The 121,029-nt window shown below is 46.0% G+C and overlaps 2 protein-coding genes across 2 annotated transcripts; both read right to left on the reverse strand.

The window, feature by feature from the left end:
* Nucleotides 1-22,130: 22,130 nt before the first annotated feature.
* Nucleotides 22,131-84,954, reverse strand: LOC142592746 (lysosomal aspartic protease-like). The gene is made up of 8 exons (XM_075704424.1): nt 84,705-84,954; nt 79,720-79,888; nt 36,647-36,731; nt 36,343-36,463; nt 35,811-36,252; nt 28,680-28,821; nt 23,630-23,728; nt 22,131-22,490 (listed from the first exon to the last, which is right to left on the reverse strand). Exons 1-8 carry the CDS (start codon nt 84,952-84,954, stop codon nt 22,332-22,334), a joined length of 1,467 nt encoding a protein of 488 aa, XP_075560539.1. The 3' UTR covers nt 22,131-22,331.
* An 8,868-nt stretch (nt 84,955-93,822) lies between these two features.
* On the reverse strand, nt 93,823-116,808 carry LOC142556976 (lysosomal aspartic protease-like). The gene is made up of 8 exons (XM_075668497.1): nt 116,744-116,808; nt 110,634-110,727; nt 110,013-110,137; nt 108,603-108,605; nt 101,276-101,710; nt 96,406-96,547; nt 94,132-94,230; nt 93,823-93,981 (listed from the first exon to the last, which is right to left on the reverse strand). The coding sequence occupies exons 1-8, from the start codon at nt 116,806-116,808 to the stop codon at nt 93,823-93,825; spliced, it is 1,122 nt and encodes a 373-aa protein (XP_075524612.1).
* Nucleotides 116,809-121,029: the final 4,221 nt, after the last annotated feature.

Consider the following 121,029-nt stretch of genomic DNA (forward strand, 5'->3'; position numbering starts at 1 on the left):
CAATTTTTCCGGTGCTGCTTCTGCGAGTGCGCGGAGTTCCTCCACTCTGCGTGACTGCGAGCGTCACGAATATTACATAGTGTGTGCAAAAGGAAGACAGCCTATATAGCTACGATGCGACAAGGAGGTGGTGCCGAGGATGGATCTCGCTACCAACACAGTGAAGGAAACATTGACAAATTGCAGATAAGTATATTTCTACTGTTTCATATTTAGCATAATAATAGTGCACGGATTAAGTCACTTTCGTAGTAACGAACTGAATGTCCAGCAGTTTAAAAAAGGCATTGAGAACCAATGAGTGTTCGTGCTTTTACATGCACGTGGGCCCGCGAAAATATGGAAAAGATGAAGGAAACCCTCACTAACTTGGTGAAACAACAGAAATTCATGAGTGACATTAAGCCCGCAGAATCTGTTGAAGAGTATCTTTATCCAGGTGAAATATCAATAGCAGGTACTGATATAAAGCAGGAAACTTATACAAAAATTTCATGGGTTGAACAGCACATGGAAGGCATTACCGAATCATGATCTCCACGTTACCGATATCCTTGAAAGAAGTTTAGAATCATTGCATTCTACCGGTTATGCAATATGGGACATAAACCTGGAGGTTAACAAAGAAACTTGAGAAGTCGAGGACTGTGCTGAAAGCGAAGTAACAAAAATTGTTGGGGATAATATTAAGGCAGGAAGACAGTGGCGTAGTAAACAGTGGCAACTGAAATGCTAGTTGAGATTAAGAAAAAAAAAATGGAATCGGCAGGCAGGCCATGCACGTCTTCAATCACTTGTTGCCAATTCATAACAGGTGATTACATAAGCGTGACAGAATGGATGTCAAGGAGAGAGAACTGCAGCTGAGGATGGTATAAAATTGCGTAATGGGGCGAAAATATGTTTGTAGGCATAGGATGCAATCAGCTCGTATACGACGGGATTGTAGGGAGAGGCATTTGTTTTGCAGTGAACAGAAATAGGTTTGTGGTGCTGACAGTAGCGACTCGTGGAGGTGCGGGGACACCTCAGCTGCTGGCACACTAATCAACATGACAATTGGCTCTGAAAAAGACAGCCCCAGTTATGAAAAATAAAGCAACGTTGTCCCAACACATCGTTTTATTAGGCAAACTACACTAAACGCTTCCTCAGTTAAGGGCACTTAGTACCAATAGTGGAACGAGCATTTTTCTTAGTAAATAATGGTTTGTATGCGGTTGATTCATTCCAATAATCCACTTATTTTTGCAGCAAAACATTCTGCTGCTGCAGGCACTCAACCACCTGGTGGCAGAAGGCAAGCGCCAGGCACGTGCTCTTGAGAGTGTGACAGAGGTACAGGGGGCTGCTCTGCAACAGTAGTATCGGTGCCCTCACTGCTCTCCAGTCGAGCCCCCCAGAAGACACCTTGTAAAGGAGCTTTCAGTTTATTATTTTGTTTATTATTCAAGAACATGAATAAAATTATTGCAGTAAACATTGTGCCGTGCATATGAGGACACTTGTAACATGCGCTTGGTGTCTCTTCAAAATAGGCAAAAACGTAAGACAAACTGTGCCACTCTTAAAAAAATTATGATGTTTTACGTGCCAAAACCACTTTCTGATTATGAGGCCCACCGTAGTAGAGGACTCCGGAAATTTCTACAACCTGGGGATCTTTAGCGTGCACCTAAATCTAAGTACACGGGTGTTGTCGCATTTCGCCTCCATCGAAATGCGGCCGCCATGGCCGGTATTCGATCCCGCGACCTCGTGCTCAGCAGCCTAACACCACAGCCACTGAGAAACCACGGCGGGTTGGGCCACTCTTGGACCATGTAAATGAAAAATACACTAATGCAGCATACACGTCATTGTGCTGTTTGTTCTTTCTTTGTGCAAGAATACAGTGCGTGCTGATTAGCCACAAGGTGAACGGTGTGTGTAATTCACAATGAAAAGACAGGAAACAGCAGGGGCTTAATAATGCTATCACCTATAGAATGTGCATATGACTGCAACACTCCCCGATTCAAACATGCCATTACGTGAATGTTCCATACCACATATTTTTTAACAACGTCATATATTTGCATGTACTAATTTTCACACAGCTTAAGCCCTTGCATAGCTCACTTCTGATGTATCCATTTCATAGGCCAAATAATTGTACACTTTGTCCTTTTGTGTTGTATGAAAAGCGGCATCCTCTACAGTCGGATACAACTTCAGAAGACAGGACAGGCCCCGCCCAGATAACCAAAGCGCAACAGCCGATTGCCTCCACGTCTAAAGAAATAGTCCCTCTCCAGCAAGCGGGTATTAGTGCCTCCGGCGGCACGACGTCAGTCTAGAGTGCGTGCCCATTGGTGCAGGCTTGTGTTCGCCTGCCTTCAAAGTGCAGATTCCGCGGCCTCCTAAAGTTGTATCCGACTATAGAATCACGTAATGCCTTGCACCAGTTGCATAGACTTTAGCAACTTGATAGCACACAATGATCAGGAACAGAAATCTGTAAAGGCATCCAAGCAAAGCTGGCTGGCCACACTTCCATTATGAGGGGCTGTAAAAAGGTCTCGCCAAATATTGAAAAAGAGGTGGTGTTTGGCACTTCTTTAGAATCAAAAACAGACTACAGTGAATGTTGTCTACCACGTCAAAACAAACTGAGCTTGGTTATCTGCACAGCATGTAATGGAAGCTTGTGTTTCACATAGGAAACAAACTGCTCTGTCCAGTACAATTTTGAGGCCGATAGGGCACCTGTTATTTCAACAGTGTCAATATACAAATTACACTTTTCACAGGCCATTGATTTCACCTTTATTTTTGTATGGCGGTTCTTTCAATCAGAGCTTGTATTACATGAGCAGGTGGATTTGAAAGGAAAGCTTTGTTTGCAAACCTTCAGACTTCCATAATTGTGTGGCAAGGCACTGGCATGTTGTCGAATAGCTCACACTTTCTCGGTCCTGCACCAAAGAAGCCCAATGCTCTATTTGAAGATGGATCGCACGACAATTCGACTAAGAGTAACACACACAGCGGAGCGTTCTGCTGTGTGTATTTCTTTTCTTTGTGTCCCGTCGAATTGTTGTGCAATTCAACTTCAAGCTTCTATACCAATACACCCAGTCTTCAACCTCACCAATGCTCTAGTTATTAGGCCACAATAGCGCACATCTTTGAAATGTGCCAACACAATTTAGCTTTCCAAAAATCACAAGTGTTAAATTTTGGAGCACAGGTGTATGCACGGGCCATATTCTTTACCACTAAACTCGCAGGAATCAAAGGGGCAATCATTAACCAGCCTTACTGCTGCCGTTACCAACATCACCATGACACCAATGAAAAGACAGTACCACGTTTCAGTAAAGGGAGTGAGTGCCGGAGGGAAAGGTGTGACAGCAACGCTTACAATAAAAATAGCGGTTACAAGACATGTTCAATGCCAAAATATGCTGCATGTCGCTCATCCTACTTTGGCATTGCGGCAAGCTTTTACTCGTTTGAGCATATCACGTTTTGTGTAATCATTGCTCTAAAGCTGTACAAAATGTCTATTTGCTCTGCAATTTTTATTTTTATCATGGCGGGTTAAAGCTCCACGTTTCATTGGCATCTGCACCACATTTCTCCCGATATGTAATTTTGCCTTGGGGGTTCATGACATCTTCACGCACACCCAGTTCTGCAGAGTATTGGATCTGCATTGTTATACTGGTTAAGAATTAGAGCACCGTTATGAGACGAAAATATATGATTTATCCATCTAGAATAACACTGCCCCCCTCCCCCCCAAAAAAAAAGAAGATACACTGAACCTCTGGCACATGCATCAACAGTGAACAGAGCAAATAATCTGAAGTATTTTCTTCATGCAAGCCAGCACACTAAGATTCTCAATGCATTTTCATTTCACCACTAATGCATATGCACAACCGGCTTGGCGCAACATCCACATCTTGCGCTGCAATAAATTGTTCAATGCCTCGCTGTTTCATGTGCAGCCATTGGATGACGCATGACCAAAATTCAGCATTATGCATACTAAGTAACTTCACCAATGAAGTACCCTAAGTTCTTTATGAGGTTAGCATTCACAGGTTACTTCACATAATTTGTGATATCCATTTATTTGTTTATACTTAATTAACCTCTTTCCCAAGCAAGTGAGCCATTTGGAAGGCACCCTGACAGACAAGTAGAACAATCGGCAAAAAGTCAGCAACGAGCGAAAAAGTCAGTATGATAGGCAGCCGCATGCGAGATGACGGTAACACAAAATTTAAGTCGGCTATACAGAAGTGACAAATTTGGCAATATGGCGTGTCTAGACATTGCTTCAATGCTAATCACAGTAACGCTGACATTGAAGGCGCCTTAATTCCTACGTACTTTCCGTCGACACACCCGACTACGTTCGTAATGTTCCCGCGAAGTAGGAAGCATTCTTTTATATATGCCCGCTCAGCCGCAGTCTTCGGGAAAGCTAGCCACCGCTTACGCACTGCCGCATGGATAAGAGCGTCAGACAAATCTCTCACGCAGCGGTTAACAGTAGTTTGATGACGTCCAATGTAACGCTCGGAGCCGACGCTTCCCTGAAGACATCCAGTCCCGTAGAAACGGAAGGCGCAGAGGACTTGCTCTACGACGGTGAGCGAATGAAGCCCGCCACGCTGTCTCCGCAGACGAGAGTCTTCGCCTAGCTCGTCACAAAGCCAGCGCACTGATGTCTTGTATTGCAAGCTTCTGATCAGCTGTATCGTATAAAAACATCCCACCGGACTTAGCTGCACTAACACTGAAACCTAAACTGTCTCCTTCGTCTCCACAGTAATTGACCAGAGTTGTACAATATCGTCCGCATACATTAAACCCGCTAGTCGTTGCTCAACAACCTTTCCGCCTAATCTGTACGGTAGATTATACCCTAGATTGCTTCGTTGTAACCTTCATTCTATGCTTATCATATAAAGCATGAACAGCAGGGGTGATAGAGGACAGCCTTGCCTTAATCCTTTGTGTACCTCGACAGTTGTCGTACTCTTAATTCCTTCCCATGTTATTTCAACATTATTTTCTCGATATATTTCCTGTAGAAAATCAATTACCTCATGACCGATACCTTCACCTTTTAATATGTTCCACAGGAGTTCCCTTTTCACGTTGTCGTATGCGCCGCTTATGTCCAGGCAGGCTAAATACAGAGGTATATTTTCCGCCTTAGCTATTTCTATGCACTGGGTAAGCACGAACAGGCTATCATCTAAGCGCCTACCACTTCTGAACCCGTTCTGAAGTTCTCCGAGTATTCTATTAGTTTCTACCCATGACTGCAATTTTAATTTCACCGCCTGCATCGCCAGCCTATATATAACTGATGTTATCGTAATTGGTCGGAAGGATTTTATGTCCTTTCTTATCACCTTTCCCTTTATAAATCAAATTCATTTTACTCAGTTTCCAGATGTGCGGAATTTGCTTATTTGTTATGACTGCCTCCAATGCTTTTATCAGCGTTTCCTTTCTTCTTGGGCCAAGTTCATTAATTAACTTGATAGGAATTTCGTCTATTCCCGCGGACGTGCCTTTTGGAACATTTGCTTCCGCCTTTTTCCAGTTAAGATTGGTCAGTTCTAAGCTGTTTTCTATTATGCTATCCTGTGTTGCTCCCTCATTTGGGGCGATTACGCTATCGTCTTTCCTAAATGACTCTGATATAACTGAACCGATGTAGTTCACAGCGTCATCTCCCTCTAAACAATTTCCTTCGGCATCGTGAATCTGTTCTTGCTTTCTGTGATTCGCTTTACCCAGCCAGCCTATATGGTTCCAGAATTTTCTTGACCCCCCCTGTATTAGTTGCATCGCGAACTTCAGCCAGCCAGCGATCAGAGGACTGCTTTATTTTTGGCCTATTTCCTCTTCACATAACTGCGCCCTCTTTGCTTCTCTGTGTTCCCGAGATGCCAACCGTCGTTGTTCGATGGCCTCCCTAATTTCCTTATTCCACCAACCTCGTGGCTTCCCCTTTCCCCTCCAGCGGTTCACTCCTTTTACTTCTTTTATTTTTGTACTAATGAGCAGTTCTAACTGATTATAATCCCACCTTTCCATGTGAAGTTTCTCTATTGCTTCCTCTATGCCGGCCGCTATTTGCGCTATTTTTTCGTCATTTAATTTTGCGTACTCTTTTTGACTTCCCTGCATTTCTCTTTTGAGCAGGGCTCCCAACTGTAGACTAATACGCTTATAATCACTTCCGAGGCTGTACTTCCCCTCTTCGTCTATTATTGAGAATAGCACTGCAATGCCCCTAGGCGACTTCTCACCGTATAACTCCCTCGTGCGTGCCACCCTGTTCAATGTATCCGGTTCTAAGCTTTCGCCTCACTGTCGCCACTCTCGGCAAGAAGTGCAAAATTTAATAATTTGCTCGATCTCCGTTTCTCATCAGAAATTCCTAGCACTCAAAACGAAAAACAAATACTTGAAATAAATATTTTCTTTATTTGATTTGTTGTATTTTAACGTATTCGTTTGAGTGAAAGTGTAGGTGCAAGAATGCGCCGCATGTACCCTGTTCGCATTCGATGGAGGATAGAAAGACAGTGCCCGAAAGAGGAGGCACGCCCCTGACGCGCCCAGGAAAGGCGTGGCAAGCGGCCCACGCCAAGTGTGCAGACAGACAGCGGGACAGTCTCGGTATTGCTAAGTGGCGATAATCCGTTGATAACAATTCGCGGCGCTGGCGCGTTTCGTTGTGCAGCCTTCTGCGCTTGAAACGCGGAAGCAGAGTGGCGCGCAGGGTGCGCACATGTTGTCATACGCTGCTTTTTGTCTACACATTTTTTTGCCTGTAGCTTTTGCGCGTCCCGCGCTATTTCCGTTCACTGATTGCCGTCAAGCAAACTCGGGTAAAACTCGGGGGAACGAGAAACTCGGCGCATCCTGCATAGCACCCCAGTACGTGTGTTGTATGGTTGAACTGTTTATTTGTTGTAGTATTTATTTAAAAAATTGTAGTATTTTGAAATCTTATTTGTTGTAGTATTTAGGCCATATGTGCAAAAGCGGTAAGCTCGGTCTGTGCCAGGCTTCAAAAAGCTGTGGCCCCTATGTTGTACCTCTGCAAACTAAGTGGCAGGACACTGCCACAACAATACGCATTGGGGACGTTCACCGGCAAGCCAGTGCCATCTCACGTTTTGTAACCAGGAAATTAGAGACTTCTTGTGGAGCCCTCATGTCTCTTAGTAGAAAACGGCTGCCGTCACCACTCAGCGTATCAAGCTTCTGGGTGAAAAAAACAAAAACGAATCTGAAGATGGTCAAGCCTAAGTTCTCGATGGTTGCATTCGTTTGTCATCGTGCGCTTTGAGAGCGACGGCTAATGGTAGTTTCGGTTGGTCCCTATCGCGCTCTGACTCGAACTGCAACGATGCGGAGCCCGCACTTGAACGGAACCAAAGAAAGTATAACCAAGCCGAATGTGCTGCCGCTTGCCATAGAAATCGAAGGCCGCAAGAACAAACAGTTAAACTCGCCAAGGTGGCTTAGCGGCTATGGTGTTCCGTTGCTAAGCACGAGGCTGCGGAATCAAATCTCCGCCGCGGCTGCCGTATTTCGATGGGAGCGGAATGCAAAAATGCCCATGTTCCGTGCATTGGGGGCACATTAAAGATCTTTTGGTGGTCAAAATCATTTTGTACCTCATAAGAGGTACAAAATGAAGGTTGTACAGGTCTACGCCCCTACATCCAGTCATGATGACCAGGAAGTCGAAAGCTTCTATGAAGACGTGGAATCGGCGATTGGTAGAGTGAAAACAAAATACACTATACTGATGGGCGACTTCAATGCCAAAGTAGGTAAAAAGCAGGCTTGAGACAAAATAGTGGGGGAATATGGCATAGGCACTAGGAATAGCAGGGGAGAGTTATTAGTAGAGTTTGCGGAACAGAATAATATGCGGATAATAAATACCTTCTTCCGCAAGCGGGATAGCCGAAAGTGGACGTAGATGAGCCCGAATGGTGAGACTAGAAATGAAATAGACTTCATACTCTGCGCTAACCCTGACATCATACAAGATGTTGACGTGCTCTGCAAGGTGCGCTGCAGTGACCATAGGATGGCAAGAACTCGAATTAGCCTAGACTTGAGGAGAGAACGGAAGAAACTGGTACATAAGAAGCCAATAAATGAGTTAGCGGTAAGAGGGAAACTAGAGGAATTTCGGATCAAGCTACAGAACAGGTATTCGGCTTTAACTCAGGAAGAGGACCTTAGTGTTGAAGCAATGAACGACAACCTTGTGGGCATCGACGAAAGATCTGATCAAGAAACGCCAATGAATGAAAGCCTCTAACCCTACAGCTAGAATAGAACTGGCAGAACTTTCGAAGTTAATCAATAAGCGTAAGACAGCTGACATAAGGAAGTATGATATGGATTGAATTGAACATGCTCTCAGGAACGGAGGAAGCCTAAAAGCAGTGAAGAAGAAACTAGGAATTGGCAAGAATCAGATGTATGCGTTAAGAGACAAAGCCGGCAACATCATTACTAATATGGATGAGATAGTTCAAGTGGCTGAGGAGGTCTATAGAGATTTATACAGTACCAGTGGCACCCACGAGGATAATGGAAGAGAGAATAGTCTAGAGGAATTCGAAATCCCACAGGTAACGCCGGAAGAAGTAAAGAAAGCCTTGGGAGCTATGCAAAGGGGGAAGGCAGCTGGGGAGGATCAAGTAACAGCAGATTTGTTGAAGGAGGGTGGGCAGATTGTTCTAGAGAAACTGGCAACACTGTATACGCAATGCCTCATGACCTCGAGCGTACCGGAATCTTGGAAGAACGCTAACATAATCCTAATCATCAGAAAGGGGACGCCAAAGACTTGAAAAATTATAGACCGATCAGTGTACTGTCCGTTGCCTACAAAGTATTTACTAAGGTAATCGCAAATAGAATCAGGAACACCTTAGACTTCTGTCAACCAAAGGACCAGGCAGGATTCCGTAAAGGCTACTCAACAATAGACCATATTCACACTATCAATCAGGTGATAGAGAAATGTGCGGAATATAACCAACCCTTTATATAGCTTTCATTGATTACGAGAAAGCGTTTGGTTCTGTCGAAACCTCAGCAGTCATGGAGGCATTACGGAATCAGGGTGTAGATGAGCCGTATATAAAAATACTGAAAGATATCTGTAGCGGCTCCACAGCCACCGTAGTCCTCCATAAAGAAAGCAAGAAAATCCCAATAAAGAAAGGCGTCATGCAGGGAGGTACGATCTCTCCAATGCTATTCAAAGCGTGTTTACAGGAGGTATTCAGAGGCCTGGATTGGGAAGAATTGGGGATAACAGTTAATGGAGAATATCTTACTAACTTGCAATTTAAGCAGGACCCTTTTCGTAAGCCTCCAGGTTTCTGCCCCCTACTTGAGTACTGGTAAGACACAGCTGTTATACACTTTTCTCTTGAGGGATAATGGCAACCTGCTGTTCATGATTTCAGAATGCCTTCGAAACGCACCCCTGCCCATTCTTATTCTTCTGGTTATTTCAGTCACATGATCTTGATCCGTGGTGACTACCTGCCCTAAGTAGATGTATTCCCTTACCACTTCCTGTGCCTCGCTACCTATCGTAAACTGCTGTTCTCTTCCGAGACTATTAAGCATTCCTTTAGTTTTCTGCAGATTAATTTTCAGACCTGCATGCATTGCAATTGGTCCCCTGAGTTACTAAGCAAGGCAATGTCATCAGCGAATCGCAAGTTACTAAGGTATTCTCCATTAACTCTTGTCCCCAATTCTTCCCAATCCAGGTCACGTGAACGTGCATGCCACATGTGGCATTTGCCACATGCACGTGCCCAAACAGGGAGATGCTTAGCAGCGCATGCTCAGGGTGTAACAGAAGCCTTCGTAGTTCAGTGCGAAGGGCAGCAGAATATTCATGCCCTGGTCTACATGTCTAAGCAAAGAAGATGCACAAGACTTTCTTTTTTTGGCGAAGAGGCACAAGACCCGTCCACGTCGCGATCTTTAGAGCCGACGTGGGGCCCAACGCACTGTACGTCTGGATAATTGATTCCTACCCGTGCCACGCTGACGCGTGCGGCGAGTATCAGAACGCACGCATTGTGCTTGTTCTCAATTGTTTTCCATGATAACCAAATCGTGGATTCGCATGCGCTGTCGTGGAGAAGTCGCAGCATGTTGAAGTGAAAGCCATCGGGCTTTTTTGGTGTTTTGGGCCTTCTCGCCAGTTCAACAGTTTGCCACAACAATTACCCTGCGTTTTACAGAGCAAGACATAGGACACTATAAAGATATCATTCGCCCAGCTCTATCTTTTTCATATCATCAACCGTTCGCGAGAGGCCAATTCTAGTTGTGACGTAAGTGGAGCGCCGCTCGTACCACTGGCTAAGTACGAAGAGCGAATGAAAATTATAGAATATGCCGAGCCATTCTTATAGGGATATTCCAGCTGCACTAAGGGCCATTGCACTAATTTGCTCCCGCAGTTCATCATTGTAGCCGTAGTAGGTTCCGTTTAATGAGTGTTATGAAGCCACAGTATCGAAAAGAAATATTTCACCGACTATTATGATGCTCTCTAATGTGAAATTTCAGCGCAGCTGTTTAGGTGTTTTGAATTCCATCGGTTGCGTCGCTCATTGTTTAGAAAGAAAGCGCGAGCAGTGGAATGCGTGTCTCGCGCGGAGCGCATTCTCGTGCGCATTCTCTAATGGTGGCGGCACGGGCGAAGTAGCGCATGCGATGTGGTTCTGAAGTACTTTGTTTCCATATATGGTATCGGTGGACGCGCTCGCCCAGCGCTCGCAGCATGCCTTAGTAATGACGACATCGGCGCAGTAAGGCGCTCGCTACTATGGCGCCTTCTCGTTGTCTCGTGCAACACTCTGCTTTCTTCCTCACCCTTTCGCGATACTCTTCTCCTCTGCTTTCTGCCTCCAGCTTTCACTGTAGTCTCCTCCTCCGCTTACCTCCTCGCGCTCTGTTCGCTATCGCCATCTGTCGTCCCCCGCTGTGCTCTGCGTTCGCCCTTTCAGCCTTTGCTGTGCTCGTTCACTGCGTTACGCCGAGGAACGCCGACGCCCACGCTCAACGCAGGAACGGGCGCCTAAGAGCTGCGCTCTAAAAAAATTTTTGGAGAGAATGGAGGGGTGAATAGGGAAAGTTACGGATGTTGACCCGGCTGAGTTCGGTTGGCAGCCTGCTCTGGGGAAAGGAGAACAAAGGGCACTGATGGTGCCTAGAAGGAGAATGCACGCACGCACGCACGCTGAAGAGTTCGTCATTCAGTTCATAGCATATGTTCAGTCACAGGCTATAACATTACCTGATAGATAAATAAAGAAAGAAATAAAGCAGCGATTCTTGTTTTTTTGTAAAAGTTTAAAGAGAAAGCCCCTCAATTTGTTTAGAATGAATGAGGTCCTCTTCGAAAATTAATGTTCGAACTAAATCCGAATGATTTGTTTCATAGTACATAATATTGCAGCAAATAAAATACGGGAACTGTGAAGGCAGAAGCGAGCGAGCGAGGGACTGTCTCTCCACCAGAATTACAACAAAAACATGTACAGCTTACTATTTATTCAGATTAGTCAGTTGCAAACACCTAAACACAGACGAAGATCCTAAAGTCTGAGGCTGCAATGGGACCCTTGGTTATTATTTTCAGGGAGGTAAATACAGAAAGCAGCTTAGTATAAGCATTAGAATTAGAACAAATACACAAATGCAATATAACAGAGCAAAAATAAAATTCAAGGACAGGCACTGCGCACATTTCACCGCCTTTCACGAACCTCGATACGCTATGCTGTGAGGCACAGTGAAGCGTGGCTGACGCTCGTCGCGCTGTACAGACATTGCGGCTCGAAAGAACTGAGCCAGATGGGGTAATACCCCGCAAACTCGGATATGAGCTCGGAAGATGGCCATATTTGGCCTCCATGTCTCTGCATGGGAGATGCCCGGCTTCCTGAGTCACATGTCACATTTCCTGCTACATGTTATCGGACAATACAGCCCAGCGAAGAACGTCCGCCGAGTGGCTTCCGTGGCATATCACGACTCCGCGAACTCTACACGATCTTTTGCAGTTTTTTTTCCTTTAGCACAAATAGCGCAAGGACGTAGAAGAGAAAACAGAGACACACACAGGCGCTAACTTCCAAAAACAATTTATTTACGGGACGGACGCCACCTTTATACGCTCTTTTTTTCTCTCGCTTTTTTAAAAACTCTTTTTCACAAGCAAGTGTCTACTGATAATGTAATAGATTAAATGATAGTATAACACACTTGCAGATTAGGAAGGAACTATTATGTTTAACGCGTGCGCAGGAATTCCAACTGCTTCTTTGATCGTGAGATGGACGATTTGCTAACATAAGCTTCGCCAAACTCTTCAATGCGAGCACTTTCAATGATGAGACGAGTTAATTCGCATTTGCTTCACCCGATAATAACTGTATCTTCAAACCGGGGAACGCATCCGCACTTGTGACAATGAATTGCGAGGAAGCCATCCGGCGAAGGCTTGTTAACTTTATTGGAGGGCTCCCTAAGCCTATCAGTAATGCATGTGCCGGTTTGTCCGATATAGCTCTTATTACAGGGCAACGGAATTCTGTAAATAACGCAGGTCCTACAGTTAACGCACCCTTTTCTGTGCTACTTTTCACACCCGTCCTTTATTGAACTTATGGTCTTGCTTTTGCAGACAAGCTCATAAGCTTGTTTGGAGCTGTGAATACTATGTCAACATTTCCACGTAGTCATATCTTTTTCAGGTTATGCGATAAGCGGTGGATCTATGGAATTACGACGAACATTTTTTTTAACCGACTCTGCGCTAGATGACCTCGGGAAACCAGCCTTTTCTGACTGCGTTGCTCTGTGCAGTGCTTCAGTGATTGACACAATCAAATCGCTTGAAACCCAGCCTCAATGAACCGCACTAACTGTTTAAAACTGGAAGACATTATTAAGGGCATGACATCTTTAGGGCATTGCTCAAACACACTCCCTTTTTAAGCATGTGGCCGCCTTGACTGCTCGAGGTGCTGGTTGCGACCAAACAACGGCTCTTCAGGTGTACCAGTCATCTGTACTCTCAGGCATGCTGTACGCACTACCAATTTTGAACATACCACCTAGTTTGATGGCCCAACTGGAGCGAGATCATCGCGTTGCCCTTCGACTAATACTTGGATTACCTCGTGAGGCGCAATCTATTGCATTACTCACTGAAGAGCATCAGTTACCCCTGAGGCTGCAAGCAGACCAGAGAGCTCTGTATCATATTGAGCGTCTGCACCGCGCATCGAATGGTCAATCGCTCCTTGATCGTCTGATTCACCGCCCATTATCTCGCATGGAAAAAATGGCGGCATTATTTATGGATATCACTACCATTTCTGAACATGCTGCTTCAGATACGTCTCCGCCTCCAAAAGTTATCACGAAACACGTATTCCCTATTTTCCTCACAATCCCTGACATGCACAAAAAGTCTGATATGGCTGTTTCGGCAATATTTCAATTGGCTCAGGCTCACTTGTTCGAAAAGTTTCCAGATTATCTTCAAGTTTTCACAGATGCATCTGTACACAACGACGGTCAAGGCGCCTCTGCAGCTTTTTACTGCCCTTCAACTCAAGTACGACGTAACTTTCAAATACCTCATCCAACTTCGTCAACAACTGCGGAACTAGCAGCGATTAATGTTGCACTGAAATACGTGCAAGAGGAATTAATTACATCGAAGGTTGCCATCTTTACGGACTCCCGTGCTGCCCTTAGCAGGTTACAACGCAGTGAGCTGGATTGTCCACTTGTGCGCAGCATTAATGACTCTGCGAGCAAAATTACCTCACGTGGGGTATCTCTCGTTGCTCAATGGATACCTTCACATGTAGGAATCGCCGGAAATGAAGAGGCTGATCGGCTCGCTTCAAGTTGCGTTCATAACAACTGTGACTGCCCAGAAATTATGTGCAAGCTTGCTGACGCTCGTCTGCTGATTCGTCGCCACCTACTCAAGCAGCATCCAGATCAGCGCGTCGCAAATGGAACGTTCCCGCCCCGTGTTCGAGGCTTGCCTCGTCGCGCTAGAGCGCAATTGCTCAAGCTGAGGTTTGGTTGCGTGAACGTGCACGAACGTTTATACAGACAAGGGCGTGCGGAAAGTCCATTGTGTTCGTCTTGTGGCTGCTACGAGACACTTCAGCACCTTATACTTGAGTGTCCCGCTTTCAGTCCGCAGCGCATGTCTCTAGTGAGAAACTATCATCTCCCTGGCCTGCGGTGTGCGACACTCGAGGAATGTTTATACCCCAGTGGCTGTGCTTCTAAACGTGATCAGGCCCATCGCGCCCTACTAACCTTTATAGACCTAACTAACTTAGGTTCACGTTTGTAGCTTGAACATTCAACATTCTGTAGCAGCGTGACCTTCAGTGACCGGCCCTATTGTGTGTGATCAGTACTGTACCCTAACGCTTTTTCCTTCGAAGATGGGAGGTGGCGGGTTCAAACACCTTGTAGCGTATATTGTGAACCGGTGATTACGTGCAGGTGATTACGTGAAACGGTGATTACGTGCAGCTTTACTTGGCGTCTCATCGTGGAGAACACAATTAGCCGCATAGCGAACTAGCCATGGATGTGGTTGATAATCGTGGAGGCTGTTCGACGCGGCGTCACTTTAATTCCGGCTGCAGAGTTCTACTTTAGTCTTTAGATTTGTCCTGTTGCAGTGTTCTACTTTGGTCTTTAGATTTGTCCCGTTGCTCTCCTTTCCGCTTTCCTTTTTCCTCCCCGCCTTCCTATCTTTCATTTCTGTGTTGCTGTCACCTCCCTTCAGAAGAGTAGGCAGGCGTTGTGCCCCTTCCGGTGGCTGTTGCCAGCCTGCTCCTTGCTTTCCCTTTCCTGTTACCTGTGTATATGTGTATATGTGTTCAAAAGAATAAACACATTCTCGCTATGCTCCTTTTATTAAGCTTGGAATGAGCAGGACGTTACGATAAAAGAGGATTATTAGCTCTATGTCCAACATGTTACACCCGCGCCGCCATCTTAGGCCAATGAGCCGCTACTTAGTTCACCAAGCTTTCGCCTGGCTATCCAGGGGGCACCACGTGGAGGTGAGGGTCTCTGAAGCCGCCGAAAACAAAACCTATGCTGCTAAACCTGATAACACTAGCGGATGTGATCGTCAGACAACACAAATTGTAGATCGAGAAAGCGGGTACTTGTATCTGTTGGCATTTCGAAGGTCACATGAAGGGGACCAAGACATTCGCAATTTATGCTTGTAAAACCTTCACATTCTTTTTGAAAACACTAAGGAGTGCAGTCAAGAAACAAATAGAAATCATCAACATATCAGAATGCTCTGTAGACTGAGGTTCGTTTGAGCCTCTCTCTGCCAAGATTCCCCTCTCTATGCCAAGACTCTGTCTACTTTTGCAACATACAGGTTACTGAGGACGGGTGCCAAACAAGACCAGACACATACGCCTTGCTTCTATAAAAACATAAAAATTCCACAGGATAAACATTGAGGTCAGGTATTGCTTTAGCAATGCTAAAAAAATTCTGAACAGAATTTGCGGCTTCATTGAAAAACCGCACTGCACCAAATTCATCAATGTTTTCTTCGACGCAGGTTAACAGGTCAGATTGAGAAATAGAATATAAATGTATTTTATGACAGCGGAGAATGCGTTCAGCTTCTGGTCAGCATGCATGCGCTTTTAGAAATTTTAAAACTTGGTCTGAAATCTTCACCGGGAAGGGATCATTATGTTTTTGCGCGAAGACGCACAAAAGTAACATCCCCTTCAGGGTAAACGTGTCTGAGAAAGGGACGTGGCAGAAGGAAACAGCCGCTTACCTACTAAAAACACTCAATTTTCTCCACATAAATGACCCCTTCATTGTGAAATGCTCAGACCAAGTTTTATATTTCGTAAATGTGCCGGCTGACAAGAGGCTGAACACATTCTCCGCTGACATAAAAGGCCTTTATTATTCTGTTTCTCAATCTTACCTTTGACGGGCATCGGGAAAGTACAATCAGTGCAAGAGCTTTCGTGTCAAGGAAGCAGCAAAAAAAGTTAAATTTTGATGAGGCTTTACCGCTGAATTCAAAATTTTTTGTGGGCAATGTAGTCGTGTTACGGCAAAGCATCTCCAGCACCTTTCAATTGTAGGGCTGATGCATTGGCTGCGACAAAATTTCGGTTTCTATTGCATTCCCATCTGCGAAAACTTTTCACTTGTGGGTTGCCCAAAGATAATGCGCATCAACAACACCCTCACGCCCATACGCTTGACTTTGTTATTCGCATGCGCATGTCAGCATGCGGACGTCTCTACTAAAGGGACACTAAACTGGAACTCTAAATCAGTTTACGTCCGGTTAAGTATTTTTTCTATTTTTATTGAAGGGGACGGAATGACGAATATAGGTACTGGAGATAGTTAGGGCAATAGTTCCGACTGAATTTCGTGCCGAAACCTCGGCGCCAGTACGTCACTGTGACGTCATCGACTTAAGTATTTTACGGTATTTGGGGCGCTTGGAGGCAGCAGAAGCTCTTGCAATTTTCAACGTTGAGTCTTTGGCTTCTTTAGAAATTAGAACTCAGTATAGTCATTGTTTATCAATGAACAGCTTTCTACACCTTTAGTAAACGCTGTTAAATGATCTGACGTCTCGGTGAAGCTGCAGCAGAGACGTTATGGCGGTGTCGCCACGTGTCTTTGGTTTTTGTGTTTTTCTGGCTTGCCGAGCCTCCTCTCACAGTAGGAGATGATGTTTTATTAATGCAGAAGCGTCATTTACGAATACAGCTTAACATAATGTTCCCTTGTAATGTACCTTTAACACCTCTCCAGATGATAGCAGACCCCTCACCGAGAGAGTAAAGTGCTTGAGGTGTGACTTCACCTCATCGACGGGTGAGCAAGAGCAAACGTCAATATCATTTGCTTCATGCTCGTGAGACGGCGAGGTAGAGTCACTTCATTCATGTACATCTGTTTGGGGCATACGGCTGTTGTACGTTTTGTTATTTCACTTATAGTATTCTGGGTGAAATTAGATTTATGCTATGTTTAATTTATGTTACTTTATGACTATCATGAACAGCAGCACATAACCAATGACCCAAGCTGGCGTCAATGACTTTTGTTGAAGAGCGGCAAATGCAGTGTTGGGCAGTAGCGAAGATACATGCATCTTAGATACTATCTTAGATGCTCTTTGGGTATCTTGAATCTCTATCATGATACCTCTGGCAAGACGTGTATCAGTGTCTATACTTTCGATACATGAATGAATGTATCGTGTATCTTAAGGCACAAGATACTGCTATCGCAACATCACCCTGCCAAACTAGAAACGTCGTTGAACTCCGCTTCTCAAGCTGATACTGCTGCCACTACCTGAATAAAATTAAAGGGAAGCTGAAACACTTTTCGAAAAAAATGAGTTCTCTGCGGCATTCTACAGTTTTGAGTCCCCTGAACACGAATATCTGGTTCAAAAAGGGCGGAAACAAACGCAAGCGGCTATTTTTTCAAGAAAACGCGCACCAGAGCCCCAGGGCATCGCGCGAACGCCGCTGTTGCCCGTGATTGGTCGGGGCCGCTGCTACGTCATTCGCGGCAGTCGCCGGTCGGCGCCGCCGTTTCAGAGCGTAGCACGCTGTTCTGTTCTGGCTTCATAGCTGAGTTGTAAGCATTATGGAACGTTCTCACTGTCTCGGACAGCTTGTATTTTCGCCGTACATGTTCGAACCGACAGCCGATACGGAAAACGATGGCGGCAACGGCGGCAACGACAATGTTAAGTGTGCCAACAGCGAGAGCGATGTGTGCACCTTCTCGCGCGTTGGAAATCTTAGCTGGTACGTATGCTTTTTTCCCATGTAGCTGCACGTTCCAATGACGGGAGAAAAAATGCGCTATAGTGTCACTGGGAACATGCTGCTGGAAGAATGCCGAAGCACTAACTTCTCATTAGATTGTAAACACGGATGCAATTCCGCGATGTCAAGCACCTTGCCTCTGCTTGTCTAAAGTCCCGTGTTTTTTTAGTGTTGATACACGATCGCGAACATAAGTGCCGCGTTTCAAAGCGCGCACTTGCAGTGCTGCGAGGTACAGTCATGGAAGTTGCTTATCATACACATCCAGAGATGGCCAGAGGTATTATATGTGCAATATTCATACTATGGTTCGACGACTTTGCGATTGTGGCTCGATCAAGAATGGGTATGCGTGCTCCATGCTAGTGTTGACATAAAGATATTAGGCAGTTTTAGCACCGCCTTGTGGTAAACACGATAACTGCAACCGTACGTCGAACGTCACTAGGCAAGCCTATACTCCATTTCATACCTCAGGTGCAACGCTGTGGAAGCTACGCACGAAGTGCGATCACCAAAATTTATTACTGCGCGTGTTTCCGTCTATGCTTCGCAGTGTGCCAGCGGCGTTTGCTCGCGCGAGCATGAACGTGAAGCTGCCGCGACGGGCTGCAATTAAAAGATGCCGAAAAGAAAATTGATTTAAAAGAACGTGTTAGCAGCCGTATAAGTTCGCGGATTGTTTCTATGGGTAAATTCTTATTTTTTCATTCGGAACAGCTTATATATGGAAAATTTTCTAAAAAGTCGGGTCAAGAAACACCGAACTTTTTCTAAGTGCGAACGCAGCCACTGCAAGAAGTATCTCAAGCCTCCACAGCGTTGCACCTGATGTATGAAGCGGAGTATGGCAACGCTAGCAACGACACGTTTCCGCATTTGTCGTAAGGCTATCCGGCTATCACGGAAATGGTACGAGCAAAGCACAGTTGATTTCGTCGGCACGAACTTATCTCTCCTCACCGCACGGACCCACTCCGCTGCAAGCTTCTTGTCCTTCGTGAACCTGTGAAACACCACATCATCTCGCCCGCCTGTATTCGCGCAGCCGAATGCTGCACAGGACGACGGCATGTTGGGCGCCCTTGGCTGTAGGCATTCACGCAGCACAGAAGGAAAGAACAGTTTACGAAAATCGCAAAAGAAAACAAACGTGAGCGGCGGCGGCGGCAGATCTCTCGTAGCGTCGTTCGGTAAAGCGCAGGACGGAAAGAGGCATGCCAGCACATGCCAGCACGCCGGTCCGGCAGCTCGGTCCCCGCGAATGACGTCACTCTCGGCGCTTCTCTCCTCTGGCAACCACCTCACCCGCGCTCCGGGAAGCGATGGGGGCGTGTCCGCGGGGTGATTTAGAAAGCGATTTCCGCCCCTTATATAAACAAAACGAAGAAAAAAATGTCGGCACCGTAAATTATTAGGTCTGTTCTTCCCAATCCCAGCAATTCATGGAAATTGAAAACCGTTTCAGCTTCCCTTTAAGCCAGCGTCATTCGTTTATCTTTCCACCCTAACTTTCCAGCGAGGAGAGGCGATGAAGTTTGCGCGCCTTTATTGGTGGAGCAGAGTCACGTGGTGGTGCTCGCGCCGTCTCGACAAAAACAAGCGCGCGAACGTCTGCGCACAGCCCTCCTTTTGTGTTCTTGTTTTTGTTTCTTTTGTTGCGCCGGTGCCACGATACTCGGTCGTAGCCACCGTCCTGTACTGCGTACATACGCCAATGCGTGCGGCGTCTTTCGCGCAAGTTCTGACGTCGCTATGGTGTCGTTATCGAAGTTTCTCTTGCACGGTGCTTTGTTACGAAGTCGGGAGAATACAAGAATGGGGGTTGTCTTGCGTTTAGTGGCTTTCATACATCAGGAATTTAAAGGATCTCGTGGATGTAGGTTTGACTGTCTTGAAGCAAAGCATGTATTGGGCTGCTTCCGGGAAACTTGTGCATAAAGCGGCTATCTTGTGTACCTCATTGTTGCTCGCAAGCTCCAAAAGCAATTTTTTTTGACTACGTAACATTATAATAATTCTGCGAAATATGAATAAGCTGCGACAGCTGCACATTACGGACGGACTAGAGCTTGCTTATACGAGATGAAAGCTTGATCTGCTCGATTTTTATAATTAACGCGCTCCAAACATAAGCCGGCTATTCTTTCGACACTCAGTGCCAAAATTAGGCAGACGGTGCTAAGAAATGAAGTATTAAAACCGCCAACTTTGGTTTAAATAACCCATGTGCTTACCTTGTTACAGTAAGGATCGCTGCGATTGCGTTCTAACGATTTCGTTAACGCTGCTTAATAGGAATTACTCACACAGATAACCCAGCTAGCACTTCCTCTCTGGAATGGTCGTGACCAACGGGCGTAAATTATTGTTGACTTCACACAATTACGAGCCTTTCGTTCGCCTGCTTCAACACATTTGTGCGATCCTTTTGCAGCAAAAAACGAACCAGTTACAGCTCTGGCCTGCCTCACAAGGGCTAGGATACTGCGCTAAGAGGCATAGGCAAGACGCAATAAATGCCGATTACCCGACAAAAATGCAAGCGGGTAGTATACCGACGCTGTACGCCGAATTTAATAGTAAAACCCCTTAAACTTGGTAAAGTACTGCCACGCTCTGAAAAATGCTGCCTCCTCCGCGCGCGCTCTGGTCGAGGCCGACACCGCGTCGCTATTGGCCTAATAGCATCACGTGGGCTCTCGCGCCGTGCATCAGCGCCATTTTTGCTCGAGAAGCGTCCACGGAGTGCCGAGGAGCGCATGTTCGCGCCGTTGCTACGCTCGAGCAGTGTAGGCGGCGCCACGGTCGAGGAGCGTGAAGGAGAGGAGAAACGAGGAGGAGTGAAGGCGGAGGAGGAGAGGGTCACTACTTTACGAAGTTTAAGGGGTTTTATTTAATAGCGAGCAAACTGCTGTGGCGCGCGAGTAGAAATTGTGCTACCTTTTAATTTGCTTAGCTGCCACAGTTACGCAACGTCCTCTGACGAGAAAGCAAAAAAAAAAAACGAAAAAGAAACACGTGTGACTGCAGTTGAGTAATGCTACGTATAGTAGTACACTGTACAAATGCGGGCCATAGGCCAGTTCATCTTCGACCAGCGGGAAGCTGTTTTCTGAAGGTTCCTCTTTGAAACCTCAGCATCGCTAAGGAAATTCGGCATGCCATCTGGGATGGCACACACTTTTCTGTTGCTTCTTCCGATGTAGACATGGTTTTAAAGCAAGATGTGCTTTTATCAAGCCTGTCATCAGCGGTGGGCATAGCGCCGCATCAAACTTCAAGCTTCATATGAAGGTGTGTGAGCTTTGAACATTATACCATTGTCATTCAGGCTTATTTCTTGCAGCCTACGGCGAAATACGTCCTCAGGATGTATTGGGTTTAAATGTGACTTCTGTGGTCGCGAGACGCGTGCAAGGTTGAGGTGCGGACAATAAGAAAAGTTACGAAACTATGTAAAGGAGCTGACAAAATGCTATTGTTCGCAACCTAACCACGTAGAAAAAAATTCTGAGACTACGGGCTCTTTGTTACCTTGCTTCAATGGCTGAATACCAGTAAAGACTCCCACAATACGTTTACAGACTCGTACATGATTTTGAGGACACCATGTGAGCGCTGTTTTACTCGTCAGTCGATGAAGAGTCGTCGTGATGTCGTAGTTTTATCGCCGTCACAGTCGTGTGGCCTTCGTTATCGGCGTCAGGCTAACGTCAGCATTACCGTCATTGTCACCCGGACGCCACCGGCGACTCTGCTGTGCCTTCATCGTTGTCATCGTGTCGGCTTTATTGGGTAGGTAACTACATTGCTAAAATGGGCGTCATTATTCATGTGCTTTACTTGAATAAAAACAATGGCGAATGGATGATTAATTAAGAGAGACAGGGATATATATATATATATATATATATATATATATATATATATATATATATGCGTAGACGAGCTCGTCCCCAGTTCTTCTCGCGGTTTTGCTGATCGAAAGCTGCCTGCTCCTCAGGTGTACATATGACGCGTGGCCTACCCATTTCGGAACCGGTGAGAAAATGCTGCGCGCGTCCTCGGCCGCGACGGAGAGCAACGACGTCACTACTGGCGCAGCCAATTGCGTGCATTTCTTTCTCTTTTTTCGGGCATGTGCATGGGGTTGCGCCGGAGGAGTTTTCGACGTTCAGGCGACTGACGGACGGACAGACGAATCGCCAGCCATATACGCTGTAGGGTGACGCCGTAGAAACAGTAGGCATGCTTTATTCAGTTCACGATCGAAGTGAAGAGCCGTCGTTTCGGAGGGCCGCAAGAGTGTCGCACGCTGGCGGCGACGACGCACTTCTAGACCGCAGTGGCGAATCCGACGCGGTTCTGGTTCCTGTCGAACACTGTGTAGTATTCCTGCATGAATGTGGCGCCTAAGATCCAGAGGCGTGCTCCCGACGCATCCGACTCGGAGATGCGCGTGAAGCACTGAACACCGCCGGTTTCGATCGGGATCTGGAAAAAAGTGCCGCGTGTCAGTGCGGTTGGGAAGGATCTCTTATTTAAAACTTCCTTACAGGCCTCTTATGAGGCGTAAGGGGGGCGTCACTGTAAGGACTAAATGGGTAAAATATATACATGACAAGTAGATAGTACAGTAATGTACACCCAACATTTTATACATATATTAGAGTATTGCGCAAAACTAATAGGAAACGGTTGTGTACATGTTATACAAAAAGACAAGAGATACAGTTCATTCAGCAAGCAAAATAACAATGTACAAAAGTAACCATTCCAACGTCATAGGTTAAAAAGTACAAGAAGAATAAAAAAAGAATGGCTCCATAAATAAAAACAAGAGATTGTGCAGAACGCGTAAAAATGAAAAAAAAAATCTTTTTTGTCGAAGGTAGGAGGAGAAGGAGGAGGAGGAGAAATAGACGGGAGGACAAGGTTAGCCAGTTCTCAGACCGGCTGGCTACATTGTGCTGGGGAAAAGGGGTAACGGGAATCAAAGATAACAGAAAAAGGATGTTGCAAATAAAAAGGAAATAAGGGAGGAAGAAGAAAAATAAAGTATAAAATTGAAAGGAGAATACGCCCCTGTTTAAAGTCTGTCTCCAAGACGAGTCCTCCGCAAGAAGCGCAAGAACGCTTGCAAAGCCTTCTGTGCTGAGGACGGTCTCAGCTAATGTCCCAGGACCTTTTCCTCCAACAAAGGGCATTTGTCAATACCATCTAGCACTCTTGAAATTTCTTTCCTGGGCGCGCTGAAGCCGAGGAACTCAGAGAAAGTGCGCGATTGTTTCCTCACAGCTAGAGTTATCGCAAGCAAGGCTGTTGGCCATTCCGATCCGAAATGAGCACGCATTCGTGAAGGCCACGCCAAGCCACAAGCGGCAGAGTAGCGTCTCCTCAGCTCTCGCTAGTCCTGACGGAAGGCGGAGCCGTAGAATCGGATCCAAGTTGTGAAGTCGATGGTACGTAGTGGAATATCAACTTATGAGCTGGCAGAATTAACCAGAATTTCTTTGGAAGACGATGACTTGGTAGGCTGTCGCTCATGCTTAGGTGTATTTGCGCTTGGAGCTTTTCCTCTTTACCCACCCCCTAAAGAAAGTAAGGAATAAAAATAAACAGTGCATATTTACCCTAATGGTGTATCTTTCTCCTGGAAGTGGGAAGGACTTGCCGTTCAGGTTGAAAGTGATTGGTGGCAAGCTGGCTATCCCGTTGCAATCGACCTCGTACTGCAAGCGTAAAAAATGAATGGGTGTAAAAACGTGAAGCTCAGTTTTGAAGAAAGAAGTAATTCACGTCCGCCCCACACACAAGCGCCCATGTAAGAAGGAGTGATGGCAGATGGCGCCAAAACCTCCCAGTTTGCACTACTCAAAATTGCATCATCCGCTCGCTAGGCTTTGTGCTGCAGAGAACGCGCTGCGAAGCTACCATGGTGACCGCAGCTCCATTGCACAAAGCCTAGCAAGCCGAGACAACACTCTGAGTTGGTACGAAGCAAAGAAATATCGCGTAGTTCGAGGCTCAACTGCGCGCCTGTGCTTCGAGTAATGTGCGTGTGCCTCGCATGGGTAAGCGCAGCGTAACTGGAACACCGAAGCGCGAATTGCGTCTGGCACATAACAGCGCGGATGTGAACAGGTTAAGTATCGACGCGCCAAGCTCCGGCATGCCATCACATAGACGCATGCGTCACATCACACCACGTGGACGCAGATCACATCGCATCACACTGACTCACGCATCTTCTGAGGCTACTATCCCAGACCAATTCTTCTCCCATACTGCCACTGAACTGTCCACCAACACCACCGCCGAGTGGCTGGTTCAAAGAAGCAGTCTACAAACCAACGGTGTCTAGTTGATTTCGTCAGGACAACTATGATGTGCGCCGACCCTGGACCCTGTACTGAGGGTTTTGACTGCCTTACAGCGCTGCAATGATCTCTCTCTCTCTCTCTCTCTCTCTCTCTTGTGGTCACCAATGTCACCTCGTTTTCGTAGGAGCTTTAGAGATTGGCGCCGGTAACTCACGGATGGACATTCAAATTGTAATGAAGTCCTCATATCAGCGCAGCGTCTCCGCGGCACTGTGTGCCTTTCCCTTTCACCACGAAAAGCTTAACAGCACGATTACCACGAGAGGTAGCCAGTGCTTTGTGTTAATTCTGTGATAGGCGATTATAGAGGAAATAATAAGAAAAGTGGCCGGAGATGTGTGCAGCATGTATCAGCTGCCCGTTATAGACACGGAGAAGCTGGGGAGCATCGTCACACTTCTTTAACCTTGTTAATGGTTTACGACTGCCTTCGTGCGCAGTAGACTCGTTGCACCGCAGTACGCCACGGGTTGTGCCGCACTTCCCATTTACCCTGTGCAAAGAAGGTGAGCACTTCGCGAATCCCGGATACCCCGCGTATCTTGCATGTCTCTTCCAGCCGCCCTTTTTGCTGACATAAAACTGTTTCGTGCCCAGCGGTTCGAACCGCAATGGGTGCACCGCGAACAACTGCAGCTTTTAGCGCTCGGGCTCCGTTAGTACGCGCGTCAGTGTTGCGATGGGGGGACGCCGAGTTCGATGCTATTTTGCGGAGCATGCGTTTCTTCAAACTGCCTTATTTAATTTCATCGCTGACACGATGATAACTTTTTTTTTCAGTTTGTTGCGGACGAGACACAGCTGGACAGCTCTGGCCTGAAGTGCGCAATTAAGTGCAAGCGCTACCTTAGGAGCTCGTATCTAAAGTTATGGGAATGGAGTGAGTGAGTGAGTAAAGACTTTATTTGAAAACAAGGAATTGACGGGTGACCTTGTTGTTAGGCAGCCACGAGCCCCTGGGCCCAGGCGGATTGTTCAGCTCTCTTGATGACCTTGGCCTGCCGGTCAGGGCCGGAGCTGAGCAACACGGCCTCCCACTGCTCAGTATTACTTATTTCGTGCTTTGTATGATTTTCCGCTGGGCACGTATACGGCCACATAATATGGAACAAATCCGTTTCTTTCTTGCAATGGTTACATGTATTAGGGTATTGGTCCAGGTAGTAGTAGTGATAGGCTACGGGGTTTGGGTAGGTGTTAGTCTGAAGTCGCCGCCAAGCTACTTCTTGTCGCTTGTTAAGCGATTTGTGTGCTGGCGGGTACACTGCCCTGGATAACGGAGAAATTATTTTATTTGTAATCGACAGAACCGATACTGATAATAATTGTTGTAGGTTAAAGAAAAAGAAAATTAGCAGACTGTTGTGAGCACATATTTTATTTAGCTTATCATCGTTTATTTAAACAAATATTGCCGAGAATTGAAATGAAGCTTCAAGTTTATGGCTCTTTAACTGAACAATAAGAAGCGATATCATGTTTCCGTGAACTGCGTCTATTTGGACATCTAAAGTGGACAGACTTCGTGTATTATGCACCTACTTTGAATTGATAAGGGTGCCTTCATGGAGCGGAATTAGTTTCTTGGCTGGATATGCGGTTTAGGTACTGGCAGGCACTAATGGCTGAAAACAGACGCTCGAAAACGGCCATTGTGTCGACTGACGAGTTATATGATTTCGCCGCGATGCCTTTAGGCTTCTCCAAAGCGCTGACATGTTGAAGGTAGTGTTGGACACTGTTCCCAGATGTCTTTCGCGGCACATCAGTCTTTGGTACTTGTACACCAATGTGGGTTTCTCTATAAGTTTTGAGTTTCATCTCAATCAACTTCAGCACGTATTTGGGTTTCTCAGAGCCACTAGGTCGTAATACAATTTTACGAAGCGTCACTTACGTGCTCCAGGTTACTATCCTAAGGCGCGTCGTTTCGAAAGAGTGCATTCTTCCAAATCTTGCCGAAATCCGCGCCGTTGCCGAGAAGTCAAAGCCAGCCACTGTAGAAGAGCTTCGGAATTCCATTTGTTCAAGCTCATATTTCTGGCATTTCATCTGCAATCTTGCCTTCGTCATTGCCCCTTTTGACGCAACTTGTCCGCAGCGCTGACTTCTTGGCTGAGCGCGATGACTGATTTACAGCAGTACGGCGGCTCCTCACGTCCCTTCCGAGAATGCACCACCGACAGAGATCCACGTGAGCGTTAGCTTGGTTTCTAATTTGGTGCTGTTTTAGCCGAATGCAATGACTGCGTAGGGCCCAACGCAAATTATAGGGAGGCGAAACTTCCTCCCTAAGGGGACACTGTTCTTCCCTTTCTGCACTATGTTTCTCAAGCGACACGTAGTATTATCAGAATTTCGCTGCCTATAAGCCAAGGAATGCCGGCTGCTCGCTCGCTCGTTTACCGCCGTAGATCAGTGGCGCCAGAAATGTCATGACGCATCGGAATATAAGGTTCTCGCTATTCTCCCGTCATACTGGTTTGGCACTGGGGCCCGTCTATACTGCTTCCAGCTCTACACCAAGCTGCTGCCCGCAGTCACCGCAGCCTCTAACTCATGCGAAAAACCTCTCTTCGCGAGTGCGTCATCGAGCCGCTCGAGCAGTGTAAATGCGATAGCATTAAGGGCTCCGTGTTGCCGAAAATCCGGTATCGGCGTCGCTGGACTGGCCCTTGAGCGAAAATTTTCGTAGATATTTACGTATATGTATATGCCACGCCTTGCCGTATGACATGCGGTATATGTCTGTTATTTTGCCACACCATTCTATCACTAAGTAGCTCATCTCTTGTCCATCATTCTTGACAAAGTTATTCCTCGGAATTTCGAGAATGGCAACCCACAAACAAATTTCATGAAGCAAAACAACGACAGCGCATGCATCTTATGGTAAATCTTCTGAGACTTAAATATTAACAGTTTCAAACAATAACAGAAACGTGAAAATGATGTGATTGTTTTGGCGTGGACGTACGCTTCCTCCTGGATCGGCCCAACCAAAAGGCCGCATTTCTACCAGAAAGGTTGCTTTCGTGGATACAGGTCAATGCTATCGTTTCCTGGCGAGCATTACGGTTGCATAACCTGCGGTTGCCGGGAAGGGTGAGAAGCAGTCAAGGTCTTTTTAATGTTATCGGGTTCCGCTCGTAAAGGTGAAACTTCAACCTCCTCAAAATGTTTCTTCAAAACACCGTTGTCGCGAGTACGAAACTATACGATAGAACGCGTCTCAAACGTAGCTACAATCCGGCTTTGTTGTCTTGAAGTTCGCATAGGCCGCTAGGATGGTTGCTTTTTCCCCGGAGTGGGGAGGGCGTTTGCACTGAAAAATATAGGTGCCAACACGAACGGCACACACAGTTAAAAATCAAGGCGATTTGTGGACTCGTATATTGCGCTAGCTATGTCTTCGACATGACCCACTGAAGGGGTCCTCTGTCGAATGTCTTCCATACGCTTCTTAATAAACTAGCACCCTCGTTTATCTGAGATCTGAGATCAGCTGAGATCAGCTGGAAGCTAATACGTCACAGTTGTCCACTTTACAAAACCCGACCAATATAGTTTAAAATATTGTCTATATTGTGTTCTAATGTGTGTTGTTGGCGCAGAGTTACGGAGTTGTAAGCTTTGTTTCAATTTTTTTTAGTTTTTCAATTTTTCGGCAATCATCCTTAAGAAGTAGAAGTGCTGAATCAATGTGGTTCCAGTAGTTGGTAGGATTAGGTTATCTTTTAAACTCAATAGAATTTATTGAAATCTGTTCAACTGTTGTATAAGGAGGGAATTTCAGCGTTTTACACGTATTTGAATAGGACGATCAGAGTTGGCTTCAAGCCTAAAGCTCCCTCTTAACGGCTGTTCGCAAATTAGCTGCTACATCGTCGTGACGACTTGCTATTAACAACTGTAATTTATGATTATGCCACTGGCATGATCAAACACGATATTATGCCCCTATGCTACTTCGCCTCTTTATTGTACCCTTTTCACAATAGTATAATAACGCGAATTTATTTCCAGTAAGGGGAAAATGCGTGGACATAAAATTATGCGCCATTTTCCGCCGTTTCTTTTATGGTGGCAAAAAACGCAAATATCGCGGTGAACAGAACACGGATACTTTTTGTCGGCATCTGTAGAACTGGACACTGGAACCGCGGTACAGGAGCCTTAATGACATAAGTGTTAGAATACGCCCTGCTTCGCTAGAAAATAGAGCAAAAATGGTCAGTCAACACCTACGAGGCGCGGATGAATTCACGTCATCGTGGTTAGATTTCTGCGGCGTGCTTACGTAACCAGCAGGTGTGCGCGTAGCGCCAATGACCCTGTGAAGGATTTCCACTTCCGCTTTGGGTCCACTGAGGAACGACGTTCCGGAATCGACCACAGCATTGCAGCCACCGACGCAGAGCGTCGTGCCTTGAACGTCCATGCTGTCCAGGGTAGAGAGAACGAGAATTAATGCACTGAAGAAATTCCCAAAACAGGCCACAGTACAGCGAAATAATACAGAGAAATGCCTTTGGAAACAGCTCCTTTCCTCCCCGTGTTCTACAGCAGCACCTACGCACTTCGTATATCGCTACGTGGACTGTGCCGTATGAAAATATATATGAACACGTTAATGGATTCACTCTGTTGCGGTCTTTTCTGAAATGCACCCGCAGAAGTTACCCTTTTAACTTTTGTCTTGGTTGCGGCGCTGCAGCAGTTTTGGTTGCTCATCTGTCGTGCGCTCTTTTATTTTCTGAAGTGTTTCTATATTACTTGAATTATGTAGGAGGGGAGAAAATGTGTGCCGCGAAATAATTATATTGTTGTTCGAAATCATGACGTCTATGTAGCTATAATTTCCGCCATTTTAGTTATATAGCATGAGCTATTTATTCATTTATTTTCTATACTGCCAGTCTTTTTATCGAGACCATAGCAGTTGGGCATATTTTTACAATGTAAGCGTTGATACAGCATTTTTTCATAGAACATGCGTATACAAAGTACAATAAACTAGATACGCTACATGTAGCTACGCAGTACAGACTGGAAAAAGAGAAATGCAGAAAGAAAGACATCGTTTTATGCATTTAATTAGTGAAGTCAACTCTAACCAGAAAAGAAATGTTATAAATACAATAAATTGTGATACAATACAACCTCGTGAAATATAAATGCAACACAACTATTTACAACCTAAGAATGTATAACTTAATACAATCTAACATAACATAACATAACCTAACATAAGAGATAGATCTAAACAATGTAAAAAACAAATTTGCATAAGACTAGAGTTGTAGTAGTTATTTCTTACTTTTTTCTATCATGTTACTAAAAATTGATGGCGATTCTATATCAGCTATTGTTGATTCGAGGTAGTTCCACTCCCTAACAGCAGTAAGGAAAAAAGAGTATCTAAATGTGTCTGTTCTACAAGGGTAGTCAACTAACATTTTGTTATGTTATGGCGTGAAATACGGGACGTAGAGAAAGTAATGTATTTTGAAGAATTTATGTTAAAGCGGTTGTGCAACAGGTTGCGTATGAGCTTTAGCCGAGCTTGCCTTGCTCTATTTACCAGTGTGTCCATTCCGGATGAAGCCAGGAGTTCTGTGGGCGAGTCAGTGGTTTTGTACTTGTTGTGAATAAACCGTACTGCTTTCCTTTGAACTTTTTCCACCTCGGTTATGTTTGTATTTGTGTGAGAAAATGAAACCGTCTTGGCTTATTCTAATACTGGCCGCACAAAGGTTTTATAGCATAGCAGTTTCATATGATTAAGAGCAGATTTCAGGGACCTTTTAAGGAAGAAAAGCTTACGTGTGGCTGCTGAAGTCATGTTGGCAATGTGCTTGTTCCATTTCAAGTCAGATGCTAGAGTCAGTCCTAGATACTTGTGTTGCAGAACTTTAGTTAGGGGTGTACCATTGAGAAAGTGGGTCAATTATGACATAATCTTCCTTGTTGTTACTACCATTGTCCCTGATTTCTTGATGTTAATAGACATTTGCCATTGTTCACACCAGGCATTTATCTCATTAAGGCATCTGTTCAAAGTAAGATGATCTTCATAGCTTCTTATTCCTTTATATATAATGCAATCATCTGCAAAAAGCTTTCTGCTGCATGGTATGTTAGTGGCGATACCATTGAAGTAAATTAAATGTAGTAAGGGCCCCAAGAGTGAGCCCTAGGGAACGCCATATGTGACGAACTGTACCAGATGGTGCTTGAGCATGGAAAGCGAACTGTGAACGTGGTGATAAAAAATCTCTAGTCCAGGCTGTAATGTTTCCGTTTCCAATAATTGTCTCCAATTTTGCAATTAGCTTGTTGTGACACACACAGCCGAATGCTTTGCTGAAATCTAGAAATATTATGTCTGTTCGACCGCGGTTGTCAATAGTCTGTGCTAGGTCATGCATAACTTCAGTCAACTGCGTTACTGCTGACATACCGTGCTGGAATCCATGCTGATTGGCTGTTAGTATGCCATTCTCTTCAAAATATGTTATTAGGTATTTTAAAGTTATATGCTCTAGTATCTTGCATGATGTACTAGTTAGTGATATCGGTCTGTAGTTGGAAGGAGAGTTTGTGTCACCTGATTTATGGATTGGTATTACCTTTGCTTTTTTTCCAGTCATCTGGCACACGTCCGGTTGAAAGTGACAAGCGATAGATAATGCCAGGATATCTGCTACACCATTCTGCGTATCGCTTTAAGAATTCGTTCGGGACGTCGTCAGGGCCACTAGAATATTTCGTGTCTTATCCGAGTACAAGAATAAATATTCCTGAGTCAGTTATGTTCAGTGAGTCGATGGTGAAACCTGTAGAAATTATTGGGGGTGGGGTGGACAAACCCGTTATCTGCAGTAAATGCCGATTGGAAGTACTTGTATGCATTAGCTTGGGAAACATTTTCGTCGTGGAGTCGTCCTGGCGGGATTACCTTGCGTGCGCGGAAGTGATTCCAAAATCTTTGTGGATTACCTTCTACGAAGTTAGGCAGGGTAGTATTAAAGTATTATTTTCTTGAGTGGCTTAGTCTGATTTTAAGTTGTGCCTTGGCGGTAATCAACTTTGATGTCTGGAGTGATTGATTTTTAGTCTTCTTCAAAGACCGGCGACGTAACCTTTTCATTTCTCGTTTGGCATGAATTACCTCACGCGTTACCCATGGGTTGTATTTCCACGATTTTCTTGTAGTTAACGGTTTAAATTGTTCAATGCAGTCATGTATTACTGTCTTAAACTTAATCCAGAGGGCATTTGCGTCTGCCGAAGGATTGCAAGCCATTTCCGCAAAATCTGTGAATACATGTGCCGTGTACGTCAAAACATTGGCGTCGTCCGATTTCGCAAAGTCGATGATGGTGCTTTCTAAAGACCTTTTCTTTGTGTACTAAACGACAGAGGTAGGTGACATATTGGAATGTCGTGGTCAGATATGCCTTCAACAATAATAGTATGTATTTTGTTTACAAAGAAGTGATCAGAGAGTAGTATTAGATCGAGTATATTACTTGCAGTACCGTGTGAGCGTGTTGGTTTATCAACTACTTGTTGTAGGTTAAAGTTTAGCATTAAATTAGCGCTTCTGAAGTACGTGATGAGTATTGTATTTTCTTCCAGTTAATTTCTGGAAGATTGAAGTCCCCCGTGATGGTAATTCTTAAGCTGTGAACGTGGCACTGCAGAAACTCATGTACGTTATTAATGAAGCTTTCGTCCGAGTCAGGACTTCGGTAAGCGCAGCCTACAATTATGGCAGTGTTGTTGCAGGTAATTCTGCAGAACACGGCCTCAGCATCCCTCGCATTTGGCAGCGGTTTGTATGGGAGGGATTTCTTTATCAGCAGTGCCACGCCACCACCACGTGTCTGTCTGTCTTTTCGAATGGCGAAGTAATCGGGCGGCACAAATTCGTGATTTAAGACAGCCGACGGAAGCCACGTTTCAGTTATCGCTGCTATGTCAGGATTATGTTCAAGGAGCAGATTTTCAAGCGCGTCAGTCTTATTTAAAATGGTTCTCCCGTTTACATTCAATAACGTTAGCTCTTTGACTGCGCTTGGCTTCGTGTGATTGGACGCTTTGCTCCAGCGTTTTTTTAAAGTAAAACTCTCTCCCCCTTGTCCTCATCCCAAGCGAAATCTTGGTCATTAATGTAAAGCTTATCTAATGACAAAGAAACCCTGTCATCGTTTTCTCGGTTTTCCTTGGCGCTATTCCACAGCATTTTCCTCATTTCTCGAGTTTTATTACAGAAGTCTTCCCCGATAGACAAACCTGTGTTTTAGTAAGAATAGTACGTACGATGCGGGCAAAGCGGCCGCGGCAATGAGACTCATCAAGAGGAGGTCCAACAGAAGAGCGGGGATGAAGGAGGAGAGTCTGACTATGCTCGTTCTATCCTTCGCAGTTAGCCACATAACGTACGTGGCCATCTTCCACAACTGGAGGCCGAGCGAACGTAGCAAGATAGACGCCACCATACGCAAGGCGTATAAGGCGGCACTCGGTCTCCTCGGGATCACGAGCACCGAAAAATTCATGGCCCTGGGAGTTCACAACACGCTGGACGAAATAGCCGAAGCACAGAGAACGGCGCAACTCGAGCGTCTCTCTGAAACGAGAACCGGAAGACAGATACTGCGCGACCTTGGCCTCGAGCCGAGGGAATGCAAGCAGCACAAAGACGTACCTATGCCCGATAGCATCAACAGAAAGCTCAGGGTCTGCCCGATCCCGAGGAACGTGAACCCGGAGCACAACAAAGAGCGGAGGTTGGCGAGGGCCAGGATTCTCGTGGACCTCCACGACAGAGAAGAAGGCGCCGTCTACGTGGACGCGGCGCAGTATCGAGGGAGCAGCGACGCATACGCGGTGGTGGCGGTCGGGGCATCGACGGGTGCAACGAAAACCGCGGCGAGCATCCGGACTTCAGAGGTGCACCGGGCGGAGGAGGTGGCCATCGCCTTATCCGTCTCCAACCCCGGATGCACTACCGTGTTGTGTGACTCTAGAACGGTAGTGAAGAACTACGCCAAGGGTAGGGTATGTAGTGAGGCAGCGCGCATACTGCGCAAGGCCGAAGACATCGGACGCAAAAGTGCTGTGGTGATTAAGTGGTTTCCGGCCCACATGGGCAGTGACGTGTCGGAACGTGGGAACGTGAACCACAACGAGACGACCAACTCGGCCGCGCGAGGACTAACCAACCACGCAGCTGCAAGCACGGCCGACTCGGAGTGTTGGTCGCGGTGCAGTGCCAAGGACAAAATGACCATCTTCAACGAAATAGTGAAGAGGTACAGACTTAACAGACAGACTACGCCGCCAGCTCACCCGGGGCTTACCCGGAAGGAGGCAGTGTTATACAGGCAATTACAGACGGGGTCCCTGCTCACCCCGGAGCTAGCTAAGCACGTGTGTCCGATCGTGTACGCGAGTGACGTGAGTAGACTGTGCGCGAAGGAGAGAGCCACCGCGGCTCACATCCTTTGGGACTGTAGTATAAATCCAGGAGAAGCCAGCGAGAAGACGACGATCCCGCCGCAGCTAGAGGCTGCAACGAGGAGCTATGACAAAGAGACACAACTCAAGGCTGTCCAGCAGGTCTCGGCAGCTCTAGAGAGGCAGCGACCGCGCGAAACCGAGGAGAAGGGGGGCAGCACCCCTAGGAAGGAGGCGGCGGCCCTCTCGGACCCGCGGAAGTAGCGAGGAACCAAGACCTCGAGGAGCACAATGCACGAGACTGACGTAGTGGCCGCGTCGCGGTAGAAGCTTGTCCTCCCTGCGTGGAGGGAGCCTAACCGACTCTGCAGACATTTTCACTAAAGTTGTTCTTCCTCTCTCTCTCCTGTGTTTTTTAGCTTGCGCCCCTTTCCTAATATGATAGACTTTTGTCTACAATCCAGAAGCCTAAAGATTACTGGTCTCGTTTTGTTATGCGCTGGTTTACTGAGATGATGAATTCGCTCTGTGGCAATAGGCTGCAATGCAAGCGTGTCCTGCATAATGGTCTTATTTACAGTTTGTTCTAGCTTTTCACTGTTTTCACCTTCTGTTTCCGTCAGACCGTATACTATTATAGGTTTGACCGTCTACTCTGGTTTTCCAAGTCGTCCATTCGTTTTTTCATTTTCCTTGCAATCTCTTGTACTTCGTGTATTTGGTTTACGCATCAAGTTATCGTCGACTCCAGGCACGACAGTGCATCTAGTTTTTGTATCTATACTAGTTATAATTTAAATAATTTTACCTCATTGCTTTGTCCCTCTGGACTTGTGGACACCGAATTTCTCCTGCAAGTCTGCACGCTAACTTTTAGCTCCACTATTCTCTCGCTCCTGTGGGTTTCGGAAGGAGGGAATGGTCAGGGGGCTACTCTGATTTCGCGAGGGATGGGTTTTGCACAGGTGCAAGTAGAAGCCGGCGTACAACGAAAAAAAAAATAGGGGAGAAAACTTCTCTCGCCCAGCCTGTGTGAATCCTTCTGTGGCTATAGCGGGTGCTTGACCTCTTCAAATTGCTCCCGTGTGACACAGAGCAAGAGTGCGAATGGTGAGGGTTGTGGGCCCACATGAAATGGATGGGGCGCAGCCAGTTTGACCCAGGTTCAAATCTATCCTCGCAGTCAGTGTTACCTTGTGCCACAAAATATATTTGTGCTACCATATGGAATGCGACGGGTTTCACACATTACCGCACTTGAAAAGTGGCGCTCGTGCGGAGCAGTTGCCGGGAAGTTTTGCAAGGCTGGATCCGCCTGCAGCAAGCAACATACTCCTCCTACTCGCTTCCGAACGGCGCATCCACCTTCGGATTCCTTTCCAGGCAGCTGCAGATCCATGGCCTACTTCCGACATCCATCATAATCGCTTTTGCACTGTCTTACGTGCGCTCGCTACATTCACACGTCGCCAATAAGCGCTATCGGAGACACCGCTAGCACTCGCCAGTAGGCGCCGAGATTAGAACCAGTGTTCTGCATGCGACGTTGTCTCCACACGGTGCGCCACAAAGCACTTAGCGCCCGCAGGTTCCAAGTTTTCCTGCTGATAGGCAAGCAGATGATCGCAGGATTCAGAGTCACGAGAGCGAAATTTAGATCCGTGTTTACTTGTTTGTTGATGGCGTTTAACGTGGTCATGACAGCTTTCTCATTTTACACGCGCACACGAATACTTCAGATAAACGGCCTATTCCGTGTAAAAGGACGGGTGTTACAGAAGCAAGCATCTCGGATGATGGCTTCTAGTTGTCACGAAGACATCTTTGTCTAAAGCTTCTTGGTAGCTACGAAAGTGCAAAGAGACCATGAAAACCGCGTCGAGGCTCGCGCATACTGGCCCAACGTGCTTGGCGCAAAGTCTTATTCTACCTATCCCATTCCCTCCTTAGCAAGTGCGCTCACTTGTCCATGGTGACCTGCCAGTGACCGGGCTGGTTGACGGCCACATAATAGATGTCACCCGTGTGGCGTTGCGCGTTGATGCCTCCGAAGTAGATCTCCCCGCCGTTTTGCTCGCTGGGCTGCTTGCTCAGGTAGAGCGAGAACACGGCCTGCTGGACAACGCCCTGCTTCACCATGGCGTCGAACAGTGGTAGCTGGTTGTTCTGCGAGATGCTCGGGAAGGCCAGTCCGAAGATGCCGTCATACTTTGCGCTCATGAACAGCTTGCCGTCTGAGTGATCCATCTCGGCGAACTTGTACTGCGTCACAGTGGCCGGACCGACGCCCACGTTGTCGATGCTCGTGACGCCCCGTACCACGCCGCCACTGTAGCGGATCCGGATGTACCGTCCGTTTTTGGTGTAGGTGCTGGACTGGCTGCTGTCATACTTTGCGTGGTTACCTGCGATCGTGTGGAGGTAAGAAACCGAGGGTTACGAGTTAGGTTTTCGAATGGCGTAATGAAAATCATAGTAGGCGTGCGTATACTTACGGCAGGCCATGCTCTGATCACAATTCACCGACGGCACCCAAAAGTTACTGGAGCCCGTGTCCATGAGTAGCTTGAAAGATTGGGGCGGGGTACCGATAGTCAGGACTCCGTAGTATTGCATCTGTTTAGGAATAGTAAGCGACAACAGAAATGAGAAGAAAACATGAATGTTGTCGAAGCGGATTTCTGAAGAATTATTTGTCTTGAACTAGAAAAAACTGGGATGCACTGTGCACCATTGTCAGCTAAATGGGAGTGTTTATTGACATGTAAGCATATTCCCGAAATTAATTTTTAAACTTACATTGTTGTAATTGGTCAGGGTTATCGGGACGGGAGCCCGTCCGAGATTCGCTGTTACATTGGGGTCTTTCCATCCCAGTTGGATACTGAAAAAAAAAAGAAGAAAATTGGAAAGTAAGTACACCAGGAAAAAGAAAAGGCGATTTCGTGTACATGAGATCTTGCTACAATAATGAGGTTTGCAATATCACCAATTGATATGTGGTATCTCCAACGTGTCATAAACGTCTATTATCCGTATCAACACTCTAAACTACATGTATAAGAGGGTCAACAGTGTTCTGTTGCTGGCGTCTGCAGCTTTTGGCCATTATAAACATGCATTTACAGAAAAGAAACGGTACTGCGGTCTTACTGTGATATATGGTTGAATTTCGCCACGCAGGCGATGTGGGAAGCCGCCCGCTGTGATTGCTTGATGGCTATGGTGTTGGGCTGCAAAGCATGAGGTCGCGGGATCGAATCCCGGCCACGGTGGCCGCATTTAGACGGAGTTGAAATTTCGTAAACACCAGTTTACTTATATTTAGGTGCACGTTAAAGAACCCCGGATGGTCAATATTTCCGGAGACTCCCACTACGGCGTACCTCATAATCAGATCGTGGTTTTGGCCCGTAAAGCCCCCGATTTCTTTAAATATATGAACCTGCGAATTCCACGCCAGTTCACAATTACATTTATTGCTGTAATGTGTAATGCTCTTTTGGATAAATATGATAGCGGAGGAATGCGCTTAGGGAAATGCTCGCTCATACGGCGTCACGTAGCACTAAAGGGAAAGAAAAAAGAGTAGTGCCTTGGCATCTGCGGAGAAGCTTGCCTGTTTGCTTCAACTACGTTTTCTTACATGAAATACGTGTCAAACGCATATCTGGTTTGGCTAGAATAACGTTAGCATAACTTGTGAAATGTTTGTACGTCGGATTCCTTTAAAGTTGTGCTTTAGATTGCGAGATTATAAGCTGTTGTGTGAAAAATATATACCAGTGATATGAATACAAACATTTCGTTTTGCCTGCGTCCCTACAATTTCATTGTTTTCAGCATAATTTTAATAAGAAATAGCGCGTGTCAATTCATGCATCCGAGCTTCTGGTTTAAAGATACATTAAAGGCAAGCACGAAATAAATCATGAATGGCCATGTATTTTCTCGAAACACAATTTTCTTTTGCGTGAAGCTGTTGATTACAGTGAGAGAAAAAAAATGCTGTTTCGCCCTTATGCAAAACAGTGACACGACAGATGGCCCAGTATTATGCTCAGTAAGTATTGCACTATTTCGAGCGCTTTAGCGCGGAAGAAGTTCTTCAAGCTATGGTCCATTTAAGAACACAATGGAGTCGTTTTCAATCGTTAATGCGTTGAGCAAACCTCCGGAGCCGCTATCAAAATCTAGGACGTCACGAAACGCTGGTGCGGGAAAATGAAGGGGCCGTCTCCCGTATTTCGTATTCACGTATCTTCTGTCTTACCAAGGCATTCGGTGACAGCAAGAGTTGTCTTTTCGGCATTCTAGAAACGTTATTTAATGTTTACGAGAACCGCTTAAATAATTACTTTTAGTGCCGCTTTAAGGGTGACAGGGTGACAAAAAAGAAGAAAGCGTAACTAAAACAAGGTGAAATATAGGGCCTACAGTTTCAGGACGTTCGCTATCTTGCATGAAATTTGAAACTTTCCTAAGTTCTCTCCAAGCTAGCGTCTTTCCTTTACATAAAAAGGGTAATAAATAAAGGGTCTGTACTCAGTCATCGATCAGTGAAGCTGTAGAGAGGTTATTGTATAATCGTATCAGCAGCTACGTGAAAAAAAAAAAGAAGAGCCTTATTGAAGCCCTGCCAATATGTTTTTTTTGTACGGGTAGTATGACTTCGTTAATTTTGATATCATTAATTGATTTCGCTAGGGAATCAGTTAAACTTGTTAATTTTGTGGGCTTGGTTTCTTAGACTTCATTGCGAGCTTCTTTATACAATCAACCATAGCATTTTCTTTGCCGAACTACTATTTATTAGAATAAACATTCCAGCACAATGTTAAAACGTTACCAACTTCGCCGAGAAATATTGCGTGTACAACATAATAGTGTGAACACCAGGTGCTTATTCCGGAAGAAAAATTATTAACCTAGGATTGGCATGAGGCCCATACCGGTCCTTTACTGTTCTGAATTTAGGTCACGTCGCCTAATGTAGGGTAGCAAACCAGAAGCCTCTCTTCACGATAACTTCGCTGCCCTTTTCTCTAATGATATATCTATGTCAATGATTTACCCAAGTGTCCTCACTATTCATGTAGTATATCCTACGTTCAGGTCGTACTTCCATTTCAAAGAGAATTACCTCGTATGCCTGAAATGGCTCTCAATGGTCACCTCATTATGGCTTTCGACTGAGTGGAATTTCTCGGTATTCAATTAGATTTTCACTTAATGTTTCTTTATCACATTGCTTGCGTAAAATAACAACAAAAACAGGATTTCCCATATGAGCACTAATCAAGCCATGTGCATTTTTTCCCCAAAGAGACATTATTATCGGCTTGATTTGCTTTCATAATCATATTACCACTGGCACTGCTTCTTGGGCTAGTTTTTATTACTTTCACGTTTTCTGTTCTGTACATAAAAAGAAAACACAGGTGATTGGCATTATTACTTACAGCGATTTTCCTTGAGTGATACATCTTGACTGCGTATGTACTGAATTCTTCCTGTTAATTATTTGCTCAACTATCCTCAAGGGATCTTAGTTGACAAATTACTAAGCGAACAATTTTCTTATAAATTCACAGGCTCTATATCTTGCTTATAATTCCCAATAGTACCAGTGTTTTATCTCATGGTCATTTTCCTTTACATGTATTATTATTATTATTATTATTATTATTATTATTATTGACTTTGAAGACATATATACAGTACACACGAAATGGAAAGCAAGGAACAGGCTGACAACTGACACTTTCACTGCCCCTTGTCTTTATATCAGCTGTATCTGACGGGTCGCATCACGAATATAGTCACAAGCTGAACCTGAACGTGAAAAGTACAAAGACCAAATACGAATTCGCGTTTTCTAAAAACAAAACACTGTGAATATAAGTAATTCAATCACGTGCACATGCTGACAACGTGAGCAATAATGCCAAATTTGCCTTTTGAGAGGAGGGCGCCATAAAGTGGTTTCTTCACAATTTTCAAGGGCGAACCTTTCATTTCCTAGCTACTTGCGACCTTTGAGGGTTTTTCCCTCCGAGTAGACGACGAAGCGGTGGCGAGGCAGACAAAATGGTTTATGATAAACCTATCTGTACTCGGCCTACTGATGTGCCAGGAAACCGGCTTTGTTCTTTACAGAATTAGGCAATGAAGCAACAAGCGGCAGCTAAGTATCCCTATTGCAACAGATATGCGCGCCTTCAAGAACGAATGTCTTTTATTAAAGCGAAGCGTTCTTTTTGTTCCTCCACGTGGTCTAGCGTGTCTGCTCGGTCGGGTTATTGCCGAGTAAAGTGTACCGATTCCGGAGAGCTAATGCCGGAAACTCTAATCCGAGGTCGCGTGGCGGGCGCTTTTGTGGGATAGCGCGGGTAAGGCTGAGCATATAAAAACCGACGTTGTAATTGTGCCCGTGGCTTTTGCACGGATGTTCTAGGACCGAAGCGCATTCTCAAACTTAAGAAGAAGCGCCTCACCGTGCACGTGCATATTCACTATAAGTATACGTGGCGCAAGACGCGATGCAGCACACCAAGTTACATGTATGCGCGTCACCGCGAAGCCAATTGACACATAACTTATGCGCTGGTAGGAGAACCTCGCGCGTAGTTGGAAATAAAATAAGATTGCACCAATTATGCGTGTTTTTTGCATAGCACTTAATTGGAACCTTTGAAATCGGACGTGGAGGAAAGGGTAGCAGACATCGTAAAACATGACGCGGTGCCCTAAGGGAGAGGCCATGCGGTACGCAACACCAAACATAGGTGTATATTCAGGGGGGGGGGGCAAATGATGTCGTTCACTTCCCCCCCCCCCCACACACAAAAACACACTTTTGAAAACGGGCACTGGCACTTTCCGCTGCACGCTGGAAAATCCATTACAACTACAGCTGAAGCGAAATGTTCTTTCTGAGTAGAATGACCACATAAGTAATGCTTTTCTTTACTACGCCTATCCATGCTTGGACAACGAAGGTTGCCTTTTGTGCCTTCTCGGCATTTCCCGCATCGAACGACGCGCGGGATTCGCCATACATGCTCATGTTACGGATACCACCTGGCGCTGGGCAGTTCCCGCCCTAACAAACCTGCAGCTTGCGTACCTTGCATCATGCCCCAGTGACTATAAACTATTATAGTCAGCCGCGCCCAATGAATGATGTGCTCTACAGCCTGAAATCGTTGGATTATCAAATGCTGGAACTATTTAATCCCTGACCGTTGCAGCGTTGCAGTCTCAGTATCTTATCACCATCAGAAATCTAATCAAACATCTTACAGGTATAACCGTAAAATTTAACTGTGCAATCACGACTTATCGTAGATGTGCTCGTGAAAATGACCTTGGGCGAACTCGCAGAGCCATTTCAATATCTACAGAACCGACTGGAATTTTTTTCTAAAGGCATGTGTCGCTTCTGACTGACGATTTCAGTTTCAGGCTGTTTCTAGTTAAGAGCTACACTATTGCTTGTTTCGCAGCAGAAGCAAACACAGCAGATATTTCGTAATTTGAAGAAGATGACGCCACTTTTTGGGGATGTGTACCGAACATTTGCATTGTGTAAGTTGCTTATGTATTCTGAAAGCACTAACTGACTGGTCGCTTTATCCGAATTTTCATGCGTTATACACCGCATTTGCTTGTTTTCCCCTGGTATCCTCCTTAAAATATACGGAGTACGGTGTTTATATTTATTCGACGTACGAAACAATGTTGCGAGTGACGAGCGATATATGTTTAGTCTGTGTAGGTCCATTACAGCCTTTGTAGAAAATTACTCATTGGAGCGTTCAAGCGTGTCATACGGCCGCTAATCTAGGTGTTTCCTTGACTCCTAAGACAACGCACGAGATACGTACGAGAAATTCCGTGAAAATGCGAAAATTTTAAGCGCAATTCGGTTGCGAAACTCACTTTGATGACTTACACGCAAATGTCGCAGATAATTGCTAAACCCTCGTTTTTTCATGTATTTTCGTGAACTACTGTAGCGGCGCGACTATCGCCCCCACAGCAGGTGAAGGAGGAGATGGGCTCACGTGCAGGTCGCGTGAGAATTGTACGCACTAGCGCGTTCGACCTGAGCGACCGCGTGGTCGGCCGCTCCCGAGATCCCGCTGCACCGTGGCGACGGCGGCTATACTTGTTCGCGCCGCCTGCCACAATACCGTCAGTTACGAATTACGATCGAGTGTTGATGAATGTGTGAAATTTAAATAATTTTATCCCAAGGTGGGGGCTCGAGACTCCATACAGAGAGCTAGTCAAGGTGGGAGAATGACTATATGCATTTTATACTGGCCGAACGCCGAGTCTTCCAGCTCTACTTAGTTTGTGGATTTCTTAGACTTTGCCAGTGAACTGCTGTCTCCTCCTTAACTGCGATGGAGATGGAGTCTCACGCGCGTCCGCCGGACTCGGCAGTGCCCGCGGCGGCTGCCTCCAGGAAGCGCAACGGCACCGAGAACGACACTGACAGCGACGACACCATGCAGTATTATGTCAGCAGTGAGGATTCCTGTGACGACACCTTCGAGCTGGTGCGGAGTCGTAAAGCAAAACGAAGGTTTCTCAGCGCATCCTCGAATTCGAGTAAGTCCACCGTGAGATCTTCGCGGAATACCGAGGAGCTCGCCATCCTGTTCGCGCCAGTTCTCGCTACTGATAACCTGAGACGCATGAACAGGCAAACCGTGTCTTCACATCTAGAGGCACTGGTTCCGAATGAAATCAAAGATATCAGAGTGAACATCCGTAAGAACGTCCTAGCGATTGACGTAGAACACGCGGATGCATTGGATTCTTTGCGCAATGTCACGGAACTTGACGGGATAAAAGTCCGCCCTCATATTTTGCTGGGCAAACAAGTCAGTAGCGGCGTAATTTACCATGATGACGAGACCATTGTCGACTCCGATCTGTCGATCTTAATCAAGCCAGCTACAGAAAACACCATCATCACAAACGCGTTTCGTCTTGGCACATTACGGTGTGTCAAAATCATATTTAAAGGCGAATCCCTCCCATCACATGTAAAGGTGGGCCACTTCCGACACGCAGTTCGCCCCTTCACACCAAAACCGCTGGAGTTCTGGAAGTGCATGAAGTTTGGGCATGTGAGTAGTGTGTGCAAGAACACTACCGTCTGTTCTCGCTGCACTGGGCCCCACACCACTAACACGTGCTAGGCCAGTGTGCTGAAGTGCAGAAACTGCAGCGGCCCTCACGATGCATCCTCGAAGGAATGCCCTTTAATTCGCAAGGAAATGGCAATATTGAGGAAAATGGTTAGAAACCACTCGTCTCACCGAGAAGCAGCAACATCTATTAGGCGGCGACGATCGCGTCGCCGACGTCGATCACGAACCTCCAAAGCCTCTGCAGCGCCCCAGCCACGTACATTGCCACCTACTCTTCCGCCCAGGCCAAACGCAGTCAGCTCAAAGGACAAAGGTGCAACGAACAGCTCTGCTGCTGACGCGTGGCGTGCACTCCCGAGGCTACATGCTCCTACTGAGCGAAATCAGACTTCTACAGCAAGGGACACTTCGACTGTTCCTGATAAATTGACGGACCAAGATCAGCAAATTGTTGTCATGATCAGCTCTCTGGTGAGTACTATTCGTGTTCTTCTGGACAAGATACAGACACCAACAGCTCGAAGTGCGTTGCAAGTGCTGGATGCCATCAATCCGGTTCTAGCAAGCCTTCAGAAGTCCAGTGCTTGAGAACTTCTACAGCAGAACCATGGCTCATCGACAGCAACAGCGATCGTTCCGGGATGATGTCAGAAGTGGCCCCATATTCCAATGGAATGCGAGAGGCGTAAGGTCACATATTTCGGATTTTCGACAGTTCGTGTTGACTACCACTTTCCTATACTGGTGATCTGTGAACCGAACTTATCAGCCTCCATAAGACTATCAGGATATGAACCTTTTGTTTCAACAACGTGTGTCCGTAGCAGTAAGGTTCTGGTTTACATTCGCAAGGACCTAACATATTTTTCGCAACCCGTAGTGCCACACGACGGTAACTAATACATATGTGTTAGTATGAAAAAGAAGAGGCTCTCTTTAACTATTATTGGCGTCTACCTATCCCCAACAAGTCAGTTTGACAGCAAAAGACTAGAAGGTATTATGGCTGCTATTCCCGGTCCTTGGATAATAACAGGGGACTTCAATTCTCACCACCATATATGGGGAAGCTCCAGGATAAATTCGAGGGGCAGGTAACTAATATCCTTTGCATCAGGCCACAACCTGTGTCTTCTAAATGAGGGAAGTCCGACATTTCTGTGAGGAACAACGTACAGCAGCTGCCTTGACTTGACTTTGGTGTCCCGTTACCTGACTTCGAGCGTGCAGTGGTTCACTGATATTGAAACCCATGGAAGTGATCATATTCCGACCTATATGTGAGAATCGATGGACTAGACGCCGCATTACCGGATGTATCTCGCCAAATCGACTGGTCAGTCTTTCAAGATCGAGTAGAAGACACCTACAAGAAACATATCGCACGCAGATTAGAAGACATAATTGCAGACGCAATGCAAGATTGCACGCGTTGCTTCACACATTCGAAAAAGCGTACAGAGAATGACATTGAATTGGAAAGGCTTCGTACAATACGTCGCCGGTCTGAAAGGAGGTACGGGCGCACGAAGTCAATTCTTGACCTCAGAGAAGCTCGCCGCATGCAAAAGAAGATAAGACGCCGAATGGATAAGCTAGCGGATCAAAGATGGAAATGCTTTTGCGAGTAACTAGACCCCCGCAAGCCATTGTGCCGTGTGTGGCGTACCCTACGGGATCTGTGCTCAAGACCCCAGCAACGACACCCTTTTACGCCCTCGCTCTCTATCAAAACCGCCGTGAGATAGACGTTGCAGAGGAATTTAGCGTGCAAATCGCCGGCGGCACAGTCTTAGTCCCTGGCATGGCTTTAAGCGACATCTCCCGTCCACGAGATACCAGTACGGAGGCTCCATTCTCTATGGAAGAGTTAGAAGCTGCTATGGCGCTCTGTAGGTATTCGTCTTCACCAGGGCCCAATGGCATAACATATACTGCTTTGCGCCACCTAGGCCGAGAAGCACGAAGAGAACTCCTGAGCCTTTTTAATAGTTCATGGCAAGATGGTGTCGTCTAACAGGAGTGGAAACGCAGCCGCCTGTTACCGCTACTAAAAGCAGGAAAGTCGCCGCTCGAACTGGCATCATATCGGCCTATAGCACTTGCCAGCTGCGTCGGGAAACTCATGGAACGCATGATCCTCATGCCTCTCGAATGGTACCTAGAACACCACAAGATTTACCCTGATTCAATGGCGGGATTTCGATGAGGCCGTTCATCGATTGACAGTGTCATCGATCTAGTGTCATCTCTAGAACAGCAAAAATATTTTAAACCATTATCAGTAGCGCTCTTTCTGGACGTGAAAGGCGCTTAAGACAAGATTTCCCATCAACCCATTCTAGACGCACTTTTGACAATTGAACTAGGAGGGCGAGTATATCGATGGATCAGAAACTACTTGACACAAAGGTCCTTGTTCGTACGTACGGAAGATGGTCCGACTACCGACCACTACATATGCCCAGGAGTTCCCCAAGGTGGTGTTCTAAGCCCTACTCTTTTCAACCTCGCGCTTCTTGGCCTGGCCGAATCCCTACCGGAAACAGTGAGTGTCTCAATCTACGTCGACGACATCTGCATCTGGTCATCAGCGGTCACTCGTCTGCAGGTTCGCGCAAGGCTACAGAAAGCAGCAACTCAGGCATCTCACTATCTTCACACACAAGGCCTTACCATCTCAACAGAAAAATGTGCGTTAATCGCTTTTACACGAAATCCAATGTCTCGTTATCCAGTATGCATTAATGGCCAGCCTATCTCCTACAAGAGAAATCATCGGTTTTTGGGTGTCATTGTGGACCGGGACCTCTCTTGGAGCCCTCATGTTGCCCACTTGAAGAAGAAGCTCACATCTATTGTTCATGTCTTCAAGTTTATCGCCGGGAAAACATGGGGATCGTCAGTGGGCTCCATGCTACAGTTATATCGAGCACTTTTTATCGGATTGCTACGTTATAGTTCTCCTGTGCTTGCTAAAACATGCAAGTCAAATCTTCGAGAACTTCAGAGCGTGCAAGCACAGGCACTACGTGTTTGCCTAGGACTTCCGCGGAGCGCCTCAACAGCAGGAACCATTATAATGGCTCGAGACCATCCGATCACGACTTACATTATTAGCACCGACACGCTTAGGGCCCATGTTCCTCATGTTTCACGCATGCAATCAAGCTCTCTTGCCTGCCTGCCGGAACGACGACCACAGGCGTCCTTCTCCAACGAGGTCAGCATCTATCGTGCCTGTCTACCATCGGGCTTCACACCCTCAGCACGTTCAACCTCAGCTTTGTGGTGTTTAAAACAACCTCAAGTGCGTCTTACGGTTCCAGGGATAAAAAAGAAGACCGACCTGCCTACCTTGGCCCTGAAGCAAGCAGCTCTGGATTGTTTGAACACTTTCTACTTTGACCGAGTCCAGATATATACGGATGGCGCTTCCACTCAGACCAGCTCCACCGGCGCAGTGGTTATACCATCACGGTCAATTAGCATCCGATACAAGATCTCTCACATGACAACATCGACCGGATCGGAGCTTGTTGCCCTCCGAGGTGCCGTTGATTACATTAACAACCTACTCGCTAATCGGTAGGCAATATTCTGCGATTCGAAGGCGGCCTTACAACGTCTTCTGTCATCTCTTCGTCGCGGGTCGTGTGAACAACCAGTGTCGGAGATACGAGAAATGCACCATCGTATGATAGCGAAAGGACACGACGTCGTGTTTCAGTGGCTGCCTGGCCATTGCATATTCATTTATTGTACAGTCAGTCAGGCTACGTCTCTTCATTAAATATATTGAATCACCCGCTCTAATTACATGCACAAGGGAAGAAATATTCTTTCGCGATTGCTCTCGAAACGCCACACTTCAAACGTCCCGTCAAAGAGGATAGTGCCTTCATGAAAGCGGTCGTGTGAAGCGATACATTTCACTCAGAAGCAAAATGGGTGTACTTTAAGAAAGCAGAATGTTCAATTTACTCAACGCTTAATGTTCATTGTCTATTCCTTGCAACCACTGCACTGTAATGGCAAAAATAAGTCGCGTTCACAAACGTGCACGCCGTGAATGTAGGGGATATTACGAGATTCGTAGTTTGTTTCCCCAGTGTCCTCGGTGAGCTAAACAAGACATCTTGTTTACATCTAGCAGAAATTGTGGGCATGGTATGGATAAGGTGTAGGCAATGTTCCCAAATGAGTGGGTTAAATGCACATTTTCCAGTAGAATACGTATGCAAGTGGTCCATAGCGTAATTAGTCTGTTTTACGAGCGGTGTAAGACTTAGGCGGCTGCGCTGGTATAAATACAATTGGGGTAAAATTTTGCGAACATCAGGGGAGCAAAACTCCAAGTTTGTGCGCCATGGTAAATACGTCTTGATCAAATACAGCGTTAAAAAAATGTAAGCAAGTGTTCGAAAGTATTACGCTACTACTATTAGCGAGGTTTCCTAACGTCCCAAGAAAACTCTGCGTTTCAGATATTTTATAATTTGAAGGAATAGGCAGCACATTAAGTGCAATGTGTCGCGTAGTTTTAACCTTTGTGGCGTATTTAGAAGCATTGCGAAAGCTTATTTAAGCCTGTTCTTCTTTATTACTTTTTCATGCATGATATATTAGTTTCACCTGGTGTCCTCACTGAACTAAAGAATGCAGCTTCGTCATGTTTGGTGACGTTAAAGACAAGTTAATGGATGATGTGTAAGTGATGTTCAAAATGGATGGGCAATTTGGGCTTTCGCAATAAATTGCGTGTACAGGCACTCCAGAATTTTTTTTATTTAGTTTTTTATTTAGTACATACTGCAGACCCTTTTCAGGGTCCAAGCAGGACAGGCATATATTCTTAAAACTCAAAAGATACAGAACACAATGAAAAGAAATATACATAAAAATAAGGAGACAAATATTGCAAACTATTAAGATGTCATAACATGGTTCCAATCGGATATTGTCCGCGGAAAAAAGGAATATTTAAAACAGTCAGTTTTCGCAAAATACGGTGTCAATGAGTGAATGTGATGATGTCGGGTATAACGTGTGGTTAGAGGGGATATGTACTGTGAAGGATCCAAAGCAAACTTATGGTTAAGTAAAGAATAAAGAAATTCAAGGCGATATTTTCCTCTTCGCGTTTCAAGTGTTTCAATATTGTTAGCCGCCATGAGGTCAGTGGGGGAGTCGGTGATTTTAAATTTGGAATAGATAAACCTAACAGCTTTTCTTTGAACCCTTTCTAATTTATCTATGTTAAGTTTAGTGAATGGGTCCCAAACAACCGAAGCATACTCGAGCTTTGGCCTGATGTAAGTGTTATACGTTAGAAGTTTTATGTGAGAAGGTGAATTTCTTAGTTTATGCCTCAGAAAACACAGCTTTTTAAATGCAGAGGAGCATATGTTATCTATATGTGAGTTCCAGGAAAGACGGCTTGTGATTGTTACACCTAGATATTTGTAGCTATTAACCTGCTTTAGTGTTGATGATCCCAGTGTATACACGTGGTTAATTGGGTTCTTTTTATGTGTTATTTGCATCGAAACTGTTTTTTCAGTGTTAAGAACCATGGAAAACTCGCTGCACCAATCAAGAACATTTCGAAGACACTGGTCAAGTTCGTTTTGATCGTTAGTACACGTAATTTGACGGAAAACGACACAATCATCAGCAAACAAGCGAATATGAGTTCCTGGAGTAACCACATTAACAATATCATTTATGTAAATCTGAAAAAGCAAAGGCCCCAAGACGCTTCCTTGGGGCACCCCAGAGGTGACTGGGAGACAACTGGAGCTGCACCCATCGACTGAAACAAATTGCACTCTATTCGTGAGGTAATCTTGAATCCACGATATTAAAATGTCTGGAAGATTAATGTTTTTTAGTTTTTGAATCAGTTTTTGGTGGTGAACTTTATCAAATGCTTTGCTGAAATCCATAAAAATGGCGTCTATTTGACCATTCATATCCAGTGTTTTAGCAAAGGTGTGTACTATTGTAACTAATTGTGTTATTGTAGAATAGCCCTTTCTAAACCCATGCTGAAAGTCGCTTAATATGGAGTGTTCTTCAAGAAATTTGTTAATATGTTTAGCAATAATATGTTCGAGCATTTTACAGCATGCGGAAGTTAAAGAAATAGGACGGTAATTTTGTAGTAATGTGCAGTCACCTTTTTTAAAGATGGGAACAACTCGAGCAGTCTTCCATTCAACCGGAAGTTTTGATGACAGCAGAGATTTTTTAAACAGCACAAAAAGAAACTTCGCAATTATTTCGGCATAGCGTCGCAAAAATACATTGGGTAAATTATCAGGACCAGAAGAAGTTTTAGGTTTCAGTTCTAAAAGCAAAGCAAATACACCAGGGAGGCTAACAAAGTCAACCTCCGATACAGGAAAATTTGATGCGCTTTGTACAGTTTGTACACCTTCTTTAGAGAATACGCTGTGAAAAAAATAATTAAAATGGCGTGCAATATCAATCGGATCAGTCAAAGTATCTCCCTCCGCTGTTATTTTTGAGATATGTTTCTTGCTGTCACTCAGGAAGTTCCAAAATTTACTTGGGTCATTTTTAACAAAACTGGGTAATGTTGTGTTAAAGTAGAAGTCTTTTGACTCACGAACCGCACGTTCAAGATTATTTTTAAGCGTTTCAATCTGACTTAACTGGTGGTTTTTTTTCTTAGATCTTTTTAGTTTTCGCTTCAGTTGAATAATCTTCCGCGTCATCCAAGGTGTGCGTTTGTGAACTTTTTTGCGTTTATTCGGAACAAAGGCATTTAGACAATATTGCCACATTTCGACGAATCGCTCCCACAGCTTGCAGACATCGTCATTATCATCGAAGCTCGATAAACAAGTTTCCATATGATCAATCACTGCGGCATCATCAGCCCTAGAATAATCCTTGAAACAACGTACGTGACTGGCTTTTTTGTTGTGGTAAGGGGACTTAACTAAATCTATCGATACGCTTACGAGGTGATGGTCTGAAATGCCTGTTTCGACCGATACAGTATGCATAGAATATTGACGGCTAGCAAAAACTAAGTCTAGTATAGAGGAAGATGAACCTTGTACACGAGTAGGTTGATTTACAATTTGAGCTAAATCATGAGTAAGCATGACATCAAACAGAACGTCTGCATTGCTCCCAGACTTAGCACCGCCTTGTAAGCGGTACCAGCACACATCTGGCAGATTGAAGTCACCTATTAACAGTATTTTCTTATTTTGGAAATGAGACAGGTGATGTTGTAGCTTAATAAGATAGTCGGGTGCGGCATCTGGTGGCCTGTAGCAACCATACAGGATGAAAGAATGACCCCAGCAAGAAATTTTTATGCAAAGGCATTCAAGGTCAGGAACATCATATACAAGGTCGCATTCTACAGAGTCTTTTAAGAGAATGGCTACGCCACCACCCCTTGAGGTCCTGTCCTTGCGAACAACTTTATAATGAGGAGGAAATACCAGGTCATCTGCTAAGTCCTCATGTAACCAAGTTTCCGTCAGGACTGATATGTGTGGGTCGAACTCCAGCAGTTTAAGTTCAAGCGAGTCTTTCTTGTTTGCAACGCTGCGTGCGTTAATGTTAGCTATTCTCAAGCTTTTTATACTAGATTGGCCCGTGTTACTATGGCAAGACAAGCTATCTGTCTTAGTGAAGAAAGAAGCTGAGGTAAATGAACCACTCACTTTATTGGTGAGCGGTTTCGCAACTGCGTACAACTTCGCGTCACGGGCCGACTTGCGCCGATCCCGTCGTTTTTTTGAACCCTCACTTTATCATTTTTTTCGCAGTCCCAAACGTAAGGAATATTATTGATATATAACTTATCAAACACCAAGGAAACCCTTTCTTTTTTATCTCGGTTCGGCTTCGCGCTATCCCATAGTTTCTTTCTTAGTTCACGAACGTTCTTTGAAAAGTCTTCGCCAATTGAATAATTTTTTCCCTTTAGTTTCTTTCCGTTCTTGAGTATCACAGTTTTATGCCTACTGTCTAAAAGCTTTAGGATTACAGGACGTGTTTTGTCAATTGCCGGTTTACCTAACCTATGTATCCGCTCAATAGGGATAGGGTCGAGCCCTAAAATATCATGAAAAATATCTTTGTTTACGGTTTCTTCAAGCGATTCATTTGTTTCTTCTTCAGTTTCTGGGATGCCATATATGATCAGATTTGACCTCCTACTATAATTTTCAAGATGCTCAAGCCTTGCTTCAAGCCTTTCAATCGTTGTACTCATACAACTAACCTGTTCTTGGCAGGACGTTACTCGGCTCTCAAGCCTGGACAGGGCATCTAATTTGTTCTCTATGTTCAGTAATCTGTTCTCTTTCATATCTTTTATGTCGACTGCAATATCATTAAGTTGTTGTAAAATTCGGGTCATGTCAGGGCCAGGGTTCGATTCAATGTCTCCGGCTAACAATAATAATTTCCTCAGACACAATGTGAAAACCTGTAGCAAGCAACAAAGCCGAGGGCACGGCAGCACCAACAGGAATAGGTCATTAGAACGAAAACATTTTCCATACTTTTTGCTCACCTGCACAAGGAAGGCAAACGGATTAGTGCTCCGCATTCTGTCGATGCTGCCATGCCCAGTGGTTGCAAAACGAGCATGAATCCCATTTATAGCTTGAGTGCACTGTGATGCCCCCTGCAGTCCAGGTTCCTGGCAATCAGTACGTGTTGCCGAAGAATGATGATACGGATTCCAAGATTCCAATGCTGGTGGGCGTATTTCTTGATCGATGTCTTGATGCGTTGAAAGATGGACATGCGCAGAGAGGTTCAGCACGCCGATGTCCGGACAGCCAACGTTGAAACACCCAAGAAGGCCACACAGCTGCACAAGGAAGGCAAACGGATTAGTGCTCCGCATTCTGTCGATGCTGCCATGCCCAGTGGTTGCAAAACGAGCATGAATCCCATTTATAGCTTGAGTGCACTGTGATGCCCCCTGCAGTCCAGGTTCCTGGCAATCAGTACGTGTTGCCGAAGAATGATGATACGGATTCCAAGATTCCAATGCTGGTGGGCGTATTTCTTGATCGATGTCTTGATGCGTTGAAAGATGGACATGCGCAGAGAGGTTCAGCACGCCGATGTCCGGACAGCCAACGTTGAAACACCCAAGAAGGCCACACAGCTGCACAAGGAAGGCAAACGGATTAGTGCTCCGCATTCTGTCGATGCTGCCATGCCCAGTGAGCGTATCTATGGGCGTATCTGCCCATAGATACGTCTATGGCCATGAGCGTATCTATGGAGCCGGGAAGAACTGAGCCGGCTGCCCTGGCCGAACTATAGAAGCAGCTGAGACCAAATTTAGCAAAAATTAGTGGTACACTATGGAAACTCTCTGTGCGAAGCTAAATACGGTTGGATGGAAGACAGACTTTGTAAAAAAATTCTTATTCTAGTGTTAGAACGTGTGATATGGCCGCTAACCATGCTTTCCAGTGACGCGACATAGCTGCAATTTACAACAGGTTTATATTTTGTGAAAAATGGAAGCGGGACATGGTAGCTGCAATGTGCGGTGAAATTTATACGTTTCTGGTCCGGTTAGAAACGTTGCAAATAATGAATGAGGCTTCGTTCTTCTTTCCCTATTTTCAGGCGTCATAACACGTTCCGTCATAATTTCAGCCATGTCCTCGGTGAAGTAAACAAGACATTTTGTTTATATTTGGGGAAAATAAAGGGCGCGTTATGGACAATGTGTAGGTAAACTTCAAATATGGGGGACTAATTATGACATTTGTTGTAAATTACGCATGTAATCTATCTGGAGCTTTGTGAATGTGTTTTGCGAAGAAAAAAATCATCCAGTTGCCTTGGAAGACCTGTGAACTCAACATATATCAAATGTAGCGGAAATTGCCCCCTCTCACCCTCCTCAGCAGTTCTATTGGTGGTTCTTAACAGATTGGGTTGGACATCCACTCTCGCAAGGCTGGGATGACGAGTCAATCTTTTTTTATGACCATTCCAAGTAATTTATGTTGATCGTACGACGTTGCGTACAATCTTGACAATACTATTACCTAAACTAGCGATACATTTATGCTGTAGATTGAAACAGCAAGTATAATTCCTTGTAGCAAATGTGCATTTTTTATGTGCGCTGTACTGCTGCTACTGGGCGGTATCCGGGACCACTCTGGGGCATTTATTGCCATTTGTCCCTGTATCATCTTGAGATTTTATACAGGCGCAAGATATAAATGCAAATTCAGATCATTTTTCGGGTGCCTACGGTTCATCACGTGGTCCCTGTCTATTAAATATAAAGATAACTGACTGAAGCATTTCCAGGCCATTTCACTTACTGTATAATAGTAATTCGCAATATATATATATATATATATATATATATATATATATATATATATATATATATATATATATATATTTATACATATACACTTCAATGATCATTGGTTTGATACGCTGAAAGTCATATTGCGTGAATATGGATTTCGTTCAATTTATGATAGAGAAAACCGAAATCCTTTCTTATCTATATGTTTGACGCCGTCGCGTCTGCGCTTCGAATGAAAGTCTAGGAAAATTGAGTTGCCTATCTTCAGAGCCCGTCACATCTTGCCTCGATTCCCTTCTTTTTACTAGCACGTCACTATTCTTTTATTTTTGTTTTTTCTCTGTATTTTCTGTTTTTATTTGGTAACAGCACGTATTTGGTGACGTGTTCTGCTGTCACCTGACAATTCCTTTTCTAATTTCATTTGTTGTGCGTATCATCGCTTTGTACATTCAAATGATGTGTTTGAAAACGCCATCTTCACTATATATATATATATATATATATATATATATATATATCTTTAGCTCCCCCTAAATTTCTTACTGTTAGAAATCACCAGGTAATCGGAGCTATAAGTGGCAGTAGTATGCATAGCGGTGGTATCCTGGGACGCTTTGTTCCACCACAATACGTATGAAACGCTTCTGGGCTGCATATATATATATATATATATATATATATATATATATATATATATATATATATATATATATATACGCAGGAAAGAGACGACGAACTTTTTGGAAGACTTATTAACGTTTCTGGGTGGTGTACTAGTCGTCTGGTCCACCAGCCAGAAACGTTGAGTAAATAAATATTCCAAAAAGTTTGTCGTCACTTTCCTGCGTGCTGAACTTTGAAGAAACCCCCATATATATATATATATTATAAAGGAGATTTATTGGGGTTCGTAGCGACCGCCGGTTCTAGGATGCACAGAGCAGTTCCCGAGCTCGAGCCTCTGCCGCGCGCTTGATGCTGCCGATGCTGCTGACTCTTTGTGCACGTTCGTTTTCTTCCTTACAATGGCTCCGCAGAAATAAAGGAGCCATCCTGGCGACTTAGTTTTCTGGAAGGACGGCAGAATGGTGATGCGGCTTGAGACACTGAACGACTTCGCGGTTACGACGTCGCATGTCGGACGGCGGCGTCAGCGGCTCAACAAGGTAATTAACGGGTGATGTTCTCTCGAGAACGCGGTATGGCCCGTCGTACTTCGGAAGGAGTTTTGAAGCGAGCCCAGGCGTATGGTGTGGCACTAACGACCAGACGAGACCGCTGTGCCCGGCGGTTCTCAAGCACTTTGACCCTTCTTTTGACGGCCACTGCTCTTTCTGTGGGGAGGTGGCCGACACCTTCCACATGGTTTGGGCATGCAGGCAAAATCCTTCTCTCCCCCCCCATCACCCCTTCCCCTTCCCGAGAGGACTGGGAGGCGGCCCTACTCGGCTGCCAGGCAATATAGGCCCAACAAGCACTAGTTCGGCGGACCTGCGTAGCGGCCAAGACCAACGGGGTCCCGGAATGAGAGACTCCGCCCAGTATTGCAAGGAGCGCGACCAACTAGAGGTCTCTCCCCGAGCACCTCTCTGTAAATATAGCCCAATAAATGTTTTTCACCACCACCACCACCGGGAGAAAAGTGGGAGTCGAGTTTTGGGCATCGTGAACGGCTTTTTGACGGTTCTGGTCGTCCGAGGTGAATCGGCGGGCCAGCTGGCGACATTCCTCGGCGTGTCTGGCGTTTTCCGAGATCGGCAGGCATTCGGATGGGTCCGGCGTGTAGGGCAGAGTGGCGTCGATTGTGTGCGAAGGATGACGGCCGTAGAGAAGGTAAAAGGATTAGAATCCGGTAGTGGCCTGAGTCGCGGTGTTGTAGGCGTAGGTGACAAACGGAAGAACTAGGTCCCAATTAGAGTGATCAGGGGAGACATACATGGCGAGCATGGCACCAAGAGTTCGATTAAAGCGTTCCGTGGTACCGTTAGTCTGTGGGTGATCAGCAGTGCATTTACGATGAACAATAGCGCATTCAGCAAGCAGTTGTTCGATGACTTCAGATGAGAAGACGCGGCCCTCTGTTGCTTAAAAGTTCACGTGGACCTCCATGATGAAGGAGAAAACGGCGAAGTATGAAATTTGCGACCTCCTGCGCTGTAGCATTTGGTAGGGCAGCAGTCTCCGCATAACGGGTTAAGTGGTCTACTGCAACGATTATCCACCTGTTGCCGGTAGGAGTCAACGGAAGTGGCCCGTAGAGATCTATGCCCACGCGATCAAAGGGTCGGGATGGGCATTGTAAAGGCTGGAGTTCACCGGCGGAGTTGTGCGGTGGCGTTTTGCAGCGTTGGCACTCATGACAAGGGCGGACGAACTTTTGAACGAAACTGTACATTCCCCGCCAGTAATAGCGGTGTCGAAGTCTTCCGTAAGTCTTGAAGACTCCCGCGTGGCCACACTGAGGGTCGACGGGGAACGTGGAGCAGAGCTCTGATCGCAAGATTCTCGGAATGACGAGTAACCAGGTGCGTCCCTCTGGAGCATAGTTGCGTCGATATAGTAGCTGGTCTCGAATCGCAAAATGAGGAACTCTGCGACGAAGCGTACGTGACGCCGGAGCTTTTGACGTATCCGAGAGAAGGTCGAGCAGAGGTGCAGTCCAGGGATCATTACTCTGTGCAGCAGCGATAGTGTCAACGTCCAGAGAGGATAATGTGCACTCGCAGGAGGAGTCGTGACTGGCCTTCGGGAGAAGCGGCGATCGGGATAGCGCGTCAGCGTTGGAGCGCTTTCGCCCGGAACGATAAACCACGCGGATGTCATATTCTTGGATTCGCAATGCCCAGCGGCCAAGGCGGCCCGATGGATCTTTGAGCGTCGACAGCCAACATAGTGCGTGGTGGTCGGTCACTACGTCAAACGATCGGCCGTATAAATATGGGCGAAACTTGCCAAGCGCCCACACAATGGCCAAACACTGTTCTGTAACGCTTTAATTGGTCTCCGCCTAGGTTAACGTGCGACTCGCGTATGCGACGAGGTATTCTGTGTGGCCAGGTTGACGCTGTGCCAACACAGCGCCAAGGCCTACACCGCTTGCATGGGTATAGATTTCGGTCGGCGCTTGAGGGTCAAAATGGCGAAGAATGGGTGGCGTCGTGAGAAGACGGCGCAAGGTTATGAAGGCGTCGTCACCCGCTGGAGACCATGATGACAGATCTCTAGCGCCACCAAGGAGCTGCGCGAGAGGCGATACAATTGACGCAAACTTTCGAACGACTCGCCGGAAGTAAGAGCAGAGGCCGATAATACTACGTAGCTCTTTCATAGTGGTAGGTTTTGGGAACGCAGTAACAGCACGTAGCTTCTCGGGATCCGGGCGAATGCCCTCCTATTACACGACATGGCCTAAAATTGTGAGCTGACGAACAGCAAATCGTCACTTCTTCAGGTTAAGTTGCAACCCGGCGTTGGTCAAGCAAGTGAGTACGTGCTGGAGGCGGAGCAGGTGCGTTGCGAAATCAGGGGCGAACACCAATATGTCGTCAAGATAGCAAAGACAGATTTTCCATTTGAGGCCACACAGAACATTATCCATCATTCTTTCGAACGTAGAGGGTGCATTGCAAAGTCCGAAAGGCATGACGGTGAATTCATACAAGCCGTCAGGTGTAACAAATGCAGTTTTCCGGTGATCGGCCTCTGCCATCGGAACCTGACAGTAGCCTGACCGCAAATCCAGCGAAGAAAAGAACTCGGCTCCCTGCAAACAGTCCAGAGCATCATCGATGCGTGGTAATGGGTAGACGTCTTTCAGCGTAATCTTGTTCAATCGTCGAAAATCAACACAGAAGAGGATGGAACCGTCTTTTTTGTGACGAGGACCGCGGGAGAGGCCCATGGGCTTTGGGAAGGTTGAATGGCGCATCGACGGAGCATGTCATCGACCTGGTCTGCAATGACGCGACGCTCCGTAGCGGACACGCGATATGGTCTTTGTCGGAGCGGTGAGTGGGAGCCAGTGTCGATGTAATGCTCGACCGTCGATGCACGGCCAAGAGATGTTTGCGCAACGTCGAAAGAACGGGGGAAGTGCTGAAGGATTGCGAGAAGTTGAGATCGCTGCGAATGCGTCAGACCTTCGGCGAGCTGTACACACTAGTCCATGTTGAGTCGGGTACGGAGAGGGCACTCAGTTCAGGGACGGCAGTAGAAGGCACTTCGTCGAGGACTGAGACAATTCGTGTTGAATCGACCGACTCGACGTAACCAAGGCATTCGCGGCGGAGCAGTGATAGCGGCGATGAAAGATGATTGTAAATGGGCATTGTGCTGACACCGGCGGCAAGGTCAAGAGCTGCAAAGGGCAAAGGAAGCGCTTTTCGGGTAACAAAGTGATGTGAGCACAGGCTGCTGGAAGCGACGCACGGGCACAGTGCGAGGGGCTATTGCAGCAACCGTAGCATAAGTGATTGGTGTAGTCACAACATCCTGCTGGTGAACAGCCGGCAGCGCTTCCGCGACCTCTTCATGCATCACGTTACGGAGATGAGACGGCAAAGTGCTGGCAGACTCCTGAGTGACGGACACCAGAGATAGCTGTCGTGCGACTTCTTCGCGCACGAAATCCTTGATTTGTGTTATCAGGGAGGCTTGTTCTGGGCCGGTGGTCAGGCTGCAGAGTGACGCTGCATTCGGTGTGGGATGTCGCCTTGTCAGAGCTCGCTGCTTGCGTAATTCGTCATAGCTCTTGCACAAGCTGATGACGTCGCCAACAGTGCGCGGGTCCTTGGCCAGAAGCATCTGGAACGCGTCATCATCGATTCCCTTCATGACGTTCTTGATCTTTTCCGCTTCCGTCATGGCAGCGTTCACGCGCTTGCACAAATCTAGAACGTCTTCTATATAGCTAGTGAAGGTCTCACCCGTGTCTTGTGCACGTGCACGCAAACGCTGCTCGGCTCGGAGTTTCTTGACGGCGGGTCGGTCAAATACTGTTGTAATCGACGTCTTGAACGCCTACCACGTTCAGATGTCCCTCTCATGATTTCTGAACCAGAGACTGGCCACGCCCGCGAGGTGGAACGATACGTAAGCCAGTTTGTTCGAGTCATTCCATTTGTTGTGAACGCTCACCCGTTCGTAGGACGACAGCCACTCTTCAACGTCGTTGTCGTCGGTTCAGCTGAAGATAGGAGGCTCCCGCTGGCGAACGGTGCCAGCGCAAGGGACGGGTGGCGACAGAAGAGTCTGCTGGTCGGCGTCCGGCATGGCGGAGGGTAGCGTCAAAGAATGAAGTTCCAGGATGGTAGAATGGAACGTTATCCAGCACCTCCACCACTTATAAAGGAGATTTATAGGGGTTCGTAGCGACCGCCGGTTCTAGGATGCACAGAGCAGTTCCCGAGCTCGAGCCTCTGCCGCGCGTTTGATGCTACCGATGCTGCTGACTCTGTGCGCACGTTCGTTCTCTTCCTTACAATATATATAAACTCAAAACAAAATGGTGTGATTTGCAGAAAATGGAGCACCAATTACAGGAGAGTAAGCAGGACAAGTTTAAGCGAAATATGCAGTGAATGCGTGAATGCAGTGAATGAGTCTTTCCATGGCCTTGTGTGTAGTACATCGGGCTATTATTCCCGTAGACTCTGGTTCATATCCAACTATTGGCGAAGCTCTTCTAATGCGTAAGCATTTTAGGGCTACTTTCCTCGGAAATCTGTCCGTGCGTCCGTCCGTCCGTCCATCCGTCTGTAACGTGCGACAACATGCGCTCCGTAGGCATACGTGGGGCTCTAATGGGCATATATGAGAATAGGTATATAATGGGTGTATATTTATGGTTATGACTATATATATTGAGTGCTGAAGAGGTATTAGGAGTAAATAATGTTATTAAAAGACTAATAACATTAATTGTATACGATGAAATTACCCAAACGTAATGATGATTAACTGAGGTTAATTAATAATAGGAAGGCGAAGGCTAAGATAATTTATGTTATATTAATTAGACTAATCAATTGTTAAAAAATGTTAATTAAATACGTATAATCAAGATTGGTTAAGGATACCTAAGATGAAGCCTAATTTTGATTAATAGTGAATAGAATAAAATCAATCAAGATTAAGTGAGGGTAATTAAGACGGAATAAGTAAAATAAACAATTAAGATCATTAACCTTGATTCATTTATTAGGTAATATTTATTAACAAAAATAAACCGAGAAAACGTGGCCGTCATACGACCAGAAGCGTTCGGATACATCAGAGACGTGTGTTTGGAAATAATGAGCGACTGGAAATAACGCGTATACGCACTGTCTGACAAGTCCCACTAGGTAGTTTGTGCAGTGACCTTTTTTATAGACAAGCCGCTGCTGCCGTCGCCGCCACCTTCGTCATTGTTTTCCCGAATAGCTCATAAGTCGACAGCACACATATAACGAGTTGCCTTATACCTATCGTCATCTGAAGATACCCTTAAAGATGTTCTCAATTCTTTGCATAAATACGCAATGAAGCAACAAACTCCAGCTAAATATACATCTTCACTACAGCAAATAAGCGCCTTCGAGAGCGTCATTCCTTTATTTAAGCGAACAGATTTCTTTGGCTCTTTCTCCGTTCTCGTGGTCAGAGGACCAAGCGGCCCCAATCGCACGCACATTTCTCTTCGGCCAACGCCAACATAGCTCCTTGAGGCGCATCGGTATTCTCGCGCGCGAAGAGTAGCCGCAGCGCTGTGAACAACTCAGGCGCCATTCTGCGTGGCAAAACATTCTGAGTGCCATGAGACGCTCGTCTTCCTTCTGGCTTTGATCACCGTGACAGGCGCGCAAAATGTTGACAATTTATTAGAGAGTTTTAAAATAGGGGCCCCAAAAGTTTGGGATCCCAAAGAGCGTTGCGGGTGTTATGGTTGGGGCACGCAGGAGTAAAGAGGTTTAGAATAGGGCTTGGCGTTTGAGGATAGCGTCTTGCGCTGACAGCGCCACTACGGCGTCCAAGAAAAACTATTAGGAATAATTAAATATAATGTAATATTTCATGATAAGAAGATGAATTTTGACTTTCGTGTTCTCGCGTTTAATTAGAATATAGAGGTTATTCTATTAGCAGCAAGCAATTAGTTGCGCTTAGTTTTGAGTAACCAACTTTACGTGCCTTCACCAGCCAAGCCATAAAATCGACAGTCGAATTCGGAATCAGCGGTGTCTAATCAATGAATCTTCATAACACACGCTAGTTGAGAGAAAGCGATAACCGCAGTCACTTCTCCTTGCTTGCGAACTTCACGCGTTACCACGAATCGAGCCCAGCTTGGTGCAGGCACGTACCTAGGGGGAGCCCCCCTCCTAAATTAAGTAAAACCCCTTAAACTTCGTAAAGTAGTGCCACGCTTTGAAGAATGCCTCATTCTCCTCGCGCGCTGAGGCCGACGCCGCGTCGCTATTGGCCTAATGGCATCACGTGGGCCCTCGCCCCGTGCATCAGCGCCATTTTTGCTCGAGAAGCGTCTACGGAGTGGCGAAGAGAGCATGTTGGCGCCGTTGCTACGCTCGAGCAGTGTAGGCGGCGTCATGGTCGAGGAGGGAGCGCGAAAGAAAGGGATAACGAGGAGGAGTGAAGGCGGAGGAGGAGAGTGTCGCTATTTTACGAAGTATAAGGGGCTTTAAAATTAAGCGGCATAACCCGTCTCTTCCCGCTCCCGCTACCACTCCTCACATACATTCCCAAAGCGCCGCCAAATCAATGTTGAGACTTGACAGCTATTCGGCGGTCAACCATTTGCAGCCTTTTTCACTCCTTTTGGATGGCGGTAGTTAGTGGCACCTCCTGGGCTGTGAAGGCCAGTTTTCTCATTGATTCGGTGCCCGCGCGATTAACTCGAGATGCGTTCAGTTCCCACCATCTATTCAACGGCTACGCGCATCGCTGTTGCTTCGTTAGTTCAACCTTCTTTGGGAGCTGGAAAGGGATTCGGTTCGTGATCAGCTGGTCTGTATGCTCGTGGAACGAGTTGCGGCCGGAGAAAACGCCAGTTGGCGTTTAACTTTTCCTTTTGCCTCATTATTTTCTCGAGTGACGGCTCGCCGCGACGCTGGCAGATCCTCGGAACCATATACCCGTGATATGGGTTAGATAAGGTGAAAATAAAATAATGCGAAACAGCGTCCATCATCAAACCCTTAAACACATAAGCAATATGACTGTCACCCGTTAGCTCGTCTGGTTTTTGCTCAATTATACAGAACTTTTCGTGCAACATTGGCAACTGGAAACAAGAGTCGCAAGGAGTTGAGAAATTAAGCGATCTGCTAAGGGAGAGAGCCTAGGCAACAGCCAGACAGGAATAAAAAGCGAAAATGAACAAATTTAGCCGTTGTTTGTGAAAATATTTATGGACCATAGTCTTTTTATTTAAAAAGGAAGTAGAGAAAACGCCGCCGGAAGTGGAGAACAATTCCTTCTGTTTTGAACAATGCTTCTACAGTTATCAATCAAGCCTCCTGATGTATCCACTACTCTGCTGTGCTTATGTAGGTGTTTTTGTAACCTACCGTGGTGGGCGCACTGCGTCTAGAACTGCAGCGTCCTGCGCTCTACGCGGTTGTATGGGACTGGCGGCCACGCATCGTTATGAAAATTCCCAAATGACAATACGAGTCGGTTTTGGCGCGTAACTTGCTGGAGCAGTAAACGAGGGATCCAAAAGAACTGTGATTGTTTCGCAAATATATGTTTATAATTCCCCCAGAGCTAATTAAAAAACACTAGTATACTCGGATACAACTTAAATCTGCCGTGAAGCCCCGCCCGTGCCCTCATAACCGCCAGCCACCGTTCCTCCGCGAGTCTGCAAATAATTCGTACTTCAAACTTTTCCTTTGACCCAAATAAGGCGATAACCACAAAAAAAAAATTATTAGCGAGCAATTTTGTACGTTTTTCCTCGCCTATTATAGTGGAATGGCGAAAGCCTAACTTTTATTCAACTGAAATGAAATGCTTGCTTCTCTGCAAATATTTATTGCCAAGTTTCACTTCAGTTGGCAGTAACGTTTCGTGAGTAAAACGGGTTCAGCACTGAAATGAACTGTGCCTCCCCGAACCAATGAATGCCCCCCTCGAAAAAAAAAAAATCCTGGGTACGTGGTGCTAGATTAGAGCCGTCGCTTCGATGGGTGCCGCTAGGTTTGTCGACGCAAATCTTTTGGGGCAGGTTTTGGGGCTACCGCTAAGTCAGTGAAATCAGCCCCCTTTCTAAAACTCTCTATTATGTGTGTGAGAAATGTCCACTCATCTGAATATTCTTTTAGGTGTAAATAAAAATGCTGCAGATTTTTCATTTTTCATATGGCTAACGAATTAAGTACACCGTTTTCTCGTAATTAGTAAAATCTGATTAACTTACGCAAACTGTGCATGTGAACCGACCATCAAAGTGAGAGCCAGGAGAAGCGTAGCCCAGAACGCCATGGTGAGGCCTCTCTTGCGGTGAACTGCCAGGAGGAGCCGCCGTAACTGCTGGGGGCTAACGTCTTTCTGCTGTTATAGTGCATTTCTTATCGGCGTCTGCAACACAAGGGCTATACACCAACGTTGAGGGAGAGTCGCATAGGCGGCTGCACTCAAAACCTCTGGTGCTTCTTTCTTGAGTTTTTTGAAACCGTATCGGTTCTGAGCCTCACAGTTGTTTTCGCTTTATTTTCAAAGAAAAAAAAAACTTGCATTCGTCGTCGCAGTATATGTTAGACTTTCACGCCTTGTCTAAAGTGGCAACAACGAATCTCAACATTAAGGATAAGACCAGTCATGTTTAGATCAGTACATGTGTTGTATGGTTGAACTGTGCCCGCCGACAAATCTTATTTGTTGTAGTATTTACGCCATATGTGCAAAAAGCGGTAAGCTTGGTCTGTGCCAGGCTTCAAAAAGCTGTGGCCCCTATGTTGTACCTCCGCAAACAAGGTGGCAGGACATTGCCCCAATAATACGCAATGGTGACTTTTACCGGCAATCGAGTGCCATCTCAAGTTCTGTGACCAGGAAATTAGAGACTTCTTGTGGAGCCCTCATGTCTCTTAGTAGAAAACGGCTGCCGTCACCACTCAGCGTATCAAGCTTTTGGAAGAAAAAACAACAACCTGAACATGGTCCAGCCTAAGTTCTCGCTGGTTGCATTCGTTTGTCATCGCGCGCTTTGAGAGCGACGCCTAATGGTAGTTTCGGTTGGTCCAAAAAAGAAGTGAGGCGTGCAACGATGCGGAGCCCGAACTTGATCGGAACCAAAGAAAGTAGAAGCAAGCAGAATGTGCTGCCGCTTGCCATAGAAATCGAAGGCTGCAACAGCAAACAGGTCAACTCGCCACGGTGGCTTAGCGGCTATGGTGTTCCGCTACTAAGCACGAGGCTGCGGAATCAGATCTCCGCCGCGGCGGCCGTATTTCGATGGGAGCGGAATGCAAAACCGTCCATGTGCCGTGCATTGGGGGCACGTTAAATATCTCTCGGTGGTCAAAATTAATCCGGAGTCCCCCACTACCGCGTGCCTCATAATCAAATCGTGGCTTTAGCACGTAAAACCCAGAATTAAGTTAAATTCGAACTGGTCAGCGCTTCTTCTGTTGTAAACAAACAAGGCGCGCATGCTCAGAAGCACCACGGCGACCGACGCCACGCCAACAACGGCAGCTTCAGGAGCCACGTGTCGCGAATTTGATCAGGTTTGGGTAGCGCTCCCAGATTTAAGGTGAGAGCGGCTCCGAGCGCTCTGATCTGGTGCGTGGCGCTCTGTAAGAACTAGCCGAATGTGTTCAGAGTGCTCAAAGACATCCAGTCGAATTGACCATAAGTGATCTGTCTAAACAAAACTCATTTTGTCTTAGTTAAGCACCTGCTCATACGGTCCCCATCCGCCTTCATGCAGCCCTACTGCGAGTACAGTAAGGCTGCGTGAATTCTGTAGGACTATGTCTGCTTATCGCACCTTATTTTGATCAGCCGTCAATATTTTTGCCACATGCACGTGCATGCACTGAGAGATGCTTAGCAGCGCATGCTCACGCTGTGACAAAAGCCTTCGTAGTTCGACGCGACGGGCAGCAGAATATTCATACCCTGGTCTACATATCTAAGCAAAGCAGATGCACAAGACGTTTTTCGCGAAAAGGCGCAAGACCTGTCCACGTCGCGATCTTTAGAGCCGACGTGGGGCCAACGCACTGTAATCCTGCTTCCGGCCCGTGCCACGCTGACGCGTGCAGCGAGTATCGGAACGCACGTGTTGTGCTTGTTGTCAAGTGTTTTCCATGATAACCACACCGTGGATTCGCATGTGCTGTCGTCTACAAGTCGCAGCGTGTTGAAGTGAAAGCCATCGGCCTTTTCTGGTTTTTTTGGCCTTCTCGCCAGTTCAACAGATTGTCCCAACAATTAACCTGCGTTTTACAGAGGGAGACACGTGACGCTATAAAGATATCTTTCGCCCAGCTCTATCTTTTTCTTATCATCAACCGTTCTCGAGAGGCCAATTCCGGTTATGACGTAAGCGGAGCACCGCTCGTACCACTGGCAAAGTGCGAAGAGCGAATGAAAATTTTAGAATATGCCGAGCCCCTCTTATAGAGATGTTCCAGCTGCACTAACGGCCATTGCACTAATTTGATCCCGCATTTCATCATTGTAGTCGTAGTAGGTTCCATTTAATGACTGTTATCAAGTCACAGTACCGAAGATAAAAAAATTCACCGACAATTACGATGCTCCCTAATGAGAAATTTCAGCGCAGCTGTTTAGGTGTTTTGAATTCCATCGGTTGCGTCGCTCATTGTTTAGAAAGAAAGCGCGAGCAGTGGAACGCGTGTCTCGCGCGGAGCGCATTCTCGTGCGCATTCTCTAATGGTGGCGGCACGGGCGAAGTAGCGCATGCGATGTGGTTCTGAAGTACTTTGTTTCCATATATGGTATCGGTGGACGCGCTCGCCCAGCGCTCGCAGCATGCCTTAGGAATGATGATATCGGCGCAGTAAGGCGCTCGCTACTATGGCGCCTTCAAGTTGTCTCGTGCGACACTGGGATTTTCTCGTCACCTTTTCGCCATACTCGTCTCCTCCGCTTTCTGCCTCCAGCTTTCACTGTAATCTCCTCCTTCGCTTACCTCCTCGCGTTCTGTTCGCTATCGCCATCTGTCGTCCCCCGCTGCGCTCCGCGTTCGCTCTTTCATCCATCGCTGTGCTCGTTCACTCCGTTACGCCTGGGGACGCCGAGGCCAATGCTCAACGGAGGAACGGGCGCATAAGAGCTGCGCTCTAAAAAAATTTTGGAGAGAACGGAGGGGTCAATAGGGAAAGTTACGGATGTTGACCTGGCTGAGTTCGGTTGGCAGCCTGCTCTGAGTAAGGGAGAACAGAGGGCACTGATGGTGACTAGAAGGAGAATGCATGCACGCACGCACGCTGAAGAGTTCGTCATTCGGTCCATAGCATAAGTTCAGTCAAAGGCTATGACATTGCCTGCTCGATAAAAAAAAAGAACCAAACAAAGCAGCCATCTTTGAGTTTTGTTGTAAAATATTAAAAGAGAAAGTGCCTCAATTTGTTTTGAATGATTTAGCTTCTCTGCGAAAATTAATGTTTGAACTAAATGCGAATTATTTGTTTCATAGTATATAATATTGCAGCAAATACAATACGGAAACTGGGAACTCAGAAGCGAGCGACTGACTGTCTCTCCACCGGAATGACAACAAAAACACGTGCAGCTTATTATTTATTCAGATTACAGTCAGCTGCAAACACCTAAAGACAGACGAACATTCTAAAGTGTGAGGCTGCAATGGGACCCTTGGTTATTATTTACAGGGAGGTAAATACAGAAAGCAGCTTAGTATAAGCATTAGAATTAGAACAAATACACAAATGCAATATAACAGAGCAAAAATAAAATTCAAGGACAGGCACTGCGCACATTTCACCGCCTTTCACGAACCTCGATACGCTATGCTGTGAGGCGCAGTGAAGCGTGGCTGACGCTCGTCGCGCTGTACAGACATTGCGGCTCGAAAGAACTGAGCCAGATGGGGTAATACCCCGCAAACTCGGATATGAGCTCGGAAGATGGCCATATTTGGCCTCCATGTCTCTGCATGGGAGATGCCCGGCTTCCTGAGTCACATGTCACATTCGCCGCTACATGATCTCGGACAATACAGCCCAGCGAAGAACGTCCGCCGAGTGGCTTCCGTGGCATATCACGACTCCGCGAACTCTACACGACCTTTTGCAGTTTTTTTTCCTTTAGCACAAATAGCGCAAGGACGTAGAAGAGAAAACAGAGACACACACAGGCGCTAACTTCCAAAAACAATTTATTTACGGGACGGACGCCACCTTTATACGCGCTTTTTCTTTCTCGCTTTTTTAAAAACTTTTTTTCACAAGCACATGTCTACTGACATGGTAATTGATTACATGATAGTATAATACACTTGCAGACTAGGCAAAAGCTATTATATTTAACGCATGCGCAGGAATTCTAACTCCTTCTTTGATCGTGAGATGGACGATTTGCTAACACAAGCTTACCCAAACTCTTCAATGCGAGCACTTTCACTGATGAGGCGAGTTAATTCACATTTGCTTCTCCCGATAATAAGTGTATCTTCAAAGCGGGGAACGCATCCGCACTTGTGACAATGAATTGCGAGAAGTCATCTGGCAAAGGCTTGTTAACTTTATTGGAGGGCTCCCTAAGCCTATCAATAATGCATCTGCCAGTGTGTCTGATATAACTCTTTCCACAGTGCAACTGAATTCTGTAAATAGCGCAGGTCCTACATTTAACGTACCATTTTCACTGCACCTTTTCGCACGCGTTTTTTATTGGGCCATATGGTCTTGATTTTGCACACAAGCTGATAAGCTTGTTTGGAGCTGTGTATGGTATGTCGACCTTTACACGTAGTCCTGTCTTAGGTTATGCGATAAGCGGTGAATGTATGGAATTACGGCGAAATTTTTCTTTTTAGCGACTCTGCGCCAGATGACGTCGAGAAACCAGCCTCTTCTGACTGCCTTGCTCTGAGCAGTGCTTCAGTGATTGACACAATCAAATTGCTTGGAAACCCAGCGTCACTCAACCGCACGAACTGTTGAAAACTGGAAGACATTAAATGAGGGCATAACTTGTTTAGCGCATTGCTCAAACACATTTTCACTATGCACCATTTAATAAGCTTGTAATGAGCAGGACTGTACGATAAAAGATGCTTATTAGCTCTAGGTTGGTCACACCAGCAGATGTGATCATTAGACAACACAAATTCTAGATCGAAAAAGCGGATACTCCTATCTGTTGGCATTTAGAAGGTCACATCGAGCGGACCAAGACATTCGCAGATTGTGCTTGTAACGCCTTCACATTCTTTTTGAAAACATTGAGGAGTGCAGTCAAGAAACAAAAGGAAATCATCCACGCATCGGAACGCTATGTAGATTGAGGTTCCCTTGAACCTCCCTGCCAAGGCTCTGTCTACTTTTCCAAGATACAGGTTACTCAGGATGGGAGCCAAACAAGACCCGATACATGCGCCTTGCTTCTGTAAAAATGGTAGATTATTCCACAGGAGAAACGTTGAGGTCAGGTATTGCTTTAGCAATGCTAAAGAACTCTGAACAGAAGTTACGGCTTCATTGCAAAACCGCAATCCACCAAATTCGTCAATGTTTTCTTCAGCGAGGGTAACACGTAGATTCAGGAATAGAATATGACGGTCTTTTATGTCAGTGGAGAATATCTTCAGGCTTTTGTCAGCCTGCACTTTTACGAATTCTAAAACTTAGTCTGAAATGTTCACAAGGAAGGGATCATTATTTTTTTTTTGCTCGAAAACGCACAAAAGTAACGTCCCCTTCAGGGTAATCGTGTCTGAAAAAGGGACGTGGCAGGAAGAAATAGCCGCTTGCCTGCTAAAAACACTATATCTTCTCGACATTAATGACTCCTTCCGTGTGAAGTGTTCAGACCAAGTTTTATATTTCGTAAAAGTGCAGGCTGACAAGAGGCTGAACACAATCTCCGCTGACGTAAAAGACCTTTATTATTCTGTTCCTCAATGAGACCTTTGACGGGCGTCGGGCAAGTACAATCAACTGCGAGAGCTTTCGTACCAAGGAAACCACAAAAAAGCTGAATTCGTTGAATTCGAAATTTTTGTGGACAATGTAGTCGTCTTACGGTAAAATATCTCCTGCACCTTTCGATTAGAGGGCTGATGCATTGGCTGCGACAAAATTTCGGTTTCGATTGCGTTGCCATCTCCGAAAACTTTGTGGTTATGGGGTTGCCAAAGGATAACGCGCATCAAAAACTCCCTCACGCCCATACGCTTGGCTTTGTTATGCGCAGGCGCATGTCAGCATGTGGACGCCCCTAATAAAGGGACAAAAAACTGGAACACTAAATCAGTTTACGCTCGGTTAAGTATTTTTTCTATATTTATTAATGGTGACGGAATGACGAATTTAGGTACGAAAGAAAGCGAAGGCCAAAGTTCATGTTGAATTTCTTGCCGAAACTGCGGCACCGGTGCGTCACTGTGACGTCATCGACTTAAGTATTTTATGGTATTTGGGCCACTTGGAGGCAGCAGAAGCTTTTGAAGATTTCAACGTGGAGTCTTTCGCTTATTTAGAAATTAGAATTCAATATGGTCATTGTTCATCAATGAACAGTTTTCTTTAGCAAACGCTGTTAAATGGTCCGATGTCTCGGCGAAGCTGCAGCAGAGACATTATGGCGGTGTCGCCACGTGCTTTTAGTTTTTGAGTTTCTTCTGGCTTACCGAGCCTCCTCTCACAGTAGGAGAGGACATTTTATTACTCCAGAAGCGGGATTTACGAATACAGCTTAACATAATGTTCCTTCGTAATGCCGTTTTAACGGCTCTCCAGATGATAGCAGACCGGCCCGCCGGGTGAGTGCTTGAGGTGTGACTTCACCTCATCGACGGGTAAGCAAGAGCAAATGTCAATATCATTTGCTTCATGCTCGTGAGACGGCGAGGTACAGCCACGTCTCTCATGGACACCTGTTATAGGGGCATATGGCTGTTGTACGTTTTGGTATTTCACTTACGGTATTCCGGGTGAAATTAGATTGATGCTATGTTTAATTTATGTTACTTTCATGAACAGCAGCACATAAACAATGACCCAATCTGGCGTCAAAGGGTTTTGTTGAAGAGCGGCAAATGCAGAGCTGGGCAGTACCGAAGAAACATGTATCTTAGGTACTATCTTAGATGCTCTTTGGGTATTATATAGGCTTCCCGTCCGCATCCGCAACTCAGCCGAAGGCAGAAAATGATAGTGCGACACACGCAAGCTGAGTCGCCAGCGCATCCCGTGCTCTTGCACAAAATGTTCCCAACAGAGCATGACACTTCATGCCCGATTCGCAGGCGATCAGAAGGCACTCTAGCACACATCCTTGCAGAGTGCACTAAGCTCAAGAAACCCCACCCTACGCAGCCACAACGCCCCCCCCCCCCCTCCGAGCGAGGGGAGACCTTGTTGTCCAGCCCCGACCTACCGACCCAGCTCGTGCCTACGGCTAGGGGCCAGGAACTGCTGTACGCATGTGGGACCTGAGTAGAAGGTTCCACCCCGTCTGGTTTCAGCGCCACCAACCTTTACTAAGGGCTGAATAAAAGTTCATTCTCTCTCTCTCTCTCTCTCTCTGGGTAACTTGTATCTCTATCATGATACCTCTGGCAAGAGGTGTATCAGTATCTGTATTTTCGATACATAAACGAATGTATGGTGTATCTTAAGGCACAAGATACTGCTATCGCCACATCACCCTGCGAAACTATAAACGTCGTTGAACTTCGCTTCTCAAGGTGATACTGCTGCCACTACCCGAATAAAATTAAGGCAGCGTCATTCGTTTATCTTTCCACCCTAACTTTCCAGCGAGGAGAGGCGATGAAGTCTGCGCGTCTATTGGTGGAACGGAGTCACCTGGTGGCGCTCGTGCCGTCTCGACAAAAATAAGCGCGCGAACGTCTGCGCGCAGCTGACCTTTTGTTTTCTTGTTTTTGTTTCTTTTGTTGCGCCGGTGCCATGACACTTGCTCGTAACCACTGTACTGTGCTGCGTACGCCAATGCGTGCGGCCTCTTTCGCGCTAATTCTGATGTCGCTATTGTGTCGTTATCAAAGTTTCTCTTGCACGGTATTTCGTTACGAAGTATGGAGAATGCAAGAATGGGGGTTGCCTTGCGTTTAGTAGCTTTCATACATCAGCGATTTAAAGAATCTCGTGGATGTAGGTTTGACTGTTTTGAACCAAAGCATGGAATACGCTGCTTCCGGGAGACTTGTGCATAAAGCGGCTATTTTGTGTACCTAATCTTTGCTCGCAAGCACTAAAAACAATTTTTCGGACTACGTAACATTATAATTCTACGAAATATGAATAAGCTGCGACAGCTGCACATTACGGACGGACTAGAGCTTGTTTATACGTGAGGAAAGTTTCATCTGCTCGATTTTTATAATTAACGCGCTCCAAACATAAGACGGCTATTCTTTCGACACTCAGTGCCAAAATTAAGCAGACAGTGCTAAGAAATGAAGTATTAAAACCGTCAACTTTGGTTTAAATAAACCATGTGCTTACCGCGTTGCATTTAGGAACGGTGGGATTGCGTTCTAACGATTCTGTCAACGCTGCTTCATAGGACATACTCACACAGATAGCCGAGCTGGCACTTGCTCTCTGGAATAGTCGTGACCAACGGGCGTAAATTATTGTTGACTTCAAACAATTACGCGCCTTTCGTACTGTAGTACACTGTACAAATGCGGGCGATCGGCCAGTTCATCTTTGACCAGCGGGAAGCTGTTTTCTGAAGGTTCCTCTTTGAAACCTCAGCATGGCTAAGGAAATTCGGCATGCCATCTGGGATGGCACACACGTTTCTGTTGCTTCTTCCGATGTAGACATGGTTCTAAAGCATGATGCGCTTTTATCAAGTCTGTCATCAGCGGTGGGCATAGCGCCACATCAATCTTCAAGCTTCATATGAAGGTGCGTGAGCTTTGAACATTGTGCAAACTTTCTATGCCATTTTGATTCAAACTTATTTCTTCCAGCCTACGGCGAAATACGTCCTCAGAATGTATTGGGGGTAAATGTGACTTCTGTGCTCGCGAGACGCGTGCAAGGTTGAAGTGCGGGCAATAAGAAAAGTTACGAAACTATGTAAAGGAGCTGACAAAATGCCGTTGTTCGCAACAATCACGTAGAAAAACATTCTGACACTACGGGCTCTTTGTTACTTTGCTTCAATGGCTGAATACCAGTAAAGACTCCCACAATACGTTTACAGACTCGTACATGACGGTGAGGACACCACGTGAGCTGTCTTACTCGTCAGTCGATGAAGTGTCGTCGTGATGTCGTATTTTTATCGCCGTCACAGTCGTGTCGCCTTCGTTATCGGCGTCAGGCTAACTTCAGCATTACCGTCATTGTCACCCTGACGCTACCGGCGACTCTGCTGTGCCCTCATGGTTGTCATCCTGTCGGCTTTATTGAGTAGGTAATGACATTGCTAAAATGGGCGTCATTATTCATCTGCTTTACTTGAATAAAAACAATAGCGAATGGATGATTGATTAAGAGAGAGAGAGAGAGAGAGGGACATAAGGAAGGCAGGGACGTTAACTATAGTCAAGAGTCCGGTTGGCTGCCTACACGTGGAGAGGGGATAAGGGGAAGAGAAAGAAGGGAGAGAGAGGGGTATAGAGACGTGCACAGACAGTACCACAGCTTGAAAGGCGCTCGTACAAACCAGATGTTTTCGGAAAGCAAATCTTCGACTTCAACTTTCATAATACTTCTTGTATACGCTAGAAACGTCCTCCTGGGCTAAAAGCTGCCATAAGAAGCTTGACTGGCCCCAAGAGGCGTTGTTGTACATGACAGCGCGATAGCAGATTGTACTTTTTAATGTAAGCACTTAACAAACAAAAGCACTTCAACCCGTACAAGATGAATTGTAACTTCATATATAAGTCTTTTGACAGGATAATTGTCTCGAAATACAGAAACGGACAAAATTAAACCATATCTGATAAGATTAAGAAAAGGAAATCAAAGGTCATGATACGATTAGAATCGTTATGCATGAATATGTATGGTTATAGGTGAACAAAATGCATTTTCGATTCCCTGCGAGAAAAGTTAGTAGTGGGAACATAATTATTAAGGATATTTGGCAAATTGTGTTTAATGGATAGTAATTTGTATTCAATACGAAAGCGTGGTACGTACCAAGGATCAGGGTTTCTGAGGTGTACTGTTATTTTATTGCGCTGTAGGGTCGCTATGGATGTAAGACAATTTTTAAACTGTCCCTTTGGAAAATAAAACTCCGCAAAACACGATATTCGTAGTATTGATCTATCCTAATAACTTCGTATTTCTGTGACAAAGCTTTTGCCTTCGATAGGGGATTGGTATTGGCAATGTGCCGGAGGAGCGCCTTTTGTAATGTAATTATTTTATTCGCGTTCGTTTCTGTTGTGGTGCAATAAATAAATTGGGAGGTAAACAATGCATGATAAATTTGTAGCTTGGCTTTTACCAGCACGAGAGCTCTACAGCGAGGCAGCACCCCGGCTACTGCAGAAAACTTACTGCGAAGTTGATTCAAATGAGCATCCCAAATTAAATGACACGAGAAAGTTGTAACAAATATTTTATGTTCGTTAACAAGCTCAATATTTTGATCTAAATAAGTTATCGAGTGTTCCAGTTTAATAATGTAATTTCTTGCTCTAGAAAGAACATCTTTCGTCTCAGCAGGAATAATTCTGATCCTATCTAACTGTGATCACTCAGACAGTTTAAGTAGCAGTGTATTACGCCTAATAATTAGTTCGTTCGCATCCTTTGCTGTAAGAACTAAAGTGCTATTATCTGCATATACAAAGAAATTAACTGTAGCATCAATATCTACTAAGTCATTAACATATAAGTTAAATAATAGGGGGCCCAAAACATGCCCTTGTGGCACCCCGTTTTTAATTTACAAGAAAGAAGATTGGACGTTATCAAAACATACACATTGAGTCCTATTTTTCAAATATGGCTTCATCAAGGCAAGCGGACTGCCGCGAACTCTTTACATAGAAAGCTTAGATATGAGAATATCGTGACTGAGGCAATCAAACGCCTTGCTGAAGTCAATGAAAATCCCGAGGACGAAATTGCCACCGTCTATAGCTTACAGAATACTTTCCTTCAAGGGTAAAAGAGCTGTCTCCGTAGGTCCCCCCTTTCTAAAGCTAAATTGTGAATTTTCTATACCATCATGTTTGCTAGACGTGTACAAATACTTTTTTTCTAGTGGTTCGGAAAAAAATTGGTAGTACAGATATTGACCGGTAATTGGAGACTTTATTTACTTCATCGTGTTTGAATAAAACCGATATCCTAGCTCGTTTTATACGATCTGGAAAAGTAGCCGACTCTGTTGCTAATTGCTAAACTGAATATGTGAACCAACACGGGAGTGAAGGGCAAGTGTTCTAAGAAGTATTTTATTGGCTTGATTTGTAAATTATCGATATCTGATGCTTTGCTGTTATTTAAATTTATAATTGCTGTAAACACCTCAAATTCGTTAGTATGCTCCATAAATATAGTATTTACAATACTATTATTCAGTGAATAAGCAAGTCGGGGGTCACGGCTGCGCACTATGCCTGCATTCACGAAAGGAGTATTAAAGCGGTCAGCCAGGGGCTTTACCGCTTAGTTCACAATTATTATCAGTTATCGATTTGGGTATTTTACTTTTAGTTTCATGACGTAAGACGCTATCTGTTAATTTCGAAACCGCATTCGGACGCTTCTTGTTAATTTCAGAAAACACACGTTGATAGTAATCTGTTTTCGCTTGCCTTAGTATTTAAGTCAATCTATTTATTTCTGTCTTAAATTTCTTAAGTTTAATTTCTGATTTCGAGTGCAGGAATGTGTGATAAAGGCGGTTTTTACTTTTTATCAGGTTAACGTGCTCGTTCGTGATCCATGGTTTTCGCATCTTTTTTGAACGTCTGACCTGTCTGAATGGAAAATGCGCTATGTAAATGCGCACAAAGGCTTCAAGAAACTCGTTATATGCTTCGTTTACGTTCTTTTTACTTCACGCAAAATTCCAATCGTGAATGGTTACAGCCTGACTAAATAAATGCAGTGTGTCATTGGAAATGTGTTGATAAGTAAATAGTTCGTGTTGTTGTTTGTTACTCATTGAATACACTACAAAAACTGGACAATGATCGCTAATATCATAGGAAATTGGACCCGTAGTATATACAGGTGTATCTATATTTGTAATGAGAAGGTCGAGGGCAGATGAAGTGGAAGGAGTAACCCTGGTTGGTGTAGTAATCAGATTAGTGAAGCCAGATGAAAGTAGTAGGCTGTTTATATCGTGTACATACTTATTAGCCTCCAAAATCTTTATGTTAAAATAACCTCCACAGACAAAGTGAACATTTTAGACTAAACAGAATTCCAAAAGTTTACTAAAACAACCTAAAAAATTCTCGCTACTGCCGTTCAGAGGGTGGTATATCACTGACAGCACCCTTTTGGTGTCCTTGACAGTTAGCATATCGTAGTCATGACTTATGAATGAAAAATCTGCTACCACTTCGTAATCATAATTCTTTTTAGCATAAAGAGCGACAACACCTCCTCGCCTATTCTGACAGTTCATGTAAAATGATCCATAACCTTCCAGTTGAACAACATCGTAGGTGCTTTGAAACCAAGTTTCAGATATCATTATAACGTCAAACTGAAACGAAAATTGATTGAGCAAGCAAGTAATGCTGTCGCCCTTGCCAACAGCGAAACGGAAATCGAAATGCAAAACAAAGGTATGTGTAGTATCTGGAAGATGAACATATTTCGGTAAGGCTAAATCAAGATATTTCATTTGAACAGAAGGTGCAGGATGTAACGCAACATTCAGCATACCTTGGAAAGATCTTCGTCATGTTCTATCCTTAGGACTGGTGTGTCGTCAGACTCTCTCGCGATAACTTTGCCATCGTACGACCGGAAGGATTTCCATTCATGATGACGTTTTCTACCCATAGCAATTCCAAGCAGCCGCTTTGGGGTAGGGCACAGGTGCTCGTTCACATATATCTTCTGAGAGCTATCAGTAGTAATGTCTTTGTTGGGCAAGACGCGTTTTCCTTGCTTTCTTCAGCGCAGCGTCACGCTTGGTTCGGGACTTAAACAGCACAATGATGTTAGATTTTTTGAGGTCTTGGGTTGGGACACGATGACATACTTCAATGTCAGTTAATGTTGGTTGATCTTTAAACACTTGTTTTAGCTAAACAAGTTTAGCTTTCACTTCGTCTTTCAGCTTAGCCATTAGTTTTGGTCATGCTCTATCAACACGAACAATCCGCGACACCGAGAAGAGAAGTAAACGACGCAAAAGAAGCAATGCCTGGCAGCAGCGATGGTGAACTGTATGCATTAGTAGTAATGAGCTGAAAACACAAACCTGCAGCAAAAGGCAGGCAAACATTCAGCGTTGGAGTAGGTAAGTCGTCGCTGCTGCCAAGTTTTATATGCTAAGTCCCTGCTTCCAAGTCTATATATATAAACGAGAAGAAAGAGGGTTAACCGAGGGGACCGATTTTTAGTCATATCATAAGAAGTAAAAAAAAAAAACTCACACCAATGACAACATAGGAGAAACTACTTGTGCTTAATAAATGAAATAAAGAAACGATAAATAATGGAAATGAAAGTGGATGAAAAACCAACTTGCCGCAGGTGGGGAACTGTTCCACAACCTTCGCATTTCGCGTGCGATGCTCTATCAATTGAGCTACCGCGGCGCCGTTTCCCCATGCACTTTCTTGGGGCTGACTAACACTCCCAGAGTTCTATTACGAAACATAAAACGACGTTAATATATATAATACGTGCGGAGGGATAAATGCTACTATTAAGTGCGGCCACGTATATTATACCGCTCCGCTATTCCTTTCAGCGTCTGCAACCATACGAGGCCGAACGATTCGAACTATACCAAAAGAGAGAGAGAGAGAGAGAGAGAGAGAGAGAGAGAGAGAGAGAGAGAGAGAGAGAGAGAGAGAGAGAGAGAGAGAGAAAGGCAAAAAGAAAAAGACAGGGAGGTTAACTAGAGATTATCTCCGGTTGGCTACTCTGTACTGGGGGAGGGGCAAAGGGATGTGATAGGTAATAGAGAGAAAAAAGAAAACCCCGACAGCATACACACACTCACGTACATACGATACACACGAACTGTTTCTGTGTGTGGGCACTGTCACGTAGTCTGCGAAGGTGTTCCTAGTGTTACGCAGTGTCACCGTCGAATGCTACGTCACACAGTGTACAGTTACAATTTGTCATAAAGTCCCGTGTCTTTTAAGTAACGCAACAGCACCTTCATAGGTGATCGCGCTGATGTTCGCGTAGGCCAGTTTCCAAGGGTGTTGTTTTGTGTTATTGGGCGCTTGTCCGGGTTGTCTAGGGTGGCTGAGAGGACTGCTCTTTACGGGTTGAAACGAGGGCACTTACAAAGAAGGTGCGCGATTGTTTCATTGCACCCGCACAAGTCACAAAGTGGCCATTCCGATAAGAAAAGAGTACGCATTTGAAAATGCGACTTCAAGCCATAGACGGGCTAAAAGGGGGCAGTTGTCGTGGAAGGTCGGGCGGAATACGGAGCTGTAAATTAGGATCCAGGGTATGAAGGCGTGTACTTGTAAACTTGGATCAATTCGAATGAGCTAATGTTAGGTCGCGCAAGTGCAGAAAGTTTTCGCTGCGTCGGCTCTCGAAAGAGGAATGGCAACGCAGTTGACGCCGTCATGGGCATATCGGGCAGCTGCACCTGCTCGATCATTGCCATGTATGCCACAGTAACTATACAACCACTGATATATCATATCGTGTCCTTCGTCAACTATGCGATGGTGGACTTCTCTGATCTCTGCGACGAATTGCTCATGTGATCCATGGCGCAGTGCTAAGAGTACACTCTGTAGGGCCGCCTTGGAATCACAGAAGATTGACCATGCATGAAGTGGTTCCTCCTGAATGAAATGAAGAGCCGCACGCAGGGCTACCAGTTCAACAGCTGTCGTTGATGATACATGTCACGTTTTTAGCTGTATTTTGACGAATCTTGTTGATATCACAGCGGCAGCTGAACTTGCAGGTGTGACTGAGCCATCGATGTAAACGTGTACGCGGTCACTGTGCACTTCATGTAAAAGTCCTAATGTGGCCTGCTTCAGTGTAAACGACCGCATATTAGCATTCTTCCCGATTCCTGGGATGGTGAGGCGTATTTCAGGTTTGTGCAGGCACTATAATGGTGAGGATGGTCATACTGCAGGCATGTAGTGTTATGGCGGAAAGTTATGGGGCACATCGGCGCGGTCAATGCTGCAGCTTTATAACGCCTTGTTCGTCGGTTTCGCAAGATACAGCCTCCCTGTACTTGGTAACTCCTGCAAAACAAACCTGCGTGTACTCCCCGGACTACAAGCTCAAGCCCTAAGGACGTGTCTTGGTCTTCCAAAGTGTGCGGTTACAGCGGCAACGATTGTAATAGCTCGAAATCACGCAATATCCACATGGCAACCGATGCTCTCAGGGTGCATATTCGGCATGCTGCCCGACTACCTTCTCACTATGTCGCCGCTTTACCCGCAGAAAGGCCACACACAGCTTTCAGTCGTATAATTGCTGCCAATCGTACCTCGTTGCCATCGAGGTGTACCGAAATAGCTCGAAGAAGCTACCACCAAAATCACCTGCCAATTATGACAAGACACGCCAAACAAAACTGCACGAGGCTCCCCGTGGTCGCACAAGTGATGCCAGTGTCGAGGACCTGATTGTCAAGTTCATCATCAATGGGCTACGTACATTGTCTGCCGTCGAAGGGCCGGACTTCTTTGCCCATGTCACTGGTGCGTTGCGCCAGCATTCCACATTATATAATTTATGCCAGACAGCTCCAGAGCTGCATTGAATTGCTGATATTTTCAGGTTTACGCCCAGGGCACACTGTGATGTCGCAGCGAACGTTATGCCGAAGAAATTATGAGGATTTGGCGAAGATGATTTGCAACGTTCGCGCGCAGCTTTCAGTACAGAACTACGTAACAACCACTACTGACATCTGGTCTAGGCCTCACCGTAGCTTCATGGGCGTGGCCGTTTATTGGGTGAGCGTCTTCGAGCTTTCAATATAGAAAGAGTGCTTCGTTAGACTGCCATGAAATTAGGAATAATTTTCATCGAATTGTTTAGATTGATGCTGACTCGCTTTCTCGGAAGTCCCTCGCACTGGCCTGCAGGAGATTCCCAGGAAGTCACACATACGACAGAGTGGCCGACAATTTAGGGGAAATTAGGAAAACTTCTGATATACCCCTGCAAAAGATAGTGGCTACGGTCACTGACAACGCGAGCAACTTCACGGAAAAAGGGTCGTGGCAGAAGGAACTAAGCCAGTTCTTGTTGAAACATTTGAGTACACTTGAAGTAGACGACCCATTTCGTACAAAGAAATCTGACGAAGTTTGTGACTTCTTAAAATCGCAATGTGATGTTGGGCGCGCCTTTTCCGTCGATGTGGTGGATTTATTCTACTCTATCCCTCACAAGGCCCTGTTTACTGCCGTCCAAGAGTGTATAGAAAAAAACGAACCCATTTCCTTTCAGAACAATGCGAAAATTTCCATTGCTGATTTTTTAACCCTTTTAGAGTTTTACTTGCAATCGACTTTTATAACATTCGACCAGCAGTTCTTCCTGCAGAAAGCTGGCATTTGTATAGGATCCTGTGTGGCGCCAGTATTGTGTAATATTTTTCTCTCACAAATGGATCAAGTTTTACATCAGGTTTTACCGGCTAGGCACGTTTTAAATGTTTTTAGATACGTGGATGATTTTTTGATATTTTTTAGTAAGGACGGAAGTTTGAACTTCGAAGAGAATGTGCATGATATTTTATCCATATTCCGACAACATGGAAATGGCTTGCAATTCACCATTGAAGTGCCTGAGGGGAACCACCTACAGTTTCTAGATACAAATATTGAGTTTTGTGCGGATCGCGTTTGTTGGGCATGTGCACCTCGTGCAAAGAAAGGGCTTCTGCCATACGGCTCTGCCCATTCGAAATTAATAAAACGGGGGATAGCTTCACTTTGCCTGCAATCCGCCCTCGGAAAATCGTGCCCTCACAAGATGCAGCTTAGCTTCCCGACCCAATTGACCAGGCTGTCTTCAGCTGGATTCCTTGACTCGATTGTGATGGCAGTCGCTGAAAGCCTGCTACAAAAATGAAGAGTGCGGCTGTGAGAGCTGGGGAAGATCCCCGTCGAGATGAGGTGGTGAGTGATGTGGTGGTGCCCTATGTACACAAGATGGCCCACAATTTAAAGAAGGTTGCTAGCCGGCATGGGGTGCCGCTTGTGTTTTCAGCCCCCCGAAAGCTAGGAAGCCTTTGTTCTCGTATCGAAAAAATAAGAGACGATAAAAATGGATGCGGCACCAAGCATGCGCGACCGTTCATGAAGTGCAACGAAGGCATTGTGTACGAAATCTCCCTCTCATGCGGGCGCTCCTACATAGGGCAAACGGGTCGCTGCGTTAACGACCGAATTAGGGAACATGAGAGAAATGTAAACAAGATAAAGAAGGGCCAAATATTCCCAAGCACATTAAGTCCTGCCCATCACGCTCTTGTGAGCCATGTTTTGCAGGGGCGCGAATTCTGGCAAAAAGTAAAGATAAAAAAGCTCGGGAAGTGATTGAAGCTTTCTTTATCGGAAAGAAAGGAAGCATGTGCGTCAGCGACCCGTCAATATCTTTATATATGGCTGAAAATAAATATTTAACCATTGCGCTTCCATATCAATCTTGATGTGATTGTGTCCTTGCGTCTAAGACGGGTATATAAGTGTGTGGTGTGCCTCCGAATAAAAGCAGTTGTAAGTGGCCCTCTGTCCCGTCTCCTTCCTTGTGTCGTCTGTGTTTTCGCGCCTAGTAGCCAAGATGAATTGTGACCAACTCGCCCAACAAGACGTCCTTTTAAGTTAATGAATATGTCGCTAACGAACGCTTTACGCCGGCACATAAGTAGAATTTGAAAGATCATTGTAGATTTGTGTGCTCTCTGTATACACAATGCATCACAAGAAATGTCGCTACCAGCGTTGTTGCTGCTGTACACCTGTCCTGTGATCCGGCATTAGAGTGTTTTAGTTGAGCGTCTTTACGGTACGCTCCGCTCCGAGCTGCCCCGCTAAGCCACAGCGGAACGGCGGGCAATTTTCACGTTTTAGTTATACGTTTAGCGTAGCGGAGCGGACGATGGATGGATGGATGGATGCTATGAGCGTCCCCTATAGAACGGGGGGGGGGGGGGGGGTGTTGCGCCACCAAGCTCTTGCTATTATACTGCTTAATGTCGTACCTGGGTTAAACAACAAAAAAGAGAAAAAAACAACAACACGATGAACTACCCTACCCAAATTTTCTGATCCCCTATTTCGAACTGTGCTTTTGTACGTCTCCGTTTTCTGTCGTTTGCCTACTTTTCTTCCACCAATCCTCTAATCGCCTCTTACTAATGCCTATTGTAGACATGTTTACTTTTCCACTGCTCTCGCTGAACCCGAGTGCTTCAAGGAGGTCAGTGGAGCCTAAATCGACCGCTGGGTAGACGTCTTCACATTCTAATAAAACATGCTCCATAGTCTGCCTAGCTTTACCGCAGCAAGCACATGCTTCTTCTTCCATCTTATATCTCGCTTTATAGGTGCGTGTTCTAAGGCATACCGATCTCGCTTCGAAAAGTAATGAGCTTTCCTTTGAGTTATCATATTGTTTCTTTCCTGATTTCGTTTTTCCCTCTTAAGTAGTTACTCATGGCAGGTTTCTTTTCGTAATTACAGTAGTCTTGTCGTAGGACCTTTCGTAGTTGCAGCGCCCCCTGGCCAAATTCAGGGTAATGAAAGAAAATAAATACACCTATTGATCACTCTTATACAGTAAAACGTATATGTGTATATATAGAACTTATTTCTCCATGAAGTATCTAGACGTGCGTTTGTAATGCGTAACCGGTCCATTTTATCCAATGGAAAATAAAGTGCCGTCTAGAGGAACGCCACGTGATAGCCAGCGCGCTTGCTTTCTGCATCCAATCCAATCCTTTCTGACGCCAACGCTAGCCAAAGCGCTGCGCGGCACGCTCCGCTCGGGCAGCTTCTAAGCGGACCGTGTTCCTCGCTCCGCTAGCCCGCTTACGACTAAGTGGACGGCGCATGCGCATTCGCGCTTCCGCTCCGATTAGCTGCTTAGCGGAGCGTAAACACGCTCAACTAGAATACTGTATTGCGTAAGCGGTAATCGTGCAGAGGTTTCTTATTTACGTTCTTGTAATTACATGCCGACCCGCTAGCTGGTCGACAAGCACAGCAGCCACTTCCATCATTTACAATAGCGACAAGCAAAAACTGCTGATAGCGCAGCGTATAGAGAGCATCCATGTTAAGCAGCTCAAGCAACCCCAATAAATTGTTTCGGAACGGAAATATTATACTTTGAGCAAGAAAGCCAAAAATTTTTGGATGCTAACAGACATTTCATTCAAGTAAAACAAGGTTGGTCGGAGTTAAGCAATTCCCAAGCAAAATTTCTTCGGCATACGCATTTGTGCTACATTATATAGATATATAATAAGAAATTTGCGAATATATCGCAGTATCTTATGATGCAAATTGGAAGTATCGTATCGGATACAATAATTGCGGCAGTATCTTGTATCTGTATCGCAAATACTTGTTGCCCGAGTATCTTGTATCGTACCTCGATACGATTTCAAATTATCTTTGCCCAGCCCTTGGCACACGCCCATTGTTACATACGAAGTGGCAAAAGTTGGTCCCACAGTTTGTTTCTAACTGGGCTCTCTCAGCAAAGCAGCTCGATGCTTTACCCACTAGACTAGTGATCCAAGTTGGCGTGAGAAGTTAGACGCTGATGGACGGACGGACCGATGGACGGACGGACGGACGGACAGACAGACCACAAACTGGGTGAAGTTCCCAAATAATGCTAATCGCACTAAAAGGAAGTGTCCAGCCGAAAGTCTGCCGGAAATCACCTAAAGAAGGCTTCCAAGGCAGACGATATTAAGTGCACCAGTTGTTTTGGCGCACATGGCGTCAAATGTTTTGGCTTCAAGAGATTACCCTACCATTGCAGAGTAAAGTATTATCCTGCGGGAAATGGTGAGGGAGAATTCTACTCACAAATTTCGCCGGCGGAGGCGTGGTTTGCAAGCCGACGACCGTGGTCCATGAGCAGTCCTCGTGTGGGCCAGCTCAAGACCTTTTCAGCACCGTCCCATTTACCTACGGTCCTTTAATCAAGAGGCGATGAGACGACGACTACTGCTGCGATTCTCTGTCCAGCAAAAGGTAGGTAAGATCCAAAACGGCCTCCACTCTCAGATGCTGACTGGGTGCCTTTATCACCCATACCTCCTGTAATCAGCCGTGATTTGATGACTTCCTCACTCAATGTCGTTGTTGACGGACATGAAAATGAGAAGTGTAGCGGAAATGCTGGATCTGCTTGTTAGTACTATGCGCATGCCCCTTTTATTCCTCAGAACGCCAGATATAACCACTACCGTTCAAGGTTTGTACGCACTTCAGCTCCACTTGTAGGCTATAGAGTAAGCTATCGTGGCACTCTCAGCCATAAATGGACATAACAGCGAATGCACCATTTTCTTCTTATGCAGTGGAATACCAGCAGCCTACTCGGTCGCTTGTCAGACTTTCAACAGCATATTTTGAAGTATTGAATGATTTATGAAGTTTAACGCCCCAAAGCGACACTGTTGCTGTGAGAAACGCCATAGACTGAAGGGGATTACGACCCTGTCTGTACTAAGTGGGACCATGGGGTGTTCGCCACTAGGGCACGCATTCTCTGGGGATGCGAGGGTACCCCTCCCCCACAATCATTACTGCCAGCTCCCTCCGAGGAGGGTTGGAACCAGCTGCTGACAAGAGCAGACAAGAAAACGCAACTCGCACTCGTCTCGTGGGCCCAAGACGTCGCCCCCACCTGGGAGCCACACTAGGCCTACCTGCCCTAACTTCCTACCCTGCAGTGGCAAATGAAGTTGTTTCTCTCTCTCTCTCTCTCTCTCTCTGGACTAACTTGGACCACTTGCCTGAGATTCTTTAATGTGTACGTAAATGATCTAGGTACACGAGCCTTCTTCCATTTCTCCCATATCGAAATGTAGCCGCCGCGTCCGGGAATCGAGCCCTCGACCTCGTGGTCATCAGCAGCACGTCATAGCTATTGCACCACAGAGGCGGGTGCGTATATTTTAAGTATAAGTATCCTTTTACTGATTGTATATGAACGTAATATGACTTCTCCATTTCCACTAGCGGAATACATTTATTTACGCTCACAGAAAACCGAAGATACCCGTACTGTGTTGCTGTGCATACGTTGTGATATGGCATATGTCCGGCAAAAAACTAGAACTACACGATAGCAATGATGAGCAGAACGAGAACAAGGTGAAAGCAGGAGCCAACGTTTCGACAAGTGGACTTGTCTTCTTCAAGGACTTGTCGACTAGTCCACTTGTGGAAACGTTGGCTCCTGCTTTCACCTTGTTCTCGTTTTGCTCATAGTCTTGAATTTCCATCTCCCGCCTTCCCCCTGTTTTCCCACGATTGCAATGAGTACGCTTGTTCCATGCTGAAGCCCGAGCATAGAATATTCACCGTAATAGACGGTACGTTTATTCAAGGCAATATGTTGACCCGTATTACCTGTCTTTGATGATAAAAGAAAATGTGGGAAGTTTGCACTAGTGGTGCAAGGCTGAGTCACAGCGGAGCTAGTTCCGGCTTTGGCTAAGTATTGCTAGGTTTTGCTCACTTTTGCGAGGTTATGCATGGCTCGGGTAGGTTCACACTAAGTGTTGCTAGGTTTTGCTATGTCTTACGAGGTTATGCATGGCTTAACTATGCTCATACTAAGTGTCGCCAAGATTTGCTAAGTTTCGCCAAGTGTTTGCGAGGTCATACACGGGCAGGCCGGTAGGCCACACAAGCCCCAGCAAGTCACACGCATACAAGCCCCAGTACGTGCATCACAATTTATTATGTACAGTGCTTCAGTACCAGTCGTCATCATCGTTGATCCGGTCCTCGTCTGCGACGTCCGACCGGCGTCGTAGTCGTCGTCGTGGTCGGTGGCGTTGAGGATGGCTTCGCGAAGCACTTGCAAGGCGGAGCTCTTCTGTTCAAAGTTCCGCACCGAGCTCACCGTGGAGAGATACACGCCGAACCAGAGCCGGTCAAAGACGCGGCAGCTGTGCCCGAAACCTGTGGCGAGGAATTCGCGCTGGAAGCGGCCGTTCGCACCTCCCATGGATTTGCGGGCTTGGCGTTGGAAGTTCTCGGTGACGCGCAGGCCCGGAACAGATTCCCGGCGGCGCCAAGCGTTCAGTGGGCAGCGTTCGTTGTCTCCGGCCCGAAACTCGGGATCCTCGGCTCGGCGACGGCGTTTGTCGACGGCGGCCTTGGTGCGATGGGCAGGACCGGCTCTCTTTCGTCGATCGTAGTCACACTTCGCCGCGCGCCGAGCTTCCTTGTAGGTTTACAGACGCGACAGCTGTGCCCAAACTCTATGCCCAGAAATTCGCGCTGGAATCGGCCGTTCGCACCTCCCGTGTCTCGGCGGGCTAGACGCTGGAAGTTTTCGAGCAGTCGCAGGCCAGGATCGCTTTCTCGGTGACGTCGAGCGTTTAGGCGCCGACTCTCGCGTTCCCTGGACTGAAACTTGGGATCCTCGACTCGGCGTCGCTCTTCTCAGCCGCAGTTTGGGCGCGGTGTTCCGGATCAGCTCGGCGGCGACGTGTCGCTTCTCGCTTGGCAATACGGTGCTCCTCCAGGTAAGCCGCTTCTTCTTCGGGTGTTCGGACATTCTTCGGTCTGCCCATGGCAGCAGCACGTACGTACGGAGTAGAGGAGGCGAGAGGTGTGCCGCCGCGCCGGCCCGAGCTTTTACTCGCCTGTGACGTCACGAGTCCACCCTACGCGCGTGGGCCGGGTGCGAGGAGTTTACGGGACTCGGTGCTCTCGCAGGTGGTTGCTAGGTGACGCGACGCGGCGCACAGTTGGGCTGAGTTTCCTGGTAACGCTCCACGGCGGGACGAAATCTTAAACAGCTCCGCTGCTAAAAGCTGCGCAGGGGCTAATATCATAGCCGGTGACTTTAGCTCCCACCACGCACAGTGGGGCAGTGCTGCAATATACTGTCGCTGTAACCAGCTGCAAAATTTTATGGAAAACGAAAGTCTGGTCGTAATAAACGATGGTTCACCCACCTTTCTCCGCGCCGCATCCTATAGTAGCTGCAGTGTCCAGAAGTGTTTCGCATAATATGAGCTGGTGCACCAAATTTAAAACGCACTGAAGCAACCGCATTATTACGTACATGCGTCTAAAATAGCTCGTCCTTATGCTCCATTGAATTGTCTGCTTTCAAAACGTTCTTCGAGCAGAGTTGCGGAAACCTCAGCTCGCTGTGTGAACCCGAAGATCTTATCGCTTGTTCAGTGTGGGACACGACTAAATTCCTCAGAGTGCTTTTGTCAAAATCGCCAATTGTCTATTCGCCGAAGCATGGAGAGGAAGCACATAAAAACCAAATACTGTACGAGCACAACGACATGTCAAAAGATACCTTCGAAAATTGTGAAAGAAACGCTGGAGGACATTTTGCTGGACTTCAGATCAGCGCAAGCCGCTTTTTAGGGTTCGGCAAGGCGTGCGCAGTTTTTCTTTTCCTGCGGTACAAAGCCATCCTTGTTAAGCTCTGGCCTTTCACCAATGCCAAAAAGCTTTGGAAGTTGCTGAATATCTTGTGGTTGTTGCAGCTTCTTCCAGCTCTCGACCCCTCGAATTAGATATGTACCGCATTCGTAAGAAAAACAATGTATTTTCGACGATTTTTACCCTGTGGGAGCTTGAAGCTGCTCTAGCTGTTTCAAAACGATCATTTACACCTGGCCCAGCCTGTGTTTCTGATGCAGCCCTCTTTCAACTTGGCGCGGAAGATTCTAGTCTCACTTTCTAATACTGCGTAAATCTCAGGCGCCGTTCCTGAACAGTTGAAAAACAAGCCTTCAGGTCACCATTTTCTTCAGAGAACTCATCCTATCGGCCTTGGCGAGCCGCGTGAGAAATGTGATGGCGCAGATGGACTTTTAGGCAGCGAAGGCGCGCATTATAATATTTTCTACGAAGCTACACTTAACGCCCTCGACGACTTGGACATCGGTGGCCATATTTATACGCAGCTTGTAAGTTACCTCAGTGGCCGTACGGCCTTTATGACTAGGAGCGATAGTGACACTAGCCATCATCACGTGGTGTCCCTCAATGGGGGGGGGGGGGGGCTCATCCCTATTTTTTTGAGCGTTGCTCTCATCAGCTTCTCTATTGGCTTCCATATACTGCACAAATGAGCGCGGACGTGGGCAACTACAGTGTTGTATTTTTTTGCTTCGAACACATAAAAGAAAGCTTAGAAAAGTTAGTTGCATTACGTCACTACGGATGAATTATCTGCCCAGGCGGATATCGTTTGCAAGAAAAACCAAAGCAATCGCTTTACTAACTAAACTAACTACAATTAATGAACATCCTAGTTCCCAATTTTGCGGCATATGTTTAAATTGGAAAGTTGAACGGAATTGTCATAAAAGTCAAGTTGCATGTTTCTACATTTAAATATAGCCGTACAGACCGAAATAAGCGACTTCAAGTTATTCGTTCAATTTACCTGATTACGCACGAGGCACCGCGAAATGCGGCTCTCTGTCAAAACTCTGCGTGGCGTAAAAACTTGGTGTTAAATGAACCTGCCTGCGCAAATGCCTATTCTCACGACTTTATTTCGATTGGCACTGTGCGTGACTTTCGCTTGGATGCGCAGTCACTTCAGAGGCAGGGGCACAATGAACTGCTTTGTCGCGCCGTACAGCCAAGCTTCATTTTACGCAGCCCTACTGCGTCACAGGAAGGTTGCACTGCGAGCCGTGCTTCGCTGTGCTGCGTGCGGAATCAGGTAAATTGAAAGAACCATTTCACGGCACCTATTACGTTTTGCAAGACCGTTATGAAATGTAGAATCACGGAGGTAGACTATTATGACAATTTCTTTCAACTTTCCAATATCAACATGCGCCGTAAGGTGTGTAACTAAGAAGTCAATAAATGTAGTTAGTTGAAGTAGCGAATGAATTGCTTTGGTTATTCTTGCAAATGATGTCTGCTTAGACATAATTAATCTGTAGTGACGTGCTTGGAGTAACTTTTGAATGCTTTAAAAAGTACTTGATGTAAAACACACACACACACACACACACACACACACACACACACACACCCCCACCCACACACACACACACACACACACACACACACACACACACACACACACACACACACACACACACACACACACACACACACACACACACACACACACACACACACACACACACACACACGCACGCACACGCACGCACGCACACACACGCACACACGCACACGCGCACACACACGCACACACACACACACACACACACACACACGCACACGCACGCACACACACACGCACACACACACACACGCACACACACACACACGCACACACACACTGTATATGGGCTGTTAGTAGTGTCATTGATGTTAAATATTTGCCTAAATAACTTGAAAAGTAGACTTATCAGTGAGGTTATCAGCGAAGACGACGAAGTGATCCTATTGCTGAGGGTTTGTTCTCCATCACCAGTATTTTGTGGTAATTCTCGCTTTCTTCCGGGGAACGCTGTTCCCTGCCCGACGGGAATGGAAGTGGAACCACCCGCACTCCCACCTGATGTAGCGGCGCCCGCGTCGGCAACCTCAAGGAAGCGGAACAGCCTCTAGAGCGACAGCGAGGCTACCCTGATAGACTCGACCGAGAGCGACGACAGCTCCGACGACGACTACGTGACTGTCCTGAGTCAGAAAGCAAAGCGGCGGATGCTTAGGGCCTCTGTGGACGCATCTACTATGAGGACTCCCCAGAGTTCGCCGAAGTACACCATCCTTTTCTTACCTGTGCTACCCTCCGACAACATGAGGTTCCTCAACAGGCAAGTTGCATCGGTTGAACTCGAGAGACTGTTGCCAAATGGCATTGAGGACGTACGAGTCAACCCTCGGAAGAATATTGTTGCGATAGACGTCACCCAAGCGTCGGCGTTAGATTCTCTGCGAGCTGTCACTGTTCTCGGTGGCATGAACGTCCATACCATCATCCCGATGGGAAAAGAAACTATTACAGGCGTCATATATGACATCGAGCGGTCATCTCAGGCGAGGATTTACCATTTTTGATAAAGCCTGCCAATCATACGACCCACATACTACAGGTGGCCCGTCTCGGAACTTCCAGATGCGTGAAAATTGTCTTTAAAGGTGACTGCCTTCCATCGCATGTGAAGGTAGGTCATTTTCGACATGCTGTCCGGCCCTTTGTTCCCAAGCCGCTTCAGTGCAGAAACTGTCAGAAATTCGGCCACGTGAGCGCCGTCTGTGGAAAGTCTGCTATATGTTCCCGCTGGGCAGCACAACACTCTGCAGGCAACTGCCAGGCAAAAACTTATAAGTGTCTGAACTGTCAAGGGCCCCATGATGCCTCATCAAAGGAATGTCCTAGAGTTAAGCGAGAACTCTCCATCTTGAAGAAAATGGTGAGGGACCGGTCGACACATCGTGAAGCAGCTGCTGACGTCAGGCGACGTCGTTCTCGTCGCAGACGCTCATCAAGGAATTCTGCTCTCCGCACAAAGAATACGCGTGCCGCACAGCCTCTTGCTGTTGAATCTGCTGCAACCTCAGTGCAGAATGTTTCCAAACCGTGCATAGATAACGGAGCATCCGAAAAGAATGCCGTGGATGAAGAATGGCCACCACTGCCGTCGAACCGACTATATATCCCCATATAGTCGGTTCGACGGCGACCGATTGCGAGACATCCTGACGGCGACTACTGGACCCTGGATTATCACGGGAGACTTTAATGCTCATCACTTCGCTTGGGGAAGCTCCAGAATAGATTCCAGGGGCCGGAAACTTGTGGAATTTGCTTCCGACCATGAACTTAGCATTATGAACGATGGCAGTCCGACGTACTTGCGTGGTTCGAACTATAGCAGTTTGCTTAGACTTGACCTTGGTGTCACGGCAACTTGATCAAAATGTTGGATGGTTCTCTGACATCGAGACTCATGGTAGTGAACATATTCCCACCTACTTAAGTATCACTGGATTTGGAAGCTTCTCCTCTTGTACTTCCCGACAAGCATATATAAGGTGGTCAACGTATAAGACAAAGGTGGAAGAGGCATGCAAAGAAGAATTTACCGGCACCATTGAGAACCTTATTACAAGTGTACTGGAATCGTCTAAGTAAACATTTACATCCGCTAAAAACGTACGGGTTTTGACATGGAACTTGACCAACTTCGAACTATTCGCAGAAGAGACGAGAGGCGATACAGGCTCACGAAGTCAATTCATGACCTTAGAGTCGCTCGACGTATACAGAAGAAAATCCAACGTCGTATGGACAGTCTGGAGGAACAACGGTGGAAGACGTTCTGCGAATCACTTGACCCCCGCAAGCCACTGTCTATCATATGGAGGACGGTGCGCGGCCTTGGCTCGTCTCCACAGCAACGACACCCATTCTCAGCCCTAGCCCTCCATCAAGGCCGCTCACAGGTCGATATAGCCGAAGACTTCTGTGTGAAGATTGCGGGCAGTGTGGTCACCATAAATAGCGAAATTCTGGGTGAGGTTCCTGCGACACGCTTCCCAGAATTGAATGTGTCCTTCTCACTTGAGGAATTGGACGCTGCTCTGGCCTCATGCAGGCGCTCATCGTCGCCAGGACCAGACGGCATCACCTACGCTGCTTTATGCCACCTAGGTGAAGATGGCCGAAGCAGACTTCTGGAATGTTATAACCAGTCATGGAATGATAGCGTCGTTCCTGAGCGGTGGAAGTCCAGTCGCTTGATACCGCTCCTGAAGCCTGGAAAGTCGCCACTTGACCTAGCGTCCTACCGACCCATTGCGCTGTCCAGCTGTGTTGGGGAGGTCATGGAAAGAATGATTCTCACCCGCCTAGAATGGTATCTTGAGCGCCGCAACGTATACCCCGATGCCATGGCTGGTTATAGAAGAGGCCGTTCCTCTATTGACAACGTCATCGACCTAGTCACGTCTGTACAACAAGAAAAACACCACAAGCGTATATCGGTTGCACTATTCCTCGACGTGAAAAGCGCCTATGATAATGTAACGCATGAAGCCATCCTTGATGCCCTGGAAAATAATGGAATTGGTGGACGCATGTTTCGGTGGATTCGGAGCTATCTATTCAAAAGATCCTTCTTTGTGCACAGTGCAGATGGCCGAACTGCTGACCATTACACTTACCGTGGCGTCCCTCAGGGTGGGGCTCTTAGCCCCACTTTGTTCAACCTTGCAATCCTTGGCCTTGCCGACGTTCTACCACATACAGTAAACCTTTCCATATATGCTGACGACATATGCATATTGGCCTCGGCAGTTACACGTCTCCAGGTGCGTGCACGGCTCCAAAAAGCAGTGACCCTAACATCATAGTACCTGCGTGTGCAAGGCCTCAGCATTTCGACCGAGAAGTGCGCCTTAGTCGCCTTTACCCACAAGCCCATGACCTGGTACCCCATTTCTATTGACCACCAACCAATTTCCTACGCAAAAACTCACCGATTCCTGGGCGTTATTATAGACAGAGACCTTTCATGGAGCCCCCACATCACATACTTGAAGAAGAGGCTTACTTCTATCTCCCATATATTAAGGTTTCTTGCCGGTAAAACGTGGGGCACATCCGTGGCATCTATGCTTCAACTATACAGGACGCTCTTCCTAGGATACTTGCGATACAGCACACCAGTGCTGTCCAATGCTAACAAAACTAACATCCATGTCCTACAGAGCATGCAAGGCCAAGCCCTACGAACATGTCTGGGGCTGCCTCGAAATGCTTCAACCGTGGCAACAATTGCCACCGCGAGAGACCACCCAATAAGGACCTATATAGATATCGACGCACTCCGGGTGCATGTTCGCCATATATCGAGAGTCCCTGACCGCCATCTCGCTCGCTTGCCTGAGAAAAGACCCAAGGCAGCGTTCTCCAGATCAGTTGCGGCTAACCGGCACTCTTTGTCTTTGAGGCACTCACCCACAAGAAGAACGCCATCCCCTATGGGGTGCTTGAACAAGCCTCCAGAGTACCTTGCTGTTCCAGGAATAGTGAAGAAAGCTAGCCTGACCACCGCGGCTCTCAAGCAGATCACATTGGAACTTCTGCATTGTTCATACGCTAACCGAATTCATGTTTACACGGATGGTTCCGTCTCGGAAAATTCTACGGGCGCCGTTGTTCTACCATCTCAATCGGTCGTCATCAAGTTTAAGACTTCACATGTAACGACATCTACAGGTTCTGAACTGGCCGCTCTTCGCGCTGCTGTCGAATACATTGAAAAAGAACCGCCCAACAAATGCGCAATATTTTGTGACTCGAAAGCAGCCCTCCAGAGCTTGCGAAGTTTACGACGTGGCAGTTATGAACAGCTGGTGTCACAAATCAATGAAACCTGCCATTGCGCATCTGAAAGAGGACATGATATCATATTTCAGTGGCTGCCGGGACATTGTGGCATCGTTGGTAATCACCTCGCCGATGACGCTGCCCGACGTGCCCAGGCTGGCTCACCGACACTCCTTATACCTTTATCCAGAGTCGACGCTGCAAGAAAGCTTCGCAGTCTCGCTCGTACAATCACGTTAGGTTGCTGGCATACACCACAGAACTCTAAGTGTCGTTTACACAGCCTCGACCCATCACTGAAACTTACATTACCAGCGAACCTTCCACGACGTGGCGCAACACTGCTGTGTCGGCTGTGGGTAGGAGTAGCATTCACCAACTCCTACAGCTATCGTATTGGAATGGCGGATTCACCAATGTGCGCTAAGTGCAAGTGTGAAGAGACCATCAGTCACCTTCTGTGCCACTGTTCTCGCTTCGATAATCAACGTGCGACTCTCCAGTGTGCCTTGAATAGACTGGATGACAGGCCATTTACGGAAGCGAAGATCTTGGGAGCCTGGCCTCACAGTTCATTGGCCCAGAAAGCAGTTCGAGCGCTTTTTCGCTACCTGAGGGCAACAGACTAGAGTGCCCGACTATAGACATCCTACACTTAAGTTCTCTCTCTCCCTCTTTCACTCCCCATTCCCCTCCCCACGTGTAGGGTAGCAAACTGGACTCAGTCTGGTTAACCTCCCTGCCTTTCCGTCTTCCCTTCTATCTCTCTCTCTCTTATCAGTGAGCTTGATGGAAGTGTTGCCATTAATTGTGACCTTTAAGGGTCTTGAAATATTAAAATTTTGCATGTATTTTTTGTCAATAATGTGGTGTAACTTGACGAAAGAGTTCGACTTGGATGGACAGCGATGTAATGTAAAGCACAGTGAGAATGATTACGAGAAACAACTCTTATAACGGGGCCGAAAGGAGCCTCTTAAAGAGAAGCATGCCTCAGGCACACGAATAAAAAAAAATTGGCTGAAGGCTTAGCTTGGAGATTGCGAAAGCAATACCCTTGGCTGCGCCTTGGTTCGCTGATGGTGTGGAGATGGGCTTGGCCGCAGCAGATCGTTCGAGCCTCACCTTGTACACATCATCCGACATAGCGCAAGGCAGCGCGCCGACCACTGCGAGGAGCCGAGCTGTAGCCCCATTTATCCTCCTAGCGTGACGTCACACCAGCGAGCGCCCTCTCTCGGTAGAGCCACAGCAGCGGCGTGCAAGGCTTCGCCTCCACCATCGATGCCGCGAGCTGGGGCCCCGTCTCTCGGTCTGGCGTGACGTCACACGGTCACGTGACGCGCAGCTGTGTAAGGAGGCGCCACGACCACCGATGGGCCGAAAGTGCGAGCAGTATTGCTTTCGGAATAAAAGAAACAAGGGAAGCTATAGCAGTGAACGTGTCAGAGAGACACGGCGCTGGGAGCCGACACTTTTATTTGGCTGACTGCTTAGTGAAGCACCTTGCCTTTCCACAAAGCGCCGCAGTTCGGCTTGTCCTTCCCAACTGGCGGCGAAGGCGTGCAGCTACACTGCCGTGGCGAATCCAACGCGGTTCTCGTTCCTGTCGAACACGGTGTAGTACTTGCGCATGAACACGGCACCCAGGATCCATAGTCGCGATCCCGAGCCATTCGACTCGGAGATGCGCGTGAAGCACCGAACAGTGCCGCCCTCGATCGGGATCTGGCAATGAGCAGAACATGACAAGCATGATGCGTTGACAAGGCAAGCGGCTTTCGTGGGCAATGTGGTGTTTGTGAGTAGCACCGCTTCTTTCTCTTGGAAATAAGAACATTGTTATTTCAGTAACAGGAGACTAGCATTCTGGCTTACCTTTATGATGTATTCCTCTCCTTGCAGCGCAAATGATTTCTCGTTCAAACTGAAGGCGATTGCTGGAAGATTAGGTATTCGACTGCAGTCGACTTCGTACTGTAAGCGCAGAGAAAGTTGAAGTGCTGAAATTGCGATATCCGGGGTTAACAAGCATACGTTGCTTGATGTATGGTTGCAGATTTTCTTTCATGGAATGTAAACAATAATAAACTAGCAACACAGACCTCTTGAACTATAGACTACCTCTTCAATGTAGCTCACTTCATACCTCTCCGGCTAAGTCAAAACGTATTTTTGTTATTGGAGACTGTGTTACAGAAAATTAGGGCTGAGCACTGATAACACAAAGAACGAAAACACAATTTGAAAGAAAAGAAAATATTGCGCACTCATGAAGATTACCAAAGACCAGTTTATAATCTCTGCATGTATCCACTGCTTATGAAATATGTGATGCTACAAGATAATGACGTTCATTATCATAAGTACCACTTCAGCATATACGCAGGAAAAAACAATCTTCATCCGCGATAATCGCACTGAAGTTGCTACGTCATATGTAACAACCGATGACAAATGCCATTCACAAGAAGAAAGTATGGCCGCAAGCAACCGCATAGAAGGTAATTCATGTCTTAAAAAATAAATAAATAAATAAATAAATAAATAAATAAATAAATAAATAAATAAATAAATGAGAACCTCGATTTTAACAACAAGCGAGGGTCACGCTAAACACAATAACGCTATCAATCACGCTTAATAAATCATACTAACTCACAAAATTCAATGCAATATATATTCCGCAGTGCCATTCTGGCTATGCTGTCGAAGATGTACAGCACTTCTTTCTTGAGTGCCCGCGACACGATAATACGAGGCGACGACTGCAGGCTGATTTATTGTTCTTAGACCGTTAACCGTTCACTCTGATAAAAAATGCTTAGCCCATGGACAACAATGTGGCTACGGAAAGGAGTACTTGCTTCTTTTAAAATCTTTTTAGAACATACAAAAATATTTTGATTATACTAAGTATTCGTGGTTAAGCCCACTGTTTTTTAGATATCACAGGTCCTTTATCTCCAATTTGCGTTTAATTTTGAGTTTGTTTTATTTGGAATGCGTTTTGTTATTTGTAGATAGGCCAGCCGTCTCGTCTGCAAAAGCCTCAGCTTATGAGCGTTTTCATTGTTTTGTGTACTTTTATTTGTTCACAATACTGTGTGCACGTCTTAGTGTCGTTTTACTATCTCCTGTGCCTGCCTTTACTCGTATTCGAACTTAGGAAATGCTCGTGCTATTTGACTGTCTTCAGTGTCTTTTAGCGTTATTCGTGATTTTAGTTTTGCTTTCCCTGCGTAAGGGAGTAGCCGGAGTGAATGAAGTTGCCAACATCTTTAATTGTATATTAAAAGGAAAACTGCACCAACGGAAAATACATTGAGGCCATAAAAATGAGAAGCACTTCTCTCAATTTTACGCATACTTAATATATTAGTGCGATCGTGTCTCCGATAATTTTGTGCGCTGAAACTTGAGTCCACACGGGAGGAAGAGTCCTTACTGTGGTTTTTAGTGCGCTATGGGTGTTCTCGTTTTTCTATATGCTTCTTGCATCTTTGTGCATCTGCGTGTGAATAAGGAACATCACGTTTTGTATAACTTTTATTCTGTATAACTTTCATATTACATGACTCGCATTTTATAAAGCCTAAATGTTGTCGAGTATTGCATTTTGCGAACTTTAGCTGCTGCATAATTATAACTGCAATGTGTGTTCAAATGTCAAATGTGCCGTTGTAGTGCAATGTCATCTCTAACATTAATCGAGAACTAGCTTCTGCTAGAAGGTGCAGACGTTGCAATGACATGTGACAGGCACAGGAGACCCTCTCACGCGTTGTCCAGCTTTAACTCGATCTGACACCCCTTTTCAACTCTATTACAAAAAGAAAAGAATAAGAATAGACGAAAGATCCAAAGAGCATTGCGATTTAAAAACCACTGCGTGGAGATCAGTATGAAATGGTAGAGATAAATAATAGGAGCATGGAGTGTTGGTAGACAAAGGTGATGTAAGTATTAAAGAAATTTAAGACACATAAATTGCCCTTTATAACCAGGTGACACCTTTCACCACCCTTTGGCAAAGGTTCTAAATATTTATTAGAAATTCTGCGCATGAAAATAATTAGAAGCATTAACATTCTCTAGGCCACACATGCAAAGTAGAGGTGGGTTTGCAATGAGCTCTCATGCTGTACGTACGTATCCCGGACCAATGCGCGTGGCTCCAATAGCCCTGTGCAGATCTTGTACTTCTCCTCTGGGCCCGCTGAGAAAGGATGTTCCAGAATCGACCGCGGCGTTGCAGCCACCGATACAGAGCCTTGTACCGGCAACTTCGATGCTGTCAATGGCAACGAGAGTGCCAGTCAGTGTAATGAAATGTAAATAAATAAATATGGAGGGGTATTACATAACGCGATAATAAGTAGTGCTCAGTCCACAGCGCCGCTCTTTCAGATTCCACGGTTTGACGTGTTGACGGGTTGACGAGTAGCTTCGCCTTGCAGCAACATTGGCATGTAGACGCACTCGACACTGTCAGTTCTTTCAGGATCATACTACCATTGTTAATTTTTTTTACAACTAGCACCATGAGGACTCTGCATTGCACACAGTGGCATGCAGCACTGATAGGCAACGGAAAGAAATTATCTTTTTAACCATTGCCGACGTTATTGTTGTTGCTGTTTTGACCGCATGTTCTACGCATGTTCTACGGGCTGTGGGACATTTCGTCGGTCGTCGCAGGCTTTTGTCAAATTACACGTTAAATGCTAAGCATCCTTTGGCATAGGTCTGTTCTTCAGCGTGGCTTTATTGACACCTTCGTGTCAGCAGTGCTATGGCGAGGCCTCTGCACGGGACCTCGGCCTTGGTGATTACCGCCGGCCCAGCACCAGGTAAGTAAGCGATCAAGATATCAATGTACGCCGACGACATATGTATATGGACCTCAGGGGTGACACGTCCTCAGATACGTGCAAGACTTCAAAAAGCTGCTACACAGCTATATACCTCCGCAACCAAGGTCTTGAAATCTCGTCAGACAAATGTGCACTGATGGCGTTCACTCGCCAACCAATGACACCCTACGCCATCTCAATAAATGGCCAAATGATTTCTTAAGAGAAGACTCACAAATTTCTTGGCATAATCATTGATAGAGATCTCTCATGGAGCCCGCACGTGACCTACCTGAAACAGCGTCTGACAGCAATCTCCCAACTTTTCAAGTTTCTGGGAGGAAAGACTTGGGGAATGTCAGTGCATGCAATGTTGGAATTATACAGGGCTCTTTTTCTGGGCTTCTTGAGATACAGTTTGCCCGTACTGACCAACACCTGCCAGACAAATCTTCGTGCTCGACAGGCTATCTAAACTCGGGCTCTCAGGGTTTGTCTTGGTTTGCCAAAATGCACATCGACAGCAGCGACTATTGCGATTGCCCGGGACCAACCTATACAAACACGCATTGCGGTAGAAGTGTTGAGAGTGCACATTAGGCACGTTTCCCGTGCCTGTTCCCACCATCTGGCAACACTACCCTCAGAAAGACCGCAGGCATCATTTTGTACTACGATTTCGGGGTATTACACCTGCCTTCCATCAGGCTTCCCCTCCGCAACTAAGCCATCGATTCCTCCATGGTGTTTGGCTCGACCCGCAGTGCACCTCACCGTATCAGGAATCAGGAAAAAATCTGAGCTGTCGTCACCTGCTCTTCAACAACTAACTCTGCTCCTTTTGCAGGAGAGGTACGCCGAACATGTACATATTTATACTAATGGATCGGCAACTCTCCAGTGTTCCTCTGGAGCCGTGGTCTTCCCAGCGAAAGCCATCACCATCAGTTTCAAAACATGTCACCCAACGACATCGATGGCTGCGGAACTTGCAGCTCTTCGCGCTGCACTTCGTCTCGTCAGCCAAGAACAACCTCGAAGATGGTCAATATTCAGTGACTCGAAGGCAGCACTGCAATCTTTGCTATCGGCCCTGCGGCGCGGACCACACGAACAACTGGTATTTGAGATTAGAGAACTAATCCATACCTTAACTGAGAGAGGATACCACGTGACATTTCAGTGGTTTCCAAGTCAATGCGGAGTCATAGGGAACGAATACGCTGATAACGCTGCTCGGTCGGCTCTTCAAGGGGACGAAGAGGAGACGATACCGTTATCAAGGACAGATGCCGCTAGAAAATTTCGAATGCTCAGCCGTGACATCACGTTCTCCTTGTGGAACGCTGGAAGTTTTCACGACTACCGACTCCACAATCTTGACTCCTCTCTACGCCTTTGTATTCCAGCTGGACTCTGCCGTCGCGAAGCTACCCTGCTTTGTCGAATATGGCTAGGGGTGGCTTTCACCAAGTCTTTTGCTTACCAAATTGGATGGGCCGACGACACCTCGTGTGAGGACTGTGGTAACGAGGAGACTTTTCAACACCTTCTTTGTGACTGTCCTCGCTATAATTTACAGAGAAAATCACTCGCAATCGCGATAGCGCGCTTTCACCGAAGACCTCTCACAGAGGAACTTATTTTAAGATGCCGCCATCACAAGCCATCGCAGCAGACGGCGACGAGGGCACTGTTGCGGTTTTTGAGGGCTACAGAATTGGACAAGCGGCTGTAGCCTGAACAGGTGTTGGTAGTGCTGCAAGTTTCACTGTGATGTGCGATGACAGTATTCGGTGACAGAGACCGATTGTGATTGTGCGTCTATGCTCCTTTCTTTCTTTATCTCTACTTTGTTACCACTTTACCTCCGCCTCCCCTCTCTCCCCAGCGTAGGGTAGCAAACCGGATCCTTTTCTCTGGTTAACCTCCCTGCCTTTCCCCTTTCCTCGCTCTCACTCTCTCTCTTTCGTGTCAGCACGTACTTTCTTGAACAGAAAAATGTCTCTGAATACTGGACATTGTACATTAAAAAGGCAACATCCAAAGAAAGAGTTTATGGGTACTCAGGATGCTCGGATACTGAAGCAGTTCCCGGAGAAAAAAAATATTCTACGAAAGTCGAAGAAAAACCTTCAGCGACAACAAACGTTTTGCAAGGATAGGTTTGAAATTGGTGGCGTCACGGCATCTCGTCTGTTCGCGTAGTAAGTTCAGGTCAAAAAGAAAAAAGGGGGACGCTTACCAAGATGGCGTGCTTAAGTGTAGATGTTCCGGTTTCGTACAGAAGTCTTGTTCAGAAAACTTTCTAAACGATTTGCGAACGAGATTTCCCTATGGAAGCAGGGACGTCGAAACTCTTAAAGGGCCCCTCACCAGGCCACACAGCAAACTTCGGTTATACACTAGAAGTTGTTACGTGTCTTCTAGGGAGCGTTCTGCCGCAAAAAAATTTCAAATCGGCTCCCATTAATAGCCGAGATAGAAATATTTCTTTGCCGCGAACCCATGATTTCAGGAGGCGGGCTCCACTACCAAGCGAGGCACTCTCTGCACTTGTCACGTCTAGCCTCCGCAAATGAAATTCCTTCCCTGCGTTCTCCCATGCTGGAGCTCGAGGATCGCGTGACGCATACGTCACGAGCCCCGCCTTCATATTTTTTCTCCTCGCTTTTTTGCGGCGCGGCGCACTTCCCCTGACGGCGTCGCGCGCGAGCAGTTCTGAATGCCTCGTTTCGCGCAGAGCACGATTTTGCGCGCTGTGCGCGAAGACATCTGACTAGCGGTAAAAGTCAGTGCTACACGAATACTGAGGCAAACACAAGCGGATCACAGAGCTTGATCGCGCGTTGGAACACGGTAGAAAATGACATAGTTTCGATGTCTGCGCCCGACTGCACGACGTGTGAACGAGCAGACGAAACGGAAGTACATCTCTCTTGCTGCGGTGCGAAGTAAAACAAAAACATGCAGACATTCGGTTTGTGTGTTTTAGTATTTCTCTAAGCTTCAAGTCGTCTGTTCAAGCAACATATTACACAAATAACAGATGTTGCCTTGAATAGTTCTCGAAGTGACTTGTCACTACGAGCGACGTCCCAGCACAAACACGTGCACGTAGGCGCACTGGCACGTGCACGTCACCCTCCGGCTTGGAGCGCGGCGCCGCGAGAAGAGAAAACGGCGTTTGGTTTGAAATTTCAGATCTTTCCGTGACGCGTAGCGACGTAATACTTTGCAGACACAGGTCGTTATCTCTCATTGTATGCTCTGCGCTTGTCAGCTCAAAATGGCCAGGCCTGGTGAGGGGCCCTTTAAACACACCTTTTGGTAGGCGTCCTTTTTTTTTCTTTCGACGTGCAGATAGGTTAGATGGGACATATGCAAATCTGGGCTTGAACCTCCAGTCTGGTAACCGGTACTAGCGCTATTTTAGCTATTTTATTGAATATTGATTACATAATCTCGTCGTGAACAGAGAGACGCAAAACAGAGGTGGGTGTCTACTTCAACATTGCGACTGTGCGACGCGGCAGTACGACTCCGCATAGGCCGAGAGAGGATATTTCATGTAATCACGTGCTATTTTATCTCACGCATTCTGTAACTTCGATATCCTAGCTATAACTAGCATTGCTTCAATAAAGTTATTAAAGCATTCAATTTTGACCACAGCTTTCTATGCCATTATTGTTTCCTGACGCCTGATTATTTGAAGAAAAGTATAACTGAACAATTAGGGAAACTTAAACATCTAAGGAAAAAATAGCATTAATCACTCACATCATATACGATTAAATGGAAAGGCCACATGTTACACTAAGAACCTGCTTTCACCGAAAATGGAATCTCCGCACCCTTTGGAGGGAATTTGTTTGGTGGGCAAACTAATGTGAGAAATTCATTTTCACACAGCTACCAACAAGTACAGTTCTTTTTTTCACCAAAATTCATGCTGGCCGTAAGAGAGCTGGATAACATATCGTGTACTGAACCTATAGTTATTTCAAGCCAGCAACCATTGTAAGAAAAACCGTGCAGCCGCATCGCTACCAGCAAACTTGCAGCAGCGTATGCACTCCTTGCCAGCCCCGCCTCCGCGCTCCGAGTTTCTAAAGTTGAACCCACACGTGTCAGTTTTAGAGATATCTGGCGAGAGGGCTCACCTGTCCACGGTGATCTGCCAGTAAGTCTGCTGGTTAACGTTCACGTAATGGAAGTCACCCGTGTAGCGTTCTGCGTTGGTGCCTCCAAAGTAGATCTCCCCGCCATCATCCTCGCTGGGCTCCTTGCTCATGTAGATTGAGAAGACAGCCTGTCGAACGATGCCTTGCCTCACCATGGCGTCGAATAGTGGCAGCTGGTCGTTCTGCGAGATTCTGGGGTATGCTAGACCAAAGATGCCGTCATACTTTGCGTTCTTGAACAGCTTGCCGTATGCGTGATCCATTTCGGAGAACTTGTACTGCGTCACGGTGGCCGGACCGACGCCCACGTTGTCGATGCTCGAGACGCCCCGCACCACACCGCCACTGTAGCGGATCCGGATGTACCGTCCCTTTTTGGTGTAGGTGCTGGACTTGCTGCTGTCATACTTTGAGCTGTGGCCTGCGACGGACCAGATGTTCTATAGCGAGCTGTATTGTGAGGCTATTTTTCTCCGGCCCCACATAAACGAAATTTCAAATTTCAATGTTTATAGATGTCTGTGTGACCTGCTTAAACGAATGTAACATCAGATCTGCTGATATAAGCGATCACCTACCAGTACCTTCCTGTGCTCACGCAATGATTGTATGAAATCAAACGCTCCACGAAGCTCGATTTTACTCAAGAATCCACAGTGAACGTTCTACAGTGTTGGTAGAAGCTGTGGATTCGCAAACTAGAGCCACAATTTTGTAGCAATGCCTTTTCCGATGCTATTCCTTTTCATGCTTTCGCGCTTCGTCAGTGGTCAGAGCGACGCTCCGCCCGCGTTGTCAATGGGATTAGTTGGCAGTGACCAGGGGATGATAAAACTGGCGTATAATCTACATTAGGAAAAAAGATTATTATTATTATTATTATTATTATTATTATTATTATTATTATTATTATTATTATTATTATTATTATTATTATTATTATTATTATTATTATTATTATTATATGGAAACATACATGCACCCAAAGGAAACAGGGAAGGAGCAAGCTGACAACTGCCACCGAGAGGGGCACAACACCTGCCTACTCTTTCGGATGGAGGGAATTAAAAGGGGAGAAAAAGCGAAGAAGATAGGAAACAAGGAAAAAAAAAGAAGGAAAGTGAGAACAATGCACACAGTATAATATTTCTCCAGTTGCTTATACTGCTATATTCTGCAATTCTCGCTGCAACCCGCATTAAAAAGAAAGAGAAAGAAATGCGAAAACTACAAACGGATAAATAATGCGATGTATCATTGTCTATAGCGACTCTCTTGCATCCCGCGCTACCAAGGCACTTTTAACTTTTCTGCGAGACACTGGTCTTGATGGCATCCTTTAATACTGTATGTTGTAGGTTTCGGGCGTGCAATGTGTCTGTCGTAACTTGTCATCTGTACGTATCACTTCATTTATCACATTCACCTTGAGTAGTGGTATTTTCATTCATTCATTCATTCATTCATTCATTCATTCATTCATTCATTCATTCATTCATTCATTCATTCATTTCTCATTGTTACATGAATTGTACAAAAAACTGTTGGGTCCGTAGCCAAAGGCTAGTGTGGGCCCATAGTGAATATGCATATATCAGCAGCTTCAAAATTTAGTACATGTCTACTTCCTAGTAATAAAATTTAAAACAATTAGGCGATCACGAACACATGCAACTAACAACAAATACAGTAGATGATACAAAAAAGGAATCAAGTAATTTTAGACTGGTACAGCTTTTTGACAGCGATTGCAAAACAAATGGAACTAGCAAATAAATACAGTAGATTATTAAAAATTGAATAAAGTAATTTTATATTGGTACAACTTTATGACAGCGATTACAAAATTATTTGCCATTTTTGCTTCATGAGGAATTGAATTCCAAATTTTGGCACCATAAAACTGTACAGTCGTTGACCGTACGTGTTACGAGAGACAGGTAAGTTAAAATTTATATTTGTTGCGTTCCTTGTATAATGATTAGGTATAATGAACAAGTCTGGCAGCAATGAGTGATTTCAGTGTATAATGTTGTTTACCAGAATCGCAACTTTCATTTCGGATGCCAGGGGAAAGGGTAGTATGCCAAGACGGCTGAATAGCATGGTGTTACTGTCATGTGGGCTTGTGCATGTTGTAAAACGCAAGGCCCTTTTTTTGTAGCCGAATAAGCGGATCTATGTAGGTTTTATATGTGCCAGCCCATAATTCACAGCAATATATAATGTGGCAATGGAAGATAGAAAAGTAGATATTCTTAAGCATGTTAAGATTAAGATATGCTCTACATTTAATTAGTACATAGCAAGCGGATGCTAATTTCGAGCATATACTGGTTATATAACCTAACTTCGACTCTTTTGTGGTCAAAGCACATTGGATACATATGCACCAATGCTTCAATCTCATTAGGGTAGATAAGACGCAAGTTGCATAATTCTAGTGAAGACATTCGTAATCTAGCTTATCTAACTTTTGTTCGACCTCAGCTTGAATACGCCGCATCCGTCTGGTCTCCCCATCAGAAATACTTGATCGAAATACTAGAATCTGTCCAGAATAGGGCGGCGCGTTTTATTTCACATTGTTATGACTATAACAAACGCAAAACACAAATTAAACTCGACCTCTCACTACAGCCCTTGCATGATCGTCGTGATATATCCCTGCTATCATTATTTAATAAATATGTCCATAATACAGCACCATCAGTCCTGCCTCTTGAACCTCCTCATTACAGGTCACGCTGGCTGTACAATCAGTTCAATTTCATGCGCATCTACGGAAAGACTAATTCATTTAACTACTCCGCTCTTCCAAGAGCCATTCGCCTTTGGAACAATCTTCCTAACGCCATAGCTTATGAGAGTGACCAGGAAAAATTCCGGCATCTTCTAGCAATGCATTTTTCAAATTCTACATAACCTAACGTGTTATTTTTTCTTGAGCTTCGTGTTATGGTTGTGCTACTACCCCTTAAATACTGTTTTATTATAGCCAAATATTGTCCCGCTTTCTCTGTAGTTCTATTGGTTATATCTTACTTTGTGAAAATTTCTTGTTCACTGACCTCCCGCCTTCTAAAGCATTCGGTTTGTCTTTTGCACAATTTTTAACACTACATTACTGCATGTTAGCGCATTTCTTACACTGTATATTTTGTATATGTATTCACATATGTATTCTGATTATTGTATAACCTTTGAGTGTACTCTCCCCCCTTACACAATGCCTCTAGCTAAGGGCCTGTAAGGTATCTTTAAATAAATAAATAAATATGTGTGGTCCCCAGTTTAGGTTGCGATTTAACAACACTGCTAAGAATTTTATGGTGTCTAATTGCTCAATAGTACCACCTTCGACATAAATCTGCATGCCTGTTGTGTCACGTTGAGAATATCTGGAGTGGAATACCACGTATTTCGTTTTATCTCTGTTTAATGTTAATTTATTCCGCGTAAACCAGTTTGATATGTTTGATAATTAGAGATTTATACTCTTCTGTAATTCCTCAAGGGATTCACCTGAAAAGATTAGTGCGGCATCATCAGCGTAAATAACGTAAATAAATAAATGCAATGGTGTAATGGTGCATAAATGCAGCGTAAATAAATGCAATGCCGTATACGGCTATGTACGGGCGACCTGAGACAGCAGGCTGTTACTGGCAACGATTCAATACTGCTCCTATCTGCAGGCCACATTGTTTGAAATAGACTGGTGTCTGTGTCCGTGCGTGGATGACATGTAACGGATGTTATTCGAGCATGAGACATGCGTGAAGCATGTTGTCGTCAACGCCTGCGCCAAGGTCGATCCAAAAAGGTCGCGAAGCTTCGGGCGAAAAGCGGTTCAGCACAAATTGTCACCGACATCAGCATGGGTGGTTATGAGAGCAGCGATTGAAGCGCGACTATGTAAGGAGGAAACAAAAATACAAAAAAACGATGCACCGATTAATTCAAGGAAAATAAAATTCCTAATCAATTGTAAATGCGTGTGACGAGAAAAGACAGCCCTATTTTAGTTTATCATTATCAATAAATGCCTATATTGGGTGCCCACTATAAGAGTTGACGTCGCCATCACTTGCAATGCAATGCAGTTCTTGAAGTGCGCAGAAAGGCGCGCTTGTAAAGCTCACGTGTTACAATACGCCCCACTCACACGTTGTGCTGTTTTGCTTGTCGACGTTTGTCTGAATTTGGTCACGCTTGTAGCTTCATTGTTTCTGAACCTGTTCAGTCAAAAGTAGTGAGTCACGACCGCCAGATAATTGTTTACTTTCGTTGTTTTCGTGTGACTGACTGCGCTGCCCGATGGGCTTGGCGCTCTAAACCAACACTCTACACCCAAAGATTTCGTCGGCCTCCAAAGAAAGTTTGTTCTGTGCAGAGGTACGATTTCGACACCCTCACGGCTGACCTTTTACTGCATCGCTTTCCGCGCCGAAAGCTCGAAACGCCCTCAAAGTCGAATGGCGGGGCATGTGAATATACAGCTGTAATGGCAGGCCAACCAAAACAAATTTCGTGCCTTTGAGAAGAAAATGACGTCACTTATCTTTTTAACAGATATGGCGTCACATCATTTTTTTCTTCCAGAGGAAGTGGTCCCTCCTCACACAGATGGCGCTAAGCCCCATGAACCGCCAATTAACCGCTATGTTTTGAACGCATGACCTTCTATGGAAGCTTCGCTACCAGGTTTTTTTACCTTGCCTGCGCCCTGACGACCAGCTGCAGTGACACCTGACAACGGACCTGTCCATATAAACCACCGACGCACAAATCTACGCACCATTACTGCGCGGGCGATCTGATACCGCAGGCTGTTCCTGGCAAGTATCTAATACTGATCCTATCTGCAGGAAATGTTTGATTTTTTCTGTACTTTCCGCTCGTCACTGTCTACCAATCGGCTGTGCAATGTGGGTCCAATGGTTGCTTCACTTACAAAAGAACTAGAAATATTGAATAGTAATTTTGAATCGAAAATTAAAGAGCTGTTCATGGCTATCACTAATTCGAAGAAAGAACTGGCGAAAGAAAATAAAGCAGAATTTAAGGCGCTAAAGCAAAAACTTGACAGCCTCAAGAAAGATCATGTCAGTTATCAGCGATTCTTTCGATGACCTCATATCAGCTTGTCACAGAAAACATCCCTTGTCACAGAAAACAAAGAATTAAAGAAGGAAAATCAGATACTTTATTGCCAAGTACAAGAATTGGACCGGTATTCCCGTCTGAACAGCCTTGAGATAAGAGGGATTCCTCAAACTCAAGGCGAAGACTGCTTCAAAATAGTTCAAAAGGTCGGTGACAGAATTGGTAGTTCTGTGAAGCTGGACGACATAGAAGTTGTTCACCGTGTTCCTACGCGAGGTGCTGGAAAGAAAAACCCGGTCGTCCGCTTTTACCCTCGTGCTAAGCGAGCAGACTTTGTCCTAAGAGCGCGAAAGGCACGTTTGACAAAAGGAAGGCTTAGCTTCTTGGCAGCACTGACACTGCAATATATCTCAATTAACACTTGACGCTATCAAACAAGAAACTTGCTATGGCACTGGAGCAAAAAAAAAAAGAAAGAAGACAAGAAGGTTGGCTCTATCTGTGGACAGAAAACTGCGTAATGAAAGCTAGGAAAAATGCGGACGGCAAGGTCTTTCGCATTGTTTGCGAAGGTGACTTGCATATCTTTCATGACAATTGAATAACTGCATCATCGATTATTTCTCCCCACAAGACTTAACTCATTGTTCACGTGAACTCCCTTCTGCTACTCATGTTAATGCCCGAAGCATAAGAAAGCATTTTAATGATTTTAATGTATTATTACGTGGCATCAAGATGGCAAGTTGGGACATTTGGTTAGGATTCATTGTAAGGTTCGTAACAGCGTAAGACAAAACAAAGACAAAAAGAAGGTAAGACTGATATTTTATTAAATATACGTCTAACCTATATGTAGGTGCCAATTCAAAAACCATGACATGCACGATACAGAGGGATACATCAAGGCAACTGTCACCAACTGACGCATAATCAAAGGTGACAAAGGTAACGCAGTTCCTTGTCATGAAGACCGATCGACGGTTCGCTGATACATGCCTTATCCCTATAGTCTTTATATTGTAAGCCTCAGCGATTTCTTTTGTAAATTGGCATGCGTGTTTTTAAATGACATCAGTTTTCTTTAAATAGTGGCGATAACCGGACGGCTTGCAATGCTCCGGGAGATGCAGTGGCGAATCCTCTTGAAGAGATAGCTCATGCTCCCTAAGTGGAACATTCACGCAGCGCTTACGGAGCATGAGCTATCTCTTCAAGGGGTTGCGCCACTTCATCTCCCGGAGCATTGCAAGTCGTGCTGTTGTCGCCCCTAATTAAAAAAAAATCGACGTTCCAGTCGTTGTCGCTCTCCGACGTCTCCGAGTCGCTGGACGCGGCTACGCCGCCAGGTTTGGAGCCACGCATGGTCTCCGTGCTTCGACAATTTGTCGCGTTGATGCAGCACTGCATCGCATTGCTGCAGTACTGCATCGGCAGGTCCCTTCTTCAATGGTTGCGCCGGGAGCTTCAGCAGCGTGTAGGAAACCGCTCGGCGCCCGTGTACCATGCCAGACCCGATGACGGGGACAGAGGAGGAGCCGGCGGAAACGCTCCTCAGCGAACGGCAGAGCTGCAGCTAGCACTGTGGAGATGATCGCGCAGCAGGCTAGGCAGGCGTCGCTACTGGCCGTGGAACGGGCGCCGCCCGCCTTCACCACGATCATGGTCCGTCCCGGAACGCAGCAGGGCCGCCCAATGTGGCAACGACACGGTCCCTCAGTCCACACCAGCAGGCTCCAAGTCCTGGCCAGCCGCGCCCAAGAGCGCCCAGCCAAGCCTCGAACCACCGCTCGCGCTCACGAGTCACTTTGTCCTCCACTTCTTCGACTGCTGGCTGATATATATATATATATATATATATATATATATATATATATATATATATATATACATACATATATATATATATATATATATATATATATATATATATATATATGTGTGTGTGTGTGTGTGTGTGTGTGTGTGTGTGTGTGTGTGTTGTAGGGACGCCGGCGGCATGGCTGCGCCACTGTGCCGCCATCATCAGCATCTGGGCCTGTGCCATGCGCCCGTGACACGCGCAGCTAGCCTCGGGCCGGAGCACGAGGAACGGCGACCAGGAAGGTGCGAGTTGGTTAGGGTCTTCGGGCAGTAAAGGTTGTCTTTTGCATGGCTCTTGCACCTTGTGTCGTTTCTGAGAGCCTCAGCTGGCCACTGGCTCTGAATCCACGGCCCTGAGCCCACATTGTAAGCCCGTAACGTGGGGCCACCTGGTGGTTCTTAGAAGATAGGCATCAGGGCTTCTCGCCTGTTAGCTGGGGTTTTTGTCATTTTGACGGTAGCGGTTGTGGTGTCATTCGTGGTTGGGTTACCGCTTTTTGTGCAGCGTTATTTGTGTGCACATATCTTTTGCGTTTTGTATGTCTGATTTGCCTTCTGTTTTTCCACGGAGACGTAGTCTTCAGCACGCAAGGCAATCGCGGTAGCCGATGAACAGCAACAAGGAGTCTCGACTGTGGCTGCAGCTGGAGCCGGTGAAGCCGGTGAGCGACAAGATGCGATGGCCTCGTTGCCATTGAACCAGATCGCCACGTTTTACCAGACTTTAACGGCTCGGCTCGCGTACACCGCCTTCGCCACACGCACGGGTCACGAGCGCGCGCAGCCCATGGCACTGACGAAGCTGACGTTGGACGTGACATCGCTGAGCGGCCACGACGTCGAGAAATCGGTCACTGATTTTCTGGATGAATTGGCTCTTTACATTACGGTTTCGGTGACTCGGAGCTTCCTGCCGGTAGACTACAACTACCGTGTCCGACGCTAGCTGGACGCTCGAACGCAACACCTAGATGAGGGTCTGCGAGAATATGTTCGAGTCATGTGGCCGGGGTCCCGAGAATATATATATATATATATATATATATATATATATATATATATATATATCTATATATATATATATATATTCTCGGCATCATGAGAGGGATGAGCCAGTGATTTTTTGTTTGCTCAGGAGATTATGAGCCATTGCTGATGGTAATAGTTTTTGTTGACGCAAAACAAAAAGGCAGGAAGCCTAGCCATAAACAGCTTCGCTGTGAAAAGGTAACAGTAAGGTAGAAAAAGCATTTGTTTCCATAGGTCAATGTGAGAGATGGGTTTGACGTATTGTTGCCAGTAAACCACATACATGTATAGTTTTATTCAGTATACTTAACTTTTAATGTATATGAAAATATACCGCGATGGTCTTATCGTACTTTCTTGTTTAGCCAAATGTTGCTGTGTTTGAAATGTAGAAAGGTGTGTACATATGGGGGGGTGAGGAGGGGGTGTTTATATCGTAGAGTATACGCATGCTCCTTGGTTGATATTGATATTCATGCAAATTTACCTTCCATTACCAAAATAGCGTTAGAAGCATTTTGTAATTTTCCGATTATGTAGTTGTCTGAAGCGCGCATTTTGTCTGTTACCTATGCCAAGCGCTAATAGGGGGCATGAATCTTCGGCTATCAATGCCCTTTCTCTAGTTCCTCTCTACCGCAAGAGAAATCTATAAAGAACTGAAAATTTAGTTTCATGTAAATGTTTGGAATGTGATGCGTTCGCATGCGATTACTCACGGCAGAGCATGCTTTCACTGCAGTGTATTGACGGCACCCAGAAGTTACTGGAGCCTGTGTCCATGATCAACTTGAAAGACTGGGGCGGGGTTCCAATGGTCAGGACGCCAAAGTATTGCATCTGTTTGAGAATATAAGTGATGAAACGTGAGGAATGGTAACACGAGCTCTGTTGCGCGTTCTTAGAATGGGGTTAGCGACGGCATTATTTATATTAATAATATCGCAGCATGGGGGGGTCACTGCTACCTCATGGTAGGAGATTAGTTTAACCGTTTGGTTCACCAGCTGTAAATTGAGAATTGAGAATCTTAAGCCGGCAAAAATTCGCCCCTAATACGCTCGGATGGTACTATACAGCTGCGTTACCAATGAAGTGATCAAGGAGCCCCTTTCGGTTTTTATAGTGCGAGGGCAAGGAAACGCTGGCTTCCTGGAGCGTCTCCGCGTCTGCAATGTAATAATATGCTCCTTGCTGCTGCTCATTATGGATAGTCGATGAGGATTTTGTTAACATTATATTCCCAGAAAGGCGGAGAACGGCAGTTACTCATGCCGTGACCCTGTAATTAACATGTTTAAAGAAAGCATAATATTGGACGCTTCGTTCGTCTCACGTTTTGGTAGTTCTCCAGGATTATGGAAATAGGGTCGCCAGGCGCACGTCCTAGAATTGCGGTTACATTGGGGTCCTTCCAATATAGCTGGATACTGAAAACACAAATAATAAACCGAATAATATGTTTAGAAAAGGAGTAGGATGACGGTGCGCATTACTTTTCATCTGAAAAAAAAAAGTTATGCAGATCCAATGCACATGTTGGAATGTATGTGAAGCGAAACGAAGTTTAGCGATGTTAAATGCGATATAACTACATGCGGTGCATGAACTTGTGTTTACTTTGATCCTGCGCAACTTGCAATATAATGCAATGCTTATGTTAATTATGCACCGCACAGGTCACAACTTTAATTTCATGCGATTTCTGTGTTTATGCGGTACACTATTCACAAGCTATGTCAAATCGCAAAACACCAAAGCAGGCTAAGGCATAGTGTGAAACCTCAACACAGCTACGCTAATAGAGCAAAGGCGGTGCAATATGCTTGTAGAGAAAAATAATGATGAGAGGTGTATGCACAAAGAATTACGATACATATCTAAATATATTTAAGGATTGTAAGTTCTTTGTGCCACAGTAGCAAATACCCATTCTGGAGGATCGGCCAAGATTGGGCACATATCCAATGGCCCAAGATTGGGGTAGCCGAAATATAAGAAATTTAGGAAAATCCATTAAGCTGTTGAATACATGAAGCCGTTCTATTTGGTTGCAAGGCCTACAGTCAGGCGTCGTAGAGACGCATTTTACCTCGTATTCCCCGGTAGAGAACTGCCTTGCGGTGTACTGTATATTGTTGTCTAGAAATTTTATTGTTTTGGCATAGCTATTTGGAGGATAGATCCTTCTTCGTGCTTACCGAGGATGGAATGACATCCCACTATCTAACGGACAAAGGTGTACCGCAAGGCTGAGTGTTAAGCGCCACGTTATTCAACGTAGCACTGTTACATCTTGTTGGATCATTGCCCAGGACGATCCAAATATCCATCTATGCAGATGAGTTCTGCATCTGGGCGTTCGGCGTGACACGATCGCAGGTACGAGCGAGGCTGCAGAAGGCGGTCACACAAACGTCTTCCTACCTGCATATGAACGGCCTAGAACTATCCTGAGAAAAGTGCCCGATTAGTCGCATTTACACACAAAACAATAATTGCAAATGTTATACGCATAAATAGATTGTAATGACGAAGATCGCACGAACGTTACTGCGGCCGCATGGCTCCTGAAGTGAGGAAGATAAAGACAAAAGGGTCGGTGTTCTCGGTCGCTGCTCTCTGCGCTGGACCCGCTAACCTGCTAATCGTCAGTAAACCTCGTAGCATTTGGTGGATGTGCGGGGTACCCTAACGCCTCGCCCTGGAACTCCGGAGCCGCACTCTGCCCACCGCTACCACCACAACCATGCCAGACGACGCCGGTGAGAGACCCACTTCAACTGGACCAGTCACCTGTGGTGTCACCAGTCACCGTTCGTTAACAAGACCCAGCTGTTTTCAGTGGCACCGCTGATACTGACGTCGACGACTGACTTTTGTAGTACGAACGGGTGAGCAACGACAACAAACGGGACGCTCCGACGAAGCTCACCAACGTTATTTTTTATCTTAAGGATGTCGCCAACCTCTGCTTACGAACTCACGAGGCCACTATTGCGACATGAAATGACTTTAAAATTGCTTTCGTGGAGGTGTTTGGCCGTCCGGCCGTGCGAAAGCTTCGAGCCGAACAACGCCTCCGCCAACGAGCGCTACAGCCGGGCGAGAATTTCACTAGTTATATCGAGGACGTCATCGATCCGTGCAACTGAGCGAGCCGAACGATGACTGTGGAAGAAAAGAAACAAATCCTCGAGGGCATTGAAGACGACGCTTTTCAAATGCTCCTGGCTAAGAATCCTACTACCGTTGCAGCAGTCGTCACCTACTGCCAAAGCTTCAATGAATTACGCCGGCAACGAGCGCTCGCCCGCCAGACTGTTTCTCACGTGGACTCCCTTTCCAGTTTGGCGACTGTTCTTGGACAGACTAATGACGGGTCTCTGCTACCTCAAATCAAAGCCTTCATTCGTGAAGAGGTGGCCCATCAGCTCTCGCTGTTCCCTCTCACCCAGGAGCTTGTTTAGCCTTTGTCCTCGGCCATGCAGCAGGCCATCCGCGAGCAGGTTGCAGAGGCTTTTCCGCCAGCCTACCAGCACGCTCTGGTTGCCGCACCGCTGATGTACGCTGAAGTCGTGTCGCGTCCTAGACCAACGACCCTTCCCTACCCGACGCCGCCACAGCGCCCAGCAGTTCTCCCTGTGATTCAAATTCCCCCTCAGTTCTTCCGGCCGTAAGATCCATGGCGCAGGCGAGACAATTCACCGATATGCTTCTCCTGCGGTCTCGCGGGACACGTGGCGCAATTTTGTCGCCAACGCCTCCCGCGTCCGGACGTCGTCGTTGATGGAAACGTACCTGCAGCCCACCAGGATGCTGATTCGAACCCGTCGACGAACTTCTAAACCGGTTGCGAGAACTTTAGCAGCCGTCGTTCACCATCACCGCGTCGCCTTTTGATATCGCCGACGCGCCGTCGCCCGCCTTCCAACGAGGCAAACTAAATGCTGCAGCTTCGGAGGCAAGAGCTGCACGATTGTCGAAATGGCCGAGACCTCCGCTATCGCCGCAAAACATTATAGAAATACAAGTTGAAGGAGTCGCTACATTCGCACTTGTGGACATGGGCGCTGCCATTTCCGTCATACATGAGGCTCTTTGCCGTAAGATCAGGAAGGTCACCACATCACTTCCTGGCCATGTACTTTGTACTGCCACCACGGAGCCCGTCCAACCTTCAGCCGCATGCACCGCTAGGATAGTTATTCAGGACGTACTTAACACGATTGAGTATTTGTTTACAAAACGAATCACCGTTTCCTTGTAGTCATCATCGACCGTGATTTGTCTTGGACGCCACATATTTCATATATGAAGAAGAATACTGCAATAGCCCATGTATTCAAATTTGTTGATGGAAAGCCTTGGTGCGGATCTGTGCAATCGATGCTACAGCTATGCCATGCATTTTTATGGGCTCCCTAAGATACCGCCTGTACATGCTGGGTAGCACCAGTAAAACGAACCTTCGCACACTCCAGAATGTACAAGCCCAAGTTCTACGGACGTGCCTCGGCTTCCATAAGTATGTATCCACAGCAGCCACAATCGCCATAGCGCATGACCACCCTATAACAACGTACATTGCAGACGACACTCTAAGAGTGCACATTCGACATGTCGCAAGGATACCCTTGCTTGCTTGCCAATAACTAGGCCGCATACGAGTTTTAGCCGTCTTCTGAGTACTAACGGAGCATCGCTACCATTGAATTACGTCCCAGCAGCATGGCCTTCATTGCCACTGTGATCTCTGCATTCACCTCGAATATACCTTACCATTCCTGGCATCAAGAAGCAGGCGCAAGTGCCGTCAGCAGCATTGAAGCAGGCAGTTACTTACACCACTTACCACTTACACTTACATGTTTACACTGATGGGTCGGTCATGCACTCGAGTTCATCAGCTGCAGTATTTGTCCCAGCAAAATCTACAGTGATAATATTCAGGACATCGCACTTGACATGAACGACGGCTGTCAAACTTGGAGCTTTGCGTGCAGCATTTCAATTGATCCACCAGGAAACGCCCCAAAATGGCCAATCTTCTGCGATTCCTATTAAGGTTGCCCTCCAGAGATTGTTCTCTGCATTCCGCCGTGGACCCCATGAATGATTTGTCTCGGAAGCACGAGAAAATCACAATCGGGCAGTTGAGAAAGCACATGTCATCGTAGTTCAATGGTTTCCAAGTGATTGTGGTATTCTTGGGAACGATCAGGCAGACGCAGCGGATCGATCTTCACGTGCCAGTGGCGATGGCGTCGCTATCCCGATGTCAAGAACAGACGCAGCGGGAAAGCTCCGTGCGCTTGCTCGCGAGCTTACGTTAGCCCAATGGAATTCGGCAGACTTTAAACACCAGCGCCTTTGTTCCCTGGATCCTCATCTGAAGCTCCCCTTTCCACAAGGCTTATCATGACGGGAAATAACTCTCATGTCATCTATGGCTCGGATGGAGTAGATTTTACTAATGCGTACTCCTACCTCGTCAAAGTGGCCATAAGTCCAAAATGTGAAGTTTGCAGGTGCAAAGAGACGATAGCACAACTTCTGTGTGATTGTCGTTGTTTCAATGCACAAAGAAAGGTACTCAGCACCTCACTCGACGAAATTGACAACCGTCCCCTTACGGAAGACTGACTTCTTGGACCCTGGTCAAAGCCGACGTCGGCGCGAACTGCTTTAAAAACGCTTATGTGCTATTAAAAAAATGGGACTCATCGAAAAACTATAGAGTGTACGAACTGATGCGTTCTTTTGTTTAATATTCTCATGTTTTCTTACTTTTTCTGCCCTTACTCCATCCGCCTGTGCAGAGTAGCCACCTCTTGTTTTCCAAGTTACTTTACAGTTTGGAACATTTATAAATGTATACTCTGCCTAAATAAATAAATAAATATCCTGCGCTATTTCATTAAGCGGTCAGTGTGCTTTAGAGATACCTATGAGCCGAAATTATATGTACGTGTGTTAATTGGTGATTAATTATTTTATTACGTACTATAAAGGTGTGCTCACTGGCAATATACTGTATTGTGGGTCAGACTCCATGAAGCTTAAGATGGAGCATCTGGTGGCACATGTCCAGTTTCCCAAAGATGGGGTTGCCAAAATAAAAAAAAATTTAAAATCATGGAAGCCGTTGAATATCATATGATATTCCATTAAGTGGTCTGTGTGCTTCAAAGATAATCATGAGCCGACGTTATGTGTATATGAAACAGCAGTTAAACGGGCAAGGCAATAGGCCTATCATGTTCGTTCCTTTGGTCGTCATGCTTTGCTTTAGGTGCGTCACTAATTACTAAACCAGCGTTGTGGCCAATATTCCACTGCCATTTTGCGCAAACGAACTGCTTATACCGGTACAAGACAGTGACACACGCCGACGGTTTGCCGCCGTGCTCATCTTGTGCACCGCGCTGCAGCACCCAGCCGTGCACATCGTTGATCAATACGTTGTGCTTGCGACGTGTCTGGGAGAGGCGTATCGTATTTTCGCGCATGCCTTCTACTGTTGATGCAGTCAGCAAGACCAGCATGCTAATACTTGGGCAACAGAAATACATTTCTTGAAAACCTGTCGAAACTCAAGGCAACGATATGAGTATGCTTAGGAGTTGCGATAGTGCCATAGGGTCATATACACGGAAGCGTTGTAAATTTGTATTTTTCACTGTCGGAAGGTGCTGTTTTGGGCCCGTGGCCTGACGCTGGAACATTATTGCAGACGACAATGGCTCTTAGAATTTTCGAAACTATTTTAAAACGGGACCCGCTTCTTTAATAGGGAGGCTGAGCAAAGTGCATACGCATCGCCTCCATTCCTGGTGCTCATTCACCTGTTCCTGTTCTCGTTTCTTTTTACCAGGGCGGAGTAGCAGGCTAGAGCGTACCTACTGGGACATACACTACTTCCTTTCCTGCAAATAAAGTCTATTTTCTTTTGTTTGTTTCAAGCGAGTGGTTTGGTGATCTCGTGATCCTTGCACATACGCTCCTTGTTGACCATGGCACTAAGGTGACGCATGTATTTATTACAATCCGGGTCTCGCTTTCACTTTCATATATTAAGCAGTGCATGAGCGCTTTGGTAATAGTTTGTGCTATGAAGAAAAGTAATTACGCGTAAATTAAGGCACGCTTATGGTGTCGGGAAACATTCTAACTACTCTTGCATACTTAACTGTCTTGCTTGGTGCTCCAGCTGCCCATGATAGTCACGCTGAAATGTGCTGATATTTGCAGAGCTTATGCAAAAATATTCTCTCGTATGTTAGATCGCTTCCTTGACTGACTGAGGGCAAGGCGTCCTATGGTATTTTTATGACCTCAAAAAGAAAGGAAGATACAAATGCATCGATGCGAGGGGCACTTCGGCGAGTGACAGTATCTTTCCCCGGATGTCGACTTTTTAAATATAATTTTAAGTGCACTCACCTAAACTGTCCAAGGGACCTACCAATCAAGATGAGAGCTAGAAGAAGGGAAGTCTGGAGCGCCATGGTGGAGGTTCCTTCGGCAACCTGCCAACATGAGCCACTACGAGTCCTAGATGGTGACTGCTATCTTCGCTGAAGTGCTCAGCTTATCTGAGTATACCACAGCAGCTCCGACAACAGCAGCGTTTGGGAGTCGCTGAGCCAGCAGCGTTGGACAAACTCTTGGCTTACGATGGGGAAGAACCTCTTCAAGTACGTTATTCTTGTTCTGCAGTGATGCAGCTCATAACCCAGTTACACTTTGCTAACATAAAAACGCCATTTGCGAAAAGAGGGATTTGTTAAATTGCTGATTTTGAACGCTTGTGTTTGCACAGGCTCAGCATCATATCAAGACTAATTCTGAAGGCGCTGGTGCGTTTCTTGAAATGCACCAGCCTGTAGGGCCACCTGTGACTGGCTCAGTGACGAACACTTGTGTGTGTAACAGTGCAAACTGTGAACTTCTTTTTTTCTCCTGTTTCAATCCCATTTCCCCTTGCTCAGTGAAGGGTAGCCTACCGGGCTCAGCCTGGTTAACCTCACAGCTTTTCCCTTACGACTTGGTGGTGGTGGTAGTGGTGGTGGTGGTGATGTTGAAGCAGGCGGGGTTAGCCTGGCATATATAGCCGGCAATTGTCCCTCCTGATCCTCCTTCGAGTTGAGATCAGGGGTGTGTCACCAGGTGTCGATGAGCCCCGTGTCTCGCAGGAAGGCTATCAGCAGTCGTTGCGCTCTCTTCCTGAATGCCGCGGGCCCTCTGGGGAAAACAACGTCTTCAAAGGTCCTGTGCGTAAGACCGCTCTTTTGTAGGTTGTCGACCATTGCTTTTCTTTCTGTGTCAAACTGCGGGCAAAGCCAAATTAAATGTTCGATGTCGCCAATGTCACCACAGAAAACACAGAGTGGGGAAGCGCGAAGCCCAGTCTTGAATAACCAAGCTGGGGTGTACGCGGAGTCGGTCCTGATGCGGTATAAAAGCGTCGCTTGTTCGCATGTAAATCCATGAGTCACACGGGATTCGTGTGGATTCTTGTGCATCTCTCTAAAGTGAAGGCGAATTGCACTCTTAGGGTTTTGAAAAGCTTTTTGAGCTTTCACTTTTGGGACACATGTCAGCGCTAGGCGTGCAAGGACGTCAGCTTCCTCGTTTCCATCAATTCCTACGTGTGATGGAATCCACTGAAACCTTATGTTAAATCCTTTGCTCGTTAAGTCGTCAATCAGTGCCAGAGACTGCCTTGTAAATTTCTCTAGAGGTAGGCCCCGATGCAATCTCTGTAATGCTGACTTGGAATCCGTCAGCACCACGACGTCTCGTGCAGAAAAGGCCCGTAGTTTCCACAAAGCCGCGGTGATTGCGGCGCTTTCTACTGTTGTAGAGGAAACTACGCGATCCAGTCGGCCAGACCATGACACATCAAGGGATGGTATGCAGAATGCCGCTGCACAGCTATCTGTTTGTGCGCACACCGAACCATCTGTGTACACTTGTAGATGGCTTTGAAACACAGTGCTCAAGTGGTCCAGCACAATAAACTTTGCTTCAACAGTTGAAATGGTGCGTTTCGTCGGTAGGTGGGGTACATTGAGGCTGCAGGTAACGTCCGAAAAAGACCATGGCGGGTCAAGGCGACTTCATTTAGGCCATTTCAATCCTAAAAATCGGAAGGTGTTCAGCGCCGCATGGAAATGTGAGAGACTTCTTGCTCTTAGCCGCCGGAGAAGCGCCGTGCCTGCGCGTGACTCGCCCAGCCTTAATAGCTGCGTCAGCAAGGCCTGAGATGCCAAGGGGCGGAGTGGAAGAGACTCTGCCTCATTAGTGACTTTCTTGTAGATTTCCATCTACGCAGATGACATCTGCATTTGGCTCTCGGGGTACCAACACAAACGTTTGGCCAGGATAGCCCAGGCCGCAATCTCCACTATCGATCGCCACTTATCGACGCTTGGCCTATCTTTATCAGCAGAAAAATCTGCCTTCATGCTTTTCCCGGGAGTGAGACGCAAGTCAACACGTCTGACGCTGAGTATCAGAGGGCATTCAATTCTTCGTGCAACTCATGTTCGATTCCTGGGCGTCACCATCGACAACGAGCTACTATGGCGTGGTGCGGTCGAAAGTTTTGTAGCTGCATCAGTGCAAAGAGTCAACGCACTTCGTCGATTGGCAGGTGTACGTTGGGGAAACAGTCCAATATCCATGCTTAAACTGAACGCTGCACTGATAACAAGCCGCATTCTCTATGAGCTCCCTCTGATATCACCGTCATCGAGTCAATTCGAGCGCTTGGAGGCAGTGCACAGAAAGGGACTTCGCTTGGCGATGGGAGTTCCAACGGCGGCTTCCCTTACGACTTGCCTCTCTCTCAACACGCATATTCTTATAGCCTGCAACATCGCATGTATGAAATGTTTTCTGTTCTGCCCCGGCTGTCAGTGACGGGTTGTAACGGTGGTCCAGCGCTTTTTGGATGGTCTCTTTGCACACAAGCACTCATTGTAATGATGGAGACGTAGAGAAAAAGAATTAGCAAGATGAAAACTGAATTTTTAAAGCGAAGCTTTCTATGTCTCGCTGATTCGTCCGTGAGTACCGAAAACGCACTGCAGCAAAGCCAACTTACACACCTGCGTAGAAAACTACAGTTTACATTCGCAGTTGTACCGATAAGAACAATGGGAACATATCGACGAGCCTACAAACAAGTGCAAACATAGAATATTTTTGTAGGATATTGAGTAGTTTCTTAACTATTTTTTCTAGTGCTTAAAGCAGAAACTAAAGAAAAACCTACAGAAGACGACAGAAGACGACAGAGACAGACGCTAAACACTAGAACATATGATGTCGTACGAACAAGGCCGAAAATGAACGCTTGCATAATTTTTACCCTTTATTTCGACAGAGCGTTAAGAAAATCGAATCATTTAACAGAAAAGGGATTTGCTGGTGCTTTGCATCTATGCAGTTCAGGCAGAGCAAGCGCCAACTTTCGGGAATTTATGTGGCGTGGATACTAGCAGACTGCACTGTCGAGTGGCGCATGACCCCACAACAGGAGTCGAGAGGAAAGCGGTGAGGTTAAATAGAAAGCAAAACGAGAACAAAAAGGGAGGGCGTTTCTTCGAAACCGGGAGGACGTGAATCGCGATAGCTCAAATACACGTCGTCGTTTCGTTGCTGCTTTATTTCGTACTGTTCTGTCTTTCTGTGTTTTTATTTCATTTCTTTTCCGAGCGTGCTCATTTTTAGTGTTTGTTCTGCGAACTCCACGCGCATTTTTAGCTGTGAGCGTCACTCTCTTGTTTCTGTATGGATCGCAACTTCCCGTACCTTGTGCTTGTATATCTTCAGTGCGGTTCCTTAGTGTTTACTCCATGTTTTACAAACACCCTCGGGCCCTAGGGCTTATTCACGAAGCGTTCCTATAAAGAAAAAAAAGGAAAGAGAGAGTTTGGTTGGACGGAGCTACGGTAATGATGGCAGCGAACGATGTGGTAACGAAGGCACTGGCCATATACATGCAGTTGTTAGCAATACAACGTATTACCATTCAGAAATCACATGGACAATAATAATACAAATGACTATTCAACGCAAAGCCTGAAGGCAACCGAATTTAACTAGAAGCGAACTAGTCACTCGAGCGCCATGTCACGAGATAGAAGTCTGCATAAGAATAAAAGCTGGTTGAAGCGCAATAGCAAGTCACTTTCAGATCATTAACGGCTGCTTAACAATATCATTGAGTAGATTATACAGGGCGTGTGACGAGATATTCTAGCTCTGAATTTAATGCTAGCGTATTCAGGGTCAAATTTGATTATGAATATTTTGAAACAGATTGGCCTTAGAATCAAGCAAAAAAAAATGTTTTCTCGAATACAGTTGTCTCCTGTATTTAATAAAGACACATGCGCTTATCGCGGAATTAAAAAAAGGAGTGAAAATTATTTGGCAATTAAGTATTTGCTAATTACTTACGTTCGCTAATTATCTAATGTACACGTAGGATACGCTGAAGTTGAATATTCCGCCAGCAACGACAGCGTAGTGCTCGCTCGCAACGCCGACAATACTGCGAGCTTTCAGTGCAGCAGTGAGCACATAAAACCTTTCCCAGCTGCAGATGACAAGCTGACACACTTTTCTGACGCGTGCTTCGCGTGTTAGCCGGGGCATTAGTTGGGCGCGCCAAATGTATCTCGAAATATTCCTATCGGCGCTGTTGCGTACACTGC

The sequence above is a fragment of the Dermacentor variabilis genome, chromosome 1, assembly GCF_050947875.1.
Source record: "Dermacentor variabilis isolate Ectoservices chromosome 1, ASM5094787v1, whole genome shotgun sequence".
NCBI lineage: Eukaryota > Metazoa > Arthropoda > Arachnida > Ixodida > Ixodidae > Dermacentor > Dermacentor variabilis.

Coding starts and splice junctions, on each gene's coding strand:
- LOC142592746 (XM_075704424.1), bottom strand. CDS start 84,954: ATGGGAGGTGCGAACGGCCGCTTCCAGCGCGAATTCCTCGCCACAGGT. Junction 79,889..84,704: donor ATCAACGATGATGACGACTG/GTACTGAAGCAC, acceptor TTGTGTACATAG/GGCACCACCACATCACTCAC. Junction 28,822..35,810: donor TGGCAGGTCACCATGGACAA/GTGAGCGCACTT, acceptor TACCCTGGACAG/CATGGACGTTCAAGGCACGA.
- LOC142556976 (XM_075668497.1), bottom strand. CDS start 116,808: ATGGCGCTCCAGACTTCCCTTCTTCTAGCTCTCATCTTGATTGGTAGG. Junction 96,548..101,275: donor TGGCAGATCACCGTGGACAG/GTGAGCCCTCTC, acceptor TGCCATTGACAG/CATCGAAGTTGCCGGTACAA. Junction 94,231..96,405: donor CGCGCATTGGTCCGGGATAC/GTACGTACAGCA, acceptor CTGCGCTTACAG/TACGAAGTCGACTGCAGTCG.